At 46.1% G+C, this 126,675-nt stretch overlaps 5 protein-coding genes across 12 annotated transcripts; 3 read left to right on the top strand and 2 right to left on the bottom strand.

Annotated features, from left to right (window-relative positions):
- Positions 1 to 21,073: 21,073 nt before the first annotated feature.
- Positions 21,074 to 35,123, top strand: YWHAB (tyrosine 3-monooxygenase/tryptophan 5-monooxygenase activation protein beta). Its single transcript, XM_075108359.1, has 6 exons — positions 21,074 to 21,224; positions 28,754 to 29,054; positions 30,067 to 30,190; positions 31,204 to 31,367; positions 32,642 to 32,737; positions 33,232 to 35,123. Exons 2-6 carry the CDS (start codon positions 28,761 to 28,763, stop codon positions 33,286 to 33,288), a joined length of 735 nt encoding a protein of 244 aa, XP_074964460.1. The 5' UTR covers positions 21,074 to 21,224; positions 28,754 to 28,760; the 3' UTR covers positions 33,289 to 35,123.
- A 2,163-nt stretch (positions 35,124 to 37,286) lies between these two features.
- PABPC1L (poly(A) binding protein cytoplasmic 1 like) lies at positions 37,287 to 49,793 on the top strand. 7 transcript variants are annotated; one of them, XM_075109078.1, is made up of 16 exons: positions 37,287 to 37,371; positions 38,714 to 38,925; positions 39,572 to 39,765; positions 40,357 to 40,472; positions 41,252 to 41,391; positions 42,211 to 42,305; positions 42,604 to 42,741; positions 43,288 to 43,383; positions 44,289 to 44,555; positions 45,091 to 45,181; positions 45,477 to 45,602; positions 46,385 to 46,524; positions 46,895 to 46,988; positions 47,865 to 47,995; positions 48,733 to 48,822; positions 49,427 to 49,793. In XM_075109078.1, exons 2-15 carry the CDS (start codon positions 38,733 to 38,735, stop codon positions 48,814 to 48,816), a joined length of 1,905 nt encoding a protein of 634 aa, XP_074965179.1. In that variant the 5' UTR covers positions 37,287 to 37,371; positions 38,714 to 38,732; the 3' UTR covers positions 48,817 to 48,822; positions 49,427 to 49,793. The 7 variants fall into 7 exon arrangements, 5 of the variants coding, with proteins under 5 accessions (XP_074965179.1, XP_074965177.1, XP_074965178.1 ...); XM_075109076.1 differs by having other exon boundaries at positions 45,474 to 45,602; positions 49,427 to 49,532; XR_012663052.1 differs by lacking the exon at positions 45,091 to 45,181 and having other exon boundaries at positions 44,347 to 44,555.
- A 2,567-nt stretch (positions 49,794 to 52,360) lies between these two features.
- TOMM34 (translocase of outer mitochondrial membrane 34) lies at positions 52,361 to 56,902 on the bottom strand. Its single transcript, XM_075109083.1, has 7 exons — positions 56,736 to 56,902; positions 56,555 to 56,654; positions 56,218 to 56,370; positions 55,405 to 55,565; positions 54,993 to 55,137; positions 53,946 to 54,072; positions 52,361 to 53,430 (listed from the first exon to the last, which is right to left on the bottom strand). The coding sequence occupies exons 1-7, from the start codon at positions 56,854 to 56,856 to the stop codon at positions 53,332 to 53,334; spliced, it is 906 nt and encodes a 301-aa protein (XP_074965184.1). The 5' UTR covers positions 56,857 to 56,902; the 3' UTR covers positions 52,361 to 53,331.
- Positions 56,903 to 57,039: 137 nt separating this feature from the next.
- Positions 57,040 to 104,924, top strand: STK4 (serine/threonine kinase 4). Of its 2 annotated transcripts, XM_075109082.1 has the most exons (12): positions 57,043 to 57,219; positions 59,993 to 60,073; positions 60,901 to 61,029; positions 62,962 to 63,076; positions 63,628 to 63,792; positions 64,197 to 64,364; positions 64,921 to 65,058; positions 65,691 to 65,819; positions 68,104 to 68,290; positions 81,341 to 81,498; positions 101,679 to 101,844; positions 102,605 to 104,924. In XM_075109082.1, the coding sequence occupies exons 1-11, from the start codon at positions 57,188 to 57,190 to the stop codon at positions 101,835 to 101,837; spliced, it is 1,461 nt and encodes a 486-aa protein (XP_074965183.1). In that variant the 5' UTR covers positions 57,043 to 57,187; the 3' UTR covers positions 101,838 to 101,844; positions 102,605 to 104,924. The 2 variants fall into 2 exon arrangements, with proteins under 2 accessions (XP_074965182.1, XP_074965183.1); XM_075109081.1 differs by having other exon boundaries at positions 57,040 to 57,219; positions 101,679 to 104,924.
- A 12,298-nt stretch (positions 104,925 to 117,222) lies between these two features.
- KCNS1 (potassium voltage-gated channel modifier subfamily S member 1) lies at positions 117,223 to 126,416 on the bottom strand. The gene is made up of 2 exons (XM_075108831.1): positions 125,427 to 126,416; positions 117,223 to 119,914 (listed from the first exon to the last, which is right to left on the bottom strand). Exons 1-2 carry the CDS (start codon positions 126,390 to 126,392, stop codon positions 119,459 to 119,461), a joined length of 1,422 nt encoding a protein of 473 aa, XP_074964932.1. The 5' UTR covers positions 126,393 to 126,416; the 3' UTR covers positions 117,223 to 119,458.
- Positions 126,417 to 126,675: the final 259 nt, after the last annotated feature.

Genomic DNA, 126,675 nt, shown 5'->3' with positions numbered 1-126,675 from the left:
TAACGTTTAACACATGTCCATGGTGCCCGTGTTGCTCTCAGCAGGTGCAGCTCCCTGGTACCCCACTCAGGTCAGTCCATGCTGCTGCCCCGGCTTTCCCTTGGCCTCTCCTGATGGCAAGTGCAAAGGGGAAAAGGTCTCTGGGACCTGGCACAAGGTGGAGTTGCCCAGACTGACCCAGTTTAGGAAACCATGCAAATCCCAGCGGGGATAAAGCAATTGTGCTGGGCTGGAAAGGGCAAAGCAGCAAAGGAGCCGGGAAGAGTGACCAGTTAAAGAGCAGTAGGTGAACCAGCAGCACAGCAGTGAGCAGTGTCAGGGAACAGACCATTTCTCCTGCCACTTTGTCACCTGTGACAGTGCCTGGTCCCAGCAGGGTCTCGGCAGCCTGCATGAGAGCCTTGCCGTAGGGAGGTGGCACAGCTCAGGCGCAGACACAGCCCTCTGCCCCCCTACACCAAGCACCAAACACCACACGAGCTCTGGAGCAGCTTTGCTCCTCGGCTGGCAACTAGAATAGCCAGGAGCCTGAGTGCTGGCAAATGCACTTCTTTGCAGCAGAGGTTGAAGTGTTTCTGGTTCCATGGATCTCACCCGCAAACACCTCAGTAACTGTGTGCTTAATATGTTGCTCCCTGTCCCTGACTGCTCCTTCCTTCTCCCAACTCCTGGCCTTCTTGGTTCATTTAATGACGTGTGATCTATATCCATGTTCACCTGGCATAGATGTGCATTCCCGGTAGATAAAACAATGCTCACATGCTCAGGTCTGGCGATAGGAGGATCTCAAAGCACTTTGCATTTGTCACCCCACTTACAGAGGTGCAGAGACATGAACAGGTTTGTTAAACATCATCCAGCAAGATGAGCACTCGCACTCAGGTGACTGGCACCAGGGACAAGCTGCAGAGAGCTGCTGCAGAGGGACACGGGCCAGCACTGCCTGCATCAAGCCAGGGACACTTGTGTTTGCTCCCCCAAGTATTTTTGCAAGCAGTGTTGTTCTAATAATATGACATTACCTGTCACACAGCAGGAGAGGGATGCTGCACTGTTGCTGGAGACAGCCAGCTCCATTCGGCTCTGAGCTTAGCTCCCAGTCCTGGAGTTGGCTGCCAGCTGCATAAAGCCACCTAAATCTGAGACATCGAGGGGGAAAAGCATTTTTCTCAGCTCCTGCCCTCTCCACTACAGCAATGATGCTAGCTCTAAATGATAAAACATTTGCCTTGCACACGTATGTTTGTTGCACATCAAGACATGATGTCAGTGTGTTTGGATTAATTTGTCAGGTGGAAGATAGATACCTGCAGACCCAGCCACAGGCGTGAGCCCCCAGCAGCCCCTGAGCCCCCTGCTCTCCACCTCCCCTGGCTGCCTCAAAGCCACCTCCCATGTCCAGAGCCAGGGCTGCGGCCATCTGGGCAGAGGCAGAGCCCTGCAAAGCACAATAATGCCCACCCGGCATCCCACAGGAGGAGCTGGGCTTTGGTCCTTTGAGCTGTAAGATAATGAGGAGGTTCCTTCCCCAAGCGAATGTTTCTGTGATGCATTAATACTGAGATCAGTTCAAAATAGGGATGCTCAGACATGCGTTTCCCAGCATGAGTGCAGGTGGGAAGGGAGGCTTCCCAGCGAGGGGCGCATGTATGTGCTCAGGGCTTCTTTTAGGAATTTAAGAATACTGGGGAAATAAGGTAATTTTTGCCCCCTTTTGGTGCTTTCTGGAAAATTGCATGCTTTAATGAAATGCGCGTGTGTGAGTCAGCAGCCCAGATAAGGTCCAAATCCATTTTGTTCATGTTTTGCCTGTTTCAGAGAATCTGAACTATTTTTCGGGACCTGTGCCCGTCATAAAACCAAGCTCCTGTCCCAAAACAGTCATAATGAGGTACGGCTGAAAATATAAAGATTTAATAAAAACTTGTGTAGTAATTTGTCTCTTAATCCCAAACACAATCTCTCCCCTGAAATAACTGCAGTCCCTGCAAGATTAAATTCTCCCTACATATTGTTTGTAAGTCTGATACCTTCTATCAAGCTTAGCCGGGTTTTAAGTTCTTAAATCATGGCTCTGTAATTGCACATCTTATTCAGTTTGTGATGCAAAGAGTTCCCAAGGAAGCTTTTGTAAAGATTTCTTCGTATCTGACAGTACTGTGTGACACTTGTATGTATTTTGAAAGCTACGCAGTGCACGGAATGCAAGAGGTCGACACTTTCTAAAAGCAAGAGGAGGCTGTGGCTCATGTTCTCATTTTACCACTGAGCAGCAGGTCCCAGAAAAATCAGGACATCTGCAAACTGTTCTTGCACTGACTGCTTCATAAACGATGGGGAATCTGTTCCTCAGGCAGAAAGGGCTTGGGGAAAGGTAGGAATAGTCACCCCCTTGCCTTGGGCTTCATTTTCTTCTGGTAATTAGCAAAATCCCAATTCTCAATGGATTATAGAATAGTTGTTTTAAGTGTGGGCTAAAAGGCAAAACAGACAGTGATGAAGAGGCCTGAAACTCAGGAGACCTGGTGCAGCACCAGACTCTCCCAGATGACCTCTGGCAAGTCCTTTGATCTTTATATCCCCCTGGAAACATCAGTAAGGAGCCATCCCTCTCCCCCACTCTCATCAGCCTGGACTCAGGGTGACGTATGCACTCCGGACTGGACCAGTGGTCCACGTCCAGCTGAAGATGCAGAGTGAAGGGTACAGGGCATGTGGGGTGGGATGATCACACTGCTTTCTTTTTCCTTCCTCAGGCCAGGAACACACAGCACTCCCTTCCCAGGGCTTAGTTTGCCTTGTGCAGTGAGGGTAGCTGGCAGGAGAGGCTGGCTGCAGTCAAGGCTTGGCCTCCATCATCTCCTGCTACTTGATCCCAGTCCTCCCTTCCCTGGGGTCTCATACAGGAGCCTTTTCTTCCTCTGAGGACTGGTTCAGGATCCAGAAGCACATTGCTGGGGCCCCAGGCAGAGGGACAGGGATGGGAAATTACTGTAAGAGAAGCCTTGCTGGTGAAGCTTAATCCTAATTCCATGTTTGGAGTAGGAGGTTTTGTCTGCATCAGCGAGAGGGTGCCTGTAACATGGGCTCTTCTCAAAGCAGCTGCTGGGGAGGAAAGTACAGACCCAGGGGTCTGTACTGGGTCCAGCCCTGTTCAATATATTCATCAATGACCTGGATGATGGGATAGAGTGTAACCTCAGCAAGTTTTGCTGATGACACCAGGCTGGGAGGAGGGGCTGATACACCAGAAGGCTGTGCTGCCATCCAGCGAGACCTGGACAGGCTGGAGAGCTGGGCCCGGGGGAACCTCATGAAATTCAGCAATATCAAGTGCAAGGTCCTGCCCCTGGGGAGGAACAACCCCAAGCACCAGTACAGTTTGGAGCTGAACTACTGGAAAGCAGCTCTGTTGAGAAGGACCTGGGGGTGCTGGTGGGCAGCGAGGTGACCCTGAGCCAGCAATGTGCCCTTGCGGCCGAGGAGGCCAACGGTGTCTTGGGCTGCATTAGAAGGAGTGTGGCCAGCAGGTCGAGACAGGTTATCCTCCCCCTCTACTCTCCCCTAGTGAGACCACATTTGGAGTGCTGTGTCCAGTTCTGGGGTCCTCAGTTTAAGGACAGGGAACTGCTGGAGCAAGCCCAGCAGAGAGCTACCGAGATGCTCAGGGGACTGGAGCATCTCCCTCGTGAGGAAAGGCTGAGAGTCCTGGGTTTGCTCAGCCTGGAGAAGAGAAGGCTGAGGGGGATCTCATCAATGCTTATAAATACCTGAAGGGTGGGTGTCAGGAGGATGGGGCCGGGCTCTTTTCAGTGGTGCCCAGTGACAGGACAAGGGGCAACAGGCACAAGCTGGAACACGGGAAGTTCCACCTGAACATGAGGACAAACCCCTTCCCTGTGCGGGTGCCAGAGCAGGGGCACAGGCTGCCCAGGGAGGCTGTGGGGTCCCTTCCCTGGAGACATTCACCCCCCGCCTGGACGCGGCCCTGTGCCCCTGCTCCGGGTGTGCCTGCTCCAGCAGGGGATTGGATGAGGTGATGTCCAGAGGTCCCTTCCAACCCCCACCATTCTGATTCTGTGATTCAGTGAAACAGAGACTCAGCATGGAGAAAATATCCCTCAGCTTTATTGCACTTTGCCTGGACAAAAGCAGGATCCTGCAAAGAAAGACTCACTGCAAAGGGCCAGCTATGTTAGTTTTGCCCATCAAAAGCTCTCCAAAACACCTGCTTCCCTGGATCTTGCTGGAGAAACGCCCTGAAAACTGTGCCGCTGCAACAGGCAGGTCCTTTCTGCATCTTGCTCACTCAGCAAAATGTCACAGCCCAGTTATATTTAAGTCCTCAGCTTGAATATTATTGTCATAACCTCCCGTGCTATCTGCCTGGGCAGTGTCATAATTAATAGTGCCCTTGCTCAGAGTACAAGTGGAACATGCGATGGCTCAGCTAGCTATAAATCACGACAGAGTTTCCATCTGGTCCAGCATCTATTTATACCTCAGCAGCCCCAATTAACTTTGAAACTTGGGGCTGGTGGTTAAGGAGAAAAATTGTTCTTGAAAAGTGTGATGGGATACGCAGCGATACGGATGGGAAGGAGGAGACGGTGGTGGCTGCTCACTTCTCTGCAGAGAGAACCGCACAGCCTGGGGCTCCAGGGGAAACTAAAACGCAACTCCTGAGACCAGCTTGGCCTTTGAATCAATTCAACACCAGCTGCGAGATCCCAAGGGAGACACAGAAGTTCAGGGCTGGGGGTCAGTGCCTGGATCCTAACACACATCCCCTGACGCCAGCCAGGCACCTGCCTGGCCCGAGCACTGCTTGCACCCTGGGCTGTGGCTCTGCTCCCATGCCTCAGCCGAAGCCAGCAGCTCCACTGGGCCAAGGGGGCTATAGATCAGGTCCAGGAGCACTGAGCAGAAAGAGCTCTTTGGAAAAGTATCTGTGGGTGGTGGCACCAGGCTGTGCAGGGTGAGGGTGTCCTCCATGAGGTCTGGTCCACCAGGCTGATTGCACTTCCCTGTCATCCATACCAGGTCAGGCCCATGAGGCTGAGGTCTGGGGTTGCTTGTAGGTCCTACCCCACCCCCCACCCCCAGCTATGTAACTGCTGCTCTTTCAAAAAATCAAGCTGCTGTCAGTAGAGATTGGGGGACCAAAGCCTGACATGAGCCATCCAAGGGAACCCAGCACAGGCCGGAGAAAATGGCACATCATCACACTGTGTGCATCCAGATTCCTTCAGTTTGCGCACAAGATCTAGCCAGTAGGTCTTGGCTCAATCTGAGAAAGTTCCTCAGCAAAGACTCCAGCATGGTTTTCCTCCTGGCTTAGAGACCTATAGTGCCACTTTCCTGATGCACACATCAGCCCAGCATCAAGCCTGCAGCTGCCAGCTATTGCCTTAAAGAGCGCAGCCTGGCCCTGTGTTTGAAAACCCTGAAGAGTCTGAAGAAGTCTGAGTTCAGGAGGTTCCATCCAGCTCTGAGAAGGTCACAGATGTGAGGCTGAAACTGCTGTGGGTCAGTCTGTGCAAGCACCACAGCCCTTGGCACTGTTTTCCCAACACTGCTCCCATGACAGTGTGCTCCTACCACCAGCTGAAGCCGACGACTCCCTGCTCTGTCCCCAGAGTGTTTTGTGGTGCATTGCTCCAACCCATCAACAACCCCTCATCAGGTTCTGGGGTTGATTTGGGCTCTAGTCCTTATGTGCTACTCCAGCAGTGTTCAGGTGTGGCTGCAAAAACTCATCTTACTGGCATGGGGTATAAAATGGCCCAGTGCAAAGAGGCCAGCAGAGCTCCTGTGGACTGTGGCATGAGGGGCTATGGCTGGGTCACAGCGGTGAGGGGTGACATGAGGAGTACCTGGGTTGTAGTATCCCCCGGGCAGACCCCCTGTCTCTGCAGGGCAGTGGGTTGGCTGAGGAGGATGGGGTGCTGAGGGCACTGTGGGGACCACATCTCTCTCCATCCATGCTGGAGAAAAGCCCCAGCGAGGGGCACAGTGGAGAGATGCTGTGCTATTGTCTTCCTAAAAAAAGTCAGACTCTGCATTCTTTGGTACCCACCTCTCCCATCCCTCCCTCCCGCTTTTCAGCTCTTTTGCTCTTGCAGCAGTATTACTTCTGAAGTCCTGGCTGGCTCCCAGCTCAGGTAATTACACGCTGTCCTCTGGTATTTGAACAGGATATTTGTTCTCCCTGATTTCCTGTCCTACACGCTTGTGCAGTGCTGCAGGCAGCCCGTCACCCTGAGAGAGCATATTTCCCTGGCAAAGGCGGTCATCCCAGCATGCCCAGCTCCAGCACTAAGCGGGCATTTTGTAAATGTGGGATTATGTAGTACCTTCCGCAGGGAGCCCAAGTGGCCTGTAGGACTGCCTGGGCTGGACACAGTGCCCTGTACAGGCATGGAGCTGCAGTGCTATCCCCATCCCCACCTCAGTAGGACCCCATTCAGCCTGGATTATTAGCTGAGAAGCTCCCAGCCTCCCAGGTCCCTCTTTAAAAGGCTGCTTGTGGCTCACACCATGTCACCTTTCTGTTTAGGTTGACTGTTTACAGAAGCAATCTCCAGCACTTACAGCACATACCTGGCAGGAAGATAAGAGAAATGGAGTTAATGTATGTCTGTCCTGCCTTAAAACCCACCAGAAGAGCATGACCAGAGCAGCAGCGTTGAGCCCTTTGCCTGCACTCCAGGAGCTCTGCTGTAGCAGGCCACCACTGAGCTGGAGCTGGGGATCTTCCACCTGCCTCTGGGCTTGTTTCCACCATGCTCCTGGGCACGACTGGATCATCATGCTGCAGCTTGCTCCACAGCAATAAGAACAAGCTCTAGGGAGGAAAAAGTCCTACTTTCTAGCAGATCAGATCTATTCTTGTGCTTTATTGGTCTCCCTGTAAAGGAACCTTGCAGAAAGTTGGCAACTGTTTTTTTCTTCAGAGCTTCTAGAGTGGGCATGTCTCATTAGCTAAAGGCTTGCAGCATGGCAGGGAGAAAGAAGTAAATTCTTAGCGAAAAAGTGGAGCACAGTCCTGCTTCCTGAGGGTAGAGGGGAAAAGCCCTGGATGGTGGAACTCAACCCTACACTGCAAGAAGCCACCTTTGCCCGTGCTACCTGACTGACTGCTGCAGAGCCTGTTAAGCTCACCCTGCCCTCCAGCAGGAAGGAATCAATTTTGCTGGCCAGGCTGGACTTGACATTCCAGCCTCTTGATAAGAAGAGTCCTGGGGCTCATTGCCTTCTGCTTTGTGGAGTGCACATAAAGCAATGCAATATGTTATCAGCCTCATGCAGCTGCACTTGAATCCCACTTTGCAGAGGGTCGGGGAAGGGGCCATCCTACAGCTGCCAGCTCCTTCTGTCCAGCTTCTGCTGACTGCAGCATGGCTCTGGGCTTTGCTGAAGTTGTCACAGTGCTATCAGGCTGCAGCTGATTACTGTAAAACACTAGAGAATAAGAGCTGCATTAGAAAGCCACTTTTTCCTTCCTGGGAAGGAACTCGCTAGTAAGCATGCCATAAGATTGGCATTCTTTTCTGCAAAGTCTCTGAGTTTGAGGTGGGTGGTAGGCAGGTTTCAGCAGCCTACAGGGAATCAGGAAAGATGCCTGGCACAGGTTTGCTCTGTGTGCAGCAGTGATAACCCTGAGCAGCTTCTCTCTGCCACTGGTCTCATCCTCCCAAGCGATGGGAGTGCTCCCAGAGGATGATTAGGCTTGCTATTTTCTCACTCAGTTCCCAAGAGGCTTCCTCATGCTGGTGCTTGCAGACTCTACTGGCTCATGGCTTCCCTGTGCTCAGGGATGCTTGGAGATATTATTATCCCAAGGGCTGAGCCCCAGGGCAGGCAGAGCAGATGGCTGTCTCCGACAGCAAGAAAATTGGGAGAGAGAAGGAAGAGAGTTGGGGAGAGCAAAACCTGTGACACCCTTACTGTTCATCAATAACTGTTTCCTCTTAAAATGGCAAATTCCTCTAGCTCCAGGGGAGTTGTACTGGGCAGTAAAGAAGGCAATAGACCACACGTGGGAGACTGGCCCTACAGAAAACAATCACCAGTACCAAGTTTTCTTGTGCACCCGTGGGAGGGACCAGTGTGCATTTCCTGGCCACGTTGCGGATGGAACGCAGACTCGGTCCTGCAGGCATCTCATGGGGCAACCAGGGATGTCTGGGCTGTGGAAGATGAACAAGGTCAGCAGAGGAATCAGCAGTTTGATAGGCCCCTCGCTGGCAGGTGGGTCGTGCTGTGAACCTGCTCAAGCTAACCAAGGTGCGAGGGATCACACGTGCGTGTGCTCCACCAGACCAATGCAGCATGGAGCAAATCATGTTACTGTGAGCCAGAGCACAGCCCTGGCTGCCTCTTCTCTTTTCGGAGGTTTCTTCAAACTTCTGGCAGTGAGAAAGCCACAGAAGATTAAGCCATTTTGTCCCACAGAGATGGCGGTTTTGTGAATGCTGGGTGCTGGGCAGATTGAGCAGCCCTTGGCTTCAACCGTGGGAGACGCTTGGGGCCCGGCACTTACAAGATGCTGTGCAGTTCTCCTGCCACATCTCACAGACCCCTGCGTGGGGTGGCATTTGTTACAGGCCTCCTGCTCGTTGAGCTAATTTGCAGCCTTGCTTCGCAGAGCAGCTCCGCGTTCAGGCTGTGCTTGGGGATGGCTGGTGGCAGATGGTGTGCGTGTGATGGCGAGGCAGTGCCACGTCACAAGCTCTCTGAGACATTTGGCCAGGCTTCCTGACAGCCGTGTCCCACCACCCAGGAGTTCAGCTTTCTGGCAAAGTCAGCTCTCCACTTCTGAGGAGTGCTTCTCTCCCTGTCACCGAGCAGAGCCGGCATCAAACACTTTATCTTTGCTTCCTCACAGGCGAGAGACCCGTTTGCCGGTGGGGCTGCCTTCTGCCCAGGACCAGAGTAATCTGCCACCATGGCAAAAGCCACGCAACCAAACAGGGAGCGGTGGTCCCCTGCCAGGCTGGACCACCCCCATCTGCTGCGTCACACCCTAAACTGCACTGTGTGTTCCCTCAGGCGAGGAATATCTTATTCCCATGTTTTTGGATAAAACCCAGCACAAGCAAGGCATAACTGATGGTAGATATTGACAAAAAATGATGATCATGGGGATGGTGGCATCATAGCTTCTTCAGTGTTTCTTCTAAATGGGGTTACATCGGGCTGGTGGCCAGTCACTAGTACGATTCTGCAGGGATCCATCTTGGGGCCAGCACTCTTTAATCTCTTTGTTAATGACTTGGATGCAGGACTTGAAAGAATACTAATTAAGTTTACTGATGACACAAAATTGGGAGAAGCTGTTGACTCTCTTGAGGGCAGAGAGGCCCTGCAGAGACATCTAGACAAACTAGAGAGCTGGGCAGTCACCAACTGTATGAAGTTTAACAAGGCCAAGTGCCGGATTTTGCACCTGGGGCACAGCAACCCTGCATGCACATACGGACTGGGGAACGAGAGGCTGGAGAGCAGCTCTGCAGAGAGAGACCTGGGGGTTCTGGTCACCGGCAAGTTGAACACGAGCCAGCAGCGTGCCCTGGCAGCCAAGAGGGCCAACCGTGCCCTGGGGGGCATCGAGCCCTGCATCGCAGCCGGGCGAGGGAGGGGATTGTCCTGCTCTGCCCCGCGCTGGGGCGGCCTCACCTCCAGTGCTGTGGGCAGTGTTGGGCACCACAGTACGTTCAGGATATAAAGCTACTGGAGAGTGTCCAGAGAAGGGACACGAAGTTGGTGAGGGGTTTAGAGGAGAAACTGTATGAGGGAGCAGCTAAAGCCACTTGGTTTGTTCAGCCTGGAGCAGAGGGGGCCGAGGGCAGCCCTCATCGCGGTCTGCAGCGTCCTCCCAAAGGGAGGAGGAGGGGCAGGTGCTGATCTCTTCTCTCTGGTGACCAATGTCAGGACCCGAGGGAATGGCAGGGAGACGTGCCAGGGGAGGTTTAGGTTGGATATTAGGAAAAGGTTCTTCCCCCAGAGGGTGGTGGAGCTCTGGAACAGGCTCCCCAGGGAGGCATCACGGCACCAGCCTGGCAATATTCAAGAAGCACTTGGACAATGCCCTCAGAGACATGGTGTGAATTTGGGGCTGTCTTGTGCAGGGACAGGAGCTGGACTTGGTTATCCTTGTGGGTCCCTTCCAGCTCAGGATATTTTATGGTTCTGTGATTCTGATTTCTTCCATTATTTAGGTGTATGTGCAGAGAAGACCGCAGAGAAGGCCACAGAGGTATGGCCATGTAAAGAAGTGGGCATATAAAGAAGCATCAGAGGAACATATTACAAAGGACAGTAACACCAGTCCTCTGGAGACCAGAACAATGTAACAGCCTGGGCAGTCTGAGCTCACCTGCTCGAGGAAACTGCGCTGTGCTTTGCCTTCTGGTTATGAGATCTGTGGAGCTGCAGTGTAAACATGCCATTGCTGGGCTTTTGGGGTGCAGTTCCCAGGACATTGTCCTGCTCTATTCAATTATTGTCTGTATTAATGCTACTAATCTCAGTGCTATATGTGCCCGCAGGAGGTTCCCAGGCACTGGGAGGAGCTGTCACATCATGTGTAAATGGAGGCTTGGCTGCCTTCCTGCCTACCATGGGGCTTCTCTGGGACTGAGGTGCAAAATGACAGCTTTTTGGGGTGAACGTAGTTTGCTAGTGCTGCAACAGGAGCCTGTCCTGCTCCTCTCCCTGCCTGCTTTTAGATGGCATTAGAGCATCCAGCTAAAAGCCTGTGCCTGGCAGCCCTGACTACTGATGGCTCTTTCACCAGCACTGCCTGCACCCTGGGAAAAAGGCTTTATCCCTCCGTCTGTAGCTCTGACTGCAGAAATTAGTTCTCTGTGCACTTGCATTAGACCAAATGAGAGGAACATTTGAGGCCTGGGCCCATTTGCAGTACAGGCTCAGAACAGTCAGAGATGCAAATGGCTGGATTTGATTAAGTCCATTTCCCAGGCAGGACAGGATATGGCCCCCTGACAGTGGTGTAGATTTGCCTCTATTCTTACTCAAAGGTCATTAAATTAAGATTTCATGAGACCCCACACTGTTATAAATGTTGCTGAGCCCATTTCCCTCACTGGGCAGTGATTCATCTCACAGGCTTCATAAAATGACTAAGCTAAAATATGTAACCCAGTGTCACTGAGTTGTAAGGTAGAAGGAACAGGAGAAGGACATGATGGATTTTCCTACCAAAGGAATCAATAATAGATGTTTTCTTCCTGATGTTCTCATTAGTCCTCTCTCATTCATGCTCAGGACCTGCCAAGCACAAATGACACCACCCATTCTGCACCAGAAAGGAGAGCGGGTGCCCCCGTGCAACCTTCCTGCCTCCAAAACCCTGTTAGACACCCATTTCTATCTCACCCTCCTTAGCAGCTGATGTATTCGAGGGGAAGGAAGCAAGACATCACAGTACTTGAAGAACCTTATACTACCATATCTAACCTTGTCTCCTGAAATTTTTATACCCTCTGACAGGAAGGGTTTGGAGGAGGCAAGTGGCAGCACCACGGTGCTTGGACACGACCCTTTCTCCCTCCTCATCCAGCAGCGCAGCAGGTAGCTTACAAAAAATGAAGTCCTGGATTAATTTGCCTTCCTTTCTGTCTGCGAGTAGGTTGCAGACTCCTTTGCTTTCTTTGAATCTAATCAAGAATACTTCTTTTTTCTTGAATCCTTACTCCCAGAGATAAATGCCAAAAAATTAGCTTTGTTGCTTAGTTGTGACTGATCATGAATCACATTAAATTGCTTCTGTTCCCTTATTGGACATGTTGGCTGGTTCCTGGTATGTATTATTGAATTACTGCTCTGACAGAGAAGAAATAGCAACTGAGTGGCAAGTGAGCCCAGAAGATCGAGGAAAGAGGCAGATTCAGGTATGTCACAGGACCACAGCCTTCATGGTTCCCCTAATAATCAGAAAAAAATCAGTGTGTTTGTCTGTAGGAGTGTATTTAGAATATGAAGCGGAGCAGTGGGATTTTGAGGCTCCTATTGAGCTTCCCCAGACAGATCCTCTTTTCCACACAGATATCTTGCCACAGTGGGTGAAGATGACTATGTGCAATTTTGCAGGGTTTTGGCGCACCCCAAAATCCCAACCATGCATTAGGGGTACATTCAGAGCAATCCTAAGGTACGTGTGCAGCCCATCCGGCAGATCCCAGAGAGGGAGGACCTGACGCACTGGGCATGTCTAGCAAAGCCATTTTGCTTGCATTGTATTGGGTGTACAGTGCAACGGCATAGCCCATGTGCAGGAAAAAATGGAAAAGAGAAATACGGGAGCCTTAACACAATACTCCAGCATCACAGAATACTTCATAGAAGCAGAGACATGGTCTCAAGGCATCAATCATCATAAAGATTGTTCAGAGAAGAAGAGCTGGCAAAGAACGGGAGTGTACAGGAGGTTAAACGTGGGCTGAGGGAGGCCTTGTGGGTACTGGGACGTTGGAGAGGCGTCTGTTTCTAAAACACTTTTGTGTGGAAGGACCATGAGCCATGCTTGAGCCACTTTCTGTTTCTTTTGTCTTAGTGAGCTGTTCACAGCTTTCCCCTTGGTAGCATACAGAATCACAAAACCTTCCAAACATTACAGTAAAGCAATTAAATGAAGGGAAAAACAGTGGGCACAAAACAGTGTATGTGTGTTAGAAGCTTGCATCATTGCAGCTTGCTGAGCAAAGCCACTAAACCACAAATGAGGAACAGGAAAAGAGAAACAACCTGACATGGCACCTTTATCTGACCCACCACGTGCAGATCACATGGTTACACTAACTTGACAAGAGCAGAGATACTTATTTCTTCTGCTCTTCCATATTGTTACCCTAAGGAGCTTGTAAATGCTGACATGTTGGCTTTCCCATCTCACTTTGCTTTCCTGTTGTGGTAGTAGTGTTGCTGTACCCTCATTTAAGGTAATAATAAATGAAGCAACACCAACTTCGAGATGTAGAAACCCTTCTTTGGATCCATCTGTCCAGATACCTTATTTTCTCACACCATCACAGCTACAATGCTACTAAGACTACAAGGCCTAAAGAAGGGCATATGTGCTCAAAAGCTAATCTCGGTTTTCCAGCTAGATGAGTTAGTCTGCTAAAAGACATTCTGTCTCCTGCACTGCCAAGTTTGCCTTTCCTCTGCCTCTGCAGCTGATGGGTTGCAGGTTTGAGCGCAGCTCAGGGACGTCTAGTGGCTGATAGCACTTGCAGTTCCAGGGCTCACAGCAATTTTGCAATGATTCCTGCAAGAAATCTGGCAGAAAATTGATTTGAAACAAAAAGACACACTCTGTCTCAGTTCCTGGAGCTACAACTACACATGACTTCATTCCTTGGTACATTTATGTTTGCAAAATGTTTAGGTATGTGTTTATGATGGTTTGTTATCCGTTTGCATCTCAAACTCACCCAGCTTGGGGAGCCATCTCCTGCTATTTTAATGTCATCATTTCTTTACCACAGTTGCTTCTTTATTAAGGGCTTTTTGTGTTCCAAGGCAGCTGGCATTAACATAGATAATTAGATAATGTTTTGGCAATCCAAGGGAAAATGCATTAACACGTCCCCATATACTGTCCTAGTCTTTGGCTGATCTGTGAGTATTTGATAAATGAATCAGGCCTGAAATAAAGCTGTTTGTAGAATGAAGCAGAATTTTAATATGAATAGAGAGGTCTCAGTTGGGATTTTCAAGAAAGGCTCAGGCTGTTATGGGCCCCAATCCTTATTCTTGCAGGATTCAGCTTAGGCAAGAACCTAAAGGCGTCAAAAAAGAAGCAACACTCCTAGTGTGTTTTTCTGAACCTGGAAAGTCTTAGACAAGCTGTAGCATCCTGGCCAGCGATCTGGTGACAGTTGGTGGCTTTCTGGGAATTTAAGCAAAAATTCAGCTATGTCTTCTCTTCAATCTCCAATGCAGCAAGGGCGTCCCCTATTCCTTTTCATCCCTGATGACACCTATTAACCCTGGGCAGAGGAAAGTGTATATCTCAACCAAGGGGAATGCCAGGCTACCACGAGAAGTGATACAGTGCTGAAAGGAGCTATGTAACTGCGGCAGTCTTCTCTGATTTCATCGTTGCGTCTGCACTGTCCTGAAAAGGTGACCTGAGGCATAGCTGAAAGTCCAGCAGATGACCCATGTGCTCTTACCCAAACCAAAGCCTTTGGGCAGCCAGCTGGGTACCTGCTGCAGTGCATCCAGGGCTGCAACACCACACTAACAGCATATTAAAATCCTGGGTGTCCTCCAGAGTATACTCTTTCACGGGTTATAATTTTTTCATCTATACAAACGCTAAGAAGAGGATCAGTTTTCCCTGATTCTCACCTAGGAATCCCGCTGAGGAAAATCAGATGGCCCATGATCAGCCCCACTGACTTTTTTCTTGCTCTCCTCCTAGAAAGCGGGACTAACCCTTCCTGTTGGGAGACCAGTGCTCATGATGTTAAGTAGTTCATTAAAAGGAGGGTGTCAAACATTACTCATCTGGAGAGTTTCTTCTGGAGTCAAAGAGCAGTTCAAATTGTTTCTTAAAAAGCACAAGCGAATCTCCAAAAGCTGACTTGCACAGAAGAAAAGCCTCAGGCCACCTCAACTGTCCACTGTTACTCACATCAAGAGGTTCCATGAAGAAACTTTTTGGTCACAGTGTTCTTCCTTTGTGCCTGGGACAAAAATAGGGTCTGTGCTTGGAAATCATACCCTGTTTTCCAAATGCTTGTTACTAGATAAGACTTAAAGTGAAAGTGAATCTTGGTTTTGGATTCTCTTTCTTGTTTTGCCAGATCAGACTGCCTTACAGAGATGTGACATCTTGTTTTGTAAATACCCACAGGCAGAACTTGAGATTTCCCTGAAAGGCTTTACCGCTTTGTGAAAAAGTAGATCAAATCTAGTAACATATTGAATTTGGTTACTGGGATTTCAGGAAGATCAGTGTGATGAAATGTCCTTAGTTTGCCCTTGGGAGAAATGTACCGGCTCTTTCATATGGAAATAGCAGGTGGCAGGAGTAAAAACAGACTTTCATTTTCAGAGAAACAGATGGAATAATTCCAAGCAAAGTGGAATAGCAGAGCTAGGTTGGAATTGTTCACAGGTTTTTTCTGCAAAAATATTCTACTTTTGCCATGATGGAAGTGAGAGAAGGTGTCAGCGCATTCCCTCTGTTTATCGGTCCAACCAGTATACCTCAAATACAAGAATCTGCTGTAAGGACCAGAGTTTAAATATAAATTAGGAAGAAATCTAGTTCAAGTTCTAGAAAGCCTATCCCAGAGCTGCACGTGGAACTTCTGGGGAGAAAAGGCAATTAAGAGCACTGAATATATTAAATAATCCTTAGTGCCAGTGTCAGACAAGACTGACTTGATTCTCTCAGTGCTGTGATTTATTAATCCTTTTATCAGACCTATGCCATCCTCTGAATTATATTCCAGCTCTGGCTGCTGGTAAGCATTTCTTTGGAAACTATGGACTGTTAAACTATTAATGGTCTGGTGGTAGGTGCTTATTACAAAAGAGATACCTGGAACTACAAACCAGAATAAAGACCAGAAATCCAGCTGGAGACGTGCTACTTCAGAGCTCTCACCCTGACTTCCCCAAGAAAAGTGAAGTTTTTGAGAGTCATTTGCATGGGGAGGCAGAAGAACAATCATCTCCTCTTCTGTAACTCCTTCATCACACACTGGAAATTGAGATTTGGGGCAGAAATGGAAGGAGGGAAATTGTTGTCCTATTTAGGAGCAGATAAAGTTCTACCCTATCCTGTAAAATTTTTTCTTTAAGTCAAGGTTTGCACAGGAAGAAAGCTAAATATTTCATCCATTTATTCCAATCATAAAGAAACTCTTCAGAGCTCTAGGCAGTTTGTATAGTTCTTTAAGCTTCAGATTTTTAGGCCTTCAGATAGCTCCTATTTAAAAGGAGCAAAGCAAAGACCAAAAGCTCAGCTTTGAAGTATGGCCTGAAGCAGATCCATATTGCTATACGAGAAGCTGCCTTTCCTCAGGGACATTCAGACAAAACCTCATGCCAGGCTCCCCCATGCTTTATACCAAAGAAGGAGCCCACCACTCTGTGTATTAGGGAGAGGTTTCTCCCATATTTGCCATAAGGGGCCCAGACTTGTCTAAGCTGATCTCATCAACCCCCAAAGGGATCCATCCGCCTGCCAAATGGAGGTTTCTCCTTTGGCTGCATCTCCCCACGAAGAAGTCCAGCTGACCTGCACCCGCTGAGGAGTGAAATGTTATCCAAATTTTAATAGCCCTAACTCTGATTACAACATGGGGGTGTATTTCTTCCATAGCTACTTTTCTAGCAGAAATCACACTTCAAAGGCACCTGGAAGACAGCGGGTTGTGAGGAAGCTGGAGCTCTGCGAGCCCCAGGCAGCCAAGCCTTGGAACTGATACTGGCTTGGAAGATCTGCACAGCAGACTGGTATTAAATACCAAGAGAGAAAAAGAACGAGAAATCAGGAAATGGAACAGCATTGGTATTTCCTAAAGATCAGAGTTTCCTCTAAAATGAACACTTGCCATGCAATTTCAAAATATCAAGACATTCGCCATTCTTTAGGGCATGTCAGAAACAGCTAATAAATAAAGATCAGGGCTTGGGAAGTTACCTCTTCAAACCACTGTTAACATGCTGCTTTGAAACTCTGTTTCCTTAAGGTTGTTGAGTTGGCAGCTTTGAAGGGTCTGCTATGTGTCCCTTGGCTCAAATTTTTTTTAGGCATTACCTGGCATCAGAGGTACACAGCAATTCTACAGGTCTTCACGGCTACAAAATTTATCGCAGTATATTCTGTTCCATTTCTGCTTGTTTTTTTGCACTGCCACTATTTATGAGCCAAACATAAATTACCTGAGTTTAATTCATGACCCAGAGTTCAGCGCATTTCCCCAGAAATAGCATTCTCTGTTTGGGACGCTACTGCCAAAATTGCGTTCCTGGAACTGAATTCCTACCCCATCCAAGACATTTGTTCTATCCATATTTCCCATCAAACTATTTTATACTATTTAGGTCATTTATATTTTCATGCTTTCACAGTTACTTCTTACATGTTGCTTTGTTGCTTTGCAATTATGCTCTTAACTGTGCTCTCTAAAGTCACCTTCAGACCTTTAAACACCTTCAAATCAAAATAGCCACTTGACTTCAGTCCAAATTGCATTTAATAGGAAAGCTGTGCTAAACCACTTGCATTCCTTGGACAGAAGGAAGAACTGAAAGATGCCCAAACAAAGTATTATTTAGTCTAGCATTTAGCTGGCAGGGACGATGAGGAAAACTTGCTGGTCTTTGCTTTAAACGTTGCTTTAATTAAAGTTAATTATAATGCTAATATTAATTCTGTCCTATGCATAATATTTATCCCTGATCCCAGTTTGGTTGTAAATGTAATTCTGACTAACCTACTTCTGGTTTTAACTTCATCACAGCTGTCTGTCAAGTCACAAGCAGTTTATGTACAGAGAACATACAAGACAGACATGAAATATAGAAATTCTTCCCTTGGGGCTTTTTAAATTTCCTATTGCAGAAATATGCAGAAATGAAAAAAAAAAACCCCGATTGTTTTCCTTTTATGTGTTCCATGTTGCTTCCTTACAAGCCTCCTCCTTATCTCCACCGTGTACAGTTCAAAGCAGCACCACAACCAGCACTGACAAATGATGAAATTCTTAATATACTGACCGGACTTCTGCTGGACATCCAGCCATCAGTTCCAGCAAGGCATCCATGACAGCAGTCATAAACCACTACGCTAATTCCATTTGGGATCCGTCACCCAATAAATTTTACTTAGTCATCTGTGAGATCCAGCTCTAGAACAATTGAATCGTCCAGGCTGTAGACTCTCATGCATAGAGCAGAATATAGAGAAAATGAGCAACACATGAACCAAGAAATAAAATATACTTAGTAGGTAACAATTACATTTTGTGAGTGTTTTTCCTACAGCAGGAAAATGTAACACCTTCCCTTTTCATTCAGAGACAAACTGCTGGGTAGCTGGGGAGACAGAAGTTGCAGGGACAGTGATCATGCAGTGCCATCAACTGTTTGCTTCTGGTATCCACATCATCTAAGACCTATTGCTTTCAACGAAAATAAACAAAAAAAAATTACAAAATTTGAGCAACACATCAGGATTTTATTTCTGAATGGAATTTTATCAATTTAAATACAATATTTTGCTATAAACCTCAGGTTCACTTTTCTTGTGCAAGAAGCCGTACACCTGAGGGCTTGTACCTTGCTGTTGAGAGCAGCAAATGTTGAGAGCAGCAAATGTTGAGAGCAGCTCAAGCACTTGTGCCATCTGCCAGGAGCAACTTCAGTGTTGCTGCTTGCACAGGGAGCAGACGCAGGCCTCCTTGTTCGGCAACAGGCCGTCTTTGACCATGAGGTTGTTCTGCTTCTTTTAACTGTTACTGATGCTAAGTAAACTTAATGCTAGAGAACCATTTTGAAGACTGAAATAGTCTCTCTGTACCAAAAGACAGGAACAAACTGTCCTTGCACCCCTCAGCTCTCTGCAGAGAGGTGTCTTCTAATGGTGAAGCCTATTATGTAGCCAGGGAAGCGCTCAGGTCTCACAGTTCTTGTAACGAACTGCTCCTCTAATGAGCGGGCTCCATCTCAACCATGGGCTGTCTCATTTCTCAGAGCAGAATCCTCTGATTTCCTTCCTAGTAGTTTTACTCTACATCTGCCTGCAACTCATCATGAGCATGTCAACAAGCGTGCTCTCAGCACAGCCACTCTGCAATCCTCAGAGCAACAACATGGTTAAGGCTGACCACCTGCTAAAGCCAAATCCCATTTTTACTTCTTCAGGCTTACTTCCTTGAAATGTGTCTCTCTGGGAAAACACAGAGCAGTGTGTTTTCTACTGGAGAGCCAGGCAGGCTGGTCTCTGTTGAACTTGTTTATTCATGGGTCGAGCCTGTCCCTAACATAAAGGCTGTCCTTCCACAAAGTTTTGGATCTCCTGTCTCAGATCATCTGAGCTGGGTCAAGCTGATCTGCGCTTCCTCCTCTGAAAGGTGATACTTTGAAAGACTTGCTGCTGTTACATGATTCAGAGCTGAGGTTGGAGGAGCAGCGTGAAGGGAGCTGGGTGCACCTTGCTTGAATTAGGAGGCATGAGCTGTTGACAACATGGGCAGGACAGTGACAAGCTAGAGGTGAGAAGGGTGAGGGTGGCACAGCAGGTGGTTAAACAAACAGGCATTGACAGTACACTTCTGCAAACCAAGCATTATATGGGCTATAGGTGAAAGGAGTATTGGACAAAAGTAATTCTGCCATGAATCAGCACTCCCAAGGCCTCAGCAAGAACACTGGGAATGGCCCAGATGGAAACCTGGAAACCAGAGGCTATGGAGAAGATCAGAGGGAAAAACAAGTTTAGCCTAGAAAAGAAAAGAACAAGAGAGAGATGACAATAGCTGATCTAGCCAAAGCAGTTTTTGCAGCTTAAGGTAACTTGCGAGTGCCAAGTAATTTTCCTCCTGACTTTCCAAAGTAATTAACCTTTGGACCAAGCCTAAGCAGGAAACTAATGAAGTTCTTCCATCACCAAAAAGGAATCTGACAGTGACTTTGACAGGACCAGGATTGTATCTGAAAGTATGAGAGAAAATTGGGCTCCAGGATACTGTAATTGAACAGACTGCCTTTCAGCCCTGATAATAATGCTTTGACAAGTGGTGCTGCTATAAACTTGAGTCTTGGGAGCGGGGGGTCACTTCTTATCCAAAAGGATTACATGCATTATAAAATGGAACTCTTTTCCTTGGATTCCTCCTTGGAGACCAAGCTAGACTTTTCCTCATGCCCCAAAAATGCTCTCTCTCTCTCCCCCCATTTCTCTAGTAAATGTCATTTATTACAGTTGCATAAAACTTATCTAGCCAATAAGGATCTTGGTTTTTCCAGTGAAAACATGCAATTTAAATTGTAGGGAGGACAGTGTTTAAAACAGTGAAATAGTGTTTAAAGGTGACCTTGAAATCAAAGCATTTGTGAAGTTTTACGTAGATGATGGGATGCAGAATGGTGCCCACTGTCTGCAGTCTGCAGAGATGTCCCTTCTCATGAGGTTCAGCCAGAGAACAGTATGAGAAAGGGCAAGAAAACCAAAAACGCTGTCTTCTTGTTGCTCAAGAAGTCGCTGTGCTTCCCACCCAGAGCAGCTCTCCCTGCTGGATACCCACCCCGCCTCTTCACTACGGTCAGCATTGACCGGAGACACACCGGGGACCACCCTGCGTGTGCAAAACATGCTCAGACACGGCAGAGCTCACAGCTGACAGGGTGCCAGGGTGTGACAGAATAGGCAGGTGCTGCCTCCTCTGGAGCATGAGGGTCCCATGCAGCGTGGGGGCCAGCGTGGGGGCCACCGGGCCATCGGCCACCTTGGGCTCTCTGCAGGAGTGGCACCGTCCCTCCAACCCAGCCGGGCAACCTCCACCCGGCCCTGGGTCACTGGGCCGGGCTCTGGGCGACTGAGCTGGGCCCTGGGCAAATGAGCCAGGCCCCGAGTGACAGAGCCAGGCCCTAGGCATCGGAGCTGGGCCCTGGGCGATGGAGACAGGCCTCGGTCAATGGAGCTGAGCTCTGGGCAACTGGGCCAGGCCATGGGCGAGTAAGCCGGGCTCTGGATGACAAAGGTGGGCCCTGGGTGGTGGACCCAGGCTCTGGGCAACTGGGCCAGGCCGTGGGCGACTAAGCCGGGCTCTGGATGACAAAGGTGGGCCCTGGGTGATGGACCCGGGCTCTGGGCAACTCGGCCAGGCTCTGGGTGATGGAGGCAGTCCCGCCGCGGCGGGCCGGCGGGGGCTGAGGGCGAGGGCGGAGGGGGGAATGGCGGCGGCGCGCCTGGGCGGGAGCGCGCGGGGCGGGGCGGGGGGCGCTCAGCTGCCCCCCCCGTCGCTATAGCAACTGAGAGCCGGCCGTGGCCCGCCGGCCCAATGGGGAGGCGGCGCCCCCTGGCGCCGGAAGGGGCGTGTCGCCAGCGCCGGAAGCGGGGCCCGGGAGCGCCGCAGGGTGTGCGTGCGTGCGTGCGTGCGCCGAGCGGCCGCCGCGCTCCCCTCCGTCTCGCCCGCCGGGATCTAGGCCGCGGTGCCGCCGTCCCCCGCCAGGTGAGGGTCCGGGGCCGCCCCCGCCGGCCGAGGTGGGATGGGGTCCTCCCTTCCCCTTTCCCCTGCCGCGGGGGTTGGGCAGCCGCCGCCCCGCGGGAGAGGCCTCCCCGTCCTGACCCCTCCCCGTCCGCGGAAGGGCCTGGGAAACCGCAGGACGGGAGGGTCCCCGCGCGGGGGTGGAGGGGGTCCGGCCCCCGCCCCGAGTAACGGTGTGACCCTCCCTCGGCCGCCGCCGCGGAGCCCGGGCGGGCGGTGCCGCCTCCTGCCTCGGAGCCCGGCCCGGCCCCGCCCCGAGTGAGTCACTGGCTGCCCGAGGGCGCGGCGGGCCGCGCACACCTGTACCGAGCGGAGGGGGTCCAAGCGAGCCGCTCCGCCCCGGGGGCACCATCGGCCCCGGCCTCCGCTTCCCGAGGGCTCGCCCCGGCCCCGAACCGGGGTTCCCCAGAGCAGGGGCTCTGTGCGCCGCCGGAGAGCGGAGGTGCCGTGGTGCCGTTTGCGTGAGCCTTCTCACCTGGGGCTAGAGGCGATCGCGGAGACGTCATGGACGTTTTAGAAAGAAACAAATTATTTTATCATTATTTTCAAATTTTTATTATTTAATGTCCATCTGGTCATAGAGATGAGATTAGGGAGGACTCCAGAGGGAAAGAAGGTTGCTTCAAGCCAGCCCCGGTCTACAAGAAGGCTGGGCAGTAACCCAAAACTAACAACCATAGGTTTTATCTGAGGTTTGTATAATCAGTTATTAATTGGGATGATCAAACGTCAGCAGCATACAGTCACTGTGTTAGTATGTGGGAGCAGAAATGCGCCTAATGCAAAAATCACAACATAAAGGGGCTGCTTTCAGCTAAATTCCTTGTTACTAGTTAAAATAACTTTTCTGGTGGTAGGAAAACAAATTGCACATCATGCAGCACCGTAAAAGCTAAATTGCTATAGAAAAATATCAGAGTTTGAGAACGTTTATAAGGTTTTGTAACTTCAGTGGCTGTAGGAATATTTGTGTCTTTACACATTCACTGCTGCAGGGCACATCAGCAGAAACTTTAATACTTCTTTATTAAAAGAAAAGCAAGCTTTTCTTTTAAAACAATAATGAGACGTGCACTGGTCTAGAAAAGAAAACAAGTAAGAATGCTAGTGCCTTTTTCACCCTTCCTATTAAAGGAGGCAAAAATATAGCCTGTATAATATTTTGTTTATTAAATTGGTACTGATAAAGTGATAGACTCGTTGCACAGATGGGCCTAGTGCGGTTTTCTCAGCCTCATTATGTCAGTACCGCATGTTCTGATCTCTGCTATTTTGATGTTGAGTCTTTTTTTTTTTTTTTCCTAAGCAGGCCTTTGCCAGTATGCAGCTTTTTGTGCTGCATGTGAATAAACTCAAATGAGGAGGAGTTAAGTAACTAATGATTTGAATAATGAGGTAAAAAGCTAGTACTCTAATGCGTCTGGTATCCTAATACATCCCAGTGAGGCTAGGCGTTATAGTAGTGTGTCTTCTATATGGCCGCACTTTTTGCCCCACCCTGTAATACAAATACTCGCCGTTTATTATTAACAAAAGCAATTTACCTGTGATATGAATACATTAGTTTGGCATGAACTTTATGCCTGGGGGAAGATTTTTTGGGATAACTCACTATTTCCACCTGGACTCTAGCCAAAAACAATTCTCCTAGTTGGAACAAAAAGGTGTTACCATGTAGGTGTATTGTACTTTGGAACTGCGTGTGTGTCTCCACCTGCAGCTGTCATGTGCGAAGTGCCACAGGTATGTAGCAGTGCAGTGCTTCTCAGCCTGCAGTCCCTCATTTAAATGACATTAAGAACAAGCTATTGTCTCTAAATTTAAAGTTGTCCACACAATATCAGTATCCCTACCTGCTGTTGCTGCTTCTCCTAGAAATTCCATAGTTGTGTGTGGAGAATGAAAACAATTGAATGTCATTTTATTAAAAAATTATATTGGTCAGTTTTAGGAAGCAGTAAGTAATGATAGCAGAGTATGGCCTGAGCGGGTTTAGGCATGACTTTATAGAATGTTCATTTTATCTGAACATTTGCATAAAAATTTGAGCTGAAGGCCAAGGCATACAGTTAATCAGTAGATGTGGAGGAGGCTAAAGTTATGTGCTGCACAAGGTCAGCAAGAATCTCACAACTCTGAAGTAGTTTTCCTTTTTCCCCTCATTATGTTTGCGATATGTTTTAGTGAATTTGTTGTTATACCCAAGCTCTTGACAGTTGTGGAAGGTCACTGTTCGGATCTTACCAGACACATTCATTTTCTAATCAGTTATTTATCAATATGCAGTAGCCTTTGAGGGAACCAACGTAGAGAAACACAACTGACGAAGTCAAATGGCTAATGCTACAATAAAGCAAGGAGGGTTACTTGCACTCCATTTAAAGAGAGTTGATTCCTTTCCTGTAAAGAATATCTATCGGGAGCAATGTATACTCGACAGTGAATGCCATCAACATCATGCAGATACTTGTGTCAGCATGTGTGTACCTGAATTATGGAGAAGGATTTTCCATTTATTTTAGAAATAGTATCTCCAAAGCTCTTAGTTATAGGACTGTAATTTGAAATACCACTTACCTTGTGTGAATGTTTGATTTTGGAATGAATCGCCCATCCTGAAGACAAATAAGGTATGTTCACATATTGATGGAAGATTGAACTGCAAATTCCGCACCAGTCTGCTGCTTTTCCTGTTATAATTTGAATGGACTTAAGTTTGTGACTGAGAAGTATGATTGCGTCCCATTTCACCAAATATAGGTTTACATTTATTTCTCACAGTGACACATGCAGGTCTGTTAGCCTGCATCTCTGCTGGGATATCTAGGGACCGGTATGTCAAGCCTGTAATGGTGCTGCTTTCTCACCAATCTTTTTACAAAGTGGAAGTGTTTGTCTGACAGATTATAATGCTTGCTGTAGAGACAAAAACAGTACACAAAAATCAATAACTTAATTAGCATCAGAGGAACAGGTCATCAAGAGCAGCAGACTTCAGGCCAACATCGGCTTATTAGTATTGTCTTGTCAGTTCAATATCTTATATAAGCAGATTTTTTTCAGTGTCAGTTTTCATTTGATTTCTGCAGACTTCAATCACAGCTACTTCTGTCTATTTTGGCTTTGTGCTAAACAGCTCATCGAGATTGGAAACAATAAAGGCTACAAAACAGATGTAGTAACTGCTGAGCAGTAAGATGTAGCTCCCAAGCTCGTGCAGTTCTCTGAAGAACATTGTCTGTATGTTTTACTCCTCAGCTGTTGCTGAGGTGTGAGCCTCCAGTCCTGTGTGTCCATGCGCTCTTGAAAAATGTGTGGGTGTGCTGACTTCAGGTGCTGTTCCCAGGATGGTCACACCATCCCCTTCTTACTGCATCTTCCACTAAAAGTAGTAAGGCAGTTACAGACTAATGCATTTTTACAGGTTCTGACCTTTGATTCTCTACCTTTGATGCTTTGTAATATGGTTGTGTCTTGTCTACACAGGCGTAAAGCTTTTCTAGGGGCGGGAAGTAAGTACTTGTAACTTTTAGTACCTGTATACATGCTATTCTCTGTTTGTAAGAGAGATTGAAAGACCTTCAGCTGTATGCGAGGTAGAAAAAAATATTAATAAAAAATATATTTTGAGTGTGGGATTTAGGGTGATTCAAATTTCTGGCAGTTTGAAGAATTTGAAATGTATTAACGCATCTCATATGAGAATCTTCTGCTTAGAACGGGCGACTTTCTGGACTCCTCCATGGCTGTGATCCGCACGTCCGCGCTCCTTTTTCCATCTTCCCTCTCTCCCCCTTGCCAACATGGCATGGCTTCGTTAGTACAAGAATAGATCATTCCTGTTGGCCTCCTGTTCGTCACCTTTGTGTGTTTTGCTCCTAGCTGCAGGTAACCTTTGTTGATGGCTTCTGTTTGTGGCCTAGGAGTATTTTTAGCTGTAGGCTTTGCTTGTTTCAGACTGTGGCACACTGATCCATTGTTAGAATGTGGCTTTCATCTCCTCTCTGGGAGGGACCAGTTATGACTGATAGTTACTTCTTTGCCTTTTCAAACATCACTCCTTTCCTTGTATCTCTTTTCCTTCTGGCAAACACTTCCCTCTTTTGGAGCTCAAGCCAGCATAGCTCTGCAAATCTCTCTCCAAGCTTCTAACAAGGTAAGCAATGGAGAATCAAATAAGGATTTTTAAGTGTTCCTTTATGCAGCACCCCGTGAATGAAATGGTGGTAGGCTTCCTGTCAGTTGCAGATATTTTGGTGTGGGCAATGATTTTCATACTGCATCAAAGTTCTGTTAGATCCATGTTATTGAATAATACTTTGTCTTACATAGGAAGCCTACTAACAGTACAGATATTAAGATGAAATAACTAAACAACTCAATCCCCTGTATACTGAATTTTTATGTCAAAATGAAGCCAGTGAAATTCTGAAGAGCTCCTTCAGTAATCAGTTTGAGTTACATTTAAGATGTGCATAAATTAGTTGCATTACTGAGGAAAGTTGTTTGATGAGAAACAACATTTTAATGCTGTGTGCTGGTGTTTTGTCAATATAATTGATACGTTGAACTGCTTTCTGAATCTCTTTTATCCACTAGGTCTTTATGTCCTTGCAGTTCCGTCTGTGATTTCCTTCATGTGTCCTTATATGAACCCATTGACTACTGTGAACTGACTTGCATCTAAAGATAAATATGTCAGCAAGCCTCATAAAACAAACTCTGGCCATCTCTAAACTAAACCCTGTATTATTTGTAAACGGAGTTCTGCACTGATGACTTGTCTATGAATTAGATCGCTATTGGCAAAGTGCAGATCAAAGATAAAACTGACCTTTCAATGGCAAAATGTAAACTCTGTTGGAGCTACTTGCCTCTGGACTTCAACAAGTTGGCTTTTTCTACATAGTAATCACATTCCGTAAGAGGAGAAGATAAGACGGTTGCAATAGAAATGCTTCTAGAAGCTGTGCGGACTGTGAGGAAACTAGAACTGCTCTGAAACTGTTTTGTTTAAATGTACTATTATTTAAAGTTGGCTCTTGTGGCATAAAAAGCATTCTTCAGGTGTACTTTGTACATGTCCAGATTTTAGTGGGTGGGTAGAGAAATGCCGCTCACACATTACTTCCTGCGTTAAGCACACAGTCTAAATTTAGTGCTGAGTTAAGGGAATGGTTTACGAGGTTTGATGGACTCAACAGTGAAAAGTTGGGTGGGTTTTCTCAATGGTGAATGGTCTGATGATTTCCTTAAGCTTGCTATGCATTTTTACTATGATATGCTTCAGAGTAGGGAGAAAAAAATGCACATCACGAATTCCACCTGTCTCTTTCCATCCTGAGGAGCTATCCTTTTGATAAGTCTGCAAAAGCCAATGATAATATAGAATATCCCCATGGTAAATGCCTCTTGGGGAAGACAGAGCCAAATTAATGATGCCTTACAAGAACTTGTCATGCTGCTACCCACAGCCAGTCTGTCTTTTTGCAGGCTTCGATCTGAAGTCTGTGTGTCACCTTTTAGTAGGTGCCAGAATCCACTAGTTCAAACGCAGTATTTGAAATGGAACCAAACTGCAGCCCGACTTTACTTACAAGTCTGCAAGAGGTCTCTTTCCAGGAGACTGGTTTTAGCATTACATATCCTTACTGAGTGCCTTACGTGGATGGATGTGTTAGGTTAGATATGCAAAGGATCAAAAGCAACCAGGAGCGAATGTGACTTGCAAATGTATAGCAGGTAGGACATTTAGTTGCTGGGTTTACTTCAAGAGCTTTCATCTGAAATAACAATGTTTGACCTGATATCTTGGGTGATCTTTTTTTTCCCTGAAGTGGAGTATCTTCAGCTGGAGGGATTGAATATGCTCATCTCAAAATAATTTTGTAGTTAGGACTCCGTCCTTGGCAGTAAGAAACTCTGAAACTGCTCGTACACGTGGTGGGAATTTGGGCCTGCATCTCAGTGTCCTGGTTGAGGTTTTAGTATAGGGGCCTTGTTTTCCTGCGTTACAGTGTGGCAGGTGATAATTGGATTGAAATACAAACTGAGCAGTGTGTGCAAGACGTTCTCCATCAGGAGCCTGTCAGACTGTGATCTTCAAAGGAGGGAGCCAGGGAAAAGGCTAAAGCAATCGCTTTCAGCCTGTTGGTTCTTCCTAACAGGGCTATGGACACTTGTCTAGCAAACAGAAGCCTACGAAAGACAGTTGTAAACTTATTGTTCTTGTTTGCTTTTTTTATTTTTCTTTTAGATGTTGCTTTTAGGCTGTTAGGTCTCAGCCTGAAAACTTCTCATCTGTACACTACGAGTTCTGATTGGGATTTAGGGAGTAGGAGAGGAACATTGTTGCTCAGTACTGACAAGAATAGTGGTTCTGGGTCTGTCTGAAAGTGAACCTATGTACCTGCAGAAAGGTGAATTTGCGGCATCTGGGAGTTTGTGAGGTATTGAGGTCCACTTACTTTGATAAAGGCAAAGACACTTGTTTAAATTCTCCTGTGAACCTGGCTGTAGGTGGTTGAGTATAAGGTTGGAAGCTCAATGGCTGAGTTAACTATGTGTTAGCATTGTCTTCGAAGTAAAAAACACTCTAGCTGCCTCACTGATAACGTTCCTCACTAACTTAATTTTTCATTGCTTAAGCTCTTCAGGGGCCTTGTGGTCATGTGATGTGTTTTTCTTGGCTTCAGTTGCTAAACTGCATTATCAGAAATTATAAACAAGTTGTTTCCATACAAGCAACTAGCTTTGCAGTAGTGACCATCATGTGGGCCACATCCCATTCGGGTTTTGTGAATGTCAGTATTATTTGAAAGGTCTTGAAAACCTGGGATTGCAGCCACCCTAGCTGTGTAGAAATGTTCATTATATATACATTGATGCGTATATTAAAAAAATCCCAATTTTCTGGCAGAACAGTATACATCTACTTTCCATAGTTGCCAACAACTACAGCTTTACTGGGTGTGGTTTATTTAAACCCAGAGAAACATCTCCTGTAGTGTACAAAAAAATCTTCAGTGTCAGGAGGAGCTGTACGGTGCTTCAATGCCCCTAGGGAGTTATGTCGTCTAATAGTGGGGGGGGGAAACGAACAACACCCCAAAAAACAAAGCTGGAGGTTTCTGCGTTAGAATATGCAGCGTCTCCCAGGCCAAGCTGTGGTCAGTGTAGAAGAGGGGAGATATTTACATAGGGAACATATTGAAGTGCTGTGCTTAATGTCAATATGAATTTTGCTGCATTTTGAAGACTAATGCTTACATATCATCAGGATTGTGGTTAGTCATTTACACATAGAAATTATACCTATTTATCAAAAGGTCACATAAATTTTTAAAAAGAAACCCTTCATATTATTTTATTAGAGTTGACAGATTTCCCACTTGTTAGTGACTGCGAGTTCTGCTTCACCCTTCAGCATTAACTTCCACAGTGCAGACAATCAAGAGACATTTTTCTCTATTTTTACTTCCCACTAATTACAGGAGAGCCATGGATAAAAGTGAGTTGGTACAGAAAGCCAAACTGGCTGAACAGGCTGAGCGTTACGATGACATGGCTGCTGCTATGAAGGCTGTCACTGAGCAAGGACATGAACTGTCCAATGAAGAAAGGAATCTACTCTCAGTTGCCTACAAGAATGTGGTTGGTGCCCGTCGCTCGTCCTGGCGTGTGATTTCCAGCATTGAACAGAAAACAGAGAGGAATGAGAAGAAACAGCAGATGGGAAGAGAATATCGTGAGAAAATTGAGGCTGAATTGCAGGATATCTGCAATGATGTTCTGGTAATAATCCAACAGCAAAAATAACAGTAGTTGGTAGTTACTGCAGCATTCTTCAGAGAGGCTTAAGGAATCTTAGTAGGGCTGTAGGCACGGCAGCACCTTAGCAAGGAAATAATTCTGCATAGACACATACTTAAGGCTGGTTCTAGCTCCTAAGTCATCTAGTTTGTTTCTTAGGTGATTTGTTGGATTCTTACTTGTTATAAAATAGTGCATTTTTTTTATTAGAAGCAAACAAGGCAATGTTGAAGACCCCTAGCTAGCAGCTATGAAAAGAAATTTAGATCTGGGGCACTGGCATGAGTCCTGCTAAAAAGCTTGCCATTTAAATTATTTTGTTAATGAATGTTGATGTCCCGAGGCTTATTTAGTACTTTTTTTTGGATGGAGAAGGTGTATACTTCTTCCCCCAAATAGCTTTGCTATTCCTTTCACTTAGACAAGAGGGATTCTTTTTATTGCTGTTCAGTTTGCTACAGATCTGTCAGGAGCAGATACTGTCAGTACTGTCAATCTTTGCATCTCTCTTTGAATGCGCATTTGCTGACCATGCCTCTATTCAGCTTTTCAGCTGGAGCTGCAGATAGAATCAGCTTGTTGTGGGTAGCTTCACTGCTCTGTGTGGACTTGGAGTTTGTGGCAGCAAAAGTGACCAGACTTGTGCTAATGTCAAGCTGCTGCTCTGTGACAGCTTGGTTGTAGGCATCAGTTTGCATCAGTGTATTTCAAGGAAAATATTTGCAGTCTTAAGCCCTGCTAGCCATTAGGTTCTGCAGGACTGAATTGTGGGCACCCTCAACACAGCAAGTTTTCTGCTTTCCAGGGATTAGGATAGAAGTAGTTTCTCTCTTCTTCTGAGTTAAGACAACAGTAGGCAAAGTGATTAACGCATGATTATACATAAATCATTGTTAATGTTTTAACAGTTCATGCTTGCCATTGTAACAAAGGCTCTGTTTCAGATATTATTTTTATAAATTGGGGGAAAAAAAAGTGATGTTTCCTTTCTCAGGAACTCCTGGATAAATACCTTATTGTCAATGCCACACAGCCAGAAAGCAAGGTCTTCTATCTGAAAATGAAAGGTGATTACTACAGATACCTCTCAGAGGTGGCATCTGGGGACAATAAGCAAAGTAAGTAGAGATGAAATCTCTCCTTCTGCTGGGGGCCGAGCAGAATAAAATAAAAAAAATACTTGTGTTCTTCTTCCTGAACATGAAGTATTGAATTTTTTTCCTACTGGTCTGTAGTATTGAAGACTGAAATTAATAGAAGCTATTGACAGACATTCATCAAACCAGCCAAATTCTGCTTGCAGCCCTCAACCTCAGTGACTGATCTTCAAGTGTATTTGGCAGTGTGAAATCCTTTTCCTGGAGAATGTGGGGTTTTTTTCTCATGGAAAATGCTTTGTTCCTGTCATTTTTTGTTTAAACTATGAATTTAGCTCACAAGTCTTCGCTCTTTGCAAGCTTTCTGCATGCAAATATGTGATATTGGGTTAATTGTGTCCTAAGCCAATTAATTCTGAAATGGTAAAGCAATGCTGAACTGTGCCTGAATTCCTGGTGAGTGTCTGATGTACCCCATGTCTTGCAAGCTTAGTTCAATGCTGTTCTGGAGCTTAATGTTGCCCAGTAGCCAGGAAAGGACTGCTGTCTTTCCTCTGAAACCCCAAACCGAAATATAAAGCTCATTACCTACCTGCTAAATGTTTCCTTCAGTTCAAACAGGTAGTTTAGATACCTCTTCTTTACCATATGGTTTTGTCTGGATTTATTATTCAGAACTACTACTTCAGTTAGGCCTTAACTGAGTGTTCAATCACACTACATTTTGACTTAGGTAGAGCTCGTGTGCATTCATATTGGTTGGAATTTATTTTGAATAAATTTCATTTAAAGTCTCTGTTAAAATGTTGAACTTGATTTCTGTATCTCAAAGCTTTATCTGAGCAAATATTTCTGCCTTAGTAGATCAGTCAGTGGTAGGCTTTTACATCTAAAAACATTGAAAGAAGCATCTGTGCATATGTAATTGTATGAATTTTTGGTGGCACAGTAGTCTAGACCAAGAACATAATAGCTTCCCCTGTGAAGTACGGCAATGTACTGTGCATTAATATGATCATAATTACTTCTTGCAGCAACGGTAGCAAACTCTCAGCAAGCTTACCAGGAGGCATTTGAAATTAGCAAGAAAGAGATGCAGCCAACACACCCCATTCGACTCGGTTTGGCTTTAAATTTCTCTGTCTTCTACTATGAGATACTAAATTCTCCTGAAAAAGCCTGTAATCTGGCAAAGACGGTAAGCAGACTCTTCATATTACCAAATTTTGTGGAGGCTAAGGAGATAATTACATGGTTGCAGCAGCACTTTGTAGATGGTTATGCTTTTTCATAGCAAATTCCTTAAAAATGCTGTCATCTTTAAACTTTTGTCATCATTTTCAGGTAAGTTAGCTAGACTGGCTTAGCTTTAAGACAAGCTAATTTACTAGTGCAGTTGATCTGGTGAGAGGGGAGACGAAGTGCCTTTTCTTATGTCTATGTAATTCTCTTAGAATGTGCTCATATCAAACTTGAAAACACTTGGATTAATTTAAGTAAACATTTCACTTTAGAAGTGTTAAATCTGAACACTCAGCAAATACATGAAGTGTTGTCTTTGCGACTACGGTCATAATCCTAAATGTCCTTGTGTATCTGTGTGAGCGTGCACTTCTCTCTTCAGACACCAAAAAGAGCTGTGTGCCAAACAAATAGCTAGTCGTTTTTGTCTTAGCCTTCTCCTTAAAATATGGTTAGAGCCTTCTAAATGGAGCTCTTTGCATCTGTGAAAGTTATCTGGTAGTTACTTGAATATGGCAGTAGGTAAATCTTTACATTCTTAATACGCGCTTTAGTAATACTTTGTAACAAGTAACGTTTTGTTGTGCAAAGCTGCTGTTCCTGCTATTTTAGTTAACATGCTTACATCTGTTTGAAACCTGGATGAAGAAATAGCACTTATTCATGGCTCTCTGCTCTTAGACTTGCAGCTTGGGCTTTCACGTGTGACAGATCGATAGGAAGAACGGCTCATTTCCTATGCTGTTCTGAAAAGGAATCCGAAACCTTTCACCCCACTGTCAAAAAACCCATCTTCCATTTTCTTTCCTACTTACTCACGTGCAATACATCTATCAATTTAATGGTACCTTTGTCTTTTACTGCCAGTTTAGACCAGTGAGGCCTTCATTTTTAATGAAGGTTTTGCTTTTAAGTGTTCCTCTTAAACCAGACTTCAAGCTGTGTGACTCATTCTTCAGTATGACAGAGGGCGTGCTTGCCTTTCCAGTACTTAGTATCGGCATGGTAGTAAAGCTGTTCGGGCTTTAATCTGGACTCCCCTGAAGACTGCTGTTTTCCCACTAGTTGTCTAGTACTCTGGTGCTCACTTTGTTTTACGTTTCTTCTCTTGGTGGAAAAGAAAAATATTGGAAGCTTTTCTCACACAATTCGAAAGGTAACGTAGCAAATTAATAAGTAGAAGTGATTTCAGAGCATGGAGTGTGAAAGTGCTGTCTTGTGTATTTTTAGGCATTTGATGAAGCGATAGCAGAGCTGGACACGCTGAATGAAGAGTCTTACAAAGACAGCACTCTCATCATGCAGCTGCTTAGGGACAACCTCACTGTAAGTATCAGGGGGCACACTGCTGCACTGTGCGCTCTTACTTCTTCAGGCCACTGGACTCCACTAAGTGGGACTTGGCATCTGAAGACTTACATAGTTCTGTGCCACTAAAAGCCTCTTCTGAGGCATTCACTGCATGTCTTAACTGCACTGCTTTTTGTAACCAGACCAGTTAGACTTGCTTGTTTAAACGAGAAATCCCTTGTTAACACTGTAATAAACTCACCTTTTCCTAACAGAAAGTCTGGTTTGTCTGTTCTCGACAGCCAGCTTGTCTCTGTGTTGAGCTTCCAAACTTCTGCTGGCTTTCTACTTGTAATCCTCTACCCATTTTCTAGTTCGCTATTCTTTAGCTTTACTGTTAAGGTCAATTCTGTATTGCTCTTAGCTGAGAAAATTGCGCAGCTACCGCTAATTATGCTGTCTCCCCTTTCCTGACAACTGTAATTAACTGCGTGCTTTCAGCGTAAACATGTGCTTGTATTTTCTTACAGCTATGGACGTCGGAAAACCAGGGAGATGAAGGGGATGCTGGGGAGGGAGAGAACTAATGGCTGTCACGCTTCACTATATGTTCAATGTCACCCTGTATCCTACACATATATCCCTTTGTGCGACAAGCAAAAAGAATAGTACATCGACTTTCACAACCTCAACGTAGCAAAAACTATCTGTGGGGTAAAACCGGTTGGTTGGTGTTCTGTGTACTTAAAGCGGAGGTCGGTTGTTATAATGGCATTCCGAACTTTCCTATAACAAACATTTACAGTTAAGATTACCGTGTTTATATTTTTAACTGAACACTGTGATTATGGGTTTTTGCAATTGACTTTACAAAACTGTTATTGGTAGAAAAGTAGACATCAATTATGTAACTCTGGCGAGCTTAATTTGGCACCAAAATAGTCGAAGTACAATTCTGTTGTAAAGTTGTACAGAAAGTTATAGAGATTCTATTGTGACACTGGGGCATGGAAGGAAAACAGTCCGATGTATGGCATTCCAGTTAGTAGCACTGCTATGAATTAGTTTAACGGGCACACTCTGTAGACGTTTGTAACCAAGTCTGAGGCACCGCTTTCAGTCAAAAGCTCACTTTGTCAGTCTTATCTTTCTGGGGATGGGTTTGTTTTGGGGAGGAGGGTAATGGGGGAGTTAGCAGCTTGATTTCCAAATTCTTTACACTGGCAGATAACTGGGATTTGACTTCTAAAAGTGCTTTCATGCTCATACAACATGCATGACAAAGCCCCTTCCCACAGCAATAACTTACCTAATTATACCTTAGATATTCTTCAGTAGTGAGGATTCTTGGTTCACTACCATGGATTTGCAATAGGAGAAGATTCAATTTTTTGAATGGCCTTATTAGTTTGGATGATACCATGATGTGATCTGCCGCTTTTGCATTACTTTACTCTTAGGTGAATCAAAATCTCCATGGTATTCCCGTTTTGAATTTATCCTGAAAACTTGTTAAGTAATCCACTGAGCCATCTTTAAGTTCAATTCACAGAAATTTTTCTCCCATTGGACTTTGTTCATCCTTGACCCTCTCACCTGTTTGAACTCCATTAAAGCAGTTTTGGACTCCCACATACGCGTCATCCTTTCTTTGATTATGGGCGATGTCAGGGTGGTGGGCAAGACCTGAGTCTGCTCCGAGGACAGGTTTCTTTCTTGGACGTTTGAGCTGCCAGTGCCATTGCAGTCTTCAGCTCTTGCCTGCCATTTTTTTTGGTAGTACCAGGATCTGGCTCAAGTATTCAGGATTTCCCATTTCATGTACTGGAATGCAGACCTACACATTTGTAGCGCTTGTACCTTGTAATATTTGAGCTCCAGATGTCCTCACCTAGTTATGTTTCAAACATGTCCCATTAAATAAAACCTAGTAAGAGTTACGTGAATAATGCAGTGGAAAAGATTAGGAATAGTCACCTATCAGTCTCGCGGTATCATCCCCCTACCTTCACATTCCACTTAGGTATAGGATCCATCTGTTCGTCTGTCCATCTGTCTGCTGAAGAGAATTTCATGCACTGATTTTAAAACTCCCCTCTTCTAGCTGAACAAATTGTGCAGTTAATACTTGGCGCTTGATAAATGCAGTAGTGAATGTGGAACCGAGCCTGTCTGTATATCTGGTAGCTCTTTTCGCTTTGTTTTTACTGACCAGTATTCTGCCTAAAGTTTGCTTCTGTGACGGTTATATTGCCTAGCACACACGTGGTTGTGAGAATAGTATAGCAAAAAGAAATACCTGGTTATTGATGTACTAGATTCGTGTATGTCTTTTAAACAGTTCTAGTTTCACCTTACACAAAATAATCAGGAAAGTGTAAAAGAATTCAAAAGTCAATAATAAAAAAAAATTTTATCAGTTGTTTGTGTCTGTTATCTTTGCTGTACGAGTGGCAAAAAACTCATGGTAGTAAAATCACCACTTTTATTAAATGCGCAGATCTTGGATTGTGTGAGTTGATTCATGGTTTCCAAATGGTGTGAATAATTAATTACTCATCCCTTCGTAGAGAGCCTTCCCCCCACACACCCTCCTGTGTTCCTAGTAGGGAACGCTGATTCTCTTCATTTTTGTTGAGGTCATACAATATGTCATCATTGCAGGAGTTAAAATAAATGCAACTATAAACAGGTACTTAACCTGCCATGAGTCTTTGCATATTCTGTGGTTGAGAAAAGTCTGTTGCTTACATTTAAAGCTTTTTCCTTAAAGAATCCTTTACATATGAAATTTCCTTCCTGGAAATAAAGTGCTTGAAGAGATGGACAGTAAGAGCCAGGCTAGTCAATACCAATTGGTCTGAAAGCGCCAAGGAGGTTGGCTGGGGCCGAAGCACGTGTCCCTCCTGCTCTCAGAGCCCCTCTTGCTCCTGCAGTGAGACCATACGGAGCTGTGCTCTGTGGGTGATGTCACTTGCCGCCTTTTGATGGACCACTACAAAGGCGTGAGGCCAAAATCTAGCTGCTGATCAAGCACTAACCTGCCCAGTGCCATGGCTTTAAATGGTGGCCCCTCTGGTTACATCTCTAATTATGCTACTTTGTCATCTTCAGCCTTCACAGACACACTTGGTCTTAAATTATTTTATAGTGTATGCTATCTCCAAGTCTGACTCATGCTGAGGACATCGTCAGCTCCAAGAAAAAATCCCAGGTGCTGCTGTTTGCAGAGCCCTTGCCCTGCCTCAGTTCTTTCAGATGACATCTCTCATCCTTGCTTTCTCTTTTGGGAGAAATAACGATCCTAGGAACTGGTCTGCAGCAGTGATGAGTTGAGGGAATATGTTCATTTTTGAAGTAATTCTATCATTTTGGGAAACTGCACTCCGGCTGGCCCAGCCACAGTAAGACTATGGATGTACTCTGTGTTTAACTGACCTAATTGGTGCTGCTGTGGGTTCTCGTTCCCAGCCCTGAGGCTCGTCTGACCTCTGAGTGAGGCAGTTCAGTGTGGGAAACCACCAGAAGGCTTTTGGGAAGGTAAGGTTTCTCCTATCTGTGCTGCAGCTGACCCTTCCCAGAGTATGGGATGGGGCGGAGCTGAGCAACCACACTTGGATTAGTTTTGCCGTAACGTGGGACCGTGGTTCTGTGTGGTGTGTCCCGCCTGGAGCAGCGTGGTGTGTCTCCTGAGCAGAGTTCAAAGACTATGGGAGCAGAGGAATTGCCTTTTTTCATGAAATCTAGCAGACCTGTTCAGCTGAAAGTCAACGTGAGACATTTGTCCCGCTGCACTAGCTTTGTTGCTTAAAAGCGTGGAAGCAGAGGGAGCGTGGCCATGAGGCACGGCTCTGGCTGAAGCACGGAGATGCTGGTGACTCACGCCCAGCCGGGGGGGGGGAGCTGCCCTGCCCACGGCCCTAGGCTCCCACGCTTTTTCACCCAGCGTTTCAGCTGCACAGAAAGCTGTTGACAAATCATCCCCCCTCATACACATACCATTACGTCCAGCCCAGCTGGAGGGCGATTTCTGGATGAAGGTGATCGTGCATCACTCGTGTCACCCAGACAAAAGGCGATGGCGGGGGCCGGGTTCTGTATCCTGTGGTCTCGGTTGGGCGTGGAGGGAGTTTGCCTAAGTGCCTAACGATGAGGGGCCCGGACCGAGCTGCGCGTATCTTACCAGCTGTCTGGATTTCCTGACTTCAGGGAATGACCTACCGGGCCTTGCAGGTGATTTCCTAAGAGTTCGTGGGTGGGACGTGCAGCGTTAGCAAGCGCTGTCAGTGCTGGAGGGCAAATCGCAGCACCGTTGCCCTTCCCTTCATTTGAAAAGACACGCGGGAGGCGGGAGCCGCGCCACAGCTGCAGCCTGCAAAAACCAGGAGATGCAACTGCCTAAAGCCGCCAGCGCGGCGGGGCGGGGGGCTGCCGGCGGCTACCGCGGGGCTGCCGCTGCCCGGCGGGGTCCCTGTGCGCCCCCAGCCCCCGGCGGAGCGCGGGGCGGGGCCGGGCCGGCCGCAGCTGGCGGGGGGCGGGGGGTCCCGGCCCGGCCCGCCCCGCCCCCGGCGCCGCGGTGGGAAGAGGCGGGCGGCGCCCGCAGCCGCAGCCGGAGCCGCCGGAGCCGGAGCGGTGCTACGCCGGGAGCCGGGCCCGCCGGAGCGCTCGGTGTGAGTGCGGGGCCGGAGCCCGGGCCTCGCCGCCGCCCCAGCTCCCGGCCGGCGAGGGCGGTTTGCCCCCGGGGTCTCGGTTACCGGGGCGCGGTGGGGCCTCCCGTGCTCGGCCCGGCGGAGCGGGGCGGCCGGCGGTCCCGGCCGGCGGAGCGGGGGCGGGCAGGTCGCAGCTCTGCCCGCTCTGTCCCCGGCGTGTGGCTTCTTGCCGGGCTGGGGGCTCAGCAGCCGCCGCGCCTCCGCCGGCCCCCGCCCCGCCGGGGCCGGATCTCTGCCCCCTCCCAGCCCCCTGGCTTCCCCCGCTCCCTCCTTGCCCGCCTTCCCTCGCCCCCGGCCCCGCCGGCTGCGGAGGAATGCTGCGTCCGCCCCGCCAGCCTGTAGCTGTCCCGCCATCAGCACCGCCGCGCGGGCCTCGCGGGCGCGCCGGGCTTGCGTGAGGAGCAAGGCCGCCGCACGCTGATGCACTCCCATGCTCTGCCCTCAGTGGTGGCTTGCCTTTGCGTGAGGGGTTGCTGAATGCAACTCTTCTGTGCGTGTGCATTTATTTTGGGCATGCATAGGGTAGCTTAACAAGTGTCTTGCTTGGTCTTTTAAGCTTTAAGGTAAGGCTCCCAGAGATGGGTTTACAAACTTTTAGGGCAGGAGCTGCATTTCTGTTTTCCCAGGCGGTACCTCAGGGGTATCGAGCAGTGACTGTAATCTTCACACACAACTTTATACCCAACTAAAACTAGTGAGAGGCCAAGCATCAATTTCCCTGCTCTGGGGGTCTTGTCAGCAAGCTGAGAAATTGGAAGGGCCGGCTAAAAAACTGTATTTGCCTTGTTAGAGGTTGAGAGGGTTGCTGCGAGTGCTGGCTGCAGCGGTGTGAGCTGCAGGCTGCTCCCCTGGCAGGGCAGTGCCGCATGTCAAAGCAAACCTGTACTCCTCGGGTTTGTTCTGGCTGAGCAGCCGGCTGGAGGGAGCCATTAAGGAGGAATTAAAATGGAAGTCTCTGTAGAGAAGGGCTGTTTACCATCTGAGGAATTAAGCTCCATTTTATTTCTCTTGGGTTTTGAGTGTCAAAAAGAGCAAATTGGGGTGTGTGTTGTGTTGTGTCCCTCTGGCCGCTCCCTGGGTGTTCGAGGGCAGATCACCCCAGCTTGGCTTTTGCACCAACGTTGAAATGTCCCTGAAAACTTGGGAACTGCAGCACCCTTGGGGTATTCCTGGGCCTGCTACTGCTGATGGGAAGGGCACTGCTTGTACTGCTGTAGTGGGGCCAGCCTCAGCACGGGTCCGTGGTTGCTGGTTGTGATCTGAAACCTCTGCCCTGCAGCCTCGGCTCTGTCTTCCTCCACAGCTGAACTTTTTGGTTGGCCATGAACGCTAGCGGCCCTGGCTATCCGTTAGCCTCTCTCTACGTGGGAGACCTCCACCCAGATGTGACCGAAGCCATGCTCTACGAGAAGTTCTCACCTGCTGGGCCCATCATGTCCATCCGAGTCTGCCGGGATGTTGCCACGCGCCGATCGCTGGGCTATGCCTACATAAACTTCCAGCAGCCTGTGGATGGTACGCTCCCTGTAACGCAGCCCCGAGGAGCTTCCCCGCGAGAGGGGAGGGGGGTGTGCGAGAGAAGGAAGGGCAGGCCGTGGAAAAGGGGGTAGCAGTTGTTTGTGGGGATGCCTTAGCTGTTACGGCTTGGCAATATTCTGCTGCTGTTGGGTTTCTGTTGTAACTAATCTCAATCTGCTCTCAGACGATGACCTATCCCACTCCCATCTCCTGTGGGACTGGGAGAGGGTGCGGCAGCTGGGCTTTGGGTTTGTAGGGGGAGGAAGGTGACTTGCGAGAGTTGCCTCCCTCCATGCGCTGTCAGAGAAGGGCACCAAAACCCCTTCTGCCCTTCCCTGGGGTAGCGAGCTGCCCACTGTCTCGTGGCATGAAGCGAGGCCCCTCTCCTGGCAGGCATCGCAGTGACAAAGTGCTACATGGCGTGGTACCCAACAGGCGTTTCATGCTGGATTGAGGCAGTGGTGATGGGTAGGTGTTGGGTTAGTTGCCCTGGAGACCAAAATTTTTACTGGGTAAATGAGTTGGGCATCTGCCAAACTGGAGCTTGTGGTGAAATGAATGCTACCGTGGGAGTCAAACATGCTTTGGGGGGGGTGGGAACAAACCTAACTCTCCTCTCCCTGTGTCTTTGCTGCTTTGCCAGCTGAGCGAGCCCTGGACACCATGAACTTTGAAGTGATCAAAGGCCGTCCCATCCGCATCATGTGGTCCCAGCGGGACCCTGGCCTCCGGAAGTCGGGGGTTGGAAACATATTTATCAAGAATCTGGACGACTCCATTGATAACAAAGCTCTGTACGACACGTTCTCCGCCTTTGGAAACATCCTGTCATGCAAGGTACGCGTACCCTTGGGCCCTGCAGGAAGGGGCTTGCTGCAGAGCTGAAACACATTCTCAGCAGTGTGCTCCTGCCAGCTGAAATTCACTTTCTTGTTCTGCTTCCTACAAAGTTTCCTCTAAATTCCCACCTGCTTTGAAGCCAAAAGGCCCTGCTGTGTTTCTCTTGGGAGTGGGGGCTTTCCCCCTTGCCCCACATCTTCCCAGTCCCTGCACAGAGATGTTGTGTGCTGTCCTGTCTGAGCTCAGTGCATCAATGGCATTTGGGTCTCAGTGACCCACGAGCTCTTGGGCATCATATAAAGCACCAGGTGCTGCAGGCCAACCACTTTGGCCCCAGCAGGACATCTGGCCCTGGGCAGCCCTGGGGCAGAGCTCTTGCCTGGCTCCCTGACCTGCTGCCAGCATCCCAATGCAGCTCAGTCGCTGTGGGAGTGGGACATCAGGGAGGGTAAACACCCCTGGAAAACGAGGGTGGGTTCTCCTGCAATTTACTTGTGTGCATGCATGGGGAAAAACAGTGCCTGGGGTTTTTTGTTGGTTTTTTTTTTTTCTTCCCCCTCCCCCCCTTTCCTCACCCTGCATTTGTAGGTGGTTTGTGATGAAAACGGATCCCGTGGCTATGGCTTTGTTCACTTTGAGACTCATGAGGCAGCAACTCGGGCCATTGAGACCATGAATGGGATGTTGCTCAATGACCGGAAGGTGTAAGTGCTGGAGAGGAGAGTGTCTCCTTGGCTCTGCACTTGGTCCTCCCTTGCCTTGGTGCATGCTCGGGAGCAAACGCCTGCCCTGCTCAGGCTGCCACCTCCTGCTGCTCGCTCTCTCCTCGCTTCCCATCCGTCCCCGCTGGGCACAGCGTCTCTGCTGCTCTCCGGTGCCGTGAGTCATTTGCGGTCAATGCTGGTGGAAGTGTGATAGTGGTTTGGAGCTGTTCCTGATAGTGGGGAAGGAGTCTGACCATGGGCTGTGTTTTATTGCTGAGGCAGTGTAAAGAGTGCCCACAAAGCAGGGCTGGTCGTTGATCTCGGCTGTCAGCATCAGATAATTTGGGCAGGAAGAGGTTTTGTTGTTCTTCAGCTCTCTGTTTACATTGCATCACCTTATTCTCTACATCCCAGTCCCAGCAGAGGCAAGCAGCTGCCCAAGGGGCTTAGAGATACCTTGAAGGAAGAGAGCTGGCACTTGGCGGCATCCGTTGGGGTCTTCTGGGGTCTCCTGGGGTGACATCCCCAGCATGGGGCTTCACCTTCTGTTACCACTCTCCCTGTTTCAGTAGTGCCAAGTGGGTTCTGGGTAGGGGAACACCCGGGTGGGATGTGATGAAGTTGCTGGACATGAAACACAGGGTGGGTCTATGGGTGACAAAGCATGGCCTGATGTGGTGGGGTCTCTCTTGGCCTGTACCAGGACAAACATGTCTGTGTCCGTCTTTTCTCTGCAGAGGACATGAAAGGTTTCATGTTCCTTTCCTTGCTTCCTGCAGGTTTGTTGGCCATTTCAAATCCCGCAAAGAGCGTGAGGCAGAGTTTGGGGCCAGGGCGATGGAGTTCACCAATGTCTACATCAAAAACTTTGGGGATGACATGGATGATGACAGACTACGGGAAATATTCTCCAAGTTTGGTGAGCTGAAATTTGCTTTGTTGAAGCAAAGTATCCTTGTGTTGGATAAACCGGAGTTGGGGCAATGGCAAAGAAAGCTGGGGAGAGTAGTTGATTGAAATACCGAGCCCCTTCTCTTGATGGGATCTGACTTGCTTAAACACCACCTCACCAAAGGACCACAGTGGCTTAAATCGTCAGGACATTACGGGTACTTTCCTCCTATGGTGGGGGATAACTTGTATAAGGTGCTTTCCTGAAAATAAGTAGTTTACTTTCTTGGGTAACAAAAGTGGGGTTTGCTTTTGTGTTTTTAAACTGTCTTGAAACCAGCCTGCTGTCTGTTATAGGAGCCCTGGGAATAAGAGGTGTTGAGTCTGAATTTAAAGCAAAAAAAGGCTTTTCAGTTTAGTCCATTATTGGAGGATGCCTCTTGTGACAGACAGGGTTTAGTGTTGTGCCAACCCATGGGCCATACTGTCCATGCTTGGCCAGTATTAGCTCAGGTAATTTGTGAATACCCTTCATATGAACCCAATACATGTGTTCATATATAAAGGAGATGAGAACTTGTGGCCAAAGGAACTCAGTGCACTGGCTGGAGAAACCGAAAATCAAACAGCAATGAGAGCAGCATCCAGGGTGGGAGGGATTGCCCTCACTGACACGTGCAGCCTCACGTTCCCACCTTGCAGCAGGGATCCCGCTGTCTGTCCTCCTGTTTCTCTTCTGTGCTGCCACTGGCGTCTCATGGTGGCTCCTGAGCATCGTACTGCGTGCTGGTGGCACTCCCTTGGTGGGCACCCTTCTTCAGTTGGATACTTTCCTTTCCTCTTGCAGGAAAGACACTAAGTGTTAAAGTCATGATGGACACCACTGGCCGCTCAAAGGGCTTTGGATTTGTCAACTTTGAGAAGCACGAAGAGGCCCAAAAGGCAAGAGGTTCCTTGCTGCCCATCTGCTTTCTCATCCCTGAGCTTGTCCCCTGCTGATGTTCCCACCTCTCATCTGCGGGGGGAACCTCACGGGCCTCGTGCTTGCCTGGGTGCTGGTGCTGGTGCTGGCAGGGCTGCCTGGATGGGCAGAACCTGGCCAAGGGGAGCGGAACTGCTTCCCTGCCCTCGCCCAGGGGGGTCTCTGCTCGTGGTGGGGCTGGACTGGGGTGGTGGGTGAAAAAAAGGGCTGCGGCTGTCAGCTTCCCACTGCGCTCAGAGCCCCTCCCTCCGCTGGCAGGCGGTGGCTGACATGAATGGGAAGGAGATCAACGGGCGGATGGTGTACGTGGGCCGAGCCCAGAAGCGGCTGGAGCGTCAGAGTGAGCTGAAGCGGAAATTTGAGCAGATCAAGCAGGAGCGAGTGAGCAGATACCAGGTAAGGGGAGAGTGGCATGCTCTGTCCTGCAGGTCTCTGGATGTCTGGGGCATGTCCCCGGTATGGACATCACAGCCTGGGGACAGCACAGGGCTCTCCAGAGCAGATCAGTGTGCTGGGTCCCTTCTGCAATTAAAAAAGACCCACAATGGGTCCAGTTACTGCCTGGTAATGTCCTGGGAAGAAGTATCAGGAAAGAGGAGAGAGATCTAAATGCAGGATGATGCTGGCAGGTGAACAAACAGGCCTGCTCTTTCCCAGAAATTAAAATATTAGTCTGGAAATGAGGTGGCTTCCTGAGGGCTTGGAGCAGCTTCATAGCAATGGCCTGGGCACCCTCTTCACTCGGGGTGTCTCACCTATGAGTGGAGGACACGTGCAGTCCTGGCTCCTCTCCACGTCACTGGTCCCATGGCAGCTCTGGAGAAGACGTGTTTGTGGGCTGTCCTACCCTCTGGCTTTGCTGCTGGTGCATGCATCCAGCTTGAGAAGCTGCTGTAAACTTGGGGAGCCCAGAGGCCAAGCTGCTTTTCTGCGTGTTTGCAGGGTGTCAACCTGTATGTGAAGAACCTGGATGATGGGATAGACGATGAGAGGCTGAAGAAGGAGTTTTCTCCCTATGGTACCATCACCAGTGCTAAGGTGAGCGATTGGGGCTGTTTCTGGGGCTCCTGGGGTCAGCTGGATGGTGCACCCAGCCCTTGGGAATGGCTCGGGATTATTATCGTGTTGAGCTCTGGTTCCCTGCTGATGGCTTGTATCAAGCCACGTGTGAAGGACATGCCACTTGTACCCCACACTGTCCTGAGGAGCTTATTGATTCAGCAAATATTTTGTAGCGTTACTGAGTTACCCCAGCCCCAGTGAGGTTCAGGGTATAGGACCTTAAAGCCACATCATTCTGAATATTGCACTGCTGCTCTGCAGTTCGGGACCAATGTGATACTGATACAAATGGAAATGACCAAAAGCTGCCTTGCTCTGGGGAGACTTGGGTTTGCCTGATTGACAGGCAGGCCTTTTGTCTTTTGGAAAAACATTAAAAGTGTCAGCCATGCCACCAAGTCTGGCGTCAAGCTTCTGAAGGCTGTGCAGAGGATTGGTCTGGCTTTAAGGGCAGCTACCTGTAACCTGTCAGCTGCTGGGGACAGATGCTGCCTGGCCCTTGGGCAGGGCACAGTGTCCCACTGATCCCCAGCCCTTGCTGGCTCCTGTGGCATTAAGCACCAGAGCATTGCTGGCCCATGGGTCCTGCAGGGCTGGGTCACAGACCCCCTGGAAGATCACAGGCTGCAGTTTTGGGGCTTGCCCAGAATCTGCCATTTTAATTTACCAAACCTACTGGTTTTTCCTGAGCAAATCCTCCCCTTCCCTAGAGAAACCTCTCCATGGAGCTTCACAGGCACAGCCCCATAGGTCCCACCCTGGGTGTAGGGTCTGCAATGGGGTGCCTGTGGGTCCCACACATTCCCCCCCCCGCCATGCCATGCTTTGTGGGTGCCATGGTGATCTGTGGACTTAGTTGTTTTGTTCTAATCCAATTTTAGGTGATGACAGAGGGTGGCCACAGCAAAGGGTTTGGGTTTGTATGTTTTTCCTCCCCAGAAGAGGCTACCAAGGCCGTGACAGAAATGAATGGGAGGATCGTCAGCACCAAGCCTCTCTACGTCGCGCTCGCTCAAAGGAAAGAGGAGCGGAAAGCAATCCTCACCAATCAGTACATGCAGAGATTAGCCACCATGAGGGCTCTGCCCGGCCCTCTCCTGGGCTCATTCCAGCCCCCCCCAGCATACTTTCTACCCCCCATCCCCCAGGTGAGTCCCTGTTCCCGAATGGCAGCCTTGCATGGGGACCCGAATTTACCCTGTGCTGGAGGAGGGGGGTGGCAGTCGGGCTGAGGAACATATCTCTGTACAGACCCACGCGCACGCTGGCATGGGATCAGCGCTGGGCTTCTGCGTAAGCGGCAGGGCTTGCCGAAATGCTGGTGGGGTGCGGGTGCTGCAGGCAGTGGGGTGGGGATTTAGTAGCCACGAACCGCTCCTCAGAGGCGGGAAGCAAGGACGAATTTGGTGGGAGGGTGTGAGCATGGGGAACAAGTTCCCTGATGAAAGAAGGGGAGGGAGAAGGGTTGTAGAGGTGCAAAAGCTTGTGGGGAGAACATAAGTGGAGCTGCTGGAGGACACAGAGGCAGCAGGACTGCAGGTCTGTCTTTAAAGTGCTCTGGCACACTGTGAAGCATGGGTTTGGCTCACTTGTCTGTGTGCGGCAGCCGCTGAGATGCTCCGGGTTAGATCTGGCTTGGCTTAGCTCCCAGGTCACCTTGGATAACATGTTCTCCTTTCCTAGCCACAAACCAGAGCTACCTTCTACAGCCCCAGCCCGGTTGTCCCAGTCCGTCCTGCCACTCGCTGGAGTGCGCAGCCCTCCCGGCCTCCCCGTGAGTCAGCCTGTCCCTCCCCACAGGCTCTTGGTGTGAGCTGGGCTCGGTTAGGGACGGAGGGTCTCCAGAAGCAGCACAAAGCATGTAACCACAGGGGGCTGTTGCCTGGAGGAGTATGCGGGGGTTTGGTGCAGGGGTCATGGTGAGGGGCACTGAGGGATGAGATGTTAGGGTTGACCCCAGAGGTGAGGTGCTCCCAAGGTTTCCCCAGCCACGGTCACTCCCCCCCACATTTCCTTCTGTTCCTTTGCTATCAAGAAGCTTTACTAATCATGCTCCATGTCTACAGCAGCATATCCTGCAGCTACCCCCATCCTGAGGGCTGCTGCACCACCCCGGCGCTTGCTGTCCAACATCAGCACCATGAGACAGGCTGCCACCCAGGTGCCCCGTGTGCCCCCCCAGGCCCAGAGAGTGGGTGAGTGTGGGAAGGACCCATCTCGGACATCCCCATAGTGGCCGTGCGTGGGCAAGGATGCTTGCTGTGAGCTTGGGTCTGCCTCCAAAGGTGGATTGGTTTGTGGAATTGCTTGTGGAGGAGTCTGGGTGGTGCCCTCAGGTGTGATGGGACTGGAGCAGTGTCTGTGGTAAATATGTAACTTCTGGGGAAGGCTACGGTCTATCAGGTAACGGGACAAGTCTCTGACATGCAGAGTGGTCTTGTTGGCCACTGCTCCTTGAGTATGTTCATTAAAGATGATGATGATGCAGCCACAATGCCCTAGGCTTAGTGCTCAGACTGAGGTGGAGGTTGGGAAAGAACCTCTTGGGCAGCACTCCTCACCTCAACTTTTGCCCTTGTCCCCTTGTTTCTCTGCCCTCATCTCCCTGCAGGAGGGGAGCCAGTGTGGGCTGAGGGCTGGTGGCACTTGCTCTTGCAGCCCACCCTCCTTGGTGCTATGCCTGTCATCTGGTTGCTAACGCAGATGGGTGTTTCTGGAGGAGAGAAAAGGAGGCCTAGGTATCTTTGCCAGCTCTCCTGCCCTCTGCACAAAGCCAGGCAACCCCAGACCATCAGGCAGGACGGCAGCACCCTGCCTGTCCCGGGGAAGCTGCCTTTGACCTGGAGCTTGTTTTGAGCCCATGGGGCCATTTTTCAGGCCCTTGGGCTGAGCATACTGCCCTTGTAGCTTCAGCCTCTCTACTGTAGGCGTGCATTTAATGGGCTCCTCTTTAGAAATGTGCCCATCCTTGTTACAGCCAACATCGGGACGCAGACGGTCAGCGCTCGGGTGCCTTCCTCGCCCACCCTGCCACGGAGCACCCCGCAGTACAAGTACTCCTCGGCCATCAGGAACGCGCAGCCGCTGGGGCACATGCAGCCTGTGGTGGCCCCGCAGGTAACAGCTCTGTGGGCTCCTGGCTTCAGCACGGCCACCGCCATGTGCATCAGTCCTGGCCCTGCTCTGGGTTAATGCAGCTGCTGACCCCAGGCAGCTCCATGGCTCTGTTTGACTGGTACTACGGAGACCTTTCCCAGGGGCTGCTGGGGTGACTGGGGCTACAGATCCAGTAGCCACACAGCTGCGATGCCTGGCTCTGGCTTTCCTGGAAGCTGGCACTTGGATATAAGCAGGCAAGGAGTCTGCATCAGCATCTTGGAAGGGTGAAACGCCCTGCTGCGCTTGGGGACCAGCACCATTCATGCAAGCCAGGTAACTTGTGCATCGCTTCCAGTGTTTGATTGCTGCTCTTCTGTTTTTTCTCCAGCTAGGAGAACCTGCTGTGCATGTCCAGGGGCAGGAGCCGCTGACAGCATCCATGCTTGCAGCAGCCCCTCCTCAAGAGCAGAAGCAAATGATAGGTGGGTGTCATGGCTGCTCTGCTGAAGTAGGTTCAGCTGTGGGGCTGTGCATGCATGTGAGGGCATGTGGACTTGCATATACCAGGAAAACTTAGCTGCTAGGAGAAGCTGTAAGCCTTTAGGACTACTCTGATATTATGCTGCTTAAAAAAAAAAAAAAGGGCTGTGTTGGAAGGGTATGGAGGCAGCAAAACCACTCCCTGTCTGTATTAGCTGGCTGGCCATGAGACAGCGTCTTGGCAAAGCTCTGCAGGAGAGGCAGAGCTCCATCCTGCCCGTCCTGCCAGGCTGCACCAGGGCGTTTGTGATCCCTCTGAACTCTGAGCCATCCTGCATCACCACTCTTGGGTGCTGATGGACAGCTTGGTGGCTGTAGGGGTTAGGGTCATCTCTGCTGCAGCGTCCTTGGGTGTCCCAGTGGTGGAGCGGCCAGTGCCTGTGGCATGGGAGGGGATTGCTTGCCCCTGCTGCAAGGAGGCTGCCCTGCTCTGCCTGCCTCACGGGCTTGGCCTGTCAAAAGTACAGCAGGTCACAGACCAGCTCTTCCCTCACCGTGGGGAAACTGCTCCTGCAGAAGCAGACCCCTTCACACGCCCACTGCTGGGCGGGCATGGACAGGGCTTGCTGTTCCACCACCCTGCTCCCATGGCAGGTGTCTGCTGCTGTCTGGCTTCACCCCGGAGCTTCCCTGCCTGCAGCTATTATTGCTGTGACATGCCAGAGTAGGCTTGCTTGTGAGCAGTGACTTTTCCCCCACCATCCTTGTTGCCCTTTTGACTGAAAAGGGATGAGCTGGGAGGCAGGAGGGCTTGCACTGGGTTTGAAAATGCTGGAGGTCTTGCTTAGCGCTGATGTTCTCCCTGGTTTTTGGAACAGGTGAGCGCCTCTACCCTCTGATCCACACGATGCATCCCACGCTGGCTGGCAAGATCACTGGGATGCTGCTGGAGATAGACAACTCTGAGCTGCTGCTGCTCCTGGAGTCCCCTGACTCCCTGCGCTCCAAGGTAGGAGGCACTCGGTGCCTGAAGAAATCACAGCCCAGAAGATGGGCTAAGGATGTTAAGTGTGGGGAAAGCAAGTAGCTGCTCTTTTTAAGTGAAAAGATGTGAAAGGGCCCTGGGCTGATGACTTTGTGCCCCGTGGCTGAACACCTGCCCTCCTTCAGCAGAAGGTCCAAGTTCTGAGGGTGGTTTGGAAGTGGCTGGGAAGTGAGAGGGAAAAAAGCAGAGTGGGCGCCACACCCTGGGGGGAGGGCAAAATGCTCTGGGAATAGAAATGAGGTAAATGCTGCCTCTCTGAAGAATTTCTTCAGTTTCCTCCTTAATCCTGGTGAATGTTGATGGGAACCAAAGCTAAAAATATTTGCAGTGAATTGTCTGCATCTCCTTAGAGGCAGGATTCACTTCTACCCTTTCACCAACACATTTTTGAAGGAGCATGGGATCTGCTGGGTGGTGTGAGGCACCTCTACCTGGGGAGAAGTTTGGTTTTTCTCTCTGTACAGTTCTGACTCCTATAGAGAAGGAGAGGTGCCCCAGTATTTTCCTAGGGAAGAGAGAGAAGAGTCTGAGCTGATCCGTCTCTTCTAGGAGAGACTTGGATTTTATAACTATTAAAGTTCTTTGCACAGACCCACGTCCAAGAGGTAGAGGACAGGACCGGGAATATTGCATTTCTTGTGCCATGTGCTCCTATGTTGAGAAACTCAACTTCTTCACCCCCTTTTGCTCTCTGTTGTAAGACTGAGGAAGCGGTTGCTGTTCTCCAAGCGCACCAGGCTACGGAGACGTCGCACAAGAGCAGCACCGCGGTGTTCCTGCAGTGACTCCGGGTAGGCGCAGGGAGCTGTTGCAAGTGTCGGTGTGTGCATACTGTATCCAGTGGCTCTGGCTTCTGACTCTGAAACTGGGGATTGGGTTTCTTGTCCAGACCAAGTATGGCTTGATGAGCAATATAAGTATCTTTGACTGTAATATTCCACTTCTTAAATCACATCCTCCTTTCCCAGACTTAATTGTACTGCAGAGACATGGTTCTGTGCACTTTGAGTATGTTCACAAGGGCAATGACTCTGCAACCAGGAAGGAGGATAGGAAAGGATCTTGCTTTTCTGTAGGTGTAGTAGGGACTGGCACAATCTTTCCTGGGATTTCCCGGTGGTTTTTTGCAGAACCTTGCAGTAGATACCCTATAAAATGTTGGTGGTCCAGTGTGTGCTTGATCAGGAGAGCTGGTCCTGCTGTGGAGGGTGGGACAGACTCATTAACAAGCAATTCAGACTTTCACTTACCCCTCTGAAGATAATATTTCCTTGACTTGTGGTTGCAAGGAAACTGTCTGTTAATTCAAGTTCAGGTGAATTCTTTTCTGGATGAAATTGTTCCTTTAGCAGTTGAAAATTGCATATGTGGGTTATTTTAGGGTTTTTTTTGTAGACATCAGGACTGAGAGCAAGCCCTGAGAACACTGCCTTTGAAGAACAGCAGCAGCAACCCCACCGTGCTTTTGGAATCGCGTCTGTACAGTGACCTTGGCTTGTCTTCAATGCTCCATCCTATTTTTCTTGTGTGTATTGTAAACCTTGCAGAATTGTTTCCTTCTGCACCTGTAGAAAATTCCCACACTAATTCTTTTCTTGCTACTGAAAGCGTATTGTGAAATGTAACGTGGAACCCAGCCCGGTTCAGTTGCCCAGGAAATGACAAGTGCTGATGAATCATCATTTTTAGTGGATTTAATGGGTTCTGTAGTTTTATTTGCTCTTGTAGCTGACACTAATAAAGAACTGATGCTTTCACCCCCAAAGCACGGGTTAGTTCCCTTTACAGAAAGACTGCAAATACTTCTGCTCTGTTTCATGCAGGTGGAGGGATGGACTTGGGTCAGGCTGCTGTAATTAGTGTTTGAAGCCTGTGATGCTGGTGGGGTGGCAGTCCTAAGAGCTGATGGGAAGGGACACATGGGATTAAATGAACAAAGTGCCAACCAACAGGCTCTCCTGATCATTCCTGACTCTTCAGGAGGATGGCTTTAAGCAAATTTCATACCATATACCTGGATTTTATCCTTCTAGCTAGCTGTTTTTAACTTCCTTTTAAAAGACATCATCTTCCTGTGGTTCTGCTTTGTAATGGACCTTGTACAACTGCAGGAGTACTGGCACTGTGTGTCCCCTGCTGGTCACCATGCTCTGTGTGTGTCTGTGGTGCACAAGACCCAGCTTTTGAGGTAATGTGGAGTAGCTGTAAATCAAAAGCTGCTTTTCCAATGATGTGTGGTGCTGACCAGCGGTTTGGAGGAGTCACTGATGGGCCTAAAAACATTCATAACCACATTGCATCCCACTGGGATGCTCCCTGCTCGCAGGCATAGCTGGGACCTCTTATTACTGTGTTCTGCTCTCTGGGGCTCTCCCAGAGCATGTTGCTGTTGTCATCCTGGCCTTAATGCTCTGCTCTTCCTATTCAGGAAAGGGCCCTAGAAGCTTCTTGGTACTTGAGACTGGCGATGTATTGACCTTACTTGACTGCCTGCTTCCTTGAGCTGACAGGAGCACACCTCCATCAGCACCACCTACCTCCTTTCTGTCCAGCTTGTGTGCTGGTGTTTCTGGCTTGATCTTCCTTCTGTGCTGTCTCATGCTCACTTCAGCTCGCTGCCGAGTCATCCCTCCTATCTGTTTTCTTTCCAGCATTTTAATAGGATCACTTACACATTTGCTCCTGCATGGTATCTGCTCTGCTGGGACTCTTCATCATTCCTTTTTCTTGCCCAATTCTTCCTCTGACCTCCTTATATATTTCTTTTCCTCAGATTGGATGCTTGAAGTGTGCACTATTTAGAATCTCGTTAGTGAGGTGCTTATCTTTATAAGTTGTCACTTCTCCCAAAGTGTAACTGGTTGGAAGCTTTTATTCTTTGTCTCCAGAGGAAAAAATATATATTTGCATGAGTGTAATGGATATAAGAATCTGGAACAGAACTGTACAGGTAAACTTCATTCTGCTGTTGGCTAGCTTGTCTCTGCAACCTTTTTTCAGGTGTAACAGGTGGTGTCACAGGCTCATCTGAACTGGCCTACAGTGCTAGATGGCTTGGCTTGAGAAGGCAGCTTTAAAGCTAGAGGGAATGCAGGGAAATCAGAATAGCCTAAAAAAGGACATGAACAAAGGCCAGGGAACTTTTAAATGTTTATCAGAGAAAGTGAAGTTGGTGCTTGGATCCCCATGTATGCTGGAGGATACTGGCAAGTTTTCAGAGTAGCTCCCTGGCTCAACTCGTGGAAGTGCGAGGCCTTGGGGAGTTGAGGCAGGAACAGCAATGCAAATCTGGAGTCTCTAGTTTGGAATAGTTGCCGTGGCTTCTGAAAGGGGTGGATGAAGGTGTGCCCCTGACAAGCACTCTCTGGCTGCCCATGTGGACAGCACTACCTCTGCCTGCCTGGGAAGCATCCTGCAGTGACAGTAGCACCACTGCTGGAACAGAAGGGGAGATGGCAGCAGAAGTGACCATGGGCTCAAAGTAGCACATCTTATTGCTGAGCTTGATCTTTGCTAGATTTTTGTCTATCTGGCGGCATTGCTCAGGAAAAGTCTGAGGTAAGGTATTAAAATGCATTGCTGTTGCTGAGAGGGGAAGGAGATGTGAATATTGCTGCTTAGGTGCAGTGTTCAACTGCAGTTCAACACCTATCTGCCACCCCAGATTAACAGTGGGGCTCTTAAAAACTATAACTCTTAAGGGAAGCTAGTCTTCCTCCTGTATTCTGTGACCTTCCTCTGCTTATCCGAGTACTGCTGGCCAGTGCTTCCCCACCCTGAAAATCATCACACTTACTTGCTAATATTTCGGGCAAGTGCTGGTTGCAGGATCAACAGAGCTGTGGCGCTTAAACATAGGAGCAGAGTGAGGATAGCAATTTGTGCGCCTCAGGGAGGAGTCCTCTCAAGCCCTGGCCAATTACAGCTGATGGAGTACAGCCCTGGGACCTACAAAAAAACTGCTTAGTGTCAGGCTAAGATGGCAAGAAATCTTTGTCTCTTTAATGCCATTAAAGTCATGCCTGCTTTCTAAATTCAGTCTAGTGGGGTATCTGCTTGGAACCCTGTCTGCTTGGGCGAAGTGCCTAGCTTCTCTCTCCTGGTCTGTGCTGTAAGCAGTGTTTAGTGTTGTCCAACATCTTGACTTACTAGTTAAAGCATTCTAGCCATGCAGTGTGCAAGGCTGAGCAGTGTATTGCATCTGGCCTCCAAAGCAAGGCGTTATACAGCAGCACTGGAACTCCTCTGACAAAAAGGGGGGGACAGTATGAAGTGGTTAAAAGTGTTCCAGTTCCCATATACCATCCATCATGTAAAAAAACACAGCTCTAAAATGAAAATAAACATGGCTTTAATGAGAACTGGTTTTATCAATTCCTAGAATAACTCCAAATATCTCTTTATCTACCATTTTAAGTCAGTGCCATCAATACCAGATAAGGAAAAGATCAAAAAGTATGAACATGCATTGAAGTAGTAAGCCAGACCTCAGCTGGGATGTCACTTCATATCCCCCTCCTCATAACACCCTGTAGCAACTGCTCTAAAAGGCACAGAGGAGCTGAAGTTTTTTTAAAAAGAGCAAACAAAAAAAAAAACCAAAAACCATTTGTAAAATTCCCAAGCACCCACAATCTGAAAGTAGTAGTGCACAGTGTAACAAGGCAGGCTTAACTTGCTGCTGTTTCCTTAAATGTGCAGAATAATTAAAAATAAAAGAAAGCTGCCACTGTAAACATCTGCCCAGCCCACTAAAGAGCAGAAACTCAGCTGAGGGCCAGCAGGCATCAAGTAGGAGAGGGAACAAGCTCAGCCCTGTGCAAGTAACTGCACCCCTCTTACAAGAATGGTATGTGGTGCCAGGGCAACTGCAGCAGTTCCTGCAGCAACCTTACTTAAGTAATAGAAGCACAAACACAGCAAAACTGTCACCTGAATAAGGACAAGAAAACCACTCTGTAGCTCCTCAGAAAGAACAGCCACTTCCCATGCATCTCAGCCAACACAGAGAAAGTCCCTGAGGCCAAGAGTTACAGGCAAGTTGACTTCAGCAAGGGAAGTTAACCTGCATGCCTCTCAGGGGGGCAGCAAAACTTTGCATAATCTTAGAGCCAGAGTTTGATACAGATTGTGTCTCTTAACATTCATTGTGCTGGCACAGAACCTGTTAGATGTCAGCAGCATAGAAGATAGATTTCAATACCGATCCTGCATTAAGATTGGTCCCTGTAACAACATCAGAAGAGGAGAAAGCTTTCTTCTGCAGTGGAAAACAAAGCTTTCCTTGTTGCTTGGTTACACTAGGCTCTGTTCAGTTCTTGCAGTAATCTCAGTGCAGCTGTGTTCTTTGGTTCAATTTTCAACAAGCTCTTGATATCGGCAATACTGGATTTGTAATCCTAGAAGGAGAATTTTTTTTAAGTGTTAGAACACTGAAAATGGTCTAAGGCTCTTGCTGCAGAATTACTACCCTGCACCACAACTAAGCCCATCACTCCCTCCGTATAATTGCTTAAGCACTGGTGTCAATGTAGCTGTTCTAAAACATGCTTAAACTAGGGCTGAGAGCTGAGAAGATAATTTCATCACTCAAGGGGTTTCTGAGTCCAATGCAAGAAGTCCTCCAGTAGTGCCTAGAGAATATCTCATCAGACTTGAAAAGATAAAGCTCAACACAGCATGTAGCTGCTTCTAGTATCTCCAGAAACAGGACCTGGTACTGGGAAAGTCCATGAGATCCAACCAGCAAATAGTGATGTGAAAGAAAATCCCCCCAGTCCACACAGGTCTCAGCTATCTGATGGCAGGTGTTGTCTACATCAGAAACAAGTTCTAAACAGCATCTCTTGCCTATCTAGAAGCCTGCATACAGGCTTCTAGACCTAGCCTACAACTTCAAAAACTCCTGACTTACCTTCAGTTCTTTAAGTGCTTGAGCACGCCGGTAGAGTGCCTTAACATTTTTAGGATCTAATCTCAGAGCTTCTGTGCAGTCCTGTACTGCTTCCTTGTATTGCTTCAGAGTCAGGTAACAGAGAGCTCTGCAATACAATTACCTGGTGTTGTGGCTTAACGCAGCTAAGTGCCACACAGCTGTTTGCTCACCCCCCCACCCCAGTGGGATGGCACAGAGAATTGGGGGGGAAATTGTGGGTTGAGATAAAGACAACAGGACAGAAAAGGAAAGGAAAATAAATAATGGTAAAAGAATACACAAAAGTGATGCACAATGCAATTGCTCACCACCCACTGGCCAATGCCCAGCCCATCCCCAAGCAGCATTTCCTGCTGGCCAACTCCCCCCAGTTTATATCCTGAGCATGATGTCATGTGGTATGGAAAATCCCTTGGGTCAGTTGGGGTCAGCTGTCCCAGCTGTGTCCCCTCACAGCTTCTTGTGCACCTGGCAGAGGAAGCTGAAAATAATCTTTGACTAGTGTAAGCACCACTTAGCAACAACTAAAACATCAGTGTGTTGTCAACATTATTCAGTTAAAAGGGGGGGGTGGAGGAAACAGTTTTTCAGTCTCTAAAAATTTTTTTTTTTTTCACTAACTACTCTAAAGCTAAAAACCTGTCAAGGATGCAGGTTCCTAGCTCTACCAGTCCAGAATAAGCTCTGCTTGCCGCAGTTGCCCTAGGAGTCTTTAAGTAGAGCAATCTGCAATTCATGGTTCATGGGGCAGCAGACACTACTCAAAATAACAGAGTCCTGGCAGACAAGTACTAAAGGGAGAAATCCCTTATGACCCCTAAGCTGAGTGTCTCCAAGGATTTTTTGCAGTACCTGATCAAAGAACATTTTACAAGTTCCAGGGAAGACTGCACTTGGGATGAACGTGTGTGGGTGTTTTTGTTGTATTCATTTTTTGGGGAGAAAACATTAGACATCTCTGTCAGAAGTACCATGCTGGCTTTTATAAAGGGCCAAGAAGTACTTGGGCAAAGAGCCGAGTAGTACCTGTTGGTGTAAGTTGCACATTCCTGGCTAAGCTGTAAACTCTCACTGTACTTCTCAACTGCTTCTTTATGGTTTCCTTTCTTTACAAGTTCGTTTCCTTCTTCCTTCAGTGTTCGAGCTCTCTCCGTGCCAGCAGCGGTCTGGTCTGGAAACAGCATGAAAGAATACAGGATGCTATAAAACTGACAAGACCAGTGCAGCTTCTCAGAAAGCAAACATCCCTGTACCAGAGGTGAGGCACAGAGACATCAAAGGATCCAGAATCAACCAAAAAGGCTGTGGCAGAACCAGGCCCAGGTTTCTCAAGGCCTCAGCCCCAGCTGCAAACATGCCAAGCAGGTGTGGCAGCTGCCTTGTTCATCACCTTTCTGAGCTACAGGGCTCTGTGCCCTGCCCAAGGGCACGCTCTCACCTGGTCCTCCCTGCGGTGCAGTTGCAGGGGCAGCATTTGCCCCGGTGGTTCCAGCAGAAGGAACGCTCCACCTCGTCTGGGCAGAAACAGGGACCGTGGGGATTGGTGGGAGCTTCTGGCGCCAGTTCACGCCATCCTTCTCCAGCAGAGCTTTAGTCATCCTGGAAGAGACAGCTGGCAGTCACCCCGTCTGTTGGCTGGATGGGCCACGCAGTAGCCAGTAGGGTCTCTTTTAACTTGGCACACGTATTAAGGACAGCATCTCTCTGTTAACCCCTTTACATGCATCCAAACTAAGTTCCTTCTGCAGACAGGACGTTAATGAAAGGAGCTTCTTCATGTCAGCAGGGCTAAAAATACCACACGATGAGGGCTGGAACTGTCAGTGCTCAGCCAAGCGAGAGGTGTGCACGTCACTCCTCAGCTTGGTGAGCAATGAAGTGAAGCTGACAGCTCCAGGGAGAGAAAAGGACTACAGCAGCCCATAAACCTGGTCAGCACTGGGAGGCTTAACAGGTAGAGCATTGGAGCTTGTAGTTTGTTATTTGTTTTAAAATAGACACTCAGCAAAGCAGAAACAGTCCCAGGGAATTCATTCTCAGCCCTCAACCAGGATCTTGAAAGGCACTGAGGGCACCAGCAGCCAAAGGCAGCACGGCCAGATCCAGGTTGCTTCACCCACATGCTCGGGATCCAGCTTGCTCCCGCCAGGGCTGCAAAACAAAGCAAGACTCGTGGAAGCAGCTCACCGAGCTGTTCCGTTCACAAACCTTTCAGTATTACCCGCCGAGAGCACCATGCAGCAGCCGTTACCTGTTGACGCCGTCATGTGCCGCCTGCACGGCGCAGTCCACCTGCAGCACCGTCTTGTAGTCCACGTAGGCCAGGCCGTACCTCTCCAGGGCCTCGTAGGCCGCGGCCCGCCTGAGGAGGGGCTTGATCCCAAACGGGACCAGGTCGAGGGCGCTGGGGCAGAGGGGAGAGAGCCGTGCGTGAGCCCGGCCGGCCTCGGGCAGGAGCCCCGTCACGTCCCGGCCGGCGCTGCTCCGGGGCTACCGCCGTCCCTGCCTCGCCTGCCGCCCTAACCCGACGGCGGGGCAGCGAGTGAACGAGCCCCCGAGACCCGCCACCCCCCGGCCCCACCGCTCACCCGCTGCAGTCGGCGATGCAGAGGCGGCAGGCGCCGTCCTTGAGGTGGCAGGCGGCGCGGTTGGCGAGTAGCACGCTCCGCTCCTCGGCGGCGGCCTCCCCTGCACCGGGACACAAGCGGGACAGTGAGTCGGTCGGTCGGTCGGTCCGTCCGCCCACCTCCCCCCCAGGACGCGCCGTACCTGCGGCCTCCAGCAGCTGCAGTGCGCGGGTGTAGAGCTCGGCGGCCGGCCCGTACTGCCCGCGGCGGAACTCCTCGTTACCGGCCCGACGCAGGGAGCTGGCGCTGGGCGACGCCGCCATCGCCGCGCCGCTGCCGCCGCGCCGGGCTGGGGGCGGGGCTTGTGCAGACCTTGCTTCCATTTGTCCGGGGCGGGGGGCGGGGCCTGGGCAGACAGCGTCCCTCTCTCTGGACGGGGGTGGGGCCTGGGCAGGCAACACCCCTCGATTCGGAGTGGGGGCGGGGGCGGGCGCTCTCTGCTGGCTTCCGGCGGCGGGCGGAAGTTACGGCGCGGCGCGGCGGGCTGCCATGGAAGAGTGAGTGAAGGAGCGAGGGAGGGAGGTACTGACAGGCCGATCGACTGACCGACCGACCGACCGACCGACCGACCCACTCACCGACCGACAGACCGCCATGGAGACGGTGCAGTTGCGGCACCCGCGCCGGTAAGCAGGGACTGGGGGTGCCGCCGTCCAGTCGGCCCGTGTCGGGGCCGCAGCCTTCCTGTCGCCGGGGCGCGGGGCTGAGGGGTGTCGGCGCCCCGGGTCTGGTGCCGGCGGGAGCGGGGCGGCCGGCTGCCATGAGCTCCTGCCCCTCGCCTCTCCGGCCCTGCCGGCGGGCGCCGCCCCGAGCGGGCGGGCGGCGGCGGGAGGAGCGTTGGGGGCCGCGGGCGGCAGCCGCTTTGCGCCTGGACGGAGCGGTGGGACCGTGCTGTGACGGCACCGAGCTCGGGTGGGTGAAAAACGGCTTAAAGTGAAGTAGCAGAGCCCGCGGAGGAGGCGTGGGCTCCGGCGGCGGCGGCACCTCACAGCGGTTAGCGCGGCTGTACCGAGGCTTTGCCGGCCCGTGACAGCGTAACGGCGGAGCCCCCAAGGGCACGGCTTTTCCCCGCGTCTCTCTTTGGGTGAATTTTGGGGAGGTTCGTAAGCCTCCCGGGGCCGTGCCCAGCCCTGGCACGCTGCCTGATGTCCCGCTGCCCCACGCCGGGCCCAGTCACGCCGGAGGGGTGTGAGCCCGGGTCACCGAGGGGTTTTGGGGTGTCCCCCCAACGAAGACATCTATCTCTGAACACCAGGCTGCAGAGGAGAGGGTTTGCGGAGGGCGGCACTTGGAGATCAGCAGCAGTTTAAATGAAGTGTTGTTCCGTCAAAATACTATCAGTGCTTTGCAGCTGGGTCCCAGGGACGGCTTTCAGCAGCGAACAAAGGAAGCTGCCGGCTCTGGTCTTCAGTGACAATGTTTTTTAGTTAAACAGTAGAAGAGCAATGTGTCTTCTATTTTAAAAAAGAGTTTGGTTTAGAGCAATTCTACAATTGCTTATGCCAGTATTTAACTGGAAGGTGATTCAGATTAGATCTGAATAATAACTTAGGCGAGATTAGTTTTGTGTTGCTGTTCTGTCTGTCTGGTATAAACATACAGTAAAAAGGCAGAGCATGTCTTTGACAGCAGGGAGTGCGGTGGACAGACTGGACAGGGCAAAGTAATTGCGCTGACAGACTGTAGCAGAAATGAGGTAGTTTGATGCGAGCACAGTAGTTGTCTGGTTAGTGTGTTTAAGTATATAAAATGCCTTTTTTTTTTTTAACAATTTAGGTTTCAACTTCAGCAAAAAGGATCTGCCTCTTGCATTGCTATTTTTTGGCTTTTTGGAAATGGCAACTTGTGTGCCCACTGATACATAGATTCTGTTTTCCCTTTTCTCCTCTTCCCACACCTTCCTACCTCCCTGTTTTCACAAGGACAAGTAACATTCTGTTGGTTAATGCTTATCTTTGCAGGGAAGCTAGTGACTACTTTCAGTATTTCACCACTTCCTGAGTCTGCTTCTTTATGTTTCCTTTGCTTCAGGAAGCCATTGTATGTACCCCATGCGTGAGCTGCTCCTCCTATATGGCTTTTGTGTATAAACATAATAGCCAGGGATCAATGAGCGGTTCTCACTCTATTTCTGAGGAAATTGGGATAAAAATTTATATATTTAGTATAAAAATCAGCATGTTTGTGGCTGGAGTCATGACTCTTAACTGCAGCAGTAAGAGCTTTCAGTAGTAATTTGCAGTTGCAGGTGACCGTGCATGTTTCATTTTAAATGCTGCTTGCTGTGAGACCAGTACATTCTGAAAACTCCAAGACTTAAGTTTCTGTGTTTTAACAGCTTGTATGAGCTGGTTTGGGAAGTTTGGAGGTTTTTTCTGTTTGGGTGTTTTTTTTGTGGTTTTTGTTGTTGTTGTTTCAGATTTTTTTTCTCTTTTTTTTAGTTCATGTGAAAATGAAAGAGCATTTGCTTGTGGGCTATTGGATGCTGTTTGTTCGACAGTAAAATACTTTGGTTTTGGAACTTTTTTCTTACATAGTCCTTAGCTGTTTCAGGAGGTTTCTCAGTGAACAGCTCTCTGGTGTGGTAGAGGTGGACTGAAACAAATGTGGTTGATCTTGTTGCTTTGTGTATGGAACCTCCCTGAAAGTTGTACTGGGGGCAAGGGGGGTAAGTGAAGGATTACAGTACAGAGCATGGTTTGTGGTTTGTTTTGGTTTTTTTTCTCCCCCAGGAAGTATTTCAGCTGACTCTTATTATCAATGCATGTAAGAAGGATCAACCAAGCAGCATTAAGATCCTGAAAGAGTCAGAGATCGGTTTCCTTTTTTTTTTCTTCACACCCCCCCCCACCCCCCCCCAATAGAATTTTCCTAGTACATGTCCAGGCCCACAAAGTTAAGATCTGAACTTCTGATGTTAAAAATGTACACGTGAGATCAGTATTACCTCCTTCCTCCCAACAAATGTATTCCACACATACCCTAAAGAATCAGGGAAGATGATGTTCCCTTTTGTGTGGCCTTACTACATATCCTTCCATATCCTTCCATTCAAGATATTGAACTTTAGCAGATATGTTCAATCGCTGCAAGAATCTGCAGTGCTGTGTGGGGATTTGACCACCAGCATATAGATCCTGAGATGGGTTTCTGCCAAGAGGAACTGTAGATTTGTGTGCCTGATCAAATTCTGTTCTCTGAAATTCCCAGTCCTCTTTTGCAATTGGATGCTAATAATATTCAGTCTCCTGGTGAGGTGAAATAAACTTACTTCATAATCAATGGGCTTCATGCTAAGCCTTGCGTACCTTTAAGTGGTGCTAGTTATTCTTCTGTTTCAATAAAACCCAAACTGCTGTAAAATTAAATGTAATAATTTCTCTATTCTTACACATACAGGCAGCTGAAGAAGTTAGATGAAGACAGTTTAACCAAACAACCCGAGGAAGTATTTGATGTATTGGAGAAGCTTGGAGAAGGGTATGTGTTCTATTCTGATGTCCCCAGTGTATGTTTCTCTAAGAACAAATCTATGTAATCAGGTGTGTTCAGTGGTCTCTGATTTTTCACTTTTGTTGTGATCCTGTTACTGCGAAGGTATACACTAACATAGTGATGGTGTTTGGTTAGTAACAGAATAAAAAATTTGTTCCCCAAGAGGAAGATATCCTAATCCAAACAGTAGCTCACAGCTCAGCAGTAGGGAGTTAAAACATTGTTGAAAAATTCCAGTCTGGAGTTGATAGGGCTCTGTGGGAACTTGAGAGGTTTAGTAGTTCATACGTGTGGTGGAAATGAACTGTTGCATTGTACCACTTGGTAAGGCAGAGCAGCGTGGGAACGCTCAGTGAGTGACATGTTTGCCTTTTTAAGCAGCACATTTGAAGAAACTGATTTGTAAATCTGCCTGGCTGCTGTAAGTAAAGAAGGTGGAAATAGGACAGATAATATCTGACAAGAACAAGCAAACCTCTTGGACCAGAGCTGTGGTTCTTGCTGATGCTCTGCTGCTACTGCATGCAAGGAAAAGAGAATTGTAGTTGTTGGGTTAGTGTAAAAGGCCCTTCCAAAGCTCTGGGCAGTGTAATGATGGTTGTCTCCTTTCTGACCATCTGTGTGCTGTGACTTGTTTTATTATAGGGTTTAGAAGCTAGTGGACTGATTATTTACATTAAAATACAAAATATTTTAAACAGAAGGATAGTCGATTTTTACCTGATGGCTGCACTAGCAAAAAGCAAAGCCATAACATTTGAATTTTTAAAATGTTATTGTATTCAGTGTTTGTTTAATATTTTGTTTTGTAGTTCCTATGGCAGTGTCTTCAAAGCCATTCATAAAGAAACAGGTCAAGTTGTTGCAATTAAACAAGTTCCCGTGGAATCTGACCTGCAAGAGATTATAAAGGAAATATCCATAATGCAACAATGTGACAGGTAAATGTACACTGCAAACCCCTTTATCAGTATGCAAAGAAAAGTATTGTCTATGATCTGGCATTTAATCAAACGAAAGCCATGATGTTGCCTTAAATGTTTTTTAAAAGGCTGGACTTGTACGATCAAGTTACCTCGTATCAACTGAGTCATGTTAACTGACCATTTGGGTAGTGTTAATCCAAGGAAAGGTAAGACAACAAAAATTGAGCTTGCAACAAGACAGCATTAAGCTAAGTTGAATAACCTTGCACTTGCTGCCAGCAAAGAGCCAAGCGTGTGAGCAGTTACTGCGGTTCTCCCCGTGCACTGTCACTTGTTCAACAGTGGTAACTTGATTGTGTGCTAGAACAGTAGTTCCCATGTCCAAAGGGGTAATGAATTCTGAGCAAGTTTTGGTATAGACATAGAAAACTGTTGGAAGAGGGGGTTTTGTGTTTGTTTAAGGGGCACGTGGATGAGAGCCACTAATGCATGACTGCTCTTGCATGTGCATAATCTACCTGCCGTCATCTGCTTGGGTGGCAGAATTGTCCTTCCCGGCCATTTTCTGCCTGTGCAGGTTCTGGTGCGGTACGAGCTGTCTGCTGATCTGAGCATCCCCAGAATAACTTGCTGGCAGCTCTGCGGGCTGGTGGTTGGCTCTCTGGGTTGTCTTTGCATGTTTCGTATGGGAAAAGATGTCGTGCTAACTTAGTTAATGAAGAATTCACGGGTGCAGAAGGCCTTTTCTCAAAGTGCATCCTAGGCTGAAAGATCAAAATATACTAATTTCTTCTGGTATTATGAATTTAGCCTTAAGAAACAGTACTTTGATGGACTTCAGGCATGGAAAACCATTTAAAATAAATTACATTAGCAATATAAAACTATGGTCCCAGTCACTCTATTGCACTTCACTCTCACTATCTTTAAATGAAGGCGACTGGTGACAGTCAACGAAATGTAACTTTAAAAGAAGGTGTTAGTGAAAAACTTACTGTGTAACTTGGAAAGCATTGCTAGTGTCTCTTTCCTAAAAGAATTTCAGTATTAACATTGTAAGGCCTAAAATGAGACCGTACAGTCACGAGCAGCAGAGGGAGTGAATCACTGGAGCATCACGTTCTCTCTGCAAGCGTTCAGGGACACTGCATGGTGTGACTGACTTGCTAGTTTCACAGTTTTTCATTAGAAAATTTTCAGCAGAGAATAGATTAAATGCACTTTAGTTCCTTAGGTCAGTTCCCACAAAGTCAGGAACAGGTTTTTTGTTATTCTTCTGCTTTACCTTTTCCAGAGGACATGTGGTTATTCCGGTCAATATACTTTACTAGGTTGTTTGCCTTTTGGGCAGCCAGATGGCTGACTGTGAGAGGCAGTCTTAGGTTGTGCTGGATTCCTGAAATACATTCTGGACTAAATTGTAGAAACAAGTAGGTGCGTGTTGCAGTGGTGGAACATTCCTCTTAATGAGCATGGTAGCTGTTTTCCAGCAAACTTCAGACCTTATTTAATGTTTCCATTTGGTGGCAAATGCTCTGCAGCACCTTTACCAGGGAGTGCCATGGTCTGTTTCTCATTCCCTTGTCCTGCCTTCCTGCTTGCCACAGCACTGACCTTGTTGTAATCTGGTTCAGGGAGCTAAACCAGATTGAAGGCTAATTGCTCCTCATTTCTATAAGATCTACTTTCAGACAGTTGAGCTCTCTGAACTGACTTATTGGCAGGTCAGATGAGCACCACTGTGGGGAAGACGCTTGGCAGGACTGCAGTAGCCCTGTGCAAGGTCAGATTGTTTTGGAATGCTTTTGATCAGAGTTTCAGTGGCACTTCAACTCTGAATTTCTAAAAACATATTTAGGGACTCTGCAGCATATTTTGGTTGTTCAGTTATGCTGGTTACTGGTATTTGACCCTTTGTTTTCTTCTCCTTTTTTTCACATTTCTTAGTCCTCATGTGGTGAAATATTACGGCAGCTATTTTAAGAACACAGACCTGTGGATAGTCATGGAATACTGCGGCGCTGGATCTGTATCTGATATTATTCGATTACGAAATAAAACTGTACGTCCTTTCTCGTTTGAATGTATAAATGGAAAATATGGATGTCCAGCAGCTCAAGGAAGCTGAGTTGTTTGTGCACTGGCGTTTGGACATAATTCTCATGGGGTTCAGTGCCTGACACAACCATTGCCCATAACTTGAGGTGCAGGCCCTTTGTTCTTCTGAAAATGGGAAAGCTGATTATGTTGATCGAGTTTTGGTTATCTGGATAATATAAGTGGTGGAGCACTTTGGTTTGTTGGCTTTCCTGGAAACCCAGACCCATTCTGAATGATAGACTCCACTTTGCCTTACTTTGGTTATTGCAGGATAAGAAGTACTAGTTGAGAAAGGGTTGTGGTATGTGAAATATGGTACATATGCACATGGATGCTGGTTCTAATCTAATTCTACTACATAATGGTGTAAGTTGCTAACTAATTTCCCATTAGGATGGCAACCTTTAGCAAAGGCAATTAAATGGTAATTAGTGAATCTCAAACATAGACTGAAACACGATAGCGTTAGGTCTCAGCAACTGATAGGTTGGCAGTAACTCTTCTTTTCTTTAGCTCACAGAGGAGGAAATTGCTACAATAGTGCAATCAACACTGAAAGGACTAGAATACCTGCATTTTATGAGGAAAATACACAGGGACATCAAAGCTGGAAATATATTGCTAAATACAGAGGGACATGCTAAACTTGCAGATTTTGGAGTGGCAGGACAACTTACAGTAAGTAAAACCAAGATGGTTGTTTACAACTCAGTTTTTCTTTTTAACCTGCATGTGAGTATGATGTGCTTGAGAAGTCTGATAAATTGTTCTAAACTGGTTTTTAGCACTCTACATCAACGTGAGATGCTAAACCAGCAAGAGATCAGAGCAGAGCTTCCTCTGTGGAAGCTGCTATACCTTAGTAATGGTCTGCAATAGCATTTGCTGTTTTCTTTAGGATATTTGTAACTTCTGTAAGCACATTTCAATTCCTCTTTGCAGCCCTCCGTATCGTAGTCTTGCTGAATCTTATAATGTGCATGTGTGCAAGTGAAAGAGAATTAGGGTGAAAATTAATTAATGAATGTTTCTGGGTAATACCACTGCTGTTGTCTGGATCTTTCTGCTGCTGCTCTTCTCAGGACACCATGGCAAAGCGGAACACAGTTATAGGGACCCCATTTTGGATGGCTCCAGAAGTGATTCAAGAAATTGGGTATAATTGTGTTGCAGACATCTGGTCTCTGGGAATCACTGCAATAGAAATGGCTGAAGGCAAGCCACCATATGCAGATATTCATCCTATGAGGGTAAGGATGGTGGCCTTTTAAAATGTATTGCTGTATGGAAAGGTTTTGCTATTGTAACTGTCTGACAAACATATCAACATACAATCTCGCTTTTAGTTTAAAGTAAATTATTTGTTTCTGTCAGTTCTTTGTACTGTTGATTAAATGAAAACCAGGTCTTTGAGAAGGAGAATCTGCATGGGAAGGAAAATCACAATCCTCTTCTGTTAAGGCATAGCTGAAGCTCCCTGTGTTGGGTGTGAAGAAATATATTTTCAGCTGTATTATCCAAAGTGATTTTTTTTTCATGCAAGCACAGATTTTTAAGGCTTAAAAATGGCAGATTCACACCTTTCAGGGTAGATAATTGCTCAGACAGAGGTGTATGCACCTGGTGAGAAAACTCTGATTTCTTGCTACTTGATCCCTCTGAGCAAATTTGTATATAATGTTGGCACAAGCTCTTCAGAAGCAGCAAATTTGAAATGTCTGTCATTCTTAAGTACCAGGTATATGCTTGTGTGTATTGTTGGAAAGCTTTAAACTTTGGAAATCTGGAATATTCTTCTGTTTTCAGGCGATTTTCATGATTCCTACCAATCCACCTCCAACATTCCGGAAACCAGAGCTCTGGTCAGACAATTTTACGGACTTTGTAAAACAATGTCTTGTTAAGAGCCCGGAGCAGCGTGCCACTGCCACACAGCTTCTGCAGGTCTGCCTTTTCTTAAAAGAACATAAGCTGTGGAGAAGGCTTGCTAGGGTTGGCAGTGCTGTGTGTTGAGATGCTGGTTTCATTTCTTGCTGCTCCTGCTCACTACAGATTTTACTTTTTAATATCTTACTTTAAAAATCTTACACTCCAACTTTTCAGTTCTTCTCTACAACCACTCCAAATTCCTATCTTTGTCTTCTCTTTGTTGTTTTTTGTTTGGCTTTTAGAGGTTGTTTTTCTGTGTTTTTTTTTTTTTTTTTACTTTCAAATGCTCACCAGCACTGCCGAGAATCTGCGTCTTAAAACTCTGAAAAGGGGAACCTAAATGAAAGTGATTGCTCAGAATGGTGTAGGCTTGGTGATGATCTGTGTAATTGGTCCTTGACAGCCAAGCTGCTACGGAAATAAATAAGTAGTTGTGGGAGGGGAATGAGCCTAAGCTCTCAGAGCAGTCGTGCCTTTGGAGCATGTTTGGAGGCTGGGAGGTCTCCCTTCTGTGCCAAACAAAAGTATTGGATTTTTATTTTAGTAATGTATTGAGTTAAACCTTAATTTTGATTTGAAGTAACAACGTTTTACTGTTATATCTTGGTTTGGATGCAGTACTGATTTGTTTTTGAAACACTCCTCAGCATCCATTTGTTAAAAGTGCCAAAGGAGTGTCAATTCTGCGAGACTTGATTAATGAAGCAATGGATATCAAGCTGAAACGTCAAGAGGCGCAACAGCGTGAACTAGATCAAGATGATGAAGAAAATTCAGTGAGTATTTAATAGCAACAGTGTACGAAGTCCAACTCTTGCACCTTTCATAAGGATTAGCTGCTTTGGATTTTGGTTTTGCAATACTTTGTCCAATTGCCCGTGGATTTGACTTAGTTTGAGTTTTCTACTTTATGACTGCTTAAGCCAATGCTTGGTCTCTGCTCAATCTTTATATTTGAGGGCGATAGCTAGCCAGCATGTATGGCTTACTGTTTAGCTTAGAGTGTAGCTAGAGACTTGTGACTGAATACGTCTACAAAGTAGTGTATGCAAAAGGCTTGATACGTGTTCCCAGTTGGATTCTATTATTTATACAATAATGAGAATTTTTCACTGTAGATTCATTTCTTAGACTGTTCTCCTAGTACAAAATAATATCATCTGTGATGCACTATAAGTTTTTTATATTGTTTTACTATTGTTGTGCTTTAGAACCCCCCTTATAGAAACTTTCTACTACACAAGAGCAACCGAGGGAAACCTGAGGTGAGGGCATGACAAGTGTTCAGGGGATTGCTGTGAATTTAAGTTCGGGCTCCTTGTTTCAGTGGTTACAGCATGTGAATATGGAAAGCATGTTGAAGGCTGGGTTTTTTTGAGCATCTGCCTGCTTCAGCCTGAATAAGTGAAACTGGCAACAAAAGGCATTGTATGCTGGAGTCCTTTTCAGAGGTTAACCTTGAATAGCATGGTCCACAGTATCTATGCTGAAGACATTGTTCATCGAGTTTTCCAGTTTGACTGCCTATTTGTTCAGTGTTGAAGTAACTTTATTGGTTGTGTTGCCATGATGTGGACTCTAAGAGTATTGTCCCTACCTTTTCTCCTTTGTTTCTGACTGATCTGGAGTCACATTGCTGAGAGATGGTGTCTGGTGTCTGTGTAGTGGAGCTGAGTGGTCTCTGTCAGTGTCCATGTTTTCCCAAAGCTTCTCTGCTCCGTGTCTGCTAGCAAAAAAATGTTCCCAAGCACTTCCCAAGTGCTGTGGAAACTTCTGCTCTGGTCTGTTGTTAAACGATGTGTACCTAACAAATTTATTACTTCCTCTCACCCACTTATCTCCACATAAAATTATTTTTCCTCCATTAACATCTTGTGTAGTTTTCTCCTCCTCTTGCTATTGGTTTTGAGCTTGGGAAGTAAATTATATAAACACCCTTGGCAGGACAGATAAAATACATGGAACACTAGAACATGGTGGAGGAGTGTACTTTCTTTCAGTGACGCTGAGATGGAGTATTACAGCTTGATGTGCGAGACCTGTGTTTTCGCTCTAGCACTAATACAGATCAGTAAGCCCATGGTCACGCATAAAGAACTGTGAACCTCATCCTTATAACAAACCACAAGCATCTCATCCGAGGTGAAATGCCTAGAAGCTCTCCTGTAAGCCTAGGAAGTGTATTCTGTTGTTGTAGCTGGATACCTGGTCCGCATTTCCAAGAAACTGAAGAGATTGTGGAAATGTTGACCTTCATGAAGTCCTAGTCACAATATATACTTAGTGAAGCACACAGCACCTAATGGAACTGCTACCTCTGGCTAGCATAACTATCTGCCAGGACGTTCTACCAGAAGTTGTTTCGGGAGCTTGTGTTTTCCTACAAGGTTTGTCTCTTGAGCCTTGACAGCAAAAATTCAAACTTCTATAATATTAATACTTGCTAACAAATGAAAAGATAAGAAAGAATTTTCATCTGAAAAAAATGACTAGACTTTGATAATTGAATTCCTTTTCAAAGATTTGCAAATTCAGTTCATTTTTCTGCAGTGCTTCTGAAGTTCATAGCAAGCAAAGCTACCTAAATGTTAAAGACTCCTGAAAATAGGGTGATCATGTCTCTTTGGTGTGCCACATGCACTCCAGACTTAGACCGGTTGTTGTCTAATAACTAATGACTCCTCGGTGAGCTGTACCGTTTGACACAGGGGTTTGAGGTCAACTGTTAAAACTGGCGCATGAATAGAAACACTACTGACTGACTGAGTATTGTAATCTACTCTTACGGACAGGTCACCAGGTCAGAAATGAGATACACATTGTGTTGGGAGGCTTCTGGTAGTTATTTATCTGTTCTCTGATTTATCATACTGGCAGAAAAGTATGAAGACTTTTCATTACCTGCTTGGAGATGACAGGGAGAGAACTAAGTGGATAAAACAAAATGTCGTATTGTAAAAATCTCTGAATTGCTAAGACTTGCTAGAGTCCTCGAATACAGCCACTCTTCACAGGACTTCACCAGCATCAGTAAAAATGTATTTATGGCATCTTTTACAGGAAGAAGATGAAGCTGATTCAGGTACCATGGTGAGGGCGAGCGGAGATGAAACTGGTACAATAAGAGCCGTCAACACAATGGGTGATGGAGCCAACACAATGATAGAACATGATGGCACCTTGGAATCCCAGTTGGGTACAATGGTCATAAACACAGAAGAGGAAGAGGAGGAGGGCACCATGAAAAGTAAGAAAACATCTTTAATGCCTAGAAATTACTTAGGACCTAATGTGGGCTATGATATGTATTCCTAACCTGCTTTGATATTTTTGGTAGCTTATTGTGATGCCTTTTGTCTGTAGGGAGCTAAAACTCTTAGGCCAATGCCCTCTGGCGGTAAAGAAGAGATGTCCTTTCTAGGTCCAAGTTTCAATCCTAGTCTTGCACTTGGTATTGCTGATGAGTTGGACACAATTTCCACAAGCTTCTGCACTGACTGAATAAGATCTGATTCTAGCTAGTATGGGGGTTTTGTTGTTCCTTTTTTGGTCTGTTTTGTCTTTTTCACAGAATGTAGAGGAGGGGGACTCTAACATAGGGTTAATAAAATTTGTGTTGCTTTAGAAGGTGATCTGGCTCTAACCTGGCATCTGAAGACAGCAAGTCTGTTTCAGAACTGATGCATCAAATTAAAGGCTAAGTTTATGAAATGACAGACATCTTGCAGGTTGCAGTGGGCGGAGCTAGCATCTCTCTAGACTTGTGTGTTTCTTTTAGTGTTGCTTTAATCACTAAGGACAACTGAATAAACTGTGTGTTGCTCTTCTGAGACATGCAAGTTGAAATCTGTTCTGCCCTGGAATACAAAAGCTTGCTAAAACTATAAGCCTTGTCATACAGTATAAGATTTAAAATCATGTGACTTTGATCCCTGATAGTCTGTGGAGCTGGAAAAGGGTTAAGAATGTATCTTCAATTAAAGAAATGCCAGGGAGACCCTCCCTGGAAAAGTAAGACTAGAAGAAAAAGAATCTTTTTCTCAGTTATGGATTCTCATAGAAATCCATTCCTGCTGACTGGGTAGTCTCAACAGTGGAGAGGCAGAGGTAGTCACAGATGACTCAGCTGACCAGCACGGATGGTTGTTCAAGGACTGAGGGAAGTGCTGAGTCGGGGCTCAGCAGAAGGAAAATATGACCGTCATAGTCAAGGCTTGTTCTTTTGGCTCTTGCACTGCTTCCAAAAACTTCCTTGGTCATCTGATTTTGGACCTTTAGCTATTGGGGAAGAGGAAAAAATTCTCAACAGGAGTCTGGAAAAATCCTTTCCTCACAAATTTCTGTGTTGAAAACTTCTTCCACATGAGGGCCCTCTAGAGCTGGTGGAAAGGTAATGGTTTTGAGAATGAAATTTCAGCAGAAGCCGTTTAAAGAGTTTCCCAAACTTTGGTAAACACTGATTCAGCACATTAAAAACCAGAGATGTCAGCCCATGTAGCAGCTTGTGGCAACAAAGACGATGGAGTAATGCCATTGGGTTTTGTGGAACAAGGTAGCTCAAGCAAGACAGATGCTTAGAGTAGCTAAAAGGTCACCCAAAGAGTGGGACATGTTAACAGCCTTCAGTAAACCTAGTGAAGTTGATGTTTCTTTACAGACAGACAGCACTGTTAGTTTCACATCATCAGTGTGTACTGTTCCATTTCGTGATTCACAGTAACAGACGTTTTACTGTCTGTGGCGCTCCTGTACTGGCTACCAAATGGTATACAAGTAAAGCACCTCTTCAGTTTATCTTCCTGTGTCTAACATACTTATCTTCTCACCATCTTTTTAAGATTGCAGCACTTGCTCCTGAAAATCATCTAATGCTGTCTACAAAGTAGTAGACAGAGGGTTGAGGAGATCCCTTTGATAATACCTCTCTTGCAAGGGCATACTCTTGTTTTGAATAGAATTGTTTAAGAGGATGTTGCAATGTCTTTAATACAGTGCAGTATCTAACCTCAAGAGGGAGCTCCAGAACAAGCTCCAAGAGCTCTAGATCTCTGTGACTAGAAAGTCCTTAGACTTCAGACTTCTTAAAAACATGCTGTTCTTCAACTGGTGCTGCATAACAGTATTCAAAGCTGGGTATGCAGCAGAAGTGCTTGAGCAGCTCTGCCTTCTGGAGGAAGCATTGTGAGATCCTGGGTGCAAGCGAGAGTTGACACTGGTACCATTTTCATGCCGGTGGGTTTCACACAGCAGTGTCTAGTGACACCCAGATGCACTCAGCACTCTGCTGCAGGTTGTGCTGCATTTTAATAACCTGTACCTTGATTCCAAGAAAGTTGATGTTAATGAAAATGATTGTACCAGTCTAAAACTTAACTTTTCCATAACACTTTATTCTTCTCCTTCCCCAGTAGCATAATGCAGAAATTCTTGCTGCCACACAGAGCAGTTCTGTGTTTTTCTTGCACACACTACAAGGCAGTGTCTTTGAGCAGCTTGCCCTTCATGTGAATTGCCTATACCTCCATTTTTCAGCTTGCCATTTCCATATTTGTGCTCTCTTAACATTCAGTTAAATTGATTTAGGTGTAAAGCTCATCAGCCTGCTGCAGGACTCTCTGGAGCAAGTTCTTTTTGTAATCTTAAATATAAATGTAATAATGCTGTTTGGAAACTGCTGAGTTTGAAGAAGCTTCATTGATTCATATTTTTAAAGAAGTCTGTATTTCACTTGGGAGCTTGTGTTATGACTCACAATAAAACTTGTTTTAAGTCAATAAAAAAAGATCTGATTTTTCTTGCATGGCATTAGTTAGGAGAATTTAGCTTTCCTAGGTGTCTGGGGCTTCTTCACTGCAGGCTTCTGAGCATGTGTTCTAGCCCTTCCTCTTAATATAAAACAAATCTGTGTCTTTGGTATGGTTTTATTTCTTCTTAACATAAAAAAGTGTTTAGAGGACATTCAAATATGATGCTTTGGACAGGATTGCCTTAGAAATCTCTAGCAAACAACTTCCAATAGCCTTGAAAGTAATTCTTGCATAAATCAATCCATGACTTGTCAGGCTCAGAGGAAAAGCATTCTCAAATTCTACTGTTCTACATTGTAGGGGAAGTTTTGTTTTGTAGTCAATTAAGCTGTAATTCTGATTGCTTAAATTCTTTCATTTGCTTGGCTTTTTTTCTGGGCACTCAATATAAATATTCAGGCAGCATTAAAAATGCCGCTATGACATTCTGTTACGCATTTTGAAAACGCTCAAGTGATTGCCTGAAACCGCAGATACTAAATTGTACTGCGACACATTTTACTTATAAATCGATTGCTAACAGATTACTTATGGATTGCAGTTAAACTATGCCAGGAAAACTTTGGAAGTAGCTGAAGAACTATAGATGAACAATCATTTGTAATAACAGACGTTTCCGTTGTGCTTGAGAGCTGGAATAACTTTGGAACTGTGAATATGTCTGAAATTATCTTTTTTAATTTTTCTGTGAGTGAATATGTAGTGCTGGTAAATAGTGCAGCATTTTTTACTCTTTCTTTTCTTGCTGTTTCTGCTTTATTTGCTGTAGGTTTTTAGATAGTGGAAACTTGGCATGACTTTCTCTTCGATTTAAAGAGTGGAACATAATTTTATAACAAAGCCGATAAACATATTGCTTTACTTGGACTCTGCAATATGATCAGATCCAAGTGAAATAAGATCTAGTTTGTCTAGTAGTATAATCTGTCCTATTTTCTATGTTAAAGTGCCTCTTGCTTGTTTAAGCACCAAATAAAACGATACCGGAGAATGTAGAACTGCCAACAGTGGTGTGAGTTGGGCTGTTGGGTTTTTGGGTCGAGATGATCGAGGGATTTGGAGAGGGTGGAAGAAACGTGGGTGTGAGGTTTTTGCTAACGTGGCACGCATTCAGTAGAGCGTCTGGTGCAGGGGTAGACTAGAAGCTCTAATAACACTGTTGCCCCTACCTTGATAATGTAATGAAATGTAATGTGCGTGTAAAAATTCTGAATACTTTGTGAATGTTTAAAATAAAAAATTCTAGGTTTAATTCTTATAATAAAGTTAGGGGTGGTTTGGATTTTGGTATGCTTTTACCATGCCCATGCTGCTGAGCAAGGTTGTGTCCTTTTTAAAAAAAAGGTATTTCCCCTTTTGAGGGGCGTTTGGGTTTCATTAGCAAATTAAATGAGCTGAGATGCAAACTTGGCAACTTCCTATTAGGAAAAATATTCAGAGAAGACTTGTTAGTCTTGGTGGCTTTGTGAGACATCCAGTGGGTGACACTTAAACCTAAACCAGAGAAGTGTGACTGCCAAGACTCAGGAAACTTTTTGTCTCCACTAATTAACCTGTACTACTTCATGTAAAGCAATGACTGTAAAAGCTGTAACGTGAACAGCAGAACAAATATGGTGACAGAACGTTTATGTGATTGCATTAATATTGTAATTGAATAAAGTATTACTGGGATGTAGCTGAGGTAGCTATAGGTGGTGTAATTTCAGTAGTTGTCCAAAAAAGTGCAGATGCGTGTTATCCAAATAGCTGATGCAGGTACTATAGAGAACAGCCCCACATTTTGTCAGGGTTTACATTGTGTATGTCAAAGATACTGGCTGTGTTTTGCCTGTTTTTCTCTGTAGACCATAGCTCTTTGTAGCAGCTTCCCACTACTTCGTGTTATTAATGTCCAGTGGTACAGTTCTGTGTTTAAAATGAATTGGTCCATTAAGGCATAATTGGACCATAAACCACTCTTACCATTATGCATTTAAATAACGCACTGTTTATAGGAACACCTACATTGATTAAATTCTTGAACTGTAAGAAGCACAGTCCTGCTGCTCTTGAGGTGTAGAGAATACAAATCTTCACAGATAAGTCTTCTAGCTGTGTTACTTTTTTTACTTAATAGCAGCCTTGCTGGCAAACTTGAGATAAGCAGTGGCCAGCACATTTTGGTTAAGAATATCAAGTTATGTGGACAGTATTTTTAAGCAATGGGAGGAGTTGTATAAGCTGTCATTTTGTTGTTGGGTTTTTGCTGTGGGTTTTGGTTTTTCTGTTTGAGTACTGCTAGGCTACCGGAGTTCCTTGCAGCGTGTTAGCAAATGAAACAGTGGTTCTGCACAGGCTGAAGCATGAAGAAAAGTTAAGTCCAGGGTCTAAGTTGGATGCTTGTCCACCTTTGGTTGTCCTGAATATTTGACAAAGCTTTAATGCTAAGACAAAATTATCTGTTAATATTTATATTTCCAGAGACCCTGAAATTTGAGAAAGAGATGTATGTGTTTAACACAGCTATTTTTCCTGTTCCTAACACTTGATTATTAAGCACCCTGCATTTGTGATGGTGAGGAATAGAAAGTAGGCATGGTTTTTTTAAAATTGGGGGGGGCGTGGGTTTTGGTGTTGTTTTTTTTTTTTCTGGACAGAAGCATTGTCTTGAGGAAGAGGGGAAGTATGGCTCTCAGCCCTGAATACCATACAGGAGGCAATATGTTTCGAGAGGCTCAACCAAGAGAGTAGTAGTCAATCATTTAATAAGTATACCTCTGTCCCATATGCATGCATATATTTGCACATACAAGCAAATTGTAACCTACCAGTCTCTTCTGAGAATGAGCTTGCTTCCTACTGAATCAAAATAAACCCTGCAGAAAGCTTTCCTCTGGAGCAGGAATGAGGAAAATCTATAAACTCTTAAATTTCTTAATAGCGGAAGTTTAAAACCAAATTTGTTTTTACCAGCAGATTTTCAAGCTTCAGGAAAAAAATGTTCATTGTGGTGTTTTCTGTTCTCTGTAGATAAGTAAATAAGTTTCTGGGTTGTGAATACCAAGGGTGTTAACAAATGTTACCTTGGTTATATGCCATTCAGAGAGCCTGAGCTGTTACCCACAGCATGCTGGACCTGAAGACTGCAGCCCTGTTGATGAATTTCTTTCTCGTTAAGATTCATCAGTACCTGAGCCAGATGATGCAGGATATGAAATGTTCACTTTTTTTCTAGATGCACCTTCAGGTCTCGCTGCCAGTGTCGTGTACTGTAGTTGCTGGACTAAATTAGCAATTCAAGCTAGTGAGGTGAAAGATGTAGGTGTCCACTGAAAATTTCTGATGGAGGAGGAAAGCTGCTACGTATTTATAATCTTTTCTGAGTTTTTATGTAAAAAAGATTCAAAAGGAGGTAACCTGGTCTTGAACAGCTTTCGTTACTGTGAGGATTTCCTCCTCTTTCAGAAAAAGTCCTCAATTGTATACACCTCAGCTTGGGATGAGTGCTGGTACTCTTTTGCTTAGATGACTTTGATGTCTTATATTCATTAAAAGAGATTAGTTAGGATACCTAGCACTGATTTATTTTATTTTTTTTTTTAATGGTCGTTAAGGAGCTCCTTCTTCATAGCAGGACCTGTCAGGCATGTTCTGCTTTGATTTAGTTTGAGATAGACCATAATTATGGAAAGGCTTGTCCTCATAAGCGTCAATAGATATGAAGTGTTATGTGGTCTGCTTTTAATGTGAGGAAATCTCAGCTTGTGTTGCCATGGGGTGAATTCATTACTGATGGAGCACTTTCTGCTGTGGTTGAATAAATTGGCATCTCTCTCCTCTGCTTCATAAAATGACTCAGTCCTGTTCATGCTGTACAAATTATGCTGTCCAGCTGCTAAAGTTCATCTGTGATCCCTGAGAAATAGCCCAAAGCAAATAAAACTGCAATTCTCTTCGAAATTTAATGTTAATGAAGTGTTGCTTGAACATAATCATCAGGCACTGTTTTGTGCATCCTAATATGTGGGCATTTTAAACCTTAAAGTTACATAATTCAATGTAAAGCTGGCAGAAGCTTACTGAGACTACTGGGGACTAAGCCTGGACGTGCTAAGTCAGTGAAGAGGTCTATGCTTATTTAGACCACGGAAATGAAAGATGACATTGGATGCAAGAACTCTTTTAAAAAAAAAAGGGGGGGGGGCAGGCAAGGGGGGGAGGTGAGCACTGTAGAGTATTATGGTTTGAATGCCAAAGAGCTGAGGCTTGCTCAAGAATCAGCACATATACACTGGCCTCCCATAAACTTTAGACTGGAAATGAGAGGGTTTATAACTCCAGGAGAAGAGCAAGCCTGTCAACAGCAAGGGCAAGGCAGACCAATTGCTTTACAATAGATCTTGATCCCTCTCTGAAAGGGACTATATAATCTTGTGCTGCTTGTCCCAGGGGATCCCTTCTGGCATTATGTCTGACTAAAGGCAGTGATAGCTCTACTTTCTTTAAAGTTAAGGTGAGTGCTCTTCACTGCATCTCTGCAGAGCTCCTGTTTTCACCTCCTGGTCACAGGGGCTGCATCTTCCTGAGATTTGTGCAGGGCATTCATGGTACTTTCCTAGCACAAGTAAACTTAAAAATGTTTAGTCTTGTTGCTCCTGACACCCCATTCTCATGAACACATATATTCCCTGGAGCTGAGGTCAGTTGTCTTTCTGAAGATTGCAGTCTCCCGAAATATTGACAAATTAGTGTATGTGTCCCAAGTATCATGTTTTAGTTTGGTATTGCTAATGTAATAATTGATCATTGATAATTTACATCATCTTCGTAGATGAATTCTGTAGTGTGATCTCCTGACTGTTCCCAGTCACGACTCTACCTCCAATTTTTGTGATATAAGGGAGGAAATATCTCCCCATGGCTTCAAGAATAGGTATTTTAAAGTTTTAACTGTGTTAACTGGCTTGACTAAAGAACACACGCAATGCGGCCCTGAGGTTATCCTTCTCTCTCATGGTAAGTTTTGTGACTCTAGAATTCACCCCAGGTAGAAAATAGCAATCTCTTTCAAGAGGAAAGAATAGCAAAACAAGAATTCTGCTGTCAAGTTGGACTAGAGGAGAATAACTTTAGAGAAGAGGAGAAATTCTAGTTTCATTATTCAGCAAGCTTGTTCAGATAGAAGGACTTTGTAAATCCCACTTTCCTTTTGAAGGCATCCTTTGAAGCTGATGAGCTTCTGAAAATTTTCAATTGTGAGAGCTAATTTGACAAAATCAACAAAATGAGTGCTTTGATTTCTGGGATGAGATGATAATGATCTGGTTTCACAGATATTTTTTACTGCCGGAAACAACAGTAAATTTCTTGCTGGTTTAATTGACTGTGCTATTTCTTCTTTATCATTATACTTTCTCTGCAGCATCATATGGAGATACAAATGTCTTGAAGGCTGTCCACACCTTCTTTGTCGTCTTTTGCTTGATGTGAGGAGGTCTGTATGCTGTGCAGTCAGCCACTAAGACTGACCTCTTCCATTCCCTCAAGTGTTCAGGCAGGTGACGTTGTTTGGGAGGGAGCACATTGTTTTAGTTTGTCCTTAAAACTTGCCCTTGCTGTAGCCCAGCAGAAGAGGGGATCCAGTATGCTGTTACTGGAGTTGCCTTGCTGGCTGCTTGCAGTGCCCTGCACGTATCTGTCAGTCGTCTTTTGGCTTGTCTGGGCTATTTGTGCTTTGGGGAAAGACTGTCCCAGCTTGCATGGTACCACATGCAGTTGGACTTTGCTTTACAGTGCTGAAAGGGTAATACTATCCCTGAAATCAGTAGCAAGCTTAGCATGGTGCTTCTTTAAAACTCAAAATCTGAGGGGATACTTGTTCACAACTTACAGCATTCTCTGTCTTTGGACCCACCAGTTTCACATCTTTTTTTGTTCTCGCACACAACAAGACTAATGTTCTTACACTTTTCTAAACATGACTTTATACCAGGCAGCGCTTGTGAGTTTTCTGCGGGGGACTTCTGCTCTTCACTGCACAGCACACTGAACATGGAGCAGTCCTCCCAGCAGCTGTGGCTCTGCACAGCTAGCCCAAACCTGCAATCCTGCAGTCAGCTGGACTGGCTCCAGCAGAGCTGTGGTGTTCCATTTGTGTAATTAATATAGCTCCTAAAAAGATGACTGCGTATCTAAATGGTAGACCGTTAATGGCTCCAGGGAGCTCTCGCAGCTCATCCTTATCAGCAACTCTTTAGGTTCCAAAATAAATGCACGGTGAAGTCTTTCTTGTCACCACAGGGTGACCTTCTCATAAAAGGTCTTCTCTGCCACACCTGTGATCTCACTTTCTGTCAAATGTTCATATTTTAGTCTAACTCTGTAAAACTAGGAAGTTAAATGTTTTTTGGCACAGACACGTTTAGTGCGGTGTCATCTTTCAGCAGCATCTTCTGCTGCAAATAGCAGTGATCGATTTTTGTCTTCAGGTGCCTGTTATCACAATCTTAAAGATATAGCAGCCTGATTCTTGTGTTGAATTAATAGCAGATCGTCTTTGGAAAGATGACACTGTTAAGTGCCACGATTAATGAAAAGAAACCCAGTTGTGCTGGGGGGGTAATTGATTTGGTGTAATGTCGTTCTGTCTCAGGGAGCGTTTCTGTCAGTCTTGCTGCATACACGCCCCTACTTCTCAGTAGCAACTAAAATCTCAGACATTTTAGATCTGTATTCTGGGTGTTTTTTATTTTATATTATCTTTTTTCCATTCTTTATCAGTTAGCAATCTCTATTTTAATCAGTTTAAAAAATAAACCGACATTAAATAAAGATGCAGTTTTACATGGTGTTGTGTAGAAATGTACTAAAATTGGTGGCTAAATATAGTAAAATTGGTGACTAAATGTTGCATGCATTTCAAAGGCCTGAGGTGACTGCAAGGTTAGAGGTGTCTGACAGTGGGTGTGAAGAGTGTGAGTCGCAGAAGAGCTTGGCTTGGCAGGGACCTCTGGAGGCCATCAGTCCAATTCCCTGTGTGATGGCTGGGACCAAGTGCAATGTCAGATCCGGTTGCTCAGGGCCTTGCACAGTTGTTCCAGCCCTGCTCTGTTGCACAACCATCTCTGTTGTGAAAACTTTCTTCCTTATGTTCAGCCGAGTTGCCCTTGCTGCAGTTCAGACCATTCCTCTCATCCTTTTGCTGGAGAGCCGTGCTCTGATGGCCTGTTGGGGTGGGAGACGGCGGCTAGAGCCCCTCCTGCCCTCCCCAGACTGAACACACGCCCTTCCCTCCCACCCTCTCAGCACAGCAGAGACCCCTTCCATGTCCCGGCAGCCTTCTGCTGCAGCCCCCCAACTTTTCAGTCCCTTGCACAGGTGGGACTGAAAATCCAGATGTACTCTTCAGGATTATAAACCACCACCACCACAACCATTTCATGTGCTTCCTTCTTCGTCTGTTTCGTTTTTGCATGAGACAGAAGCTTTATTAAATAAAACTTCGTTTGGATATGTCTTTCAGTAATTCCATAATGCTACAATAGGATGTTCTTCAGTAGATGTAACTGGTCATTTACAAAAATTGCAGTTCTTGGTAAAGTACAAGATGTGGGGAAATGAGCATGATTATCTTAAGTGATAATGCTGAATTAAGTTCTGGTATGAGTGAACAGTCTTTTTAAAAAAAATAGAAAAGAACTGAAGAAACCAAGTCACTGGAGTGAAACACTTGCTTTCAAAGTCTGCTGTGCTGCAAACAATTGTTTTCAAAACAAAGAGTGCAAGCTTTATTTAGATTTTCTTTTTTTTTCCCTAGGAAGACTGCATTACTGAGACTGAGATCTAGGCTGGCTGTCAGTAAACTGTGTATAGGTTAGCCTAGGTAGTTATGAATTCCTCTTCTTCTACAAAATTTTTTGGTGTTAAACATTGCTACAGTTGGCCATAAGAGCTTACCTCCTGCTTCAAACAGGCTGGACTGCAGCAGAATACAAGGGGTGTATTTACTTCATTCTAAATAAATGTTTTATCACTTAGCAGTAATTGGATTGCTATTGTATTTCAGTAATTATTCCCAACAGCAAATCTGTTCTCTACTTTGCAGACGTTTTCCCTGACTGACCTTCACTCAGCCTGTCTGAAGGTGTCTTTCTTGATGTAATTCTGTGTCACGAGTTTTTCAGTTTTTAAAAAAGGGGAACTAGTGTCAGGGGTAGAATAATTTGTCTTTGCTCCAGTTGTCGTGGTGCAAAAGTATAAGCACTTCAGTTCATGCTTGAGCTTTTAGCTGACCCTGGAGAGGCAGCACCATGCACTGCTTTTTCAAAATGCATCATGACATTTCAGGCTGTGTAGAACCACACTTCTCTCAGTATCACAACCCAAATATCCTGCCAAGATTTCTCAAACTTTGCGGAAATTTGGTCTGTATTTAACATGTCTATAGGTAAATCACTTCCTAAAGTATCTCATAGCTGACCAAGGAATTCATATACTTGTCTGAGGATCAGGCAGAGTCTGCCAGGGAAGTTCTGGCTCACTGGATGGCAATTTTATGTGCAAGAATAGTAGTCGGTGATTAAATCTTAATGGGTTTCCAGAGGACCTAATATTTTTTCAAGAGGAAAGCACTGCTGAATGTCCTGAGTGAGGATTAGCCTGCCTTCTGAACAAATTCTTGTAGGAGAGTCTCTGTGTAACGCAGACCCCACAAACCCCTCGAAGGATGGCTTCATCCCCGTGTGGTTGTCTGAAGCTCTAAACTTTTGGTTGGTTGCCTGCCTGACAGATTATATTTATTACAAATATATGGCATTTGACAGTGAACTCATTTCCACAGTCCAGAATTAGGCTATTCTGATGCCATTTTCTGTTAACTCTAGTCCTAGTCCTGCTTTCTGAAAATGATGGTTTCTGCATTGCCTAAAACATATGTTTCAAGTATGATTAACCTACTCCAGTGTCTGGAGAGCCATATTTTATCAGAACAAAAACATTTTACTAGGTATTGTTACAGTGCTTACTTCTACTACACTCGCAGGTTTTTGTGAAGCATTTTATCGTAAAGAGCAGCACAATGGCATTAAGCTGCGAGTAGCCTTTAGCTGTGGTGGCAGCTGTCATGGTCTTGTGGTGCAGCCCTGTTAAAGCATGTTTTCTGTGCAAGCCTGCCTCTTCATTTAGACTGAAACTCTTTACAAGATATTAGCCACACTGTAACTCACAGGTCAGGCTGGTTTTAAGCATGAGTAGTCTGGGCAGCATCTGATGCTGTGTCGGTTGCACTAGAAAAGAAATCTTCCCTTGGAGATAGTGAAGGTCATTCGATCTTGACTTGCTGTGAAGTTAAAATCTGTGTTTTCTTCCTGTATTGGTTTTTATGTGGTCTCTGCTAGCAATCAGTATGTTCATCCTCTCACTTTTCATCATTTGCTTCCCTACTACGCTATTGTCACCCTACAGCTGAAGCCCACCTCCTTTCCCTCCTAACAGCACTGGGGATCTCCTTTGATCTGGGAATGTGTGACGTTGCGTTTCTTCCTTCAGTGGTGGAAACCTGTTTGCTGAATGGGTTGCTAGATTTATGAGCAGTGATTCAGACAACGTGATGGCTGAAGTAAGGAGGAGTATGTTAGTACTCCTATCTCTAATCCCACCAACTACCCAACGTACCTAGGCACCCTATGAGAATGTAATTTTTCTAGCTCTTTACTCTTAATGAATCAGCAGCATTCTTCCTTTTCGTTTAACTTCAGTTTGTTCTAATGAATAATTTAGACAAACAAGAATAACATAAATCTAGTTGTGCTAAAGCTTTGTGCTCTTGGCTATATCCTTCTATCAGTATGGGTGAACTCTTTCTTTGTTATTGAGAACAGTGCTTGGGTGGCTTATGAGACCTGCTCTTACAAATCAAAGTATTCATATTTAGGGGGTTATTTTGACTCCTCTCTCTCTCTTTATACCCTTGCCCATTTCTTATTACCCTGAGTTTCTTAAATGCAGTCTAGAATTGAATGATTAATCTATGTATCTGACTTATTTGAGTAATCCACAAAGAAAGTGTGTTCAGAGTAATTAACTCACAGAAGGAAAACCAGGGCAGTAAACTTTTAAACTTACTAGCTGACTAATAAAAAGAAGGGGGCGAAAAAAAAAAAGGTATGCAAACTAATTCATCCTTTCCACCCAAGAAATGTAGAACTTGACTGCTTCTACCAAAGGCAAGTTGTGGTAGGTAGGCATTGTAGATGTGGTCTTCCAAAGCCTTGCTTCTGTACTATGCCATTTATAAACACCAAGATGAGTTTCTGCTTGTAAAGCAATGCTGTACAGTCAGTTTTATATTTGAAAAGCTGCCGAAAAAATAGTACTTTAGCAGTACTACGTGATTTAGTGTGTGCTAAAAAAATAAAAAAATAAAATCACTTTTGGGCATGATGCAAGGCAGTATAACTGAAAATATATTTTTCAAAACAACTGGTTTTTTTTATTTTTAATATTTCCAGGGAGGGATGAAACGATGCAGCCAGCCAAACCATCATTCCTTGAATATTTTGAGCAGAAGGAGAAGGAGAATCAAATCAATAGCTTTGGGAAGAATGTGTCTGGCCAGACAAAAAATTCATCCGATTGGAAAGTACCACAGGATGGAGACTACGAATTTGTAAGTCTATACTTTGAAATTCAATCAATGTGACAATCTTTCTAGATTTTTTTAGATTTAGAGTTTTAGTCAGAGCTGCTATAAGATTATTTCTTGTTTTGACAGACTAATGGAAACTTGAGGAGATTCTAATTGCTAATGCATTTGGATGGGGCATTTTGAAAAACTCATTTTCTTTAGGTATTTCTCGGTAATCATAACCAGTCATTATCTCTATATTTTCCTTGTTGAAAAACAAAGGACCAAAAAAGCCTGAGGACATGAGGTACAAGCTATCTTGCTTTACTTCCTCATTATGCGTTTAAAATAAATAAAAAAATAGAATTCCAGATGGCAGTTGGAAAATGCAAATCCTGAATGTGTAGTGTCAGAACCATTGAATTTCCTTGTTTTTCTCAAGCTTTGGCACTGGGTTTTGTGTTATTATATAAACACTGAGCTTGTCTTAATTTCTCTTTCAAATCCTCAATTTCAGTGCTCCTAACTAAGGTTCACGTGCTCAGAATTTTCACGAATTTTTCAGAAGTCCAAAGTAAGATCTATTATTCATAAGTTTTATGATCTAATTCTTTTTGTGAGGATGGAAAATTTCTGGTTTGAGTTCAAAATGCCAGATGTATGCTCTGCTGAACACTGTTCCCTCCACTGCATTTTTCTTTCAATGATACTTCACTGCAAGCACTTTTTACTTTAAGTGCATTGTGTGTCCTTATAATGTCTGTTCGTGTTGCCCCTGGTTCAGGTTGTCACGCTGCATTCAGTAGCTGGTGAGATTCACTCCACCTTCACAAAGCAGCGTGAAAGCAAAATCCCTCTGCTAGTCACGACTCAAGGAGATGCTTTACTTTAAGGCTGGAATAATAGCTGGAGCCTTTCATTCTCTTTGTATAGATTGTATCGACTACCGCTGTTACATATATTTTGTTGTCTTTGCTGCTGCATCTCACATTTTCCCATTTAGACTGAAAAGGATGGGTAGCCGAGGGGACCTGCTGTGTTCCCTCGTAGTCCTTTGCAGTGTTGTTTAGCTAGAAGGCTTAAAGTCACTGCATAAACATGTTTTGCAGAAACAACCTGCAAGCTGCCTGTGTATCACAGGGTCTGGGCCAAAGACTTGAGTCAAATACTCCATTTATCTCATTCACCTTACATGCTGTAACTTAATTTAATGATAAACAATTATTTTTCCAGTGCGTGGTATTTTCCAAGAAAGAAGGGCTGGTTTGGAGTGTCTTAGAAGTCTTTTGTAGTCTGCAGAAGATGTCCCATGGGGAAATTTGCTGTAATTATTTTACTTTCTAATTTGGTTGATAACAAGTTTAGCAATTACCCTGATTTCCACTGAGTAGGATGTATTCCACCCTGCATACTGTGAGCTGTAGGTGCAGGCTACACCCAGTGAGGGGCACAGGCAGCACGGATGACACAAGGAAAGGTTGGTGCCATTCTAGCAAGCAGGACCTACAAGTATTTTTAGAATGTGCAAAGCAGAGAATGTTTGACACACGTGTGACCTTGTTTACTGATTTCCTTTAGTACTGAAGAATTGCCATGTGCATAGATTACCAGTGCGCTGGAAGCAATGAAAGCAAGCAATAAAAGCTAGCAATAAATCGGGCTTTGGGTCACCTTCATGTAATAACTTGTAGGAATTTTGCTTCCCCGCTGTATGTATTTCTCTAGTTCAGCTGTGCATGAGTATACCAGCCTGTCTCGCATGCAAATTCTGTAACAGAGCTGCTTTCTTTTCTGTAGGATAAGAAAAAGGCTTGAAAGCAACCTTAATAAATATATGGGGGTATTTCTGTAGTGCTTATCTGAGGGTTACTAGCAGTAACCTCAGGCTGTGTAATGTATTCAAAGATTTAAAACTAGGTATTTTTCCTGTTTGGCTAAAAATAGATCAATTTGTCTAGCTATGGGCAAGAGTCATGTTTAATGCTTTATTAATTGAAAGCATCAATGCAATAAGCATTGTGGTACAAGAAAATATACACTCACTAGTAGGTGTGTCAAGTACATCTGTCCCAGACTTGCCTGCAGCTATGACTTATTTCTGCATTGTCCAAGGAGGCAGGTTTGAGCAGACTTTGTCTATAGAGTTTGCAGGATTCCAAGTAAAGATGAGATCAGCGAGATGCTGGGTGAATACTAGTTCCTCCTGGGCCTTAAGAAATGATTGAAATATTATTGCTTTGTGCTACTGCAGACTAGATAAATATGCCTTGTCTTCTCTTCTGCATTACTCTCCCTCCTATGCAACTAGCACCTGGAGTCTCCTGGCTTCCCAAAAAGAAAAAGGGGGGCAATATTAAATTACAGAAGATTTTTGCTCTTTTCCCCTGCGGTAAAACCATTTGACCTTTTCTTGACTAAGATTGTTCCTCTGAAGAAGGCAAGTAAGACACTATTTATATCACAATGGCAGTGTCATGTTAGATAAGGCTTAGATCAAGTCAGCCCTATTTACTGCAGAGCTGAAAACCCAGGAATCCTGTTCTAAAAGGTGATGAACTCCATTTCTCCTAAACATGATGCTCTGGCTATGTCCTGGTCATGGTCAGAGATGGCATAAACTCAGTGTATTTCCAGCCTTGGATTTCTGAGGTAGAATTTATTATTAATTCATTAGTCAATGCCTGATGGTGTTAACGTTTATCCCCACTCATGTTTGAACAAGGATCTCTAAAGATTTAAGCCCTGCTTGATTATGGAAAATGTTTTCAAGATCATTATGATTTATTTAACATGGGGAAAAATACTAATTATGGGCAAAAAATCTTGCTTTTAAGAAGAATACAACAAACTATGAAAATGCTGCAGGGGTAGGCTGATAATGGGCAGGCTGCACGGCATGTAGAATTCCTAATTGCCGTAATCAGATCTCAAAATTTTTGTAGTTAAATTTAATTTTGCCACTGAACATTAGTCACATACTGTTGCACAGACTTAAATTAATAATGCTAGAAGATTTGTTTAGACAATGCCATACATTTTTTCACTTTAATCTTTCAGTAGTACTGTAACATACAGCCAAATTAATTGTGCTGTTTTTCCTGCCCTTAGACACAACAAACCCTTTGCTTATTCCTATTTGAAAAGTCTTTTAGCTGCTTTGAGCAGGTCAATGTTCTAATATCACTTGTGGCTAAAGTGGGATCACTCTTTTTTTCTATTCTGTCCCTGCTTAAAAGGCTTTCAGTCTTGCAAAACCTATTGTAGCACATATTTGTGGATCATTCAGTCATGAATGTTGTGTATTATATCACTAATCGTTTTATTGAAAGCCTATTTTGTTAGCAAATTAGCAGGTTCCAGCCATTCGTGGCTTTTGGTAGCTATGACAATACTGAAACCTTTTCAGTTTTATTTCATGACTGTGGTTTCACTGGCAAAAATGAGTTGCAGTAGAGCCCCTGTCAGTCTTCAATTTTGCCATCATGATGCAACTGCTGGTCTTTCCCAGTACCTGTAGTGGTGAGCTTAGGTTTTGCTGTAACTCTAGTTCATAATTCTTCATATATCAGTGAATCTATAATAAGTATCCTAGGGGCTTGTTTTGGGTGTGGAGTCAAATAGGACCTGACCTTTTAATAGACACTAGAGCAAGTACTGTAGGACATCAAGTCTTTCCGCAGGCTTTACACAAGGAGTTGAAGCTGTTTGCTCTGAGGCTTTTTTGATTCCAGCACCTGTGTACCTGCCAACCATTCCTGGCCTGTGTAAGGCAGCTTGTCAAGAGCTTAATTGGTACAGACACTTTGGTGTTGTCTTTAGCTAATCTTGCTATCTGTGCTTCACTGGAAGAACACCAGGTGATAGCTGAGCTTTTGAAGGAAGGCACTGCCATTCACCTGCAGGACCTCAGTGAAGAACTGTAACCATCAGCAGTTTTCTGCACTGGCAATTTCCATCCTGCTGCTGCAGCTCTGGGAAGGAAGCTGACATTCAGAAACAAGGTTTATGTCTCATTCCTAAGAAGTATCCCGCTTCCTTTGGGAAGGCCTTGGTTTGTTTGTGTCTGTTAGGTCTTGGTGAATCAGATGGTTCCTGTTCCTACAATTACCAGCAGCCAGTAGTTTGGGTCTTTCCTTCTCATGCCTTGGCTTAATGAAGGGGGTCTGCCTTCACAGGTTCTCTCATTGAAGCAGAAAAACTTTGGAGCAGAACTTTTTTCCTTATAAAAACAAAATTAACATATATCCCTGAGAGTGTCAAAGTTTGCAGAAGTAGAGGGAGTAGGCATGGCAAACCTCTCAACCTCCTGTGGAAGGGCTGTGGAAGATGGCTGCTGGCATGGCCTTTGTTCGCTTGTTCACTACACTACAGTCTGCCGTGAGCAAACCTGTGTTTCAGGTCTTGTGTTTCCACGCTGTGAGCGCTATTCTCTGCACTAGCTCATCTTTTTAGCTCCCTTTGAGAAGTGTCTCATCGGCTGCTGATGGGAATTTCTTTGGACAGGAAAGATTGGTGTGATTTCCCCCGCTTCCAAAACAGACTTTATCACTTTTTAGTGCACAGTGTCATCTGTTTCTCTGCTGCTGGGGAAGACTGTCCTGCAAGTGGTAGAACTGTTGCTTCTGCAATTTTTGCAGGGCAAAAGAAGGAAGGTGAGGTGGCTGGAGGTGTTAATTGCCTCTAGCTGGGGGGGAAGCGTGCGGGTGCTGATTAGCTGCAACTTTTGTCAGGGCTGCAGAGAGTCCTCATGTACAAGCAACAGTTCTTGCCTTCACCTCACCATCTGCTAGACAGAGATGGGCAGAGAAGGGACTTTGCTGAGTTACAGGAGGTGGGGGAAGGGCTGAGCTTTATCGCACAGCTACAGATCTTTTCCAGTAACCTGCTCTCTAGCCTGTTGCTTCCAAAGTGCTTGGGCAACAGCTTGTGGATTGTGCTCCTTAAAATACGCAAGTGTTGAAATGAGGCATCTTTGTTTCAAAAGTGTCTGTAGACGCTTAGTGTGGTCTTTGGTTTTGTTTGGAAGCTCTTGCTCCAGTGTTCCTCTTCTTTACGCAGAGGCCTGCCAGGGGCTCTGTGGAGGAGGAAGCTGTAGGAGTTAGTTGGATGGTTCACCAAACCAGTGGCACAAAAGAGTGAGCAACAGAAACATATTTCACACTTGCAATTGCAGTTTGTTCAAATAAGGGACAAAGCAATAGTCTGGCAAACTGCTGAAGGAAAACATCAAGAAAACACTTACATTTTAATAAAGTTCAGTTTCTGAAAGTATATTCACATCTTTTGGAGTTCTTAAATTATCTATACTGTAAGAGTTGGTATCAGAACTGCAGCCTCCTTTGAATAACTCTATGTCCATTTATACTTACTTGATAGGAAATCATGATATTTTTCGTCTCTGTAAGCAGCTTCAGCCAGAGCTTTTAACAGCTACTGCTTAGATCTTTCTTTCTTAATAAGTGTAATGTAAATGAAAGCAAGCTGTCCTCTTACCTAAGTGGAGGTATAATTCTTTTTCTGGAAGTAGTAAAGAAAAATAAGATTTTTCTGTTTACTGAGACAGTGTTTCATTATGCTGCTCTCATCTGGGATATACTGGTTTTTATTAACATCCTCGTTTCTATGCTTTTACGTAGTAGTTTGAAACATTACACTGGAAACATATTTTTTAAAAAATAAATAAATAAGACCACTTCTGGTGGTATCTTTACCAGCAGAGAAGGAAAGTGTGTTAGTCTAATCATGTCTTCAGCTTGTTCAGTGGTTTGTTTGCAGGGAAATCACGAATGTGAATCCTTTTCCTTCTAGTTAGACAAAATAGAGGTGTGATAGCAAGAGATTGAATTTCTTACTGAAAAGTTTATAGAAAACTTAATTCTTCCAAAGCAAGTCAAATTGCATTAGGATCATACTGTATTTTTGAGCCTGGTGGTAGACACCAGCCTGACAATGCCTGCAGATCAGAGTCTACTTACGCATATCAGGTGTGGTCCAGGCAGTAAGGATGCCAGCTGCGATGGATCACGGCAGGCTGGAGTCCAAACCAGGGAGGTGCGGAGACTGATGCACACTGCAGCTCTGTATGCTGCTCAGCCCTGCTGTGAATCTGCAAAAGTTGCAGCTGGTATCTCATGGTGCACAGTGTTACGTCTCTTACATAGCCCTGCTGCTTCCCCTGTGCCACTATAGAACAAGTACGGTTAAAAGTGGAGATCACTCAGCACAGCAGATTTCTTCTCCCAGCTCAGGGCTGTGGTGAAGAATGGCTGCATACTGGAATCATCTGTTTCTTTCATTGGAAGTGATTTATAGGGAGGAACTGTTAGAGGGCAGGTGATTTATTGCTTATCAATAACAGTAAACACATTCTGCTTTACCATGACCAGGGTCTCTAATTTATTGTATTCTGCCTGTGAAGGTGTCATTTGTCTTGTGAACAGCTTGTTGTCTACCTTGAACATTAAATGTCTTTGGTTTCTTTTGAACATTCATTTGGATAGCATTTATTAGCAATCTAATATTGATGCTTTATAGCTTTACTGCCTTTTGTCTGTCCTTCTAAAAGTTCAATCGATTAAAAACTTGGGAGTCTTTTCTGTACAACTGCAGGCTTTGAAAATGATGGCAGGCTAAATAATTGGCTCTCACTTTGTTAGAACTGGTCTTTGGGTCTCTTCTAGCAGTAGGAAGAAGGCATGCTGAGGATACGTGGGTAAGGCAGGTGCTAGAAGAGAAGTACTCGTATTATATGGGTAAGCTGCTGTTGTGTGACTTTTTATAGTTCATAATTTTATACTGTTTCCTGACTCTACTGTGATCCCCTGAGCTTTCTCTTCTTTTTACTTCTGTCTTTTAAACAGCTTGGTAAAAGTGTCAGATACAGGCCTCTACACTAATCTTTCTGTTCCTCCTTTCCCCCATCCAAATTACTGAAGTGAATAATCGAGCTGGTTTCTGACACTCCAGAAAGTCTATCCACTTGGACAGCAGCAGAAAAAGCTTTATCAGAGTGTGCACATTTGCAGGTCATTTAAATAGGATTATTTGAGAATCAAATAATCTTGAGACTTTTATTGAATTATTATGAAATTTGCAACGCATTCTTTCTTTTCTAAGAGAGCATGTTACTCTGACCCTTGTGTGATGAATGAAGATTGACTGTTCCAAAAATTCATTTGAATATGTAGTTCTGCATGGAAGAAAAATAATGTGTGGTTAAAGTAGAGCTTTTTTCAATAACATTTTTTCCAAGACTAAACCAAACACTTTGAGTGACTCTTCAGGGATTTCTCTGTCCAAAAGTTTCTTCCCTTCATCTATCATGAACTCCCCTTTTCCCAGCGGTGGCTGGAATAAAAATTACTTCTCAGGCACTGATTTCTTCCAATAGTCTTACTTTGATTGTAAAGTGAACTTATCTGTGAGGGCGTTCATCAGTTTGAGAAATAAAGCCAGATCTGGGATGGCTGATAGATAAGCCTGTCTAGGTCCTATGGAACTAGGGTTGATTCCTAGTTGGGAAACAGTAAACTTGTTTCTGCTGTGCTGAATCTGTAATAAAGCTTTCATTCAAAGGGCATTACAACCATAATCTGAGGGGGGGAGGAGGACACAGGCCCAGACTCTAATAAGAATATTTTTCTGACAACAGAAGACAGTCTAGAATAGACAACTATTAATTTCCAAACCCCATGGTATCTCCTGCTAATTGAGGGAGATCTTAGTGTAGTACCTAGCTGTAATTTCCACCATGAAGTATGATTTATAAAGAGACAGGTTTTTGTGATGTTTTATTCATTGGTTTTAAATGTCACCTGCCTTGATTCATAACACTGATGTCCCTTAAATGGATTTCCTTTTTTTCCTTCAGCCATCTGTCGAGAATTTTTAAAGCTCTGCTAATTGTTTGTGTTTCTTTTAAGCATTACCTTTTCAGCATATTTAGTATGTTCTTCCCAGCAAATACTTCTAACTGGTGTCATCTTTATTAAGGAAAAATGGTTCATTTTGTCACCTTGTGATCAAACATACAGTCGTTTTAAAAATAAGCCCAGGAACAGCTTGTTTGTCTCTCTCTTATTGTTTGTTAAGTGGTCTTGAATCTTTTGTAACATTTGCATGAGGAAGACACTCTGAGCCTTACTGCAAACCTCATCAAATTCACGGCTGCTTCAAACCACCAATGTGATTCACAGCAAGCTCTATGTATGTAGGTTTTATAAACCTTTCTAAATTCCCTTTATAACAACAACAACAACAAAAAAACCCAGAAGATACCACACTTGGTTTTAAAATTTGTTAGCGATATTTGAAGTTGGAAAAGGTAGTTCAGTGGCTTGACTCATATCTGTTGTGGAAGAGAATGGATTTTTGCTGTCTTACATTTGGTAACAGGGTCATTGTTCACCACCTGCTTTCACTTTGGTGCATACTGACGTTGCTGCAAAGCACTTACTGCCACAACTTGCTGTCAAAATTTCATTTTTGCTGTATTTTTGTATATAGCAAGCCTTCTGTGACATAAGGCTTTTAAATGAAACTTGCGGTGAGTAGGAAGTAAAATGAGTTGCTGTTGTTTCTGTTGAATTGCTTAGGTCATAGCCCTTAATGAAGACTGGAATAATGTAAGGTGAAATCAACTTTATATGAGTATTCAGACTTGTAAATTCAGCATCCTCAACTATTTTTGAGGCCCCTTTCCTACTGCAGCATTTAATCAGCTGAGACGTTAACTGAAAGTTTTGTGGATGAACTGAGTAACAGACCTTCAGCCAGGGTCTTTGATCATGGGATTTGTTCCACTGCTGCTGTATGTTTAAGGTGAGGCTGCAACGTGCATTTCTGCTTTGGTAGAAAGAGAAGAGGAATTAATAATTGAAGGTGTGATGTTGGAAAAATCTCTGAGCGTACTGAATTCTTTAGAAAACCTGTTTGAGCCTTGTTATGCCTTGCGATCTGTTTTCAAGGCTGGGTGTGTTCTTGGCACAGCATCTCCCTTAAAGAAAGAGCACTGCTGCTTAAACGAGATCTGCCTGAAATGCTTCTAAAATCTTCTTGCAACTCATCTGTCAGTGCAAATGTTTGTAAAGGGTAATGTAGCTTAAAAAGAGAAACTTGTCCAGGTTTTTCTCATCTGTAGCAAAAAGGGCTCCTTTTGGGGACTCTCTGCACCAGGAGCCTAATATAGCTGCTCTGCATTGCCTCTTGGAGGATGGAGTCTCTGGACCATAAGGGAAAAGCCTGGGGGGAAAGTCTCCATCAAGCCTCTGTGACTGCTTTCCAATGGGCAGGATCTCATCGGGACAAGTGCCTGAAATGATGTACTGTGGAGGAGCAAAGTTATCTCAGCTCTGGCTTCTGGACCTGGTGCATTTGCCTTTTTGTACCCTCTTCTTGTATTACTATAAAACCTGAAGAAAAATCTAGATGTTGCTTATTGCCGGTGTTACTTGGTGTGTGTAATTACTGCGTGTCTCCCTGCTTACCTCACTAAGAGACTTTGCAGAGGGGAGTTTCATCATGTGTGAGGCATGTTTGAGGTCTTGCTCATACGGAGAAGGTAATGGAGTTTGCAGTTGGCTGTGGCTGCTTCCAATGGCCAGGGTATCCTGGGAGGTTTGCCTAGCTCTTATTTCAATAACCTCAGTTATTACTTACCAGGTAACGTCAGAATCCAAGCTTTGACCTTCAAGAAAGAGGGAGAAAGAGTAGCTTAATACATAAAGAGTGATATAGTCTGAAATAAATATTATTCAGAAATTATGTGCTTAATTCCTTATTTTGTGTCTTGCCATTATGCAGGATCATTATAAATAGATGCCCAAGTAATAGTGAACACTTGGGAAAACCTTGCATGGCAAGGCGTGCAGGTTCATGCAACATGCACTTTATGGAGATGGTTCACTGGGGAACTGTCCCAAAAAAATACCTGTCTCTGAGATACTAAACGTGCTCCTGGCATTAGACGACAGCCTCTCTCACAGTCATGCAGCTATCCATTTTTTCAAAATACTCTGGAAAGCTCTGTAGTTCAGTCTTTCCTCAGAAAGCTTTTAATTCTCTCTCCTGTCTTTCTTGACTTCAAAATGCAGCTATTGCTTCCTTTCCCTTAGTGAAGCAGGGGAGGCAGAGCAGCGTTGGACTGGGGTTTTGTGACAAGCCTCACTTCTGGGCACACGAGGTAGAGAACTGGTGTGGTCTTCCTGGAAACAAACCCCCTGCAACAGCTCTTCTGGAGTCAGAAATAAATTGGGAGACTAAGACTCAGATTAAGAATGTTTGTTGAATAAAGGTTAATACTCTTAAGTGTTAAGATAGGCCAAATTTGTTTAAGACTGCAATGGCTACTTCCCATGGATGATATAGTCTTAAGCCTTTGAAACTGCAACTGCGTGTCTTAAGTCTTCATTGTTCATTGCAGATATAAGTGTGTTAAATCTTCAGGTAAGTTAATGGTTCTAATACATCAGTAGCAAGCTTCTCACTCCACATTTATTAACAAAGACTATATTCACGTACTGATTTAGTGTTAACTAATTGGTTTCCACTTCAGTTACATTTGTGTTTCATGGTAATAGTACGCTGAGCAATGTTGTATGAAGGAATCACTCTTACTTCAGGAGTTCTTCCTTTTACTTCTTCAGGAGTTCTGCTTTGTTCAGCATAAGTGATCCTGAATAAAAAAATCAGTTGTGAATTCTTAAGTGAGTAGAGACTTTAGGAGCAAGGAGAGAGGACGAAAGGGTATATCAGATTGGAAGGAAGCTCCATTACAGACCCACATGCCCTTCCTAGCAAACTTGGATAAACCTCTCAGAATTGTAGAAAAATTGTATTTGGTTTAAAGGAATCAGCATTTTCTGACAGATTGCTTTTCTTAAAAGAAAGAAGAAAACCCCATGTTGGTCAGCTGTGTACTTTACAGTTGATTTGTGCAGCTAGCCAGATCTTCAAAGCCCAATGACATGATTTATTTTAGCATGTCCAGAGGTATTTTGGTACTCTTACTTAAGAAAATTAAAGCATAATCACTTAGAGAAGGAAAAAAAAAACTCTGCTGCATTTTTCCTTAATCAAATCTCTGGCAAGCAAGAGTTTTTGTAAGCAAGTGATGATCCTTTTTTGCCTCCTTTGGGGTTTTTGGTTTGGTTTTATGGTTGGTTTGTTTGCTTGTTTGGGGGTTGGTTTTTGTTTTTGTTTTGTTTTGTTTTGGCTTGTTCAGACAGGTTGACCTTTAGCTTGGTTTCTAATTCAGTTACTGAAAAAAAACCCAGTGAGATAACTTGTCTTTGTGGATACAGGATTAGTCAGCCACTCTCTAAGTCCCTAAAGGATTTTAAGGTTCAGATTTCCTGAAGTTCTGTGCTGCAGAATAACACTGACACAATTTGTCATTTCCTTTGTTTAGATTAAGTGTGTATGGTACTTGGGATGATTTGGAAGTGAGTAAGGTTATTCATACTCATAATTGATACCAAGACTAAAAAAGGAAATTTAATCTTGGAGCTCAGAAGATTAAAATGCACTGGTCTTTTTTTAAAAAGACTTTTTTTTTTAAATGACCACTCATATCAGTGAGTAGAGCTTTGGATGGGTTTTCTTCCTTAATATTTCTGTACATTGCTGAGGGTAGTAACGGTATGCAGAAGCTATATGGTTGTGCTGGCTGCAACACCAAAACTTTCTTGAGCCTTTTAGGGATTCCAGTAAGGATTGATAAAGTGCAATTCTTGGCTAAGAGCAACTCGGGGATGCCAGAGTTATTGATGCAGGCTACGGTGTTCCCGCAGTTGTGCAATCTTCTCTGCTCTGTGGGTAACTGCTCTGCATAATTGCTGCATAGTTACGTCTGGGTAGCCAGTGAGATCTCTATGTTTGCTATAATCCTCTGAAACTGGTTTCTGTATTGGGAATTTTCTGACATCTTGCCAACTGCAAATCTGCCCCCTGGCTTTTACAGGCTTTTGAGAAACGGGGGAAACGTCCCAAACTGTGGGGAGGGTGAGAAAGTAAAGATGCCTCTTAGCTGGTGAAGGAACAGTTGTATATCTAAAGCATGTATGTATGTATGTCTTCCATAGTGGTCAAAGGAATAGCTACTGAAAGTATGCTTGAGGAAGGCCCTTGCTGAACCAGCAGCATCTAACATTATGGGTGTAAATAAAGCCAGAAATAAGAGATAGTTGAGTAATAAAACTATGGCAGCTCTTGCTGGAGAGGAGCAGTGGTCTCGGCATCCACTGATGAGTGAGGCGCCGTCAGTGAAGTGGTACTGTCACCCAGAGCAGCAGCGCCTCGAATGGAGGGGCAGCTTCCCAAGAAGCCCATCAGGCCGTGATTGTGTGGCAGCTTGGGAGAAGCTTTGCTGAGCTGCTAGCAAGATGCGGAGCTGAGAAGAGAGGTCTTGGCAGCAGTCCTTCCTGCAGAGGCAGGACAGAGGGAAGTTTCCAGTTTAGACATCATCTTCACAACGTAGTCTGGCAGGGAGCAGGGCAGGAAGGAGAACGGCACATGTTGCCTTCCAGTAATTCTGTAGGAGTAGTACAGATACAATGGCCTGGTACCACGCAACTTTATTTTAATCAAATAAGCAGAGGTACCTAGAAAATAACTAGGATCCTTACTGGCATTGTAGCAGTAAGATGTTTCACTTTTAGTAGCCATAAAACTCTATGTTTGTGAAAGTAAGGTAGAACCAGCCCAAACACATCATCTGAGAAGGCCTGGGTCTCCTCTGATATAACTCTCTGTTAAAAAACATTTTTCCAGTTCAGCTAGGGATCAAATGCTGAGTGTGTGTCTGTCTTTCCTCCACAGAAAGTGATGATGTGACTGTACTCATTTAACTGTTTCAGCTGCTTGACTTGCACTGACTTAAGTCAACTTGGCCTCTAGAGCATATGATGACTGAGTTGAAAGTTGAGTGTTATGGCTTTGTGGGAAGTTGTCTGGTGTCCAGATGAGGTGGCCTGAAACAACCGCCTCCAGATGTGCACTGGTCACAGGTCCTGTTCACTTTGGGAAGTTCTAGCCGCAGTGCTGTTTCAACTTGTGCTGGATGCTGCAGCCCATAATGTGTTTTGCTAGCACATTGCCTAAATAATTAAGACGCATTAAAAGCAGAGGCTTGTGCTGCTGAGACTTATTTTTCAAATCCTTTGAAAGATTAATATCTGTATTTTTAATCTTGCATGAAATCCCAAAGTGAGTGCATTTCATCCACTGCTTTCATAACATTGAGAAACTTTACTGACATGCTAATGCTAAAAGGGGGGGAAATCAAGATAATTAATGTTTGTGTAGGCACTGGGGTTTGTTCTGATTTACTGTAGCCCCTCTGTGGCATGGCTGCTTGCCAGATTTGTGAAGCAGTAGGGACCTGACAGTCATGATGAAAAGTGGGCAGTTAGTACCTGTGGGTTCTTAGATTCTTGTGTGCCTTGCATTGGACAACTTGGAGTGAATAAATAGTTAATGCCTGCTCATACACTACATTGAGGCCTCCTTATGCTAGAAACATAAATGAGAACAAGACACTTAATTTTTAGATCAGTGATTGAAAGTATGCCAAATGGTATTGAGCCAGCATTTCAGGAAAAATGCTAAGGAAAAAAAATCGCGTGCTATTCCAACACCAATTTATATCACCATTTTCAAGACCTAAAGTCTGGAGCACTGCTTAGCATGAGAAATCACCCTCTTCATTTAATCTTGGCCAGAGAAATTGAATGCTTTTTTTGCTGGCTGGTTTAAAAAAAGTGCATAGTACTATTCAGTAATCCGTTCCCTCGGAGTATATTTGATACGAGCATTTAATTGATACCATGTATAACCAGTCTTTCAAGTTACAGAAGGCTAATTCCAGAATAATCTCAGTTCTTACACTTGTCAGAGCTCACATTCATGAATCCTTGAGATTTGACACCTCTCCCTAGCTCGTGGACTTCTATAGCACCCATGCACTCTCGCATGCTGCAGGCTGAATTACACTCCGAGGTGGTTGCTACAAATAGTTGCAGCAAGTGGCATCCAATGGGTGACTGCCTCCCAAAAATAAAACCCTGCTTGAGGAGGTGACAGAAGAAAAGTTCAGAAGTTGAGGTGGATATACATCAAACTGATCCGCCAGATCCTGGAGAGGAAGTACAAGCGTGCCCTCAATTTTATCAGAAGGGAAGCATCTTGATAGCATTGCTGGTAGCCGAAGTCAAGTGAAGCAAGAGTTTAATTAGTCTCTTCTGTGAAAAGCCTCCCCTCCCAAAGGACATTTGACACTTTATAGGCGCTTTGTAGGAATTCTTTTCTACTTATCTCTGGTACGGAGCCACTTCTGATGTTGAGTGTGATAATCAGTTGCCTCCTGTGATGGGCTTTGATGTGCTTCCATGCAATTGTAGTCCCAGCTGGTTGTTTTGATTTTTGTTTTGTTTTTCCAAAGTAGCCTGTTGCTACTATATTACACCGGTAATACTTTTCATTATCTCTAGCAGCAAATTCCTATCTAGCATTTAACGTTTAGCACAGCTTGGATAACTTAGTTTACATAAAAACGTTTCTTAAGCCATGTTTAGATTTTGCCTGTCTAAATACACACAAGTAAACTAAGAGTTATGCTCCCTACTAATATGATCCAAGAGGTCTTGAGTTTCTTTGGGGGGCTTTGGTTGCTGGGCATGCAGTCAAGATCTGTGTTAGATTGCAGCATAAAACTAGGCAGAAAAGGAAGATATAACAATAAAAGCTATGCTAAATAGACAATTAATTTGTTTTTCTTTAGTTCCCATCTAGCTCATATCTTTTCCACTAAGAATTTATTTCCTGGTGTGGCGTAGGAAGCACCAATTTTATTACTTCTGTATTTTAGTCTTCAAACTCCCACCGCCCCTTATGAGGTGAAAATTGCTAAAGCCAGTTTTTCTAAAGACTATTTAAAACTTAAAAGTTTGACATGAAGTTATGTTGAGCAGTAAATGCCACCTGGAATATTCGGGTGAAAGGCAGACCGATTGCTGCAGCTGGGTGTTTCCTTCCTAAAAAGCCACAGGCTATTGGTGGTAAAGGTGGGAGGATATTCAAAGATACTCTGTGTGGGCATGTGGAAGGCAAGTGTTCAAACTCCTAGAAGTTATGGTAGAGGGGTATGACTAGAGGGCTAAGGAAGGAGGGTACAACTTCCTGCTTTTATTTGTAGGATTCACTGTAGTATCAAGGCTTGAAAAATCCTCCTCCTGCAAAACTGTTCAAATACTTTCACGATGAGGAAAATAAGCCCGTCTCACCAATGTCATATATATTCCGATTTTGTTCCAGAAGTCAGGGTCCATCTGCACTTTTGAAAGCTGATGGTAGAACAACTGCATCCGCTCCCTGGAAATGGAATGTTCACGTTTGGCGCAAGCTTCAGGACTTCTAAGACAGTATTTAAAAACAAAGCTCAGGTAGCATTAAGTGTTGCCAAGATGCAAAGAAAAGACTGTGTGCTAAATCTGGGGATCAGATTCAGTCTTAGCAAGTAAAAAGACAGTTGCAGGAGGAACATGTTTTTTCACTTGCCCCAAGATGATAATTCTTGATTCCTGTGCAGCCGGTAAGTTAGTGCTGTGCTGAAACTTTGTTGGGGGAGAAATGTGTGAAAGCTGCTGGGAAACAGCTTGTTTCTATTTGATGCTCATAATTCATGCAGCAAGAGGATTCTGCTGGCAGTGTTTTTGGTAGAGGAGCAAATAAGAATGATAGCTGAAGTGACTTGGGGATTACTGGATGTAATTTATGGACCGTATTATGTCAGTAGTGCAGACTGGTCCGAGTCAGTGCTGACCTCGTGCTGCTGAAGGGCCGCTGAGGGACCAGAGGAGTAAGCTGGGTCCCAAACTGCTCAAGCTACAGTAGGAAAAAAACTGGTCAGTGTAAGGACTGTGGATACCAAGAGAACTGTGATAAATCATTTGCATTGACTTCTAATTCAAAAAGTTTTCGCTGTTCAGGTTTGTTGTTTGGTTTTCTTGAGGATGGGGAAGGGGCTGAGTTAATTCCCTAGGCTTTGCGTTTTACAGTGGATCTTGTGTGAAATGTAAATCTGGCATGCTCCGTTTTAAAAATACAGTGGCGGGATTTTAGACTGCCTCTTGCTCAGGACAGAACTGCATAGGTATAAATTTCAGACCGTGGTGCCCTTGACTATCGAACCTGTGGCCATGTCTAACATGTCTGCAGAGAGCCTTCATTTATTCTGCTTTTGCTGCTTAGATTCATTTACCTTCCGTAGAATATCATGTTACAGTGACACTTTACCTGATTCTTAACAAATGCAAGCAGTTTTGTTTTTTCTCCTATCTTTAAAATGCTGATTTGAAAGAACAGTAACTCAGAAGCAGTTTGCTGGGCTGAACATTGTTCAGCGGCATAGTTATCCATAAGTCTCTCTAAAATGCTGGCAAAGGGATGTCGTGAATAGCTTACAAATCTTCTCCTTGAGGAATAAATTGTGTATCAAATGATCTGTTCCTGATTTGTCTGTCATTGCCGCGTATGCATGGAAAGGCCGTAGGTTCTGTCCTCCTGAAGGATATAATTATATATGTCCTGAATTGTATAGTAGAGATCATCAGCATACTAAACCAAGATGTTGCTGTCAGTGGTGTCTGCAGCCTGAGGAACAGTGAACGGCATGGACAGCGGTGGGCTGGAGGCTTTCAGGGGAAGACTTGCACCTCTGACATTTGTCTTCAGTTGGGCATTTTTACAGTTAAGATTGTTCTCAAAACCTTGAGTAAAAATACAGCTGTTGATCAAATAGTTAAAAATTAGCTTTCTGCACATACAACCTTGCTTGAACAGTTTTGCTGCGCTGCCGCCTCTCCCTCTTGATAGATTTGTTTGACCAGCCTTAGGACAAGTATTTTATATCAGTCTTTACATCTGAAATGAAATTCCTTCCTTTAAAAGTTTGTCTTAGCTATTTGATCACTGTGGACAAAAATAGATAGCTTTTACAAAGACACTTAGACTTCTTACAACAGAATAATTGCTGAGGAGCAGAAGTGAGGAGAGGGATGGGACTGAGCCTGTGGCTAAAACCAGCTCTAATTGCAGCTGTTCAGTGCTGAGACTTTACCCTGAGTAACTGTCTTGTCATGAGATGCTCTGTCATTGTCATTCTTCTCTTATTTTGCTTCTGGCATTTCTCTAAGAGAATAATGTCAGTATCCCAGGAGTCTACCACTGCAGAGGCAGATATGCTAGAGTTTAAAAACTTCATTTCTGGGAGAAAGTCTGTCTGTCGCGCTGACACAGTGAAATGCCACGCTGCAAAGTGAAATGGAGGCCATCACGTTTTAAGCAGTTCTCTTTTTTTTGTCTTATAAAGATGTGTGTGCAAGTGGAAGCACAAGCTGAGTAATAGCGCAGCCCAGGTCCCAGGGCTCATGTTATCATGCGCCTGAAGCACAGTGGGAGCAGAGGGCTAGGCATCCTCTGCGACTGTGTGGGCGCCTGGCTCTCATTCATTAGTAATTGGGCTCCTGTCAGTCTCTCATCAGCTCATCTGTAGTGAACAGTCACGTTCTGGACCTTTTACTAGTGTTGCCCTTTGGCTTCTCTGCCTCTTTTAGGAATAGCATGGCATTTACAGTCACGCTGACGTTATTCCAGATAAAAACTCTGTAATTAGTTCATCCTCATCAACACACAGCATTACGCACAGGATGTGCTTCTGTGCTTTTAGATTTTTGCACTGCATCACCTTGCCTCTCCTCCTTCTCCCACCATCCCTGTTCTGTTTAACCCATGGTCAGTCTCCTTGAGTAGCTACTTTGTTCTGCATTATGCATCTGTGCAGGTAGCCCACTTCCCAGTTTGTTTGTATTTTTATATATATATTTTTATATATATATATATATATATATATATATGTAGGCTTTTGCCCACTCCAGACTTAGCTGTACTCTAAGCATCTTCCATACTGTTAGCCATCTGCCCTGACAAACACAGTCCCAGGAATTGTCAAAGCCATTGCGTCCCTTGGCAAGCAGTTGCTTACAGTTAGCAGAAAGACTTTGTGTGTCAGTATCCACGGAAGATGTCCCATGATGCTAGATCGCGTTCAGGAACATTCATAGGGCAATTTTTTCTTCTTACTGCCACATTCTTGGTGTCTGGAGAGACCATTGCCGTAAGTCTGCTCTGCCCTCCGGTCCGTTGACGCTGGTGATTTCTCTCTGCCTGTAAGCAGCACCCAGCACTTTGGGAGGGTGATGGAGAATGCTCAAAAGGTGTCCATGGAAGGCTGCAGCCTCGGGACGCTTTCTGACACCTCATAGTTGGCTTAAGCCATGAGCAAGGTGGTTTAAATCCATTCCAAAACTCTGGTTTAGTATTTTAGCGCTGGGTACTCTGTGAGAGCTGACAGCCATTTGATCTGATAGAGCTGTTTAGTATATGTGTTCAGTACTTGAATTAATGTTGTCGTCTTTTTTGCATTTTTATTCAAGTGTTCAATTCCCTGGACCGTGAGGAGGGGGGATGTTGAAAAATTACCTGCTCCATAATAAATTAGTGTGAAAAGGCAACTGGTGCCATGCATCAACTTAAACTGCTGTCTGGTAAAGTTGCATTAATGTGTATAAATAATGTATATCTTGGTGGAGGAAGTGCTTTGTCTTTCTAATGAAGAGTTGGCTGATTGGAGAGGCCAAATGACTGTATATCCTTGCTAAAAAGGGTATACAGTCATACTTGTTTCACTTGTGCCTAGATTATTAAAGTGGATTTGTGATCCTGTAACTGCAAATAGGAACTGTCTTATTTAGCAGAATATGCTAAAGAATTTCAAAAGACCGTGTGAGAAATCAACTAACCGATGACACTGTGGTTTGGGGACTGGTATCTCTTTCACCTCAGGAAGAAGGATCAGGATTTCTGTATTTTAGTATTTACATACTTTTTAAGGACTGATGCAAACTGTACAACTGCCATTCAACAGCCAGTAATTCAGTTGTTGCCTTGTAATAGGCAGCAAGGTTTCACTCTGTGTTTTGGTTCAGAAATGGCTTGAAGAACAACCATGATAGAGGACTAACAGCTAAACCAGGACAGCAGACTCAGTCACTCAATTATGACATTTGTTGGAAGTCTAAAAATTGGCACTTCTTTGTTTACAAAAAAAAATAACCAAACCCAAATTATTTTGCATGTTCTTAATTTCCACAGCAGGTGGTTATTGAAAGCAGGTGGCGCAAACAGTCATTCCTGTCTTCCTGCAGTGGCTGTAAAACGGTGTTTCCCATGTGTTTCTGGGGATCGCTTGGTCTTGGATGGGAAAAGGACTGGTGCTTAGGTGAACATTTGAAGTCCTTCCAGTGTCCATATTTTTTACTGTAATCCTAAAGTCCCTTCTGTTCTACAGGTTATAATATTATAATATTACGTAAAGGGTGTAGCTACAGACAATCTAAACCATCCCAGGCTTGACATCTCTAATCACTGAATAAAACTTTCTTGTGCCAGTTACCAGCAAATTGGCACGCACAAGAGAACCAATTAAACAAAGGGCAGGCAGATAGGGAATTCAGTGAAGGGAAGCTTGTCCAGACTAGCCTGACATCTTCACGTGTACAGTAAAATACAAATTGTGCTTGCATATTATATCAGTATGAGGCTGACCCACAGTGACCTGTTGTATGTGTTCTGGGATCTGTAACTTAGAGGAGTTTGAATTCCTCATTGTGATTGAGATTCAGCCCGATTGTACATAAATCCTTTTTTTTTTTTTTTTTTTTTTACTTTTGTCAATTATTTTTTTTCTTCCTATTCCCTTCTGTCTCCCTTTGTCACTTAGCAGAAGGAAGTTTAGTTAGAAGGAAAGGGGAGGGGGAGAGAACTTCACTTCTATTCCATCTCAATACGGTATTTCTGTTCTAAGCCTGCAAAACGAAGCGTTACAAAAACAACTCAGTGGGGGAAACATTTCACTGTTTGTTTTATACCCTCTTGCTATCACTAAACAGAGCATGTAATATATCTGTAAAATGAGCAAAAGCAGCCCAGTACCCTGAGGCTCATGCCAGCCACAGTCAGAGAGGAGGCCAGCAGCCTGCAGCAGCACTCTTCCAACCTTCTCCTACTGGAAGATGCGTTGTAACCATCAGATGGGCAGCAAAATCCCTGTAGATGTGTGGATAGTGGCTGTACTGATGCCAATGTCTGTTCTTTCATCTTCCTGCTAGCTAAAGGCTTGGAGTGTTGATGAACTTCAGAGGAGGCTTTCAGCCCTGGACCCCATGATGGAGCAGGAGATTGAAGAAATCCGCCAGAAGTACCAGTCAAAGCGGCAGCCGATCCTTGATGCCATTGAAGCCAAGAAACGGCGGCAGCAGAACTTCTGAGCCACTGGTAGAATATTCTTCCATCCTCAAACAATCAGCTCCTTGCTTTTATGACTACTAAACATATTGATTTCTATTGAAATACGCTAGCAAAATAGAGGGCAATACTTCTGCTCATTTATTTTTCCATAGCACCTTTGTGAACTCAGGAATGCCATTAAGTGGAAAATCCTGATGGTATGTTTTAATGTTAGTCATATATTTAAACCATTATCGCAAAGGAGTTTTGTTACTGTTTTTAGAGGCATTGTTTTTAAATCAGAGGAGATAGAGATAGGCTAATGAAAGTTGGCTCACTCTCTTTTCAGTAGTCCATTTTGGTTTAAGTTAATATGGATTGTGGTATTTAATGGCTGCATCTTTTGTGTTTTTTGGTTTTGTTTTTCTTTGTGAATGCACAGACTCAATTCCAAGCTGTTAACTCTATCTTGCTACTGTTAAGGTACTGATAAGTTTTAGGTCACTGAAGAGAGCAATTGAAAACATGTACAAACTGTTCCAGCCTTTTGAAAGAAACTTAAATCTCATGTTTAAAAAGCCTGTAATAAGCCCCATGCCTTACACTGTGTGCTTTAAGCAAGTGTGGTTTCTTTAAGACCTCAGTTTTGTCCTCTTTTTGTGTATTTTATGAATTAGTACAAGTAGATAAAGCACATTGTGCCTGCATCAGAAATTACATTCTGTAATTTAAAATCCACACTGACATAAAACCAAAAGCCAATCGGTGATCTGATTCCCCTTCGTCTGTCTGTTTGGAAATCCTTCAGGGAGACCCTGCTGACGGTGGAGTACCAGAAGAGGAAACTGTATTCGAATGGGTGGATCTTGTGTGAACCTCTCTCAGGAATTAGGTACTTCTGCTGTGTCTGAGAGGACTTAAAAATCTCCACAGTTTGTGAAATATTTTATAGGCTTCATTTCAAATTTACATTTTCGGATGCTTGAATAAAAACTTAATTTCACAATCCTTCACATTTCTGCAAGGTTTAGCACATCAGAAAAGTTGAGCTGAAAATACTTTGTTGAATTAACAAAGATGTGCATTTACAGTGGTGGAGCAAAGGCGGAGTTGAGCTGGATGAGAAGACAGTTGCTGATGTCCTACTGGAAGAGATTGTCTCTTCTCTTTCAGTTCCTCTAGATGCTCTTGTGTTCTTTCTTTAAATCTCCCTGCCATTCCTGCCCAGCATAGCTCAATCAACGAAAATGTCCCGGCGTGTACAATCGCTGTGAGGATGGTGCAATGAACTCACACTGCTAGAGTGGAGAGCAAAACAGAAGCGGCAAAGAGGTCAGCCTAGCTGCAGGGCAGGGACCAAGTGCTGCCTCTGCCCCATGGGCTGTAACAGCCGAGCTACACAGTTCTAGATGGTATCTAGCATATGATGAGAGATTTGGACAGAGCTGGTATTTCTCCCAATTTATTTTTATTTTGCTCTGATAGAGGGGACAGTTTCCATGTCATTCTTCTGAAATAGGCCTTGGTACATCACCCAGATAATTAAAGTAAATAGCAGTGTCTCCTGAATCAAATGCTGCTAGAGAGGTGAAGTGTTCGTTTCATGCCTCCATAGGCTCTTTTTCCCCTTGGAGCAGACTCTTGGCTACTGTTAACAGGTATATTCCATTGCTGTGAAAGGAACCAAGCCATTTTTACCCCCTCTGCAGATCTGGTTGCCTCAGTTTGTCTCGGTTTGACACGCAGTGCACACACAGCTGTTCCAGAGATCAGCAAACCAGCTGTCCTTAAGGGGAAAGGGAGGCAGTAGGCAGTGTATCTAGGGTGCTGAAGTAAGAGTGCGTCCTGGAATAACCAGCTATTTGATAGCCTCAAGCGTCAGGAAAGCTTTGAATTAGGAACACCCAAGTAGCTAAAAGCTTTGTTGCTGTTAACAGGCTAAAATCCCTTAGTCTGGACTCTCTAATGGGGTCTAGTGAAGCGCTGTGTGAACATCAGGGCTCATACAGTGCTCATCTGGAATCTGTGCAATACGTTTTGCCCTAAACCTGTGTTTATTATGAGCAATATTCATGAGAGTCCTTTGCATCAAAGAAACTCCCACAACTTAGGAGGGAGTTGTCTGGTCAAGTGTTGGATCTAGTGGTAATCGCTTGGATGGATCTGGCCCAACACCTCTGGTGTGATAGACATATGGATATGTGACATGGTAAACAGGGCACTGCTTGCAGGTGGCGTGGATCAAGCAGATTCTGCTGGGAGTAGTTTTACCTCTGCACTGTGTAGGTAACTTTCTAGTGATCGGAGGGCATTAGAAACCCCAAGTCTTAGGTGAAACACCACAGGGTGGTGTCTATTTATGGAATATGCAACCTGTGACTGCTGTAACTGAATGTAAGCGCTCTTGAAATACTCTGCTGATGTAATTGTCTTAAAATACAGCAAATGAACCAAAATAAGTAAAACTGGTCCAATGGCTTAACTGTCTTTGAACCTTTCTTAAATGCTTTCAGTGGCTGAGACTTGATGATGTTTCTTGCACTTGGAGCTGTAATGCAGAGGAATTATTTTCTCCTTCACTGATTTTCAATCTGTTTGAGAAAATAATTCCCTTTTTGGTCCCTTTGTAGAGCGTCTGGGAGCACAGTACCTGCTCACAGTACTCATCTCTGAGTTCTCCAGGCTAAGGCCAAGGCTTGTACCCTAAGGGAAAGCTGTTCTGACAAAGTTTGCAAGCAACAAGCTTGCTTAATTGTGAAGCTGCGTTCATGTGCTCCTTGGGCCCATCTGCATTGCTGAAAGTGTTCTGGACAAACCATTATCTTTGCTTCTAAAACCCAGAGACAGTGATGGTGTCAGTCATGTAAGACTTAAAAATGTGAAGTTTTTAGCTTTAACTTTTTTGTAACAAATAAATTAGCAACACTGGCATAAAGTGCTGACTTCAAATGCTATTTTCTAAGACTTGGTTGTTTGTATATATAATGTTGGGTCATCAGTTTGTATATGTATGAAACAGTAAATTTTATTGCATTTCTCTGAGTTTGATACAGGAGATTTTGTTTGATCTTTCTCAAATATCTTGCCTTATTTGTTCAAAGGGGCAAATAAACTGTCCTTATATGAAAGCATCAGTGTCATGACTCGTATTTATGCATTAAAATCTCTGGTGTATTATTGCTTACCAGGACAGGTTTTAACATGATGTGCCTCTGGTCAGCCAATGTTATGCAAAATTCTGGAGGAGCACTCAAGCTTTAATAAACACAATCAGTAAACACATCAGAAATACACTTTTGAACAGGCAATTCTTTAGCCTTAAAATGTTATTAATTCCATACCTCAGGGAGAGATTTGTTTCGGTTCAGAGGCCGGTCCGCGTGCTGCCAGCTCTGTGGCAGTTCAGGAGGACACGCGGTGGAGGTTCAGGCTGTTTCCCCACACGCCGAGGAGCTTTGGCAGCCCCTCCTGCAGCTGCAGTCGTGCAGGAGGTTCGTTTGCCCCAAGGGGTGCTCCGGCAGATGGGGAGGGTGAACACTCCTGTTACATACTCGCTGTCTCCGCTCTGTTATTTCACACTGCAGCCTGCAGTCAGGTTGGGACTAGGTATATATCAATTTATCCACCTTCCTACACAACAGGTGAGGCTAGAGGCTCACTCGCCTAATTCTGGCTGACTTGCTGCACTTTCAGCTTTCTAGCTCAGAAAAAAATGAAGTTGACAGTGAGTGGGTGCTGCCTTCCAACGGTGAACTGTTGCCTTCCATGTGGTTTCCCTGAGCAGTTACTAAATCTGTCCTGAAGGGATGACTAACCGAAGCAGAGACAGAATTCATTCAGGAGTCAGCTTTGGTTAGCAATCCCGGAAGAAACAAAATAGATTTGAGCTCTTAAATGTTAGGAAGGAGTGTGGAAATCAAAGGGAGGGAGACCGCAGGCATTTCTAGTAACTGGAAAAGCCTGGAGCTCTTGCATATTCTCAGCAACGTTACCAGGATATTGCAGAGCCCCGGCACGAAGGGAGGGTTGTACTGGCAGCGCAGCAGCAGCACCAGGGCAGTGTTCCCGTGTGCACCCTTCTGGCTGGGAGCAGTACACCTGCTGCACAAACACCAATTGCATGTAACTAACAAAACCAACGCTGACAAGTAGCCATGAGCTGGAACTGATGTTTGGCCAGGTTTTTCTCACCCATGGGGGGAAATGTCAACTTTCCACAAAGCCCGTAGCACCAGCAGTTTTTCCCTTCCTCCCATAATGATCATCAGCACTAAGGTACAGATGTTGCTGTGCTGGTGTCCTTTATGCCCATCTACTCTTTCCTACACCCTCATTTTGTCCCATTTACTCCTGTCTGCAGGCCAAAAGAGTCTGAGCATGTGCTTTAGATAAATGCTTTTGAGTGTTGGCTGACAGCCCTGACTTGAGAGTTGACAATTTTTCATTGCATTAATCACTCTGGCAAAATTTTAAAGAGTCAAACCAGGAAACACCCATCAGCTCTTTCCAGACTGGAAGTGACTTAATTGCCCTTTAATTTAAGAGCCCAGGAAGACAGCCAACTTGTTCAAAAACTTTAAAACGGTTCAGTTCTATCTACGAAGCACAGTCTGTTCTGCTCCTGTCTAGGTTGTCCCTATGGAAATCAATACAGCACTGGAAGCGGAGGGAGCCCAGGGTCCCAGAATCCCATCCAGGCTGGTCACTGCCACAGAACAGTCTCTTGCAGACCTGCCTCTGCACGGTCAATGGGGGGCTGAGCTGTAGGACAGCCTTTCCTCAGCCCCAAGAGGCTCGCAAGCTGTGGACCATCACTCGTTGACCGAGGGCAGTTTTCACCCTCTGCTGCCCTCACCAGATTCTGTGTCTGTATGTGAATGTGCATCGCTGGTACTGTGCTTCCCTGCATGCCTGGCCTGTGGTTTTTCATTTCCTGAAACTGTGTGACCTGTCTAGGCATATTTGGTTAACTTAATTCCGCACCTTCAAGGCTATTCATTCAGCTACCTCAAACAGAACAAAAGCCTTGAGTTTATATGTTCCCTACAACCAAGTTAATAGCTACGGTTCAGATAAAGGCTAAAGTGAACCCATGAGTTTATGCAGACCTTGGGGCTTTCTTACTACAAGGTTTTAGCACAATTTTGTTTAAAAAAAAAAAAAAAGTGAATTATAGCATTGTTTGTCTTTACTGGTCTCCATACATAGTTCAGCAAATGCAGGAATTACAAGTAACGTTGATTTAACACGTACATACCCAAGCAGTTAGCTCTGATTTTTTACTCCCTGAACTGAGATGAGCAGGGCTGTAGGAGCCTATGACCAGGACAGATCCCAGAAACGCTGCCAGTGAGGAGTCTTTCCTCCTACAGACCAAGCCCTGTAAAATCTCCCCGTTTTCCAATAACCAGCCCAGTGCACAGACCACGCTCAGGGTCATCACGAATCTGAAAACTGGCAAAGAAGTTTTAAACAAAAGAAATGAAGTTTACTTTGTCCCTTTGAGCAGAGTTGTCTAGTCCTCAGCTGCATGAAATTGCTTAATAAGGTCACTCCTTAATCACCTTTCCCTGGAGGCAAGAGAGTCACTCTTTCATCAATCATTTTGTGAGTGTAGAGAGCAGCTTTTGTAGAAATAACCTGATAAAGTGTTTAATTGATTTACCCAATGTACCCGATGAAAACACAGTCACTGAGGAAAACTGATTAGGGATTAGCAAAAGAACATGAATTTCCTACTTGCCTTAGAAATAGTAAGTTAGACCAGTCCTGGCAACCCCTCACTGCACAGAAGTGTCTTGTTAACGCGAACGTGGGCTGTGATCGCCCACTCCCCTGGTGCTGGGCACCTTCCTGCACCCAGTTCTTCCCTGCTCTGCAGAGCTCAAGCTCTGCTAGATCTGCCTGCACAGCAGTGGGAGGATTTTCCTAGTGCAGTTACTCATAGCCATATAAATCCTAATGTCTTCACAGAGAGCAGAAGGCTAAAAAAAGAAAACATCTTTCGTGGCTTTCCCAAACCTGAGCCTGGAGCTCTCACACACCAGCCCCTCTCCGTGAGCAGCTGCCGTTTGCAACTCACCAGAGGGGCTCACAGGAGGGTCCTGCCTTGCTTTTAACCCCCAAGTTGGGGGATTTTTTGCCTTGGAAACATTAGCAGCATGTGGATTTTTTTAAATGGAGGAACTCTCAAAGAAATAAAGATTAAACTCTATTTTTAATCCTCCCCTCCTGTCACATCTAGTGGAGGAATGCACTTGATGCAGGAGGAGCAGCGTAAGTCTTCCCCTCCCCAGCCAGTCCCCTGAAGACAAGCAGCCCAGAGACACCCCCCTCATTTCAGAGCATCAGAGGCCACTTACAGCATTGGGAACGAGCTCAGCCTTTGGTTCTGCCTTGGGGATAAAGGAGGGTAAAGCCCAAGCAGCATCAGAGCACAAACTACACCCCTGAAACACAGGAGAGCCAGCCTCCAAAGTACCGCCACCCCCTTGAAGTTGCCGGACACACTGGTGGGATACCTCCTCTCTGGAGAGAAAATTGGCGCTGGGCTTGCTCAGCTTGGCTAGCAATGCTGCTCCTCGTGTGCTCAGCCTCTGCCTGGGGACTTAAAACCCTCTGCAAGTGCAAAGGTGTTGCCTTAGGCAGCCTGGTGTTGTGTACTTCTGTCCCTAGGGCTCTCTTAAACCTCCCAAGGGGCTACTGAACTTTTCTAAGTCTACAAGCAGTGTTGGCCAGAGGCGGCCTGTGATAATGCAGCTTAATCAGGGATAGCTCTCATCTGTGGTAACCACAGTCCCTATCACAGGCAGTTTGCTGGCTGGGTGCTGGGAGCTGGTCTGAGCTTTGCTTTTGCAGCAAGGAAAGCAGCAGAGGCTGGATGTGATTAGGGACACTAAAGCCGAGGGGACATTCTCCATGCCAGGAGGTGGGATTTAAACACAGCTGTGGTATTTGAACAGCTTCTGGCCTGCACAAGCCAGCCTGAGTTAGTCTGGGTGGGCTTCAGCCCTCCTGGCTTTAATACTTGGAGCTAATGAAAGCAACCAGGATGAAAGGGGGATGAACACAGCTGTTGGTGTGATTGTGACCAGGGTGATGGAATTAACCAACCATGGATGTTCCTATACTCCTTGTACAGCCCTGTCCAACTGGACATTAAGTCCAGGGACATGGAGTGTACAAATCAGTGTATTCGTTGATCTGTATTTTAGTCTCTAGGTAATCATTAATGCAAACAAAACTATAAACAATGTGTTTCTGTCAGAAAAGGATGACAAAATGTGGTTTCTTGTAGCGGACTGAGAAAACTGGCCAGGATTGCCCAGATTAAGAACCAAGTAGGTAAAAGGTAATTCCGGCAGGGGGAGATCACGACCACGGACTCATGGACCACCGACCCAAGTAATACCTCCTACTCAAATGAGAACAATGGGAAAGGACAACTGAGCCTGCGCAATAATTTACATGCAAAGTGAGCAAGTTTGTACCAATCACCAAAGGGAATAATACTGAATATGTACGGATTAAAAGAGTATGTATATTTTTGATCTATATAAATCACTTGGGAAAGGTATGTAAGGTATGCACGTTAGGTAGAGTGATCCCCCGTGCATCCGGCGCTGTGAATAAGCTTTAACTCTACATTGGTGTTACAAGGTGGATTCCCGATTTCAGTGACAGTTTTGGCAACCCAGACGGGACCCCGCTTGTGAATCTCAGCGGATCTGCAGGATCCCGGGACCTCCAGCCGGCAACGAGGGATTCTCGGGGAGAACCTCTGATCCCCGGACCGAAGAATTCCCAGCAAGTCCCCTGGAAAGGTAGCAAGGCGTTCTTTTAAGGGAGTAACGTGGGCAAGGCCCACCAGCCTGCTTATGAGACACGTCGAAAGCTACGCAGAGCTGGGCTGAGAGGTACCTCTACAGGGTAGGAGGCCCCACAGGTGACGCCTGCCTATAAGATGCTGCGAAAGCCTTGCGGGGTTGGGCTAGGGTCCCGAGCAGTTAGGGGGGGATTTCCAGCACGGGCCTGGAATCCCAGAGGGAGCTTCAGCAGCGGTTGGGGTCCCTCTGACTAGTGCCTGTGACAGGGCACGATCACACCCACTAGTCAGCCTCTTGGGAGAATGGGCACATTTCTGCATAAGAGACCTATCCCACAAAGATCACCTTTGGGATGTATCTTGAGACATTGGAAAGATCTGGGAGGTGATTCTTTGACTCAGAAACAATTAATTGAATACTGCAATCATTGGTGGCCAATGTATCGATTGGAAGGTGGGGAGAAATGGCCAGAAAAAGGGACATTGCAATATAATACCATCTTGCAATTAATGCTGTTTTGTAAAAAGGGAAGGTAAATGGGAGGAAGTGGCACATGTTCATTTGTTCTTTACACTGCGAAATCATCCAGAGTGGCAGAAACAGTGTAGGATATGGCCACAAGATTCTATGGCAGTGGTTTTGAAAGGAGGAAAATGTGGTGAGAACTTGAAAAAGTGTTGTTCTACTTGTGATATTGGATACTTTGCTTGATGAAACTGTCAAGAAAATGGTATTGAATCCAGCCAGAAGGGAGGTGGTGAGAGCACATGCTAATGGGGTTTATGGGACAGTGGACCAGAATTTTCCATCTATAAATCCCGAGTGGGACCCTAATCAACTGGGACCCAGGGGGACGTTGACTAGATATCAGAGGTGGATTTTATTTGGTGTAAGACATAAGCAATAAATTGGTCAAAAATTTATGAAGTGAGACAAGAATTAAATGAGATCCCTTCAGCCGTTATGGAAAGACTGAAGGTGACTGCCAGAAAATATACTAATCTGGACCCAGAAAAACCAGAAGCAGCAATACAATTGGCCTCTATATTCATTGGAAGGACCTGAACCTAGAGATTTGGGTAAAATGCTTGAAGTAGCTTAGCATGAAGGGGACCAGGGGAATCAACCCTAGCCGAACCCCTGGTTACTCTGAAGCTAGGGAATGAAGAAAAAGTAGAATTCTTGGTAGATACGGGGGCCACTTATTCGGTATTGAATATATGTAAAGGGAAATTTAGTCATAAATCAGTAGATGTTGTTGGTGCGACAGGGCAAAAAGAAAATTGGCCTTTCTTAGCGACATTAAGGTTTAAATTGGGGAAATACTGGGTAACTCACCAGTTTCTGTATATGCCTGAATGTTCACTACCTCTGTTAGGACAAGATCTATTAAGTAAATTAGATGCACAAATAACTTCTAAAGATGGAGAGAGTAAATTACTAATACCCGAATCAAAAGCCATAGAGGCGAGAGTGTTTATGTTACAGGATCCCTCCAAGGAGGAACAGAGTCCCAAAGAAGTGGAAAATGCAGTTAATTCCTTTGGTTTGGGTGAGTGGAGTTCCAGGACGATTTAAATTGGCAGAGCCGGTAAAAGTAACTTTAAAACCTGGAGCCAAGCCAGTAAGACAAAAACAATACCCTATTAAGTGGGAGGCTCAAAAAGGATTAGAGGGGTTAATTACAAAATTTTTAGAATATGGTCTTTAGGTGGAATGTGAGTCAGAATATAATACTCCTTTATTGCCAGTAAGGAAATCTGGAGGCAAGGAATATCGTCTAGTTCAGGATTTAAGGGCTATAAATCAGATAGTCCAAGATACACATCCGGTAGTGGCTAATCCATACACTTTGCTGACTCCTTTAAAAGAGGAGCATAAACGGTTTACTGTACTAGATTTGAAGGATGCCTTCTTTTGCATAACTCTGGATATAAAAAGCCAAAGCATATTTGCTTTTGAGTGGGAAAGCCCCTCCACAGGACAAAAGACACAGCTAACATGGACTGTACTTCCACAAGGATTCAAAAATAGCCCTACGATATTTGGGAATCAGCTGGCAAAAGAATTAGAGATATGGAAAAAACAGAACCAAGGCAGAGGCACATTGTTACAGTATGTGGATGACATTCTGATAGTGACAGAAAGTGAAGAAAAAATGTTTTGAAATTACTATCAGCTTATTAAATTTTCTGGGCCAAGGAGGATACAGAGTTTCCAGAAACAAAGGCCAAATAGGGAAAAAAAAAGAGAAGCAGTGATTTATTTGGGATTTGAAGTATCTCAAGGACAAAGACAATTACGAAATGAAAGGAAAGAAGCCATTTGTCAAATTCCTGAACCTAGCAGCCCGAAGGAACTGAGGGCTTTTTTGGGGATGACTGGATGGTGTCAACTCTGGATTCTGATCTATGGACTGTATGTGAAGCCACTATATGAAACTTTAAGAGAATCTAAAGATCGGTATTTGACTTGGACACCTGAGTGTCAGAAATCATTCAAAGAACAAAAAAAGGCCCTAATGAGGGCCCCTGCACTGGGTTTACCTGATCTGACCAAACCTTTTGAGTTGTTTGTACATGAAAAGCAACATCTGGCCCTCGGGGTGCTGCCACAACGGTTGGGATCCTGGAGGCGGCCGGTGGGGTACTTTTCCAAACAACCTGATAACGTGAGTAACGGATGGCCGGGATGTTTGCGTGCGGTGGCAGCAATAGTGTTGCTGATTCAAGAAGCTCGAAAACTGACCAGGGGTCAAAAGATGGTGGTATATGTACCACACATGGTAATAACTGTCTTAGAGCAAAGGGCGGGTCATTGGTTATCCCCGAGCAGAACGCTGAAATATCAGGTCGTCTTATTGGAGCAAGATGATGTAGAATTAAAAACCACAGCAATCATTAATCCAGCAATGTTCTTGTCAGCAGAAAATCCGACAGGGAATTTAGAACATGATTGCCTGCTAACTATTGAACAAGTCTAGTCCAGCAGCCAGGACCTGAGAGATGAACCTCTGGAAAATCCTGATCTGGAATTGGTCACAGACGGAAGCAGCTTTGTGCAAAAAGGGAAGCAAACGGCCGGATATGCTGTCGTTACCACCACCAGGGTACTGGAGTCAGGGACGCTGCCTGCTAATACCTCAGCACAGAAAGCAGAACTGGTGGCACTGAGGCGGGCTCTGCAAATGGCAGAAGGACAAAGGGTAAATATTTGGACCGATTCCAAATCTGCATTTGGTGTGATCCGTGCTCATGGAGCTATTTGGAAGGAAAGAGAACTGCTGTCAGCCCAGGGATCATCGATAAAGCATAAAGAAGACATTCTCCAACTTCTGGAAGATGTGCAGAAACCAAAAGAAGTGGCAGTAAGGCATTGCAAGGCTCATCAGTTCGGTCAGACGGCTCTAAACAGACAGCTGGAAACATAGGTAGTCGACTGGCAGATAAAGCTGCAAAGGAGGCTGCAGAACAGGGTATCCTTGCACTGGTACCAGTAAAACAGGTAAAAATTCCGAACTTGAGACCGAGGTATAATAAATTCGATGAGCAATTAGCAGAACAATTGGAAGCATCACAAAATACAGAAGGATGGTGGATAACGCCGGAAAAACAGGTAAAAATAACCCTGCAAATTATGACAGAACTTGCAAAAGAAAAGCATGAGCAAACACATTGGGGCATAGATGCTATGGTTTTGAGTTTAAAAACATCTGTAGTGTGTGTAGGGATGACAGGAATAGTTAAATCCATAGCAGCTAAGTGTCCAGTTTGTCTTAAAAATAACCCCCTGACCAAAAGAAACCACCTTTAGGAGTAACAAAAAAGGAAACTCTCCTGGAGATTATTGGCAAATTGATTTTTCTGAGTTACCCAGACGAAGTGGAGACAGGTATTTGTTAGTGCTGATTGATACCTTTTCTGGATGGCCAGAAGCCTTCCCTTGCCACACCAACAAAGCTAGAGAAGTAGTTAAAATATTGCTGAAGAAAATAATACCAAGATTGGGGTCCCAGTAGGTATGTCCTCTGATAGAGGACCACATTTTGTGGCAGATGTAGTTCAACAGATGATTAGTAAAATTTTGGGTATAAAATGGGACATGCATACCCCCTGGAGACCACAATCAAGTGGGAAAATTGAGAGGATGAACCAAACACTAAAGAGGGAAATAAGTAAAATCTGTCAAGAAGTGTCTTTGAGACGGCCACAAGCCTTACCATTAGCTCTTCTGAGAATTAGAATTCAGCCGAGATCCAAGGATGGTGTGAGTCCATATGAAATTTTGTATGGCAAACCTTACCAGATTCCTCTCGTTCCTTCCAGGGGATATGAAGGTAGCAGGGGAAACAGATTTAAAAGTGTATTTGGTTTCTTCAGGAAAAACTCTTGGAGCTCTCCGGAGATATATTGTGCTGACTAGATCGCTTGCCTTGGATACGCCTATACATCAGTGTCAGCCAGGTGACCTCGTGTACATAAAGACCTGGAACTCTGAACCACTGCAGGAGAAGTGGAACGGACCCTTCCAGGTACTGTTAACACCCTACACTGCAATCCGAGTAGAAGGAGGGGAACCATGGGTACACTACGCTCGAGTGAAGAAAGCACCATCATGGAAAATTGTCAATAGAGACCCTGAGACTGCTAAATTGACTTTAAAATATGTATAAGTTTTCTGTAAATGGGTGTTTGTTTTGGTGTGGAAACTTCTCTGTAGGAAAAGAGGAGATAAGTGAGGATCAAAAAAAGGGGATTGTTGTTATAAAATGACAGGGAGATGGGTATTGATAATGTTAATGATTGGAATTGTGGACACAAAGGCTCTGGAAACTTCAACAGCAGAGTAAATAGTTGAGATTCCGCAAAAGATGTCAGAGGAGAATCTGATGATTGGACCAATAAAAGAGTTTGCTAATTTGCAGAATATAACTTAAATTACTGCATGTCTTCCAATTCCAAGAGCTGTAGGTGAATCAATTCCATGGGGAATCTTGACAACAAATTTGAGTAATGCAAAACCTGATAATGATGGTACTCATTGCGAGCAAGTCCCTAAAAGTGGTTGGCAGGAGCAAGTAGTATATAAATCAAAACAAGAATCAGTAAAGAATGAGGAGGAATGCGAAAATTGGGGTTAAAGCTTAAGTTTAGACCAAACAGTGAGCCTAATCCTTGGAGCTCCGCACCAGGAGGAGTTTGGTTTTATCTTGAATCAGTCAGGAATAATGTTAGTCAAATGGTCATGGAATGGAAGTGTGAAGAAACTAATCAAACGATTGCACAGGACTCAGCATGGTCTATGACTGTCTCATCCCAATTTCAGTACACGGCCGATGTCCCTTGGTGTTTTACTTGGGATGGAATGATTTTCTCAGCTTTCCCAGTCGCTGACAGGGGAAGCACTTCACAGAAACAAGACATTATTGGTGGGATTGTAAAAAGGTATATAATTGTAGCACCATTAGTAAAGCAATACAAGATGTTCCACCTCTGGCAGCTGCATTGAAGTATGGATGTTGGTGTAGGGGACTTAAAAATGATTTGCAATTGACTAACACATATAAGGCCACGAAAAGGACAATATTCAATTGCAGAAGATCTACAATTTAGAGTCCAGGACATTTAGTTTGGGCAATGAGTGATGGGACCTGGTCCACCCCACTACCGGTGGATGGGAAAGTGAAACAAATTACCCTAGGGGTGCCTACGTTATGCCCAGTTTGGAAAAAGGCTCCCTTTAGAGGGAGTGCTGAAAATGTAAAATTAGTGCAGACAAAAAGGTCACAAGTTGATGATGCTGAATGGAATGAACCCTCTGCAAGAGTAAGAACTGGGTGGGCTTTCGAATCTTTACTAGCTCCCTTGTCAACCTCCAGGAATAGGGCTTGGTTATGTAGGTTAACTGGCCAAGTAGAAAAGTTGGCTAGTGTAACCAAGAAAGGATTCAAACAATTAAATTTGCAATTACAGGCCACTCAAGAATGACATTGCAGAAAAGGATGGCCTTAGATATGCTCTTGCTAAAAGAATATGGAGTCTGTGGATATCTGAAGGATAGAATAGATCATTGCTGCATACGTATCCCAAATGTAACTCAGGATGTCGAACGTGATTTGAGTCTGTTAGGACAAGTAGAAAAAGGCGCTCACAAAATTCAACAGGATATGCAGGAAAATTGGATTGATAAGATATTTAATGGACTGGGATGGACTCTCAGCTCTTGGGTAAGGTCTATAATAAGCACGGTGTTGCTCTTGGTGGTCGTGGTTCTGACAATCCTCCTTGTCTATTATTGTCTAAAGAGGGTTCTAACAAAAGAGGTGGCAATGATTCGAAAGGTCACTCTTGCACTGGCAGATGGAAAATATGGTCCAGAGAATTTTGATAGGGAGATCCCTATCGCATAGAGGTTAACAGGCATTGATGTTATAGGGTAACTAGAGGTAGGATATTGATTACTAGTATGTAATGAAAGTGTTGAGAAAAAAATAATCTCAAAACTTTCAAAGGGGGGAAATGTAACCAGGGTGATGGAATTAACCAACCATGGATGTTGCTACACTCCTTGTACAGCCCTGTGTCCATCATTGTGACATGATGGAGCAGCTCCTCCCCAGTCTCCAGAGCTGCAGTGTGCTGTACCCCCTCCTCATCCCGGGCACCGGTCCCCTGCCCTCGCTAACAGCCACAGCTGCGAGCGAAATGGCTGGGAAGCCAGCAGGGAACGTGCACACATGCCCTCCAGCCTTCTGCTGGCAAAGGTGTGCCTAAAACCGTGTTTGACAAGGTTAAGCAATTAACACTTGCTACCTAAACTATGTTTTCTTTTAAAACGGAGCCTTTTCTACTGTTAGTCCAAAACATGGCCCACAAGTGTGGGGTTATAATCTGTTTCCTAAAACAAGAGTGGCTACTGGGGGGAGTATCATCTGGCTGCTGCCCCTCAGCTCCCAGGGCTGGGTTTGCTCACACTGGTGGCTCAGGTCTGTGTCCCTCGGCACTGCTGATCGCAGTGTGTGCAGATTTCTGCTCCTCCCCACAGGCTTCCCAGATTCCATGGGTGTGTAACAAATGGGATGGAGGAATGAGCCATGCTTGGATGGGGCAAGCTCGCTGCTTTGGGAATCACCCTGCATTTTTAACGGTAATTGTGATCCTTTCCCTCTGAAAGCGGCTCTGCGCTTCCCCCCCAGCCGCGATGCCTGGCTCCCTGTGCAGTTCTTCCCAGATCTGCCAGCTCTGACCCATTCACTTGCGCTCTGGGAACACCTGGCTCATTGGGCCTCCTGGGAGAAGGGTTATCCAAAACGCTCCAGCTAGGATGACGCCAGCGCTCCAGGCATGAGGACTAGCTGTCGCCCACCATCAGGGCAGGGGTGGCACAGGGCTGTCTGGGTGGGAGCTTAGCTGTGCTCCGAGGCGGTGCCTGGAGCTGGCTCCCAGGGCCCTGCAGTCACTCTGGGAGCAGCCTGGCTGCTCCTGCTCCCCGGGGGCTGCTTGCACTGATCCACCAACCCGGCCCCAGCTCAGCCAAAGTGCTGCACGAGCACAGGCACACCAAGCTGCCGCAGAACAGAAAACCAGCCTCCAAAGCAGGTCACTTAGGTCTTTAATAAAATATACAATATGCATCCCATGCATAGATAGAAAATTAATTTACATGCTCTTTTAATTATTTGCATAATGCTTTTTAATTAATACATGTAATTTAGTCTTCACATTTTAATACATTTTGCTACTGGAATATTTATGGAGAGAAGGGGAAAATCCTTCCTTTATTCAAGTACAGTGCAGTGGGAGCAGACGATGGAGCTCGCTGGTCCCAGCTTGCAGTAAAAATGAGCGCAGAGCAGACCACAAACCATCGATACTGGAAGACTCAATGACACCAGGAGCATGAGCACCCTCCCATGCCACACTGCTGTTCCCTGGGAACCCCTCCCCAAGTCCCACTGGGGTTCAGAAAGGCTGGACCTGCAGATGTTGGTTTGGTTTTTCTTCCCCGTGATCAGCAGATCGCTACAGGCAGAGCCAGAACCGGCAACAGCGGCTGTGCCGAAAGCCAGCCAGGACAACCAGGGGCAAACACCACAATCCAGGTGCCTGGGGCCATCCTGCAGCCATCAACATATTTTTGAGCTAATTAGGTGATTGCAGGGTGCACATTTTTCCTGCTCAGAACAGGCATTGCTGGGTGTATTCCTCTGTGCACAAAGGAGCTGCACAATTTCCAGAGAACTGGGGTTAAAGGAAAAACTCTGTAGGGAATTAATGCTGTGCTGAGGGCCGCCCCGAACGTGCTCAGCTGGGTGGGGGGTCTGGGCAGGAAGGGGGCCCAGCACTCTGGGAGGACCTCCCTGCCTGGCTGTGGGGTGCCCAGAGGCTGTGGTGATGAGGAGCAGTGCAAGGTCCCCTCTGCCCCGGCTCTCCTGTGGACATGGGGGAGCTCCCTCCCTGCAGAGGGAAGGTGAGTGCATTGGCACCCGGGGAACTTGGCTCCCCGTGGGGACAGAGGTGATGCCTGGGGCAGTGTGACCACCCTCCTTACAATGCTCCTGCCCCTGCCTGACCCCAAGGCAGGGAGGGACAGGGCAGGAGAGCGAAGCCAGGCTGAGGCTTGTGGCAAGGGGGACCAGGGCATGTATTGAACCCAGCCGGTTTTGGTCATGTCTCCTACTCCACCACAGGCTGCTGCAGCCCCTGGGCTCCCTGGCAGCTCTTCCCGCAGTGGAAATTGCGAACATATGGCAATGCTAGAGGCAGCTTCTCCATGCCCAGGAGCATCCGCCCCCCAGGTCTGCTCCCCAACAGGCCTTTGCAGGGACTCTGCTTCCTCTCTGCCCCAGGGGCTGGGTGCCAGCGGCCACAGACCAGCTGATCCTCTGAAACAAATACCCCCTGGCATGGAGCCCCATGGAACAAAGGGCTTGGTGGGGACACCCCCACCTGGGGTGGTCCCTTGGTTCCCCAGCTTGATCCCCTCTAGCTGCTCCTGCCTCAGAGGACAGCAGTCCTTTTGCCCAGCCATCCCTGGCTGGTGTCCCCTGCACTGACACTGCTCCTGGCTGTGTCACGCTACCGGCACATCCCCAAGACCCAGATCCCTGGCAGTCCCAGCAGTGGCACTGCAGGAGAGTGGTTAAGCCCCACCTGTAATGGAAGGAAGGTGAGGTCCAGTCAGTCCCACTGCAGGGGCTGGGGACAGTGGGGCTTACCCTGAGCGGGATACCACAGCTCCTCCTATACAGATTAATTTCCAACCCCCTTTCCCTCATGGCCAGTGGGGCAGCTGACCCTTCTGAGGCTGTTTCCAGCTCAGGGTAGGACGACGTTGGGACTGGAGTTGATGACAACCTGGCACTGGACCCGCAAGGGCAGCCAGCCTCGTCAGGGGCTGCCTCACCCTCAGGCTATTTGACCTCACCCTGGACAACAGAAAACCGCAGGGCAGAGGAAAATCCCCCTTCACGCAGAGGGGACAGTGCCTGATCAGGGATCACCTGTAGTTCTTTTTTCCTCACTCCCTTTCTGGCAGGGGTATGTCCAGCGCCGCAGCCTCTGTTTGCAGCCACAGGGGAGCAGGGCCATCTCTGGGTGAAGGCTGAGACACATCCAGATGGACCCGGCCACTGTGCCCTGGGGGCTGGAAGCAGCCGGCACCTGCTGGGCATCTCCTCCGACCCCTCCTGTCCTTCGCAGGGCAGGGGTAATGCCAGGCACGGTGCAAGACGGGGAGAGCCTGGCTCCTCCACCGTGTCCCGGTGCAAGAGCCGTGCCATGCTCACCGTGAGCAAGTGGGTCCTGTGCGCGCCCCAGTGCCACGGTGCGGTGGGGTCAGGGTGCGGGGTGGGTGCCAGGGGTCAGACCACGGCGGTCAGGGCTGCCTCTGCCCAAGGAGGTCTCACTCAGAGCCTCCGAGTCTCGGTCATGGCTGGAGGTGCTCTCCATGTCCTCGGGGTCTTTCTTCCCGCTGTTCCTCACAGCCGCCTCCAGCGCCTTCTGCTTGCGGTAGAAGTGTGAGAACTTGTTGAAGATGATGGTGATGGGCAGTGCCACGACCAGGATGCCCCCCAGGATGCAGCCCGAGGCAGCCAGCTTGCCCGCCACCGTGACAGGCACCACGTCTCCGTAGCCCACAGTGGTCATGCTGACTGTGCCCCACCACCAACATGCCGGGATGGTGTCAAAGCCAACATCTTCCTCCTTCTCAGCGGTGTAGGCCACGCCAGAGAAGACAGAGACCCCCACGGCCAGGTAGAGCAGCAGGATCCCCACCTCCCGGTAGCTGTGCTGGAATGCAAAGCAGAGCAGTGGTCAGCGGGTGCCACCGCATCCATCGTGGCCAGGACACTGGGATCCCGTAGCACAAATACAGCCCTGCACACAGATTCCCTGCATGCCTCCACTGAGGATCTTGGTGCCATCTCTGCCATGGGATGTCCTGCTGTGGGGCTGGGCTGAGGTGGGTTGGGGGGTGTGTGGGTGACCCACACCCAGGGAGAGTGAGCAGCTGGGAAAGCAGCCCTGGCATCCACAGCTGCGCCTTTGCCCTCCATCGGCCTGTGAGCGGGAGGCAGTGCTGGGAGGGAAAGGGGAGCTGTGCTTCCCAGCCAGGGTTCCCAAGTAAAGGCTACTCCCCTGCCTCCAGCACTCACGCCAAACTGATCTCGGATAACGATATTTAGACACATTTTTCTTTTATCTTGGCAGGTTCCCAAAAACCACCTAATAGGCAGCCTCTAAGTGAAGCAATTTGTATTTTCCTGAGAACCTGGCAATGTTCTCGCAGGGAGGATGCGTACCTCTGCTGCAGGCTTGGCTTTAACTCTTCAGCCCCAGGCTCCCCAGCTGCCAGGCGACCCCACAACCAGATCCCCAGGGACTCACTTGCTCCCTCCTATACCCCAACACCATCTACAGTCCCAGGGTCCATGTAACCCTCCATTACACACCTGGGTGGGAGGGATCAGAGTGCTCCAGCTAGCAGAGGTCAGGAGGCTTTTGCTCTTACGTTGCACCCAATGAGCCCAGCAAGGCATCTCCCGTGGTGTCTGCAGGATGGCTGGAGGGCAGAGGGGCTTACTCCGGGGTGAGTGTTTTCTTGCAGAAACTATGGTTTCTGAGGTAATTACATTTCCGTTCAGGTTTTGCTGCTTCTCTATAGGAGACTCAAAGTGAACCTCCAAGCTGACATGAATCCAAGCTGCCCTGGTCATCAGGTCAGTCCAGGGATCCATCCAACATCAGCGTGGGCTGTCTCAGCACCCACCCCCATGGGGTGCTGCACCCCCTGGCTTGACAAGCCCTGCCCTGAGGGCTCTGGGAGCCGGGGGACAGGTTGGCAGCAGAGGTGTGCAACGCTCCTTGAAGAAGCTATCATTTCTCTGGTTTCAAACTAAAACTTTTTTTTTCTGCAGTCTTTCCCTGGTTGTTCTTAATTTTTGAGCAAAATATAAACCCGTGCCAGAACCCTGGGGTGGGAAAAGGTAGTGGGCAGTCTGGGGACAAGGCAGCAAGTGATGCCAGGAAGGAGACTGCCACAGGACAAGCTGGGACCAGGCAAACTGCCATGGGCCAGAGTTGGCACGTGCGCCAAATCCAGCACCCAGCTCCCACCCCTGCCCTGCAGCTGGTAAGCCATGAGCCCTGCATGCAGCGGGGATGGGGACGCCCGGCACAGCTTGCTCTTAAACCCTCACAGACTGGGAGGGGACCGCAGAGCCCCCGTTTTCTGGCAGGCTAACCACCCACCAGTGCCAAAGCCACAGCCATCCTCACAGCATGGCTAGTCCACTCGCTTTTTGATTGTCACAAATTAATTTCTTGGATGTTTCTGACCACCGATCTGCCAGCTTGCTCTTCATCTTTTGGGGAAAGGAAAGCAGAGCTCTGATCATGAGGGTTTTTTCCCCAGTCTTCTAACAGCCAGAGAATGCTTCATTGGAGACCATATAATGACTAAACAAAGCAGCATTTGAGCAAAACAAACAGCAGAAGATGTGGGAAAAGAGCTTCCACGGTCAAGACAAGACATAAAGGAGGTGGATTTTCAGCAGGGAGTGAGAAGACTTTGCTTAGACTGCTGGCAAAAGCTGCTCAGCTAAAGCCAGTAATACCAACGGGAAATAATGTCCTCCTCCTCTGCCATCGCCTGGGTTGCAAATGCCCTATAGCAGCTCTGAGGCAGCTCCTTGGGAAGGACAAACAGCTCAGAGTCACTGAGTTTCAAAAACATATCACTTGGCCGTGAAGGGCTTGCTCCTGGCTGGAGCTTAACAGCACGTCTGTACGTCCCAGCTGGGGAGCAGCAGAGCCGAATAACCTTATACATATTTAAAGCATATCAGTTATGGCACTGGGATGTGTTGGAGGGTGAAGGCAAGGGACAAGTCAGGCAGCTCAATAGCTCCTACTGCTTTAATTTACAAGCAGGGTCAGGGCTTGCAGCACAGGAGAGGCTCCAGGAATCTCCCAGCTGGTCCTCAGGCACTGGCTGCCACCTATTTGCAACCATTTATCCTCAAAACGTGGTTCGCTCATTGAGCCAGGGGCAGGCAGTTGCAGCTGGGGTTTGAGTGGGGACACAGGCTTAGCTGTGGTTTAGGTGGGATGCAGTTTTAGCAAGCAGCCAGTCTTGGGGGAGGCGATGCTCCAGGGAAACCACCGCCCCAGTAGCAGTCTCTTTGGGTTCCTGCCTTGGCAGGAGGTCTGCCTGCCCTTGGGACGTCTGTGGGCGATGCAGGGGCTCCTTCCCCTGCTGAACGTGCATCTTTTCTCCAGTACAGCAGAAGACAAATGAAATGGAAGGGCGCATCTGGGCCTGGCTGGAGATACCAGTGTGGGGACCCAGCACGGAGATGGCCCACGGTAGTGACAGCAGAGTGATGCATCTGCTGTCTGGAGATGTGCAGCTCTGGCTCTTCCAACCTATTTGTGTATTTAGGCCTCTAAGGGGACAGGCAGCAACTTCTATAGATCCCTGCAGATGCCTAAATTACTCAGTGCCTAACACCTATTGACTGCCAGTGGGAGACAGGCACCAAGCCCGTGCCCAGGAAACTGCAGTAACAGTAATGGATATTGTGCATGATGGGGAGGAAGAGCAGAGACGTGTGGGAAGCCTCTCCTCAAATTAAATAGACCCTGGATCAGGCCCCAAGCAATCTGAAGACAGTTCAGAGTTTATGATGCACAAATGACAGAAATCCCTCTGCTAGCACTTTTGTGGCAGGGGAACAATTACTCGGCTTGCCAGAGCCATCGTTCCCGCTTCCTGGCGGTTAACAGCCTTTACTCCTCTGCTGCTTTATGCTCTTGCAATAGGAAGTAAATTATGATTAACAAGACATTGTAATTTATGTGCCCAGTAAATCACAATGCCAAGCTGCTGCGTCAGATTTGTGTCTTCGCTCATCCCCATTTACAGCTGGCTCCGGAGTCCCCGGGAAGCAGCACTTTCCAGCACGTCCGTCGGTGAATCAGCGGCTCAGCAGAGGCCGGAGCCAGGATGCTGCTGGCTCCCCGGGTCTTGTCTGCTGCTTAATAACATGCAGATGAGCCCACTAGTCCCTGCTCTGCTGCAATGTGTTGTTCACGGTTAAATGGAGCACAGAAAGGGTTCAGGGAGCCCTTCCCACATGTACAATTTTGTTTAAATTCTGCAAGCAGTGTTACATAGGCCTGTCACTTGCTAATTGCTCTTCCAAGGTGAGTGTTCAGAAGTAAGTATGATGCAGGTAGGACTTCAGGCATCTTCATTTCAAATAAACCTCCTTTGACCCCATTTTCAGCATGCTTTGAGGATGCCAGGAATTTTTCCCCCCATTTATTCTGATGCTCTGTGGGATTTGCAGAATTAGTGTTGGGCTGGTCCTGCTTCACAGCACAGGTTGGCAGAATACTTTTCTTACTGCCCATCTTCATCCCCAGCCACACTCAAGGGTTGTTTTTCTCCATGGCTCACCCACAGGAATGGATCCAACCCTGGCAGTCAAGCCCTGCCGGCACCAGGACATGCCATGCCAGCCCTGCCATGGCTGCAGCAGTGAGAAACGGGGTGTCGCCAGCTGCAGCTGTGGCTGCTTCATCCCTGTGATGGCCCTTCAGTGGGAGCAGCACCAGGAGCTGCAGCTCTGGCCCCTGCCAGGTGCTGAGTTGAAGGAGAGTGTCCCTTTGGTTGAATTTCAAGCTCTGTTACGAAGATTGCTTTCCTTGGCCATTGGTTTGGCATAGCCTTTGTTTGAAGGATGAAGAAGCAAAGGGATATTTCATTAGCAGTGCTTGAAAACCAGTCTTCTGGTTTAAATGTGGGGATGAGAGGCAGTCCCATGAGGAAAGGAGATGTTTGCCCTGGTGACCCCCTCCCTGTGCCCAGCACAAGCCCTGTGTGTGATGGGGCATTGGGAGCCTGTGTCACTCTGCACCTTGGCAGGCTCAAAGATCGGCTTTAGGATTTCTCTTGATGTGGTCATCAAGAATCAGAGACAATTAAAGGCTGAGTTTGACTGGCCTCTGCATCAGGCTGGATTTTCTGTGTAAGCACAGCAGGTGAGGGGACAGTTTCACCCTCCCCAGGTTTGGGTACGTGGCCCTCAGCAAGAGGGGGAGGGAGGAGGGAGGAGGGAGGGATGGTGGGGGAGAGCTGAGAGCTGCAGGGGGTACTGTGGCTGGCTCATATTGCGCAGCCGAGCTGGTCTGGAGGTCTGGGCCACAGCGCCAGGCTGGTGAGGATTTCATGATAGCTTCACGCTTTGACTCTTGTCACAGATGATCTTGGTCTGTGTAAGGAGGCTGGGGGTGCTGCAGAGGAGGTCTGGAGAGATGCAGCCTTGGGGCATGCCATGGAGGATAAGGACCTCCTCTCACCAAACCTGCAGGTTTGCCACCTCCCAGCATGCCTGGATCCTGGTCCTTCACTGTCTCAGCATCTCATCCAGCTCTTCTTCCTGAGGATGGCATAGTCCTGGGGCCAGCTTCCCCAGTACTTCATGTCATGCTTTCCCTGAGCCTCTCCAGCACACTGAGGAGCAGCTGCTGGTAGCCCAGGCTCTGCTGGGGACACACACCCTGCCTTGGGTTGGTTGTCCCAGGTCCTGCAGCTAACCTGCTTTTCTATTGCTGCTCTGCACCACCCACGGTTAACCATGTGCCAGTCCCAACCTCATCATACCCTGGAGCAGCCAAGTGTCCACTCAGCTGGACCAGGATCTCTGTGTCTCTCTAGATGGGCAGACACCAAGGGTTGGACATTGGCCTCTGGCCAGCGGGCAGCATGCCCTTAGGAGGCTTCCCCTTCTCCCAGACTGGGGAAAGGAGGCGCTCCAAGCCACACACACTGGTGCTGATATACCCAGCAGCTGCTGGCTGGCCTGGTCCCTGCTCAGCAGAACGCTCGCAGCCTGGCTAGGCACCGACCCCCTGCTGGTGGGACATCACCATCCACCCATGCGTGGCTGAGCCCAACACTGTGCAACGGGGCTTGCACACCATGGTGGGGAAGGGGTGGCTGACTCCCTGGAAGCACCAGTTCTGCATGAAGTAAAGTCCATGAGCAATGGGGTGAATTGCTGTCTGCTCTGAGTGGGTGTACAAAGAGGGCTCATGCAGTGCTCCTCACACTCGGTTGCTTTAGCAGACACACAAACCAACAGCCCAGCCCACCACCCCAGGCATGCTCGCCAGGCACTACCCAGAGCTGATAGCTCACTGGGAATGGGAATGTCCACATCCTCCAGCCATACCAGAGGTCTCCTTCTTACCCATAGACTACAGGAGTAGATAAGGAGATAGAGAGCCAGTTTACCTTCAAGGTGGCCCCCAGCGACCTCAGTCCGGTGGAGTGCCGAGCCAGCTTCAGCACCCGGAATATCCTCATGAGCCGAAACACCTGCACGACCTTGCCCAGGTTGCCCAGCTCTGAGTCACTGCCCATGGTCACGTCAACCAAGAGGGTGAAGTAGAAGGGCAGCACCGAGACAATGTCAATCAGGTTCAGCGGGTGCTTGAAGAACTTCCTGGGGTTGGGGGAGAGCAGGAGACGGGAAGACACCTCGAAGGTGAACCAGGAGATGCAAAAATACTCCAGCTTGTGCAGGATGGGTTCATCAAGCATGTTGCCTTTCTCATTCACCTCCTGGTACTCGGGCATGCTGTGGATGCACATGGTGGCTATGGAAAGCAGCACCACACTGATGGACACAAAGCTGAAGAGTTTGCTGGGGATGGAGTAGCCGGGGTTCTCCATGGTGAGCCAGAGGCGTTTGCGCACGTTGCCGCAGCGCAGCGTGCTGTAGCGCAGCAGGTCGTGGTTGATGTCGGAGATCTCATCAGGGGACGTGTCCACACTGCTGACCTCGCTCTCCTCATCCCAGTTGTGGTGCCGGCTCTCCAGCTTGCGCTCATGGTAGCGGTAGCTGCAGCAGGAGTCCAGGAAAAACTCATTGATGCCCCAGTATTCAATCTCCTGGCAGAAGGAGAAGACACACAGCTCCTCCATGACATGCAGCTTCCCCGTCTGGTAGAAGTGGAGCACATAGAGGAAGAAGCCAGGGTTTCGATCAAAGTAGAACTCCCTGGCACTCACATCGTAGTCATCGCAGAGCTGCAGGATGGACTCCTCTGAGTCGCAGGAGAGCAGGCGTCCCAGGCGGGTGTCGGGGAACTTGGAGAGGGCGCTGGAGCTGAGCCGCCTTCTCAGACCCCCCACGTTGATGTTGATAACGTCCTCCTCAAAACCAGGACCCCAGTAATTTAAGGTCTTGTTGACCATGATCAGCAGAGCGGGAGCTGGTTCCACCTGTGGGCGAGACACAGCGGGGCTGGAGGGGATGCAGGGCTCCGGGTGCTCCTGGAGGGAGAGGGCCAGAAGCACCCTGAGGAGTGAGAAGGGATGTTTGCACTTGGAAAAGTGAGGACAAAGGAGAGGGGAGGGGAGAGAAACAGCTTTCAGCAGTTGTCCTTCATTGGTATGGAAGGGGAAAAAGAAAAAAAAAAAAGCCAATTATTTTTCCAGGTCAAGCTTTTTCTCACTTTTTTTTATACTCTTAAAATTT

Source organism: Phalacrocorax aristotelis, chromosome 13 (assembly GCF_949628215.1).
Source record: "Phalacrocorax aristotelis chromosome 13, bGulAri2.1, whole genome shotgun sequence".
NCBI lineage: Eukaryota > Metazoa > Chordata > Aves > Suliformes > Phalacrocoracidae > Phalacrocorax > Phalacrocorax aristotelis.
This window is presented reverse-complemented; position numbering and strand designations above follow the sequence as displayed.

Coding starts and splice junctions, on each gene's coding strand:
- STK4 (XM_075109081.1), top strand. CDS start 57,188: ATGGAGACGGTGCAGTTGCGGCACCCGCGCCG. Junction 57,220..59,992: donor CAGTTGCGGCACCCGCGCCG/GTAAGCAGGGAC, acceptor TTACACATACAG/GCAGCTGAAGAAGTTAGATG. Junction 65,820..68,103: donor AAGATGATGAAGAAAATTCA/GTGAGTATTTAA, acceptor CATCTTTTACAG/GAAGAAGATGAAGCTGATTC.
- PABPC1L (XM_075109075.1), top strand. CDS start 38,733: ATGAACGCTAGCGGCCCTGGCTATCCGTTAGCCTCTCTCTACGTGGGA. Junction 42,742..43,287: donor AGCGAGTGAGCAGATACCAG/GTAAGGGGAGAG, acceptor GCGTGTTTGCAG/GGTGTCAACCTGTATGTGAA. Junction 44,556..45,090: donor TTCTACCCCCCATCCCCCAG/GTGAGTCCCTGT, acceptor CTCCTTTCCTAG/CCACAAACCAGAGCTACCTT.
- TOMM34 (XM_075109083.1), bottom strand. CDS start 56,856: ATGGCGGCGTCGCCCAGCGCCAGCTCCCTGCGTCGGGCCGGTAACGAG. Junction 55,566..56,217: donor GCACATGACGGCGTCAACAG/GTAACGGCTGCT, acceptor TGTCTCTTCCAG/GATGACTAAAGCTCTGCTGG. Junction 53,431..53,945: donor AAGCACTTAAAGAACTGAAG/GTAAGTCAGGAG, acceptor TTCTCCTTCTAG/GATTACAAATCCAGTATTGC.
- YWHAB (XM_075108359.1), top strand. CDS start 28,761: ATGGATAAAAGTGAGTTGGTACAGAAAGCCAAACTGGCTGAACAGGCT. Junction 30,191..31,203: donor ATCTGGGGACAATAAGCAAA/GTAAGTAGAGAT, acceptor TACTTCTTGCAG/CAACGGTAGCAAACTCTCAG. Junction 31,368..32,641: donor CCTGTAATCTGGCAAAGACG/GTAAGCAGACTC, acceptor GTGTATTTTTAG/GCATTTGATGAAGCGATAGC.
- KCNS1 (XM_075108831.1), bottom strand. CDS start 126,392: ATGGTCAACAAGACCTTAAATTACTGGGGTCCTGGTTTTGAGGAGGAC. Junction 119,915..125,426: donor CGCTGGGGGCCACCTTGAAG/GTAAACTGGCTC, acceptor TTTGCATTCCAG/CACAGCTACCGGGAGGTGGG.